The sequence below is a fragment of the Pongo pygmaeus genome, chromosome X, assembly GCF_028885625.2.
Source record: "Pongo pygmaeus isolate AG05252 chromosome X, NHGRI_mPonPyg2-v2.0_pri, whole genome shotgun sequence".
Taxonomy (NCBI): domain Eukaryota; kingdom Metazoa; phylum Chordata; class Mammalia; order Primates; family Hominidae; genus Pongo; species Pongo pygmaeus.
Window position 1 is genome coordinate 68,813,158 of NC_072396.2, and position 144,179 is coordinate 68,957,336.

General features: G+C 40.8%; 1 protein-coding gene across 1 annotated transcript; it reads right to left on the reverse strand.

Moving 5' to 3' along the window:
• Positions 1 to 120,486: 120,486 nt before the first annotated feature.
• LOC129024757 (RNA-binding motif protein, X chromosome-like) lies at positions 120,487 to 121,097 on the reverse strand. Its single transcript, XM_054471954.2, has one exon. It carries the CDS (start codon positions 121,090 to 121,092, stop codon positions 120,676 to 120,678), a length of 417 nt encoding a protein of 138 aa, XP_054327929.1. The 5' UTR covers positions 121,093 to 121,097; the 3' UTR covers positions 120,487 to 120,675.
• Positions 121,098 to 144,179: the final 23,082 nt, after the last annotated feature.

Genomic DNA, 144,179 nt, shown 5'->3' on the forward strand with positions numbered 1-144,179 from the left:
AGACCTACACCCACTAAAGGGATAGCTGATGGATAAATAAATGCCCTCCTGGCCCATGCTGTGCTCCTGCCCTATGACCATTAAGCATCTCCACCTGCCACCTGAAGATATGAGGGTTGGTTCAGGTAATAATAATATGGCTCTCTGCTCACATGAACAGTTCTGAGAAGTTCAGGGCTGTGTGCCTGAGGTAGGGGAGGGAAGTATCTTGGTTTCTTCCTGGCATTCCCTCAAACCTTGGAGTGGACCCCATGTACACAGGCAGACTTACAGTCAAGACAGATGCAGCCACAAACAATGACCCTCCAACCATGGACACCTGGGCCCCAGAATTTGGTTTCTCCTTTATCTCCTTGCAAGTCTTGGCACTGGCTGAGCGGCAGAAGATGCCAGCAGTGGTTGGGCCCTCCTTGTAAGACAGCATCAGCATGTTCTTGGAAGATCCCAAGATGTTGGGCAGGTGCCGTCTAATCCAATTTCCAAGGTTTCCTGGGACATGACAATACACTTGCCACAAATTCCCTAGACTCCCATATATCCCCTCTATCCACAGGGTCCTGTAGATTATTCTTTACCAGCTGCAGAACTCAACTCCACTCTAACATTCCAGATGGGTTTCTCAGTCTTTGCCTGACCACATGATCTTAATGGTGGCAAGTCAGTCACTGTGACTGTATAAGAGATTATGTGGTGAGCAAGGAGCATTGATAATTGCCATCAAAACACATTCTGAAAGCAGTTACCTGTCACATCTAAGCATTAATTGGGGGCTAGGTCTAGTTGGAGAGCTCTTGCCTGAGAAGATGGGTGTGTTCTACTGGGTTGAGGCCACTGGCTTAGCCTGTAGAGTGAGACATATGGGGATTATGGATATGCTGTTAGGATGAGGTACCCTCACTAGTAAGGCAGAGCATAAATGCATGAGGGGGCTGAGCCCTGATCTAAAATGGCTTTGGAATCTTAAGCCAAGGCCAAACCCTTAGGACACAGCTCTTTTGCCTTCAGCCAGAAGTGACTTATCATGATAAGCTTTGGCAGGTGGCTTGTTTGGTACAGTGTAGACAGATCCAGGCCAAAGAGCTTGTGATAATTCTCTTCCTGTGGTGATTATACCATGGAACTTTCTAAAGGTAAGGTAGGGTTTCTCTGCAGGGTCCAGTACAGCAGGGACTTTCTTTTTCTTTAGTCTTTTCTTCACGCTAAGTTCTGTGAGTAGAAGTTGGGTGAGATGAAGTTAGGACACACAGAGTTGGTAGTCCCCCAGAATACACCAGAAGAGTTAGATGGCAGTGAGAGGGATACTAGGAGTAGGGGAGCACTGTGGGGACAGAGACAGGGTAAGAAGAGCAGGGGGTGTGTGGTATAGTATGAAATAGATTTGGTCTTTCTCCCTAGTTACTGTCATAGAGGTCCTAAAACCTGTGGATTTTCTGAATGACAGGAGCATTTTTTGTTATGCATAATGAGCCCATTTGATACATCCTGAGTTTATGCTAATGAGGTTACTTAGGGTGGGGCCCCTAGATAGCCTCAGGATGGCACCAGTCACTGGAAAAACCAAGCAATTAGAGGATTAGAGGGCTGAAACTTTCAGCCCCACCTACAGATCTCTGGGAATGGGGTTGGTTAGAGATCAAGCTCTATCAAAACTGTTGAACAGTAAGATTTGATGAGTTTCTGGGTAGCTGAACATGCGTGGAGTTGCTGGAAGGGTGGTGTGTCCAGGTAGGGCATGGAAGATCCACCCCCATCCCCACTTGCCTTATCCATTTCTTCTTCTGTATCCTTTATAATAAACTGGAAATTGTAAGAGTTTTCCTGAATTCTGTGAGCCATCCTAGCAAACTCATCAAACCAAAGGAAGGGGTTGTGGGAACCTCAGTTTGTAGCCAGTCTGTCAGAAGTACAGGTCACAACCTGAGACTTGTAATTGATGTCTGAAGTAGGGGGCAGTCTTGTGGGACTGAGCTCTTAAACTGTGGGATCTGACATTAATCTATGTGGAGATAGTAATTGACTTACAGGACACCTAGCTGGTGTCTCCTGGAGAACTGTTTGGTGTAAGAAACCCCCACCCCCAAACATCTGATCACAGAAATGTGCTGTGAGTGTGTTGAGCAGAGTAGAGAGAAAAAAATTGTTTTTCCCTTTCAGAGAGGGGCTGGATCAAAGGGCCCGTATGCTGTTTCTGTACTTCTAGGAGACACAGAGCCTGGCAGCAGGGACTCAGCCCTTACCTCTCTCCAATACACTGGGTAGTTTGCTTTTGTGCTTCAAAATAAATTTAAATTGCTTGTCCTCAGGCACCTGACTCAGAGATGTGGGGTCAAGGTAGCCCTGAGTGGTCCTGGAGGTGATTGGCTGGGGCACATGGCACAGGTTTGTCTGGGCAATGTTGTATGGGCTCTCATGGCCTAGAAAGGAAAAAAAAAAACACTTACACCTTTGCCCCAGCAGAAGGGTACACATTCCTTGGCTACCCACTGTCACCTGATGTCTTCCTTACCCCATTCAAACATTAGTGACAGGTTCTCTTTAGGGAAGAAGTGGCTGAGAGATTTTCCTTCATTTTCCAGCCCTGATCAATGAGTAGCATGTACTAGGAGAGCTGTCTGGAGAAGGATTCTGAGGATGTGTACAGACTCAGAGATAAACAGTATTATGACTAATTTCGGATGTTTGTCATGGGTATAAGACATGGGAACTCATGCTATATGTCTGTCATTTTGCATCTAAGGGCCCAAAAATGATCTTTACAAAACGTAGGTACTAAGGCTATGCTGGCACTCAATTCCTTGTGTATCTGGAGGCATGCAAATTAACCTTTCTTGGCCCAAGGTTCACTTTCAGAACCTTGGAGCTATCAGTCAGATAATGTCAGACTCTAAGAAATACCTCAGTGGACTCTAGCTATGGAGATGCAAAACAGAGAGCACTGAGACAAACATTTTCGTGGGGTCCCAGAACAAAGGCTAAAGTAGCTGGGATTAGTTAGCTTAGTTTAGAGAAGTTTAAGGAAAGAGAGTTTGTTTTGCTGTTCTCTTGCCCTGCCTCAATTTTCCTTCCATGGACACTGAAAAATATAGCTACCCAGTTGTCCAGCATGTAGCTGATTCAAGGGATTTATTGAATTTTATAGGTAAATTTTATAATTTTGCCTTCTGGATGAGGAGAGAAAAGTCTAATTTTCTCTTCATGTCACTGTTTTTTCAGCAGTTTAAATGATTATTCCCCAAACTGTGTTCTGATTATTTTTGTTGCATGAGGTGGCAATAGCAGTAGACCTCAGGATTCACAGAGTTAAACTAATTGGGAAATACTGCATTCTGGACTGGTCCCTTTGTTACACGTATTAATACATTCATAGCTTAGAGAAATCCTATAGTAAAGAAACACATTTCACTTTCTTTTCTTTTTTTTAATTATACTTTAAGTTCTAGAGTACATGTGCACAACGTGCAGGTTTGTTACATATGTATACATCTACCATGTTGGTTTGCTGCACCCATTAACTTGTCATTTACATTAGGTATTTCTCCTAATGCTATCCCTCCCCCATACCCCCACCCTACGACAGGCCCCAGTGTGTGATGTTCCCCACCCTGTGTCCAAGTGTTCTCATTGTTCAATTCCCACCTATGAGTGAGAACATGCAGTGTTTGGTTTTCTGTCCTTGTGACAGTTTGCTCAGAATGATGATTTCCAGCTTCATCCATGTTGCTACAAAGGACATGAATGCATCCTTTTTTATGGCTGCATAGTATTCCATGCTGTGTATGTGCCACATTTTCTTAATCCAGTCTATCATTGATGGACATTTGGGTTGATTCCAAGTCTTTGCTATTGTGAATAGTGCTGCAATAAACATACATGTGCATGTGTCTTTATAGTAGCATAATTTATAATCCTTTGGGTATATACCCAGTAATGGGATGGCTGGGTCAAATGGTATTTCTGGTTCTAGATCCTTGAGGAATTGCCACACTGTCTTCCACAATGGTTGAACTAGTTTACAGTACCACCAACAGTGTAAAAGCATTCCTACTTCTCCACATCCTCTCCAGCACCTGTTGTTTCCTGACTTTTTAATGATTGCCATTCTAACTGGTGTGAGATGGTATCTCACTTTGGTTTTGATTTGCATTTCTCTGATGACCAGTGATGATGAGCATTTTTTCATGTGTCTGTTGGCTGCATAAATGTCTTCTTTTGAAAAGTGTCTGTTTATATCCTTTACCCACTTCTGATGGGATTGTTTGATTTTTTTCTTTAAATTTGTTTAAGTTCTTTGTAGATTCTTGATATTAGCCCTTTGTCAGATGGGTAGATTGTAAAAATTTTCTCCCATTCTGTACAATGCCTGTTTACTCAGATGGTAGTTTCTTTTGCTGTGCAGAAGCTCTTTAGTTTAATTAGACCCCATTTGTCTATTTTGGCTTTTGTTGCCATTGCTTTTGGTGTTTTAGTCATGAAGTCCTTGCCCATGCCTATGTCCTGAATGGTATTGCCTAGGTTTTCTTCTAGGGTTTTTATGGTTTTAGGTCTAACATTTAAGTTCTTAATCCATCTTGAATTAATTTTTGTATAAGGTGTAAGGAATGGATCCAGTTTCAGCTTTCTACATATGGCTAGCCAGTTTTCCCAGCACCATTTATTAAATAGGGAATCCTTTCCCCATTTCTTGTTTTTGTCAGGTTTGTCAAAGACCAGATGGTTGTAGATGTGTGGTATTATTTCTGAGGGCTCTGTTCTGTTCCATTGGTCTGTATATCTGTTTTGGTACCAGTACCATGCTGTTTTGGTTACAGTAGGCTTGTAGTATAGTTTGAAGTCAGGTAGTGTGATGCCTCCAGCTTTGTTCTTTTTGCTTAGGATTGTCTTGTCAATGCAGGCTCTTTTTTGGTTCCATATGAACTTTAAAGTAGTTTTTTCCAATTCTGTGAAGAAAGTCATTGGTAGCTTGATGGGGATGGCATTGAATTTATAAATTACCTTGGGCAGTATGGCCATTTCATGATATTGATTCTTCCTATCCATGAGCATGGAATGTTGATTCCATTTATTTGTGTCCTCTTTTATTTTGTTGTGCAGTGGTTTCTAATTCTTCTTGAAGAGGTCCTTCACATCCCTTGTAAGTTGGATTCCTAGGTATTTTATTCTCTTTGTAGCAATTGTGAGTCAGAGTTCACTCATTATTTCACTCTCTGTCTGTTATTGTTGTATAAGAATGCTTGTGATTTTTTGCACATTGATTTTCTATCCTGAGACTTTGCTGAAGTTGCTTATCAGCTTAATGAGATTTTGGGCTGAGACGATGGGGTTTTCTAAATATACAATCGTGTCATCTGCAGAGACAATTTGACTTCCTCTTTTCCTAGTTGAATACCCTTTATTTCTTTCTCTTGCCTGATTGCCCTGGCCAGAACTTCCAACACTATGTTGAAGAAGAGTGCTGAGAGAGGGCATCCCTGTCTTGTGCCAGTTTTCAAAGGGAATGCTTCCAGTTTTTGCCCATTTAGTATGATATTGGCTGTGGGTTTGTCATAAATAGCTCTTACTATTTTGAGATAAGTTCCATCAATACCTAGTTTATTGAGAGTTTTTAGCATGAAAGGCTGTTGAATTTTGTTGAAAGTCTTTTTTGCATCTATTGAGATAATCATGTGGTTTTTGTCTTTGGTTCTGTTTATATGCTGGATTACATTTATTGATTTGCGTATGTTGAACCAGCCTTGCATCCCAGGGATGAAGCCAACTTGATCGTGGTGGATAAGCTTTTTGATGTGCTGCTGGATTCGATTTGCCAGTATTTTATTGTTGTGTCTCTGCCAGGCTTTGATATCAAGATGATGCTGGCCTCATAAAATGAGTTAGGGAGGATTCCCTCTTTATCTATTGATTGGAATAGTTTCAGAAGGAATGGTACCAGCTCCTCTTTGTATCTCTGGTAGAATTCGACTGTGAATCCATCTGGTCCTGGAATTGTTTTGGTTGGTAAGCTAGTAATTATTGCCTCAATTTCAGAGCCTGTTATTGGTCTATTCAGAGATTCAACTTCTTCCTGGTTTGTCTTGGGAGGATGTATGTGTCCAGGAATTTAACAGTTTCTTCTAGATTTTCTGGTTTATTTGTATAGAGGTGTTTATAGTATTCTCTGATGGTAGTTTGTATTTCTGTGGGATCGGTGGTGATATCCCCTTTATCAGTTTTTATTGTGTCTATTTGATTCTTCTCTCTTTTCTTCTTTATTAGTAATGGTGTATCAAGTTTGTTGATCTTTTAAAAAAATAGCTCCTGGATTCATTGATTTTTTGAAGGGTTTTTTGTCTCTATCTCCTTCAGTTCTGCTCTGATCTTAGTTACTTCTTGCCTTCTACTAGCTTTTGAATGTGTTTGCTCTTGCTTCTCTAGTTCTTTTAATTGTGATGTTAGGGTGTCAATTTTAGATCTTTCCTGCTTTCTCTTGTAGGCATTTAGTGCTATAAATTTCCCTCTACACACTGCTTTAAAGGTGTCCCTGAGATTCTGGTACATTGTTTCTTTGTTCTCGTTGGTTTCAAAGAACTTCTTTATTTCTGCCTTCATTTTGTTATGTACCCAGTAGTCATTCAGGAGCAAGTTGTTCAGTTTCCATGTAGTTGTGTGGTTTTGAGTGATTTTCTTAATGCTGAGTTCTAATTTGATTGCACTGTGGTCTGAGAGACAGTTTGTTGTGATTTCTATTCTTTTATATTTGCTGAGGAGTGCTTTACTTCCAACGATGTGGTCAATTTTGTAATAAGTGCAATGTGGTGCTGAGAAGAATGTATATTCTGATGATTTGCCATAGAGGGTTCTGTAGATGTCTATTAGGTCTGCTTGGTGCAGAGCTGAGTTCAAGTCCCAGATATCCTTGTTAACCTTCTGTCTCCTTGATCTGTCTAATATTGACAGTGGGGTGTTAAAGTCTCACATTACCATTGTGTGGGGAGTCTAGGTCTCTTTTTAAGTCTCTCAGGACTTGTTTTATGTATCTGTTTGCTCCTGTATTGGGTGCATATATATTTAGGATAGTTAGCTCTTCCTGTTGAATTGATCCCTTTACCATTATGTAATGGCCTTATTTGTCTCTTTTGATCTTTGTTGGTTTAAAATCTGTTTTATCAGAGACTAGGATTGCAACCCTTGCTTTTTTTTGCTTTCCATTTGCTTGGTAGATCTTCCTCCATCCCTTTATTTTGAGCCTATGTTTGTCTTTGCACGTGATATGGGTCTCCTGAATACAGCACACTGATGAGTCTTGACTCTTTATCCAATTTGCCAGTCTGTGTCTTTTAATTGGGGTATTTAGCCCATTTACACTTAAGGTTAATATTATGTGTGAATTCGATCCTGTCATTATGATGTTAGCTGGTTATTTTGCCTGTTAGTTGATGCAGTGTCTTCCTAGCATTGATGGTCTTTACAATTAGGCATGTTTTTGCAGTGGCTGGTACTGTTTGTTCCTTTCCATGTTTAGTGGTTCCTTCAGGAGTTCTTTTAAGGCAGGCCTGGTGGTGACAAATTCTCTCAGCATTTGCTTGTGTGTAAAGGATTTTATTTCTTCTTCACTTATGAAGGTTAGTTTGGCTGGTTATGAGATTCTGGGTTGAAAATTCTTTTCTTTAAGAATGTTGAATATTGGCCTCCACTCTTCTGGCTTGCAGGGTTTCTGCTGAGAGATCTGCTGTTAGTCTCATTGGCTTCCCTTTGTGGGTAACCAGACCTTTCTCTCTGGCTTCCCTTAACATTTTTTCCTTCATTTCAACCTTGGTGAATCTGACAATTATGTGTCTTGGGGTTGCTCTTCTCGAGGTGTATCTTTGTGGTGTTCTCTGTCTTTCCTGAATTTGAATGTTGACCTGCCTTGCTAAGTTGGGGAAGTTCTCCTGAGAATATCCTGAAGAGTGTTTTCCAACTTTTTTCCATTCTCCCTGTCACTTTCAGTTATACCAGTCAAGCATAGATTTGGTCTCTTCACATAATCCCATATTTCTTGGAGGCGTTGTTCATTTCTTTGTACTCTTTTTTCTCTAAACCTGTCTTCTCACTTTATTTCATTAATTTGATCTTCAATCACTGATACCCTTTCTTCCACTTGATCGAATCAGCTACTGAAGTTGTGCAAGCATCATGTAGTTCTTGTGCTGTGGTTTTCAGTTCCATCAGGTCATTTGAGGTCTTCTCTACACTGTTTATTCTAGTTAGCCATTCATTTAATCTTTTTTTCAAGGTTTTTAGCTTCCTTGCAAAGGCTTCAAGCATCCTCTTTTGGCTCAGAGAAGTTTGTTTTTACCCACTTTCTGAAGCCTACTTCTGTCAACTTGTCAAAGTCATTCTCCATCCTGCTTTGTTCCATTGCTGGCGTGGAGCTACAGTCCTTTGGAGGAGAAGGGGCACTCTGGTTTTTAGAGTTTTCACGTTTTCTGCTCTGGTTTCTCCCCATCTTTGTGGTTTTATCTACCTTTGGTCTTTGATGATGGTGACCTACAGATGGGTTTTTGGTGTGGATGCCCTTTTTGTTGATGTTGATGCTGTTCCTTTCTGTTTGTTAGTTTTGCTTCTAACAGTCATGTCCCTCAGCTGCAGGTCTGTTGGAGTTTGCTGGAGGTCCACTCCAGACACTGTTTGCCTGGATATCACTAGCAGAGACTGCAGAATAGCAAATATTGCAGTACAGCAATTATAGCTGCCTGATCCTTCCTCTGGAAGCTTCATCTCAGAGGGGCACCCAGCTGTATGAGGTGTCAGTCGGCCCCTACTGGGAGATGTCTCCAAGTTAGGCTACATGGCGATCAGGCACCCACTTGAGGAGGCGGTCTGCCAGTTCTCAGAGCTCAAACACTGTGCTTGGAGAACCACTTCTCTCTTCAGAGCTGTCAGACAGGGATGTTTAAGTCTGCAGAAGTTTCTTGTGCCTTTTGTTCAGCTATGCCCTGCCCCAAGAGGTGGAGTATACAGAGGCAGGCGGGCCTCCTTGAGCTGCAGTGGGCTCCACCCAGTTCAAGCTTCCCGGCAATTTGTTTACCTACTCAAGCCTCAGCAATGGTGGACGCCCCTCCCCAAGCCAGGTTTGCCGCCTCGCAGTTTGATGTCAGACTAGCAGTGAGCAAGGCTCCATGGCCATGAGACCTGCTGAGCCAGGCACAGGATATAATCTCCTGGTGTGCTGTTTGATAAGACCATTGGAAAAGTGCAGTGTTTAGGTGACAGTGTCCCAATTTTCCCAGTACAGTCTGTCATGGCTTCTCTTGGCTAGGAAAGGGAAATCCCTCAACCCTTGCTCTTCCAGGGTGAGGTGAGGCCCCTCCCTGCTTCAGCTCACCCTCCGTGAGCTGCAGCCACTTTCCGACAAGTCTCAATGAGATGAACCAGGTACCTCAGTTGGAAATGCAGAAATCACCCGTCTTCTGCTTCGATCACGCTGGGAGCTGCAGACCAGAACTGTTCCTATTCGGCCATCTTCGAACAGACCCCCACATTTCACTTTCTTAAACCAACACTTCCCAATTCACTCGGCCACTGAACAATCCCCTTTTCCCTACAAAATGACAGTGAACAGAAACCCATTTTTTTAAAGTTGGCTTAGGAAACACTGCTTTTAAGTAACAATACTATTCAATAAGTCCTTTGGATGTCTCTTTTCAATCCCTGCTGCTAAGATATAAATCCAGTTCTCTTTGTCTTGAATTTGCCTTCTTAGTCTATCAGATGCCCACTGAGTAAATCACAGATCTCTCTGTATTTCCAGAGTCCTCTGTAACTCCTGTGGCCTCCCCTTCCTGATCTTCTCTCCCATATTTAAACCAGTGATCCTTGCAGCTAGGGGCACACTGAACATAGATCCCAAGCTGCTGAGCTCCTCAGGCCAAAATGGAGCCTAGTTCAAGCCCTCATAGAACTCAGGAATCTTATCAATGAGTGGGTAAGACAGGCCTCTTTTGATGAATTCACCCATAGCAAAAAATCACAGGATTGACCCTAAGGAAAGTCAAGGGCAAGGTAATGATGTGAAGAGGAGGCAGGTGTAAGCACATCAGGGTTGGGCCTGGCAAGACTGCCTTCTCCTCACCTTTCACAACCAGGAGAGGCCCTGGTGTTTCCTGAAAAAAGCAGCCATGTTTTCCCTGCATCCTTCCCCACGAGGCTCTGTAGACTGTGGGGGTCTTCATGGAGTACACCAAGCCATGGTCACCAAAGAGAATCAGAGTTGAGGCCAGGAACCACTAAGGAAACCAAGGCAGGGTAGGGCAGGACTACTAGAGGGGGGGCTGGGGTAGGAGCAGGGCAATGCTGAAGGGAAATGTCAAGAATAATATGGAGGGGAGGAGGACTGGACAATGCAAAGTGTGGACAGGGTTTGGGAAAACTCTTAATAGGGAGAGCCCAGGCAATATTGAAGAAGGTTGTATTAGTTTCCTAATGCTTCTCTAAAAATCACCACCAACTTAGTGGCTTGAAACAATGCAAATGCATTCTTTTACAGTTCTGGAAAACAGAAGTCTAAAATGGTTCAGCAGAGCTGCATTCCTTCTTGAAGCTCTAGGGGAAAATAAATTTCCTTGCCTTTTCCAGCGTCTATCGAATGTCTACATTCCTTGACTGCTACCCCGCTCCTTCATCTTCAGAGGCAGAAGTGTAGCATCTTCCAATCTCTCTGCTGCCTTCCTCCCTCTCTGTCTTCCACTGTCTGCTTACATCTTCATATTACTTTTTTTCTAACTTTGACTCTCTCGTCTCCCTCTTATAAGGACCCTTGTGATTACACTGGGCCCACCCAGATAATCCAGGATATCCCCTCATCTCAAGATTCTTAACTTAATCACATCTACAAATTCTCTTTTGCCATGTAAGGTAACATTTTCTTGGGCTCTGGAGATTAGGATAAAGATATATTAGGGAGGCAATTATTCTGTCTACTATAGGAGTGTTGTGTTAGTGCTGAGAGGAAGGTATGTGGGCCAGTGCTGATAGTCAGGGATGTGACAATGTTAAAGAGAAGGACAAATCTAAAGAAAGAGAGGGCAAGGGGTAAGGGCCTAGGGCCTGTATACTGGCAGGTTAGGGTCACTGGTGAGTGGAAGCCAGCTGTCATTGTCCAAGGGAAAACATGTCAAATGCTGACTGAAGCATTCTGATCAGGGATCAACTCCATATTGGGTTTTCCTTACCTCTACCAGTGTTTCCCAGCCTGTTCCCCATTTGCACATGGTTAATACAATCAGCAATCAGCAGGCTTTCTCCACTGACTAACTGTACCCAGCTGTAGTCTGTTTTTTTCTGCCAACCTAATTTACAGAAAGCCTTAGTTCCCCCAGTGGGCTTGGAGGTCCCAGAGCAAACTCTCTCAGACCTCAAGTGGACCCGAGAATGTTTTACCTTTCCTATTCTGTTTTGTGAAAGCAAATGTTAAAGAAGATGTACATTCCCTCAGCAGCTTGCAGTGGATATAAGTGGGTCAGGAGGGTGGTGGAGGGTATGGAAAAGACCAGTCTGGGAATGAAAAGCCATCCTTTGCAATCCAAAAGGGGATACTCTGCAATTAAAACTTAATTGTGTGTCAAGATACATACTCACATACATGAGAGTAGATGCACACAAATGCAACATGTACATGCAGACAGTTTTTAGACATATTCATAGAACTACACACATATATCTTCCTACATGGATCCTCCCGTGTACTTCCATATGGGTACATATATTCACATACACACAAACAAGCAAGTACTTGTACACATACACACCTAGGCATTCTATTTATACGTGCCTCCACACTGATACACCAGCATATAGACCATGCAAGTGCATTTTTATGTACACATACTTAGATATATATTAGCAAGGATTCACACATATCCATACAGAAGCGTGCACATGCAAACTAACATACCCCTCAAACATATACACACCAGGGCGTCCTACCAGGGTCTATAAACTGCTTTGAGGTCATAAGATAGAGGAAATTGCTGTCTCAGAGACAGGGTTTGGACTTAATCTAGTTGCTTCTTACTGTCTTTGGATGCCACCTCCACATATTACAGGCCTTTCCCAAGGTGCAACTCCAATCATGTCACTCTCCTGCTCAAAAAGCAGTGGCTTTTTATTGTCTGGCAGATCAAGTTCAATCTTCAACCTCATATTCAGATGCCTATCTTGGTTGAATCACAAAACTCTCTGATCTTGTTCCTCACAACTCTGGAGTATGTAGTGACATTTCAAATCTACTTGCTGTTCCTCACTTTTACTTCTCATAGTTCTTCAACTCTATCTCACTACATAAGTTTCTCTCTCCAGTCAGAATGTCCTTCCCTCGCTTTCTCCTGAAGCAATTCTCTGTGTCCTTTGAGGTTCTGCTCAAATGTCACCTCCTCAAGTAAGCTCTCCCTGACCTGCCCTCCCTCTTACTGCTCCTGAGTCAAAGCTCGTTCTGTGTGGACTTGATTTATTTACCTCCCGCCCTCTCCAGAAATTACCTAAGGAGCACACATTAGGGTCAGAACTGACCCATGATTTCTCTATCCATCATCCGCCCCAGCCTCTGGCATAGTGCCTAGTGCATCAGAGGCACTTGCTGAACATCAGGCCTAATTTACTGAAACCAGTATCTACTTACAGAAAGTCCCAGCTGATGCACTGCCCTCCCAATGATCTTCTCGGAAGTCCCAGTATTGATCACAGTTATTAGAATAGTCTGGGTAAAGATAACACACTGGGCATGGTAGGATTAAGGCATAAATTAGTGAAAGGGAGCAAATGGAGCACCAGGTCAGCCAGCGTCACTGCCATGATCTCCACGGGGCTGGATGGTAGCATGAATTGAGATGCCACAGACCAGATGCTAGGCTTCCTCATGTACAGAGGCCAATGGGAAGGACCAAGGAAGGACAGAAGGCCGGGAGAATTTCTTAGGTGGAGAAATCACAAGCTGATAAATTACTTACAACAGCAAATGTTCTCCAGGGTAAGGTTTTCTTCTGATGAGACCTGGTTCAAGGCAAGAAACAGAAGTTACCATCTCAGAAAACACACCAATGTCACCTTTATGGAGGTGAGAGTTGGGGCCCTATGGAGTCTCATGGGGCTGACAGTGTATATGTAGGACCACCCAGGGCACTTGGGAAGAATGTGGAGTTGTTAGCCAGGCATGCATTCCCTGAAGGCATCCCCAAGGCCTCTAATCCCCTGCCCGCTAACCTGCTCTTTCAGGGGCACTCACAGGTAGAGTCAGTCAGTGGGACTCACTGAGGTAAGTTCATTGACCTCCATCAGCAGAATCCTGAGTCATGTTTTTTGGACAATGATTCTGCTTCTGCTCTTGGATATTACTGTCTGGAGAAGCAGACAAAGGATGGGGTGGGGAGAGGTGGGTAGGAATGCAGAAAGCAGGGACTTAGCCAGCAATGCTGACCAAGGGCCTCATAGGGCTGGTCAAGGGGGAGGGCTTTGTGGGGGACAAAAAATATCTGTTGCCTCCCTAATCCTACCCACCTCACACCTGAACATCAGTTCTTGGGTTATGCCTTGACCTCTGTGAACTCCCCTTGGAAAACACAAATCCTTGTGGCAAATATGTTGAAGGGGGTTATATTGCTCATATTTCAGAATGAAGGTTTCAAAATCTCTATTACCAAACAGAAGGGATGAATATTGGGTTTGAGAGCTAAAGGAAGCTAAGATGTGGGATCAAGGCTGTTCTCTGGCTAAAAGATCTCTCTTTTCATCTGATCCCATAAATCACCACAAATTTCTCACAGATACTGAAAAATTGTTGTTTCCAATGTTTAACTCAGTGAAGACCAGGCCTAAAGATTAACAGTGTTTTAGTCTATTGTGTTTATATAAAGGAGGGAGGTGGTTAGTTTCTCTCTCCAGACACTGTTAGAAAAGAAATGGACTTTGGCTACAGTATGAGCATTTGAGTCAGACTTCAGGATAAACCTACTGAGAGCGAGGGCTGCTAAACTCTTTAGGAGGTTGTGGAATTATCTTTTCTATTAATAAAAACCCTCAAGAGCCAGCATTTATTTATCTTCTCTTACATAATATATCAAGGGCTAACTGGAGCAGAGAGGGATTGCAAAGACCTTTCTGGCTTTGTAGTAAAGGGTCCTGTGAGAGTATCTAGATCAGAAAAATAATGCACCACTTGGAGTATGGCACCTGAGGAAAACTGGCCTGGCCGATCCCACTTTGAGGTGAACTTGAGGTAGAGACTGAGAAGGGGAGAGGGAAAGGAGGAAACAACTTACCAGCACAGAGCAGGAAGCCAGCAATTCTTGGTTTTTCGGGAAATAATGACAATATACACACACAAACTAGAATGGTTATCTAAGAAAGAGCACGGAGAGGAGGGATGGGTGATTTTCCTCTTTTGAGATAATTTCTTCTTAAGGAGCAAGAAAACAAAAGGGAAACCTTGGGCGTGAGTCTGTATGTAGAACTAATTATGTGAATGTGCTTGTGCATGGAAATGCGTATGCATGTGTAATAAATAGAAAAAACTCAGGTGTGAGTGTGTAGATGACCATAGGTATGTGTAGGTGTAGGGAATGTGATCAGAGATGTACGTAAGTACATGAGCACGGGTATGTCTAGGAGTGTGGCCATGCCTATAAATACAGGTGTATGTGTGTAAGTGTGTGTGTGGAAATGTACACATGCATGAAATGTGAGTGTGTGTAAAATGTGAGTTAGTATGTGTTGGATATGGTGTGTATATAAGCAGAAGAATATGTATATGTGATTGCATGTACTTGTGGGTGAATGTGTGTGGGCATTGATGGAGAAGCATGTGTGTGGGTTAGTGTTGCAGCATGGTATATGTAGGAATATGCATTATTGTGAGAATAATGTATGAGAAAAATATAAATGGACATGTATGGGTATGTAGAAACAGAGATGTGTGCATCTACAAGTGTGTATGAGTAAGCATAAGTATGGATATATGTACTATGCAAGTGTGCGTGAGAAGGCACTGAGGTGGTTGGGCTCACATGGGCTTGTTAAGCAGCAGTGTATAGAGTAGGACTGTGTATTCACATGTGAGACTGCATTCCTGGGTCTCTGTGTATGGCTGTTTCAGTTTTTAATTTCCTAAAAGTATTTATTAAACATCCACTAAGTAAACAGCCTTGGTGGCCACTCAATAAATTAGGTGTGGGTACATGAAGGAAGTCTGTGTAGCCTTTCAAAACCAGCTATCAGTGCAATTATTTTTTCATTTTTTTTCCTTTTATCTCTGTGTCTTTTCTGGTGCCTGTAATTCCTAAAATCCAGACATGGCAGGACAGAATGTTCAATAAGTGTTCATACCTTGCAGACATTGAGGGATGACTGTTTATATTTCACAATTTGGTAAAAAAATAATTTCACAAGAATTTTAAAAGAAGAGGTAAGGTAAGAAGGAATGGATAATACAGAAAAGAAGGTAACTCTCATGACTGCCTTACCAGAAGACGACCACAATGTTGGTTGTATGCCAACTGATCATGAAAGAGGTGTCTGCACAGATCTCTTTCACTGTCACTTCTAGGCAGGAGGCAAACCACACCTCACTCAGACGCACCTGCTTCTTAAGTTTCAGGCTATTGGTGGACCTAGGATTTATGCCCATGGCAGGTCAGTCTGAGTCTGCAGAAAGGAGTCTGCTCCCTACTTCCCATGGACCCTGGGATGGGCCTTGGGGGCTTAGGCTAAAAGGTGGCTTTCTGCTTGTTAACTTCCCTCTCCCATCCTGATGAGTGCCTGGAATTGTGCCTTTTCTTCTGTCTTAGGTGTTAGGTTTCCCTCTGTAACTTCCCTGGCTAAAATGGAGTGGTATCTGTATTCTAGACACAAAAGAGACAGAAAATTTGACCTACTGGACCATTGAAGGGCTCCCATAAGCCACTTTGCCTTATTGCAAAGGCCTCCTATAGAAGGAACCATTCCAACCTCCCCCATCCCTGCCCAATTCCACTATCTTGGGGACCAAAAGTATCCTACTTAGACTTGGCAATAATGATATGATTCTCAACAATGATAAGAGTATCATTATTCTCAACAATGATACTCTTATCATTGTTGATAATAAGGTGTCTTCACTGGATCTGTGTACCATTGTTCAGTTCAGTCTCATCATCCATGACGAAGGTGGACTGGGCCCATGGAGAGTTCCCATCAGAGCCGCATTGTCTGGCTAACTGGACTCCCAGAGTTGGTCCCTGGGAGAGGTGAGATGGGAAATGAAAAATCCACATGTCATGAACTGGTGAGATAAACACTGAAGACAACCTCACCTAGAGACCACGTTGTTGATTGTTTCAGATGCATTTCCATCCTCTTTCTAAACCTCAATTCTGATCATGCCTCTCTCCAGTTCAAAATCCCTCAATGGCTCCTCTTTGTTTACAGGATAAAGTCCAAGCTCCTTTGCTGGGCCCTATCCTGCTTTTCCTGATTTATCCCCTGCCCTTTCCTCCCTTATATCCTGTATTCCAGCTTCTCACTTTTCTTTGAACATGATGTGCTTGGTTCATGCCTCTTGGCCATTGCTCATGGTAGTTCATCAGCCTGGTATGCCTATCTGCTCCCACCTAGTAAATGCCTAATCATTTGCCAGCCAGTTCAAATGTCATGTTAAAGCCCTCCCTGGTACTGCTACATACAAATAGTTTATTCTTCCCCTCCCAACACGGGGTCTTTTTCTTGCTGGGCTTTCTCTTCTTTAGACTCTTGGGGCCCTGATTTTTAAAATTCATTAAACCTCATAAGCTAGATACTATTATCACTCCCATAACTTGCCTCAAGTCTCACATTGTGTTTAGTGACGGAACCAGGGTGCAAACCCTGACAATCTGTCTCTAGCACTTGTAACTTTCTTTTTTTCTTTAGAGAAAGGGTCTTGTTTTGTCACTCAGGCTAGAGTGCAGTGACGTGATCATAGCTCACTGCAACCTGAAACTCCTGGGATTGAACGATCCTCCTGCCTCAGCATCCTGAGTAGTGGGGATTACAGGTGTGAGCAACTTCACTCAGCTTGCATCCCTGATTTTAAGGTTCCCAAAGCATGGAAAGGGTTGGAACCACTGGTGCCCAGCCCAGGGCTCAGTAAGTTGAGATTATCAGAAAAAGAACCCATGTAGGCATGGATCTGAAATTAGGTAGGTAGGGGTACTGTAATAGATGGAGAATAAAAAGGAGAAAAAGCTAGAGCCCTACTCATGGGTATTGAAAGAGTTCTGAAATATGGAGTGGAGAGAGGCATGGTTTCCACATTCCTATTCATGAACACTGGCTGGCAGCTGGTGCTGATGGAAAGGGGTCCTAAAAACAATTATCTTTCTTCCCAAGTTGGCCTTTCCTTCTACCTAGGTTAGATGGTCCTAGTATAAGTCAAAACAAAGCAAAAGATTTCCAGTATCTTTCTCATGTGGGAAGCTGTCAGGGTGCTTAGGGGCAAGCAAAGAAGGAGGATTCTTTCTGCCCTAACTTCTCTGAGGATTTTGGTAAATTTCACTGCATATTACCTGTGAAAATGCTTAATCCCCTGCTTCTTCAAACCCTCCCAAGCTGCCGTTCCTATGATGTTTTTCTACTCACCTGGGCTTTCATTTATTGGGCTCCTTTGGACAGACCTGTAAGCAAGGAAGCCAGGGCACAGGAGGTAGGGACAAGCATGGTACTCACCTGGAGATACAGTATGACTGGTTGAGGGCCAAAATAGTGGACTGCTCTTTGCCACTCTCACTCCCACTGGAACTCAGACTCCCAAGTGCACTCAGGCTCAAGCTCCTGAAGGTGTTCAAGCCTTCATTGACACTCAGCTATGATTGACACTGATGTCTTCATTGAAGATCATAGTATTGGCTGCACTTGCAGTTTTGCTGCCAGTCTCAATTCTGCAGGTGCCCACCTCTTCACTGACGCTCATGTCTGCATTGGTGCTTGCTTCTATGCTGGCATTGTTGATGTTGCTGCTGCTTGTGTTCTCAATGGCTACTATGATTTCACTAGCAATGGAGTTTCCACTAGTATTTATGATCTTAGAGCTGCTTGGGCCACTGAAACTCCTGGTATCACTGCAGTTGCTGGTGCTACTGTCACTCTTAGTATGACAACTTCTTATGGCACTACTGCCACTTTGAAAGTGTTTTATGGTCAGCTTAATTTTCTGCGGAAGAATGAGGCCTTTAGGCAGGAACCTGGTAGCTCTCCTGCCACCCCTTTGATGCCTTCCATGTCCTAGCACCTTCCTCTGAGAAGAACATACTTTCCTTTCCACTTTGTTGGAATAACAGTAATAGCTAAGTATTAACGAGCACAAGGCTATGTATCAAGTACTTTTCTAATTTATTTCGATCCGTTTATCAGAGTCTTATTAGAATTGTAGAATTGTAATTGTACAATATACAATTATTGGCCTGTTAGGTATGAAATCTAACATACAAAGAAAAGTAACTTTCCCAAGGCCACACAGCTAATAGATAGCAAAAATAGACTTTCAAACCATCTTTTTCAAAGCTTGGGCTTTTAACTACTATAGGCCAAAGGGAGAGAAGAATAAGGAAACACATTGCCTATTTATGGTGTAAAATTATAAAGAATAGCAAAGAAATGATTACTGTAAAAACTAGGATAGTAGTTACCTCTAGTGGGGAAAGATGGAGACGGAAATAGGGAGGAGCACATGAGGTAATGTTGAGGTGTTGGTATTGTTCTATTTCTTGACCTGGTCTTGGTTATGCAAGTGTTTTACTTCATTGTTATTTTATCACATGCTACTTGTATGGTTCATGTTCTTTTTCTGTATGTATTCTTTAAATCATATTTTTAAGTTAAGAAAAACCTCAGAATAGTACTGCTCATGTCTGTTTCTTGCTTTGCTTCTTGTTTCCTGTACTGAAGGTCAATCCAGGGCCTGTTTAGGGCTGTGGTTAGCTTCTGAGGTACACCTTAGGCAAGATGATGCCTAAGATGAGAGACACCCAGTCCAAGTCATAAAGCCAGTGAAAGACAAGTTTAGTGGTAGCTTGCCTTACAGTGATCTATGTCTTCAGCCAAGCAGCAGTAGTAGTCATGGTGACAGGGGGTGCTACAGGGGTGGGGCTTTCCAGAAAAGAATGTTGTTGTGGGTATTTCTGAAGGCTAAAGTCATGCTTCCTGAGCCCATAGAATGGTTCTTAAGGGCCTGAAAACTCTGAGTGTTTGGGGAAGGGGGTGGGAAGCAAGTATATTCACTTGATTTTTCTTCACTTGCTTTGCCCCTTTCTTTCTTCCTTCCCCAAAAGTATTTGCCCTTTATCCAGTTTATGCCCTCTTCATCACACATCTCCTCCTCACACATACTGGCTTAGGAATACAGAACTGCAGACTTAGAAGGAGTCTTAAATTTCAGCTATTCCTCCTACTTTTGAAGAAAAAATTATTTCTTTTAGCAAAATTATATGCACAATATATTAAACAGATCATATATTGATAATATATTGATCATCCCACTCTGGCCTTCATATTTTCAGAAACACATCTTAGGAATAGCAAAACACGTTTGAAAAAAAAATTACTGTTCTAAGCCACCCTTCACCTCCTAATGGTACATAGGGAAATTTATACCTAGAGAGTAGAAGGGGGCCTGGCTGAGACCACACAGGATATTAGTGTCAGAACTGAAACTAGAGCCAAGAGTAACTTGAGAACCCCCTTACTAGAAGAGGAACACAACAGAATTGTCAAAAATATATTTTAAAAACTTATGTACATTGTGAAAAATGACAAATGATTCCATTGCATACAGCAAAAGTGTAAGAACTACAAAAATTTCAAAATAGTGAAAATGATTAGGATTAAACTTAACCAAAGAGGCTAAAGAGTTATACACTGGCTGGGCACGGTGGCTCATGCCTGTAATCCCAGCACTTTGGGAGGTCAAGGCAGGTGGATCACTTGAGGTCAGGAGTTAGAGACCAGACTGGCCAACATGGAGAAACCCTGTCTCTTCTAAAAATACAACAATAATAAAATTAGCTGGGCATGGTGCTGTGTACCTGTAATTCCAGTGACTCAGGAGGCTGAGCTAGGAGAATTGCTTGGACCCAGGAGGTGGAGGTTGCTGTTGCGGTGAGCCAAGATCTTGCTACTGCACTCCAGCCTGGGTGACAGAGTAAGACTCTGTTTAAAAAAAAAAAAAAGAAGACTTATACGCTAAAAACTACAAAACATAGCCTAAAGAAATTAAAGACACACATAAATGGAAAGACATTTTAAGCTCATGGATTGGAAGACTTTAATATTATCTAGATGTCAATACTATAAAATGATCTATAGTATCAATGCAACCACGGTCAATATCTCAATGATGTTTTTTGCAGAAATAGGAAAGTCTATGTGAAAATCTCAAGGAATTGCAAATAACCAAAACAATCTTTAAAAAGAACAGCAAAATTGGAGGACTCACACTTCCTGGTTTCAAAACTTACTACAAAGATACAATAATCAAACAATGTGGTTCTGGTATACGGATAGGCATATATATCAGTGGACTACAACTGAGAATCCAGAAATAAACCCATATATCTTCAGTACTGATTTTTGATAAGACTGTCAAAACATGTTAATGGGCAAGCATAGTCTTTTAAACAAATGGTGCCGAGGCAACCACATAGCCACATGCAAAAGAATAAATTTGGGTCCCTACCTCAAACCACATACAAAAATGAACTCAAAATAGATCAAAGAACTAAATGTAAAAGCTAAAACTATGAAACTCTTAAAAGAAAATACACGGGTAAATCTTAATGAATTGGGTTTGGCAATAGATTCTTAGATATGACATAAAAAAATAAGATTTAAAAGGAAAAAAAGATAAGTTGAATTCAATTAAAATTAAAAACCTTTGTGCCTCAAAGGATACTATCAAGAAAATGAAAAGACAACCTAAGACTGGGAGATAATATTTGCAAATAATAAATCTGATAAGGGTCATGTATTTAGAATATATAAAGAACTCTTATAATTCAACACACAACCCAATTAAAAATGGGCAAGTAACTTGAATAGAAATTTCTCCAATGATGATATACAAGTGGTCAATGAACACATGAAAAGATGCTCAACATCACTAATCATTAGGAAATACAAATCAAAACCACAATGAGATACCGCTTCACACTTACACTTATTAGGATGGCTATTATAAGAAAATCAGAAAACAACAAGTGTTGTCAGTTATGAGGAGAAATTGGAACTCATGCATTGCTTGTGAGGATTTAAAATTCTACAGCTGCCATGGAAAACAGTATCGTGGTTCCTCAAAAAGCTAAACAGAATTACTGTATGATCCAGCAATTCCACTTCTCGGTGTAATTCCTAAAGGAATTGAAAGCAGCGACTCAAACTGATATTTGCATACCCATGTTCATAGCAGCATTAATCACAAGAACCAAAAAGTGGAAGCACCCAAATGTCCATCAATAGATAAACAAAATGGGGTATATACTTTCAATTGAATATCATTTAATCTTAAAAACAAAGGAAAGTCCAACACATGCTACAACATGGATGAGCCTTCAAGACATTATGCTCAGTGAAATAAGCCAGTCAGGAAAGGACAAATATTGTATAATTCCACTTATACGAGATACCTATGGTAGTCAAATTCATAGAGACAGAAAGTAGAATAGTGGTTGCCAGAGGCTGGGGTCAGGAGACAATGGAGAGTTATTGTTTAATGAGTGTGGGTTTTCAGTTTTGGATGATGATAAGTTCTGGAGGTGGATGGTGGTGATGTTTGTACAACAATGTGAATGTACTTAATGCCACTGAACTGTACACTTAAAAAGGTTAAAAGGGCAAATTTTATGTTATTCATATTTTACCAAAGTAACAAAATAAATGAGAAACATATTAGAGATGGACAGAAGACACTGGAATCCAGGGTTTGAAGAAAGAACCCTGTTCTGGAATGCAGCAAGGAATCAGACAATGGAGAAAAGTAGTAAAAGTGGCCTGTCTTAATACTTTAGTTTGATGAAGCATTGGAACCTACAGTTCTTTCGTGGCCACTGCAGTGATTTTCACACTGCACTGCTCAGAAGCTGAGGCTTCTGGTGGCAGGGCAAGGGGGTTGTCTCACAACTGACCAAACAGCAAAAATTTAAATGGCTTGAGGAATCCATGTATCTCTTTTGGTTGTTTTATCTATTGGTTAAGGGTTTGTTAAAAGATAAAAATTAATCAGCTGCTAAAAAATTTTCAAACCAATGTTCATCACAACAAAATTCATATCATATGTCATTTCAAAACTCAATTTATTAGAGACATAAATGCCCTTGGACACATTCTAATTTTTACAACTCGATTTTAATTAAATGAGATAATGCATGTAAAATACCTCGCACAAGGCTTTGCACATGGGAGATATTCAGAAAATAAAATAACGAAGAAAATCATTATTTTATTTTCTTCATTGTGTGCTCTTCCTCAGATCACAAGCTAGCTGAAAGGAGAGAATGGGGCCATTTTTTAATGGGCTATTGCAAAATACATGAAACATAAATGTTCATTTTAAAGTTGAAATATTTTCTCCCAAGTTGTGGTCAATTAATAGGCTCAGAATAAATATTATGGTTGCTGCATTTATTTATTATTTCAATCAGGAAATATTTATGGAGCACTCACTATGCATTAGGCACTGTGCTATGTCCTGAGCATACAAGGCAGACAGTCCCTGCTGTCAAGTAGATCTTCTCATTTGATGGAAGCAGACAAGTAAGAAAAAAAATCGGTATAAATGAAAACCTAATATACAATAAAGGCTCCACCAAAAATTAATGGGGACAGAATGGATTATTTAGCAGATAATGTTGGAAAAACTGGCTCACTATATTAAGAAAAATAAAACTGAATCCCTAGCTAACACTACATACAAGGATGGATTCAAAATTGATTAAACATCTAAATATTAAAGATGAAACCTGTAAAGTTAGTAAAAATGTGTAAAGTTAATTAAAAAAAATTAGGAAAATGTATTTGTGACCTGGGGCAAAAAAGGATTTCCTTGTTTTTTTTTTATTTCCAACTTTTAAGTTCAGGGGTACATGTGCAGGATGTACAGGTTTGTTACATAGGTATATGTGTGCTACAGTGGTTTGCCGTACAGATCAGCCCACACCTAGGTATCAAACCCAGCATCCGTTAGCTATTCTTCCTGATGCTCTCCCTCCTCCCACCCCCCACACTCTGAAATGGCCCAGTGTATGTCATTCCTCACTTGTGTCCATGTGTTCTCATCATGCAGCTCCCACTTATAAATGAGAACATGCAGTACTTGATTTTCTGTTTCTGGCGTTAGTTTGCTAAGGATAATGGCTTCCAGCTCTATCCATGTCCCTGCAAAGGGCATGATCTCATTCCTTTTTATGGCTGCATAATATTCCACAGTGTGTATGTACCACATCTTCTTTATCCAGGCTATCACTGATGAGCATTTATGTTAATTCCATGTCTTTGTTGTTGTGAATAGTGCTGCAATGAACATACATGTTCTATTATAATTATGTTTTATAATTATAATATATGTTTGTTGGCTGCATAAATATCTTCTTTTAAGAAGTATCTGTTCATGTTCTTTACTCACTTTTTAATGGGGTTACTTGTTATTTTCTTGTAAATTTGTATAAGTTCCTTGCAGACTCTGGATATTAGACCTCAGTCATATGGATAGATTGCAAAAATTTTCTCCCATTCTGTAAGTGGTCTGTTCACTGTGATGATAGTTTCTTTGCTGTGCAGAAGCTCTTTAGTTTAATTAGATACCATTTGCATATTTTTGCTTTTGGCGTTTTCATCATGAACTCTTTCCCCATGCCTATGCCCTGAATGGTATTGCCTAGATTTTCTTCTAAGGTTTTTATAGTTTTGGGTTTTACATTTAAGTCTTTAATCTATCTTGAGTTAATTTTTGTATAAGGTGTAAGGAAGGGATCCAGTTTCAATTTTCTGCATATGGCTAGCCAGTTCTCCAAGGACCTTGTATTAAATACAGAATCCTTTTCCTATTGCCTGTTATTGGTCTGTTCAGAGTTCCTATTTCTTCCTGCTTTAATCTAGGAGGGTTGTTTGTTGGCATCCAGCCAGGAGGTAGTGCTTTCAAGAGTGTATCAGCTGGAGTAGTATAGGGAGAAACTTGCCTTGGGTTCGCCTGGTTTAGTATTCAGGTTTCTCAGGTGGTGGGCAGGGCCACAGAGCTCCCAAGAGATTATGTCCTTTGTCTTCCTCAACTAAGGCCAGTAGAGAAACACCACCAGGTGGAGCCAGGGATAGGACTACCCGAGCTCACACTGTCCTTGGGCAGGGCTTACTGTGATTGTGTGGTTCCCAGGACAATGGAGTTATAGTCCCAGGGGGATTATGCCTGCCTCTGCTGAGTCATACTGGTAACCAGGGAAGTAGGGGAAAGCAGATATTCACAGGCCTCACCTTGCTCCCAAGGAGCCTGCAGTTCTAAAGGCCAGTCTCACTCCCGCTGTGCCCACCCACCCCCAACAGCACCGAGTGACCACCAGCATCCTTGCTGACAAAGCAAGCAGACTCAGTTTTTTGGCATCTCAGGGAGCCTACAGTGGCTCCAGTTCCTTCAGAGGGTCTGTGAATTCTCTCAGTTTTCCTGGTATGTTCCTGCGGTAGTTCTTGGAGCAAAAGTTAATGATGTGAGTCTTCACATGCTGCTCTGTCTGTCCGAGTGGGAGCTGCAAGCTAGTCCTGCCTCCTATCTGCCATCTGAGACCTGTGGGCTTTTCTCTTTTCCATGTTCCCCTACCTAAATCCCTGGCACAATACCTTTCTAATATTCTTCTGCAGTTTTCTTTTCTCTTACGAACGCTTCTCTTCCTCCTCATGATTCTACGCCTTTTCTGCAGTCCTGTTTCTTTGAGACCCCTCCCTGTATCACTGGTGCTTCATCCATTTTCTGTAATCTTACCTCTTTCCTAGGTTTCTGGGGTTCCTTGGTCTCTTGGAGTTCCCTATCCCCTATGTCCCTGTGGCATCATCTTTTTTTCCAGTATCCTCTCTAGATCTCTGAGGCTTCACCCATTTTTTTCTGGGGTCTAATTTTTTTCCTGTGGTTTCCATGTTCAAATCCCCAGAGCTCCACTTTGTTTTCAGATTCTATGTCCCTGCTAGTGTCTCTTTCCACTTTCTTGGTCTCTTTCTCTTCCTGAATTTCTTCAGTCACCTTGGTTTCTCCTCTCTGGTGGTGTTGTTGTTGTTGTTGTTGTTGTTTTTTCTGGACCTTGTCTGCCAACCCCCACTTTCCTACTAAGCCTGATGCTGAGGTAGCTAATTCAGCATGATTTGTGCTTAGGTGGTGCAGAATCCAACCCCGCAGGAAATGTGCCAGAATTCTATCATTTAAAGGTTGGAGAATCAAGAGGAAAGAAGTAAAAGTGAGTGCACACTGTCTGCCAAAATCTGTGTTGTGCTTTTTCACTTGCATTACCGAATGCAATCCTCACAGTAGCTCTGTGCATGGATTTTGGTATCCCCATTTGACATATGAATAAACTGTGGCTTAGTGGAGAAAAGCTTCTTGGAGCTGGATGGAGCAGAGGGAAATCCTCGCCCTCTCCCAGTGTTAGGTAGGGTAGGGAGTCAACACCTGCATTCTAGAGAGGGGGCTCAGGCGCCTCTGCCCAGGCTGCACCTCTCAGACTAGGGAGAATCCAGCTCTACAGAGGCCCCTGGCAGCCTACTCTCTCAGGATCTGACTCTGCAGGGTGCGCTCCCAGCATGGCAGGGAAGAAAATTGTTTTTCGCACCTTGGTGGTGGCCTCAACACCTCCAAGTTTGGGGTGTGAAAGTGGGATGTTGGCAGGGCTTCAAAGCTTTCAGGGGTGGAGTTGGTCCTGACGTGCTCCCTCCCTCAGCCCTACCTCCCACCACACCCTTGCATGCATCCTCCCGTCGGGAGCCTGGTCGCACCGTAGAGCGCAATGGCCACCTGTTCCTTTCTTACGGCCCCAACTGCTTACCTTGCTCGGATCCTTGTTGCAGGCGTCCACGTGCCTTGGCTAACCAGATCTGGGATGTGGCTGGCTAGTGCAGGGCTTGTCCTGCGCCACCTTCACCTTAAGGATGGGGGAGGTGTGCACCACAGGGTTGCAATTCCAGCAGGTGAGAAACCTGCAGTGCCTGCAGCTGGAGCTTTGGTGGGGATGCCGCAGCTGCAAAGCTCTCTTTGGCAACCTACCACCCAGAGTCCTGGTGGCCCCGACTGGTGGGAGTGCCTGGAAGGCCAGGAAGTGAGTGTGGCCTAGGTATCAGGAGACAGGGAGAGAGAAAAGAGGGCCTACAGCATTGGAAGACGGCTGCACAGCCTGCTCCTGGACTGTACAACTTGCTCCTGGACTGCACAACTTGCTCCTGGACTGCAACCTGGACTGTCATAAACAGCTCAGTGACCAGAGATGATGTGGTCAGCCTGCTGGCTCTGTTAAAGGGTTTCAAACTTCCCAGTAGCCTGCCTTCTGGCCATCCAGCTAGGCTTCTTCTTGCCTGCTAAATAAGGGCATGAGTCACCTGGGACCCTGCTGCACCAGACTGGAATGTGTTGGTGCCGGTTGGGCTGGGGAGAGCCTCTGGCCCTAAGACCACCCTGGGGAAGGGCTGCGGGAGAGCTGTAAAGGGGAGGGGAGAGAGTCTGGCGTAAATCCAACAGCACAGTGACAGGGACAGGGGCTGCAGAGAAGGCTCTAGAGAATAAAGCTGTATTGAATTGGGCTGAGAGGAGGCTGAGAGAGGGGAGGAGGTGAGGCTGGGGCCATTGCAGAGAGAGGGGCAAGAGCTAGGGGAACCCAGGGGAGACAGACTGGGGTTGGAGGTCCAGAGGAGAGAAAAAGAGAGTCCATGGCAAGACTCTAGGTGAGTCAAGGCTCTAGGTGAGTCAAGGCTCTAGGTGAGTCAAGGCTCTAGGTGAGTCCAGGCTCTAGGTGAGTCAAGGCTCTAGGTGAGTCCAGGCTCTAGGTGAGTGATATTAAAGAGAGCCATGATTGAAGGGAGGGGTCACTGAGAGATCAAGACATGGGCTGGCAAGTTTGGGGACAATTTCTGGCCAAATGTGTAGTGACGAATTACATTCCAAGATCACAGAGAAGGACATGAAGCCCTGAGGTTTAGAGCTCAGTACCTTCTCAATTACTCAGCAAACATCACTGGATCCCTTCAATCCACACAGCGCTGCACCGAGTGCTATAGGGAATCCACAAGTGGCAAAAGCACAGAAAATCCCTGTTCTGAAGGAGTGAGTGGAAATATCTCACTTAGGAGTGAGTTCAAGCAGCACTCAGAGTATGAGTCAGCAAGGCTATGAGCTAAGAGGCTTAAGCCAAGGGTGAGCACTTTGGGATGAGGGTGTTACTGGCAGTGAATCCATATCCATGTGAGTGTGCAGCAACCTCAATTCTTGCCTCATCAGATGAAAGAATTCAACTGAAGGCATAAGGCAGAAGGAGAAACTGAGGCAAGTTCTAGGGCAGGAGCAAAAATTTATTAAAATGTTTTAGAACAGGAAGTAAAGTACCCTTGAGAGAGGGCCAAGTGGGCAACTTGAGAGATCAAGTGCACAGTTTGACCTTTTGGCTTGGAGTTGGCATACTTTGGGGGTCTTGCAGCCCTTCTCCCCAGATTCTTCCCTTGGGGTGGGCTGTCTGTATGTGCAGTGGCCTACTAGCACTTGGGAGGAGAACATGCACAGTGTGTTTACTGGAGTAAACTGCTCCAGTAAACATGCATGCTCACTTGAAATGTTCTTCCCTTACCAGCTGAATATTCACAGAAGGTCATATACCAGTTAAACGCCACCATTTTTCCTCTTAATGCACATGCTTGAGCCCACCTCCTGAGATCTTATCGGGAAGCTGCTGATCACTTTTCAAGAGTTTTTCTATTGGGAGACTGTCTTTCCCTGGCACTGGCTGCCACCAGTTATTATTTTAGAGACACAGTGTAACAACTGCCTGACCATCACCTTGTAGTTGCCTGACATTCCTGGTAGAGGTGGTGTCCTCTCCTGCACTGTTCATGTCTGACCAGCTACCAACTGTAACAAGGAATTAAAAGCAAATATCTGGGTGCTCCGAATCTGTGTCTGTAGAACAGTGATGAGGTCAGGAGAGGAATGTGTAAGGGCCAGATAAGCTTTTGAAAAAAGTGCAAGCACGTCCTGGGTTAGGATGGGGAGCAGTTCTGGAGCAGATGCTGGAAAGATAAGTGGGGCTAGCTGACTGTGTTTTGGCAGAAACAGGACTGGGGCCAATCCAGTCACTGGTAAAATGGGGCCAGGAGCTTGCTGCTGGCAGACCCCTTGGACACATTTCTTGGGCTCTCATCCTGTTGCCAAGAAACGAGCCGCCACCTGGACAGTGCCCTGAGCTTGAATTCTGTCTGAGGTCGCTCTGTAGTTCCACCCCTACCCCCACTTTCTCCAAAAGAGGTTTGTCGGAAACCTGTATCCTGCCTTACTGACAAGATTCTTGTATTTTGGCCATTCAGGCTGTTTTACAGTATGACACCTCATACCATCACACACAGACTTGACTTTGCCTACAATACCTTTCTTCCCCTTCTTCACCAAGCCAACTATTTAACCTTTAATATCCTGTTCAAGTGTCATCTCCTCTGTGAAGCCTTTCTGTAAAATCCTTTTCCCTCAAAACCACAACAAAATATTGCATTTATTCCGTTTTCTACATTTCTACAGAATTTTAGTTTATGCTTCCAACCTAACGCTTAATGGGGGTTATTTTTTCATTGTTATTTCACATGTATTCCATAAGTAGATGGTGAGTTTCTTGAAGGTAAGACCATTGTTACCTCTGTGTCTCCATTGACTAGTCTGTTACACAGATAATCATAAGGGGCCAGTAAGTAGGTAACTGGTACAGAATATATCAGAGTAGTGAGAGACAGGAGTCTGGAAAAACAGTTATTACAATAATCCAGATCAGTGGTAATGAGGCTTTAACTTGAGCAGTGCAGATGAAAAGACCCACACTGATGTCAGTCCTGCTGCAGTGGGAGAACTGACAGGGTCCTGTGATTGATTTGATGTGGGGAGCCAAAGGGAGGGAGAAGTGTGACGTGATTCTTAAGGCTTGGAGTCAGGGTTGGGAGGATGGAGAGATTGTCTATAGAAACTAGGAAATCAAGGAGGTTGAGTGAAGGGCATGCTTTAAGCATGTTTAACTTGAGATTTAGGTAAAAATTTGTGTCTGAAGGATAGGATGGAGCTGGACACAGAAAGGAGCCTCCTCACTTAGATTATGTAGACCCAGAATCTTGAGGATGATCCCGTTAAACTCACCCTTTTCCTCAGACACACCCATTATATAAGTGAAAGCAGATGACGTTTTGAGGGTCTGTGTCGCAGGATTTATGGACAGCACATGGAGGGGAGTGAGGCAAATATTTTGAGCTACCAATGAAGACCTATGTTTGAAAGAAATTTCATCTTTAAGGAGGACTAGACAGGTGTATGGTAACTAAAGCGTGTATATGCTAGGCTGGAATTCTTCCAGAAACTATGTGGCTTCCCAAATGCTGAATAGCCTTCTTAGATGCTGGATAGCAATCTGGACAGCATCTTTCTCTTTTTTTTTTCTTTTTCTTTTCTTTTTTTTTTTTTTTTGAGATGGAGTATCACTCTGTCGCCAGGCTGGAGTGCAGTGGCACGATCTTGGCTCACTGCAACCTCCACCTCCAGGGTTCAAGTGATTCTCCTGCCTCAGCCTCCCAAGTAGCTGGGACTACAGGCACCCACCACCACACCTGGCTAATTTTTGTGTTTTTAGTAGAGATGGGGTTTCACCATGTTGACCAGGATGGTCTCGATCTCTTGACCTCGTAATCCACCCGCTTCGGCCTCCCAAAGTGCTGGGATTATAGGTGTAAGCCACCGCGCCCGGCAGACAGCATCCTTCTTTAAATCACACATTTACTTGTCTTTCCTTCCATTCAAACTCATGTGTCCTGTGACCTCAAGATCCTGTTGTTTGCTAGCTAATCCAATAAAAGTCTCTCACTTTTCCTTTCCATTCCCACCAAGCTTCCTAGTATGTGTTTTTATTCCATCTAACCAATGTCAACAGCCTTCTATCTTGTGATGATCCCCAATCTTTTCTCCAATTCATTATGCATACACCACCTATCATTTTCTCAATTCAGTTAATAAATGCAAATGGCTTAGCACAGAGCTTGGCAAAAAATAAACGCTTGATAAATTGCAGCTATTATTATTCTTTTACATGTCCAGAGAGAGAATAGTGTGGTAGAAAGAACACTAAAATGGGAACCAAGACAGGTCTGCCACTGGCAGTGTGTGACTTAGGCCTCAGTTTCTTCCTTAGTAAAATGGGGTAATGAGCCATGATCTGAATACCCTATAAGGCTGTTATGAGATGCAAGTTTAATGAGATCTTGGGTCCAAGACCAAGCACAAGCATAGTAGGCTGCCTATATGGTTCATTATGATAGGTAATGAGAAAAGTGAGAGGACAGTTGAGGAGAGGGATGTGAACAATAATGAGGTCCAATCCTAGAGAAGGCTGTGGTCAGGGCCAATGAATGTAGAGGTGAAATAGAGGGAGTAGTTTCCCTTATTACTGTGCTGTTACATCATACATATATTTAACTTATAGAAATTTAGTTGTATGCTGCTTGGCAAAAAGACAAACGGTGCTTTATTTACTATGTCATTGTTTCCCCAATTTAGACTGATCTCCACTGACCCAGAGAGAGAAGAGGGGCCATGACAAAAATATGCAGAGAAACAAACAGAAGTTAAATCTTGATTTTTTAGCTTCTAAATGCCTATCTAGGTCCTGGTGATTTAAAGGATTTTCAAGGGAAATTTTGACCAGTCTCAATTTTTGCTTTTGTGCTGACTCTAGAATTCAATTCCCTTGATTTCACATGACATGCAACTCTGCTCTTTCTGCACAAGATTCTGATGAACCACTCACTGAGAGTCATTGATACTATGCTTTGTCCCTGCTACCCCCACACTCCAAGACATATGGAAGATTTCATGAGAACCCCTGTCTGGAAGGTCTCTAGGCACCTTTTCAGCCTGCACATTCTAGATCTCAGTGATATATTATTACTTCCAAGAACCTGTCACCTGTAAAGTCTTGTGGCTTGAGGCCCCAGATAGTAGTGACAAGTTGGTGACTGAAGAAGACCAAAAGGAAGAGCCCATAGGAAGCATAATATATTGGAAGGTAAGACTTACTCTTACCTGGTCTCTGGAACTTTGTGGAGCAAAGGGTGCTCTTCAGATATCACACAAAAGGATGAGGACCTCTTAGAAAGTCTGTTACCCAGAATTTCCTTCAAACCCTGGAGTCACCACGGCAGGAGTTCATCCTCAAAAAAACTGCTATGTATCTCTTGTTTTGGTTCCCATTTCTCTTCCTTCCCCCTAAAAGTTGAAAGGAACTTGGGAAGTGTTCTGTAGCTAGCAAGGTCATTTCCATAGCCTGCTAATTTTCCACTTCTTTGCTCATTTCATGGAAAACTCTTGCTATCTCTTCACAGAATGGCCTCCTCCCCTGCTCCATTCACATCCTTCCAGCCAGAGCTGGGGGTATGATTCTATGCAGAGGATGGTGAAGAGGAATGAGGCCCTCATTCCAGGCATAAGTGAAGAGAGAACTGGAGCAGAAGATCCCATGTAAGGGGTCAGGGAGTTTACCTGTTCAGATTTCATAGACTTGTAGGATGTCCTGGCCAAAAGCACCCTCACAGATGAGGTAATCCAAAGCCCACATTACAGATGTGGAAGGCACAGATCAGAGAGTACCAAAGATTTACCCAAGGTCACACAGCCCATCACTGGAAGTGCTGAGCCCTATAATGCCTAAGAGGCTCTCCACTTTGCTCTGGTCTAAGAGACATTGCAGGGCAGCTTGAGTCCATTGCTGCTGGGCAGAGCTTCGGAAGTTCAGCTTGGTAGAGGTTGCAGCTTCTCCTTCTCTTCCTACCTGACAATAACAACAAAAGGACCACAGAGAAAGTTCCCAGCTAGACTCCCCTGGAACATCCCACTCCTTCTCACAATCCTTTTAACTTTCACTACACTATTATCTGCCCCCAAGCCTACTGAGTACCCTCATCTGTAGTGCTACGTGACTCACTTGGAATATCCCAGGTTCCACTTATGCATCTAACTAGCCAGTATCATTCTTACCTTGCTTTATTTTTCTTCATAGCATTTTACCCTACTTTAACAAGATAGACAAAGACCTGACCACATAGACTTTATGTTTTCATGAGGGAAGCAAACAATAAACAAGTAAGCAAATAACTAAATAAAATACCTATAGATTGTGATATGTGTTATGGAGAAAATAAGTTGCTGTCAAAGAGAATAACAAGGTGGAATCTAATCAGGGAATCAAGTATGGCTTATCTGAGAAGATAAAAATCCAATCATGAAAAGAACAGGAAGAGCGATATGGGTTGGAAGGAAGAAGAGGATGTGGAAAGAATTTCCAAAGCAAGAAGAAATGTATGTGTTATTTCCAAGAATGGGAAAGAGTTTGGCATATTCAAGGAACTGAAGGAAGGCCAGCAGGGAGGAATTAGGGCAACACAGAGTTGAAGAGTAAGGCAGGGTCCAGATGCTATAGCATCATGGTAATGTAGCACTTATCATGTATTATACTAAGTGGATACACACACACACTTGTAATCCTCACTATAGCCTTATAAACTACTATAATGATCTCACTTTTTCAGGCACAGAACAATTAAATAACTGCCCAAGGTCACATAACTAGTAAATGGTAGAGCCAGAATCAGAGCTCAGGCAGTCTGATGCCAAAGTCCTTGTTTCTCCCCTCTATCTGGAATTTGGATTTTATGCCAAGTCCAATGGGGACCCACTGGAGGGTTTTAAGAAAGATGATAACATGATATGACTTACATATTTAAAAGATCAGTCTGGCAGCTGTAGGAAGAGTGGTTTGATTGGAGGGGGGCAAAAGTGGAAGCAGGAGGCTCAGTGAGAAACCTATTGCAATTGCCCAGATGAAATATAATGGTGGTTTGGACCAGGGTAGTGGGAACTGAGGTGAAAAGACATGGACAATTTCAAGAGTGCTTTTGAAATCAGTTTTCAACTTGATTCTAGTCTGCCTAACAGGGTTTATCCATTTGATGTGTGTGTCTTGTCATCATCAATCAGACTGGAATTCCTTAAGAGTAGGGAAGAAAAGAGACTTATTTTCACTGGCACCTTCTCCAAGCCATATATCTCTTGCCTCATTAGTGATTTTCAGGATTTTGCTAGGTAGGTATTATTTTCATATTTTACAGCTGAGGAAACTGAACCTCAGAGAAGGGGAGGGACTTGTCTAAGGTCACCCAGCCAGTATGTGACACAGCTGAAAATTTAAAGCAACACCTCTTTCACTTTGAAGTCCAAAGTTTCCCCCCTTGTACTATACTGCTTTCTGAGATATGTCTCTTTTGTCATCTTTTCTACAACATTCAATTCATGTGTGGGAACCCCAGAGGTCCTGCTGCCACAAGTCAATAAAGACAGGTAGACCTGTGTATTGCTGAGAGGCTGACTGACAGATGCTGCATATGAATAATCTGACCCAAATAACTTTCAATGCAGCACAAGGAGAGAATGCACCCAATATTGCCTCCTAAAGAAAAATCCAAGGAGAGTCTTGGCTAGGGACTGTGTTGGCAGTACATTTTTTTGGATAATTTATCTCCACTTGAAATAGCACAGGGTGAACTATGAATGATAACTAGCATCTGCACTGTACTTTCCATCTACTAAGTACCTATCACACAATGGTCAAAAAACCATCACCATTTACTGTGCAAGTTTGGACAAGACATTCTCTGAGCTTCAGTTTCTTCCAAGACTGGAGCCCCCCACCCATTTCTTCTATACTCATGGCTGATCTCAGTACAACTCTTCCCTAATGTGGTTCTCCATCTCTTCTCTTTCTCCCTCTGACCCTTTTTCTAACCCTCTCTCCCTCTATCATTCAATCCCTCCATTCCTCACCTCTCACTGCCTAGGACCACACATTCCCCACTCTGCCTAGCAAAAAGAGTTCTGTCACACTTACACAGTACTTTGTGGTTTACAAAGCCCTTTTACATCCTTCCGCCTTGATCTGTCATGCCTCAAATGTGTGTAGAACTTGACAGTTGAACAAGCCTTTGCACATTCATTTTTAAAATCCAGTTTTCAGGCCAGGTGCAGTGGCTCATGCCTGTAATCCCAGCACTTTGCGAGGCCTAGGCAGGAGGATTGCTTAAGGCTAGGAGCTTGAGACCAGCCTGGACAACATGGTGAGACCCTGTTACTGTTTAAGAGAGAGATTGAGAAATAGAGAGAGGGAGAGAGAGAGAAATCTAGGTTTCAGTGTGGTATAGTGGAGAGGTCCCCAAACCTAGCTACATATCAGAATCACCTGGAAAGCTTGTGTGCATTACAGATTCCAGGGCCTCATCTTACCCTATGATTCACAGTCTCTGTAGGTGGTTTTCTTTTAGCATCTCGGTGAAATTCCTTAAACTTGTTTTTGACTCAGCCAAATTAATCTGCCACCCTTGTGAGTAATAGGAATACTGCTCAAACACAGGGCTCTCTGCAAATGGGCAGAGGGAATAGGATTTTCTCACATACCTCTCTGGATTGAGGGCTTTTCATTTTTCACTTTGATGTTCTTAATATTAGGGTGATGCTCAGGCAACAGGGAAGGGACCAGGAAGCACTGATACATACATGGTAAGAACAGAGGATGCCCCTCAACCTGGAAGAAGGCTTCACGAAGCAAGTGGGGGTATGAAGGATTGGGATACTTCTATTTGCCTGGAATCAACTTGCTGTAGCAAGAATGATAATTAGCTTGGCTATAAGGATGGATAAAGTTTCACATCAACAGGTGTAACTGATATTGAATCGGATTTCCTGTAGAAGGCTTTATCAATGTGGGTCAACTTCGCAAATATTTCCGCCTGGAAACAATGGAATGGTTACAATTATTTCAATCCCCTTTCCAGTTTGAGTTGTCAATTCATTCGTTGTATGATTAATTAATTCAATATTTTCTGAGCACTTACTGTATATCAGGGTATGCACTGAATTCTGGGGGTAAAATAGTGAAGAAGAAGATCAAAGAAGGTCAAAGTTTTTTTTTTTTTTGTCCTCACAGGGCTCACGGTTTAGTGGGAGATGTAATCACTAACAAATGTATACTTAGTGATAAGTGCTTGCTATGGTCTGAATGTTTTTGTCCCACAAAAATTCTTGTTAATATCCTAACCCCCAAAGTGATTGTATTAGGAGGTGGAGGCTTCCAAAAGGAGATTAGGTCACAAGGTTGAAACCTTCACGAATGGAATCAGTGCCCTTATAAAATAGGCCCTAGGGAGCTCATTTGCCCCTTCCACCATCTGAGGATGCAGCAAGAAGATGGCTTTTTTAAATCAAGAAGTGGGTCCTCACCAGACACTTAATATGCTGGTGGTTTTTCCTTGACTTCTCAGCCTCTAAAACTGTGAGAAATAAATTTGTGTTTTTTATTAGCTACTCAGTTCACGGTACTTTGTTATAGCAGGCTGAACAGACTAAGTGATGTAAAATAAAATTACAGAATAGTGAAAGAAACAAGACACACTCAGATTTCAAAGATATTAAAATGTGTTTTAAAAGGCACACCTGAAAACTGATGAACTTTCCTAAAAGATTCATTGTTGTAAATACTAAATGACTTAATATATGCAAAGCCTAGAGAATAGATCCTGGAACATAATAAGTATTCAATGAATATTAACTAATATTGCCCCCATTCTCCAGGGTTGTTTGGAGGAGTTAATGCAATGAGGTTGGTCAGTACATCTGGTATAGGATTTAGCACCAGGTAGAAAGCCCATGCATGTGAAATGCATTAGGTTGTGTAGGTGTCATGACAGTGTCAGTGGAGGTGTTTTGGCTTGTGTCAGATGATTTGGACAGAATGAGAGGAGAAAATTGTTGAGGGCCCTGTTTCCATGAGTTTATTTCATTGTGAGAACAAGCAATTTAGCTCTTGCCACCTTACTGTGATGTTCCCACTCCTTTCATTGCTCTTCGTTGTGGGTGTCTCATGAAGCTGACGGCTGGGCAGGCTGTGGGGTTCCAGAAGACTGACATCTCTTTTCAGTTTTGTTTTGTTTTTTTTTTTTTGAGACGGAGTCTCGCTCTGTCTCCCAGGCTGTAGTGCAGTGGCGCGATCTCGGCTCACTGCAAGCTCCGCCTCCCGGGTTCATGCCATTCTCCTGCCTCAGCCTTCCGAGTAGCTGGGACTATGGGTGCCTGCCACCACACCTGGATAATTTTTTTGTATTTTTAGTAGAAACGGGGTTTCACCGTGTTAACCAGGATGGTCTTGATCTCCTGTCAGTTTTGAGGCTTTCTTTCTCTGCCAAGAAGCAGGTAAGAGCCAGAGAAGACAAGAACATTTTAATGACACAGAAAGCAGGGTGACTGAAGGAGAGGACTAGAGCCAACTCAGGCTGTACTGATGTCTCAGTGGTCTCACAATGTAGTTTGCTTTAAATGGAAATAAAATTTATTCTGCAGCTCTCTAAGCTATTTTCCTGGTTTCAGTACTCCCAGTCTGAAGCATCCACTGAAAATCATAGCTCACAAGTTCGCTGGGTTGTCAATGTAATATTCCTGAGATTTATCCCCTCCTGCTATTTCTAGTACCCAAGGAGAAAGATATCTAAGTGCCCATACAAGGGGCAGCAGAAAAAGACTGGATATGGAATTCAAAATCTTAGGTTCCAGCTCTGACCAATTTCAGCTCTGACACTTGTATATGTGCTACCTTGGGCAAACTATTTCAGTTCTTGAAATGTCAATTTCCTCATCTGCAAAAGAATGTTCCTTCTCTATGTGGGTAAGTCATCCTCTTCAACCAAAGAAAAGTGATGTAAAGGGGATGATGAGAGATCAAAATGATTCAACCTTGAGCATCAATGTGGTAACAAGCAAGATACCATACCTGGAACCCTTTCATATCAGAATGAGATAATGGATGAGAAAATGTATAATAAGGACAAGGGCTGATATGGTAAGTTCTTAAGAATTACCAGTTTTCTTCTTTCTATGCTTTCTTTTTCAGAGGAAAAATAAGTATTTTGACACCTTCCCATGAGAAACTTGGATAAGGTCATTAAGCTGCTTTATTAGCAGATAGCAGATTAGCTGGTTGAGTAAAGCAACTCATTAGTGAGGCCAACAGGCCCAATTCATCTCCCCTTTGGGTCATTTATTTTTGCTGTTCTCATTCACCATGGATAGTACAAAGGACATTATGTCAGCTTATTTGAACTGGTGGAGATATATATCAGAGGTGGAAATATATACACTGTCCATGTGAGGGAGGGGCCGGTTTGGTGTTTTCCTTTCTCATTGGTCTTAGAACATCAAAGCTCACCTTATGATGGAGGGGTAGGGATGAGAGAGTATTCACTCAGACAACATCAGAATTCAAAGGGACCTCAAATATTGCCCAGCTTAATTCCTTCTCCCTTCATTTGGCAAATAGGGAGATTGTAGCCTAAAGAGAGTTTGGCCCAAGGGTCTCACAAATTATCAGTGTCAGAGCTGAGACTGTTGACTCCTGGTTAACTACTCTTTTCAAAGATGCATTGTGCTGCAGTGAAATTATTTTCAGTTCCCAAAATGACACCTCATCATGTTCTAAGATCATTTTGAGAGTGGAAGCCAAATTCCATGAATTGTATAGTGAGGTGAATGGTGTCCCTGAAAGGGCAGCAATCATTTAATCAGAGACTCTGATTAGCCTGGAGGAGATCCTTAGGCTCCACAGTCATGGTGTCTTTCTGGCTTTCTGGAAGACATTAGCTGTTTGTCTGCTCCTTTTTTCCCCAAGACTGGAGGAAGTATGGCTGCTCTGGCCTGAACTCCACATTCTCCATGTCCTGGCCTCTTGCAGACTAGCTGTCAACTTTGTGGAAGGCCTTCCCTACCCTCACCCAACTATGATGTTGGTGCATGCTAGAAAGTTTATACCAACATGGGAAGACCTGGCCAAGAATTGGAGTTTCTTCTACAAAGGAAAAAGAAGAAGACTGTATTGAGCATGAGGGTGTAGATGAACAGATAAACTGGTGAATAATGAGAAAGACTAAAGAACAAAATAATCTGTAGAAAGATCCACAAAGCAAAGAATCTTGGGAGCAGATTCAGCCCCCATTTTACTTTTGGACTATTATCATAAAGCACAAGGGCATGCATCTTCTGAATCATTAGAAGATCCAAAACTTGGCATTCAACACTCTCCATGGAATCACCATCCTACCATGCTCTCCCATAAAACCTATGCCTCAGACCCATTCTATACTACTTCTTTTTCTTTTTTATTATTATACTTTAAGTTCTAGGGTACAGGGGAGGAGCCAAGATGGTCGAATAGGAACAGCTCTGGTCTACAGCTCCCAGCGTGAGTGACACAGAAGACGGGTGATTTCTGCATTTCCATCTGAGGTACCGGGTTCATCTCACTAGGGAGTGCCAGACAGTGGGCGCAGGTCAGTGGGTGTGCGCACCGTTCACGAGCCAAAGAAGGGCTAGGCATTGCCTCACTCGGGAAGCACAACGGGTCAGGGAATTCCCTTTCCTAGTCAAAGAAAGGGGTGACAAATGACACCTGGAAAATCGGGTCACTCCCACCCGAATACTGCGCTTTTCCGACAGGCTTATAAAACAGCATACCAGGAGATTATATCCCGCACCTGGCTCAGAGGGTCCTACACCCACGGAGTCTCACTGATTGCTAGCACAGCAGTCTGAGATCTAACTGCAAGGCGGCATCGAGGCTAGGGGAGGGGCGCCTGCCATTGCCCAGGCTTGCTTAGGTAAACAAAGCAGCCAGGAAGCTCCAACAGGGTGGAGCCCACCACAGCTCAAGGAGGCCTGCCTGCCTCTGTAGGCTCCACCTCTGAGGGCAGGGCACAGACAAACAAAAAGACAGCAGTAACCTCTGCAGACTTAAATGTCCCGGTCTGACAGCTTTGAAGAGAGCAGTGGTTCTCCCAGAACACAGCTGGAGACATGAGAATGGGCAGACTGCCTCCTCAAGTGGGTCCCTGACATCTGACCCCCGAGCAGCCTAACTAGGAGGCACCACCCAGCAGGGTCAGACTGACACCTCACACGGCCAGGTACTCCAACAGACCTGCAGCTGAGGGTCCTGTCTGTTAGAAGGAAAACTAACAAACAGAAAGGATATCCACACCAAAAACCCATCTGTACATTACCATCATCAAAGACCAAAAGTAGATAAAACCACAAAGATGGGGAAGAAACAGAGCAGAAAAACTGGAAACTCTAAAAAGCAGAGTGCCTCTCCTCCTGCAAAGCAACGCAGTTCCTCACCAGCAATGGAACAAAGCTGGATGGAGAATGACTTTGACGAGCTGAGAGAAGAAGTCTTCAGACGATCAAATTACTCCGGGCTACGGGAGGATATTCAAATCAAAGGCAAAGAAGTTGAAAACTTTGAAAAAAATTTAGAAGAATGTATAACTAGAATAACCAATACAGAGAAGTGCTTAAAGGAGCTGATGGAGCTGAAAACCAAGGAATGAGAATTACATCAAGAATGCAGAAGCCTCAGGAACTGATGTGATCAACTGGAAGAAAGGGTATCAGCCATGGAAGATGAAATGAATGAAATGAAGCGAGAAGAAAAGTTTAGAGAAAAAAGAATAAAAAGAAACGAACAAAGCCTCCAAGAAATATGGGACTATGTGAAAAGACCAAATCTACATCTGATTGGTGTACCTGAAAGTGACGGGGAGAATGGAAACAAGTTGGAAAACACTCTGCAGGATATTATCCAGGAGAACTTCCCCAATCTACCAAGGCAGGCCAACATTCAGATTCAGGAAATACAGAGAACGCCACAAAGATACTCCTGGAGAAGAGCAACTCCAAGACACATAATTGTCAGATTCACCAAAGTTGAAATGAAGGAAAAAATGTTAAGGGCAGCCAGAGAGAAAGGTCGGGTTACCCTCAAAGGGAAGCCCATCAGACTAACAGCTGATCTCTCAGCAGAAACTCTACAAGCCAGAAGAGAGTGGAGGCCAATATTCAACATTCTTAAAGAAAAGAATTTTCAACCCAGAATTTCATATCCAGCCAAACTAAGCTTCATAAGTGAAGGAGAAATAAAATACTTTACAGACAAGCAAATGCTGAGAGATTTTGTCACCACCAGGCCTGCCCTAAAAGAGCTCCTGAAGGAAGCACTAAACATGGAAAGGCACAACCGGTACCAGCCACTGCAAAATCATGCCAAAATGTAAAGACCATCAAGACTAGGAAGAGACTGCATCAACTAACGAGCAAAATCACCAGCTAACATAATGACAGGAAAAATTCACACATAACAATATTAACTTTAAATGTAAATGGACTAAATGCTCCAATTAAAAGACACAGACTGGCAAATTGGATAAAGACTCAAGACCCATCAGTGTGCTGTATTCAGGAAACCCATCTCACGTGCAGAGAAACACATAGGCTCAAAATAAAAGGATGGAGGAAGATCTACCAAGCAAATGGAAAACAAAAAAAGGCAGGGGTTGCAATCCTAGTCTCTGATAAAACAGACTTTAAACCAACAAAGATCAAAAGAGACAAAGAAGGCCATTACATAATGGTAAAGGGATTAATTCAACAAGAAGAACTAACTATCCTAAATATATATGCACCCAATACAGGAGCACCCAGATTCATAAAGCAAGTCCTGAGTGACCTACAAAGAGACTTAGACTCCCACACCTTAATAATGGGAGACTTTAACACCCCACTGTCAACATTAGACAGATCAAAGAGACAGAAAGTCAACAAGGATACCCAGGAATTAAACTCAGCTCTGCACCAAGTGGACCTAATAGACATCTACCGAGCTCTCCACCCCAAATCAACAGAATATACATTTTTTTCAGCACCACACCACACCTATTCCAAAATTGACCACATACTTGGAAGTAAAGCTCTCCTCAGCAAATGTAAAAGACCAGAAATTATAACAAACTATCTCTCAGATCACAGTGCAATCAAGCTAGAACTCAGGATTAAGAATCTCACTCAAAACCGCTCAACTACATGGAAACTGAACAACATGCTCCTGAATGACTACTGGGTACATAATGAAATGAAGGCAGAAATAAAGATGTTCTTTGAAACCAACGAGAACCAAGACACAACATACCAGAATCTCTGGGATGCATTCAAAGCAGTGTGTAGAGGGAAATTTATAGCACTAAATGCCCACAAGAGAAAGCAGGAAAGATCTAAAATTGACACCCTAACATCACAATTAAAAGAACTAGAAAAGCAAGAGCAAACACATTCAAAAGCTAGCAGAAGGCAAGAAATAACTAAAATCAGAGCAGAACTGAAGGAAATAGAAACACAAAAAACCCTTCAAAAAATCAATGAATCCAGGAGCTGGTTTTTTGAAAGGATCAACAAAATTGATAGACTGCTAGCAAGACTAATAAAGAAAAAAAGAGAGAAGAATCAAGTAGATGCAATAAAAAATGATAAAGGGGATATCACCACCAATCCCACAGAAATACAAACTACCATCAGAGAATACTACAAACACCTCTATGCAAATAAACTAGAAAATCTAGAAGAAATGGATAAATTCCTCAACACATACACTCTCCCGAGACTAAACCAGGAAGAAGTTGAATCTCTGAATAGACCAATAACAGGAGCTGAAATCGTGGCAATAGTCAATAGCTTACCAACCAAAAAGAGTCCAGGATCAGATGGATTCACAGCCAAATTCTACCAGAAGTCCAAGGAGGAACTGGTACCATTCCTTCAGAAACTATTCCAATCAATAGAAAAAGAGGGAATCCTCCCTAACTCATTTCATGAGGCCAGCATCATCCTGATACCAAAGCCTGGCAGAGACATAACCAAAAAAGAGAATTTTAGACCAATATCCTTGATGAACATCAGTGCAAAAATCCTCAATAAAATACTGGCAAACCGAATGCAGCAGCACATCAAAAAGCTTATCCACCACGATCAAGTGGGCTTCATCCCTGGGATGCAAGGCTGGTTCAATATACGCAAATCAATAAATGTAATCCAGCATATAAACAGAACCAAAGACAAAAACCACATGATTATCTCAATAGATGCAGAAAAGGCCTTTGACAAAATTCAACAACCCTTCATGCTAAAAACTCTCAATAAATTAGGTATTGATGGGACGTATCTCAAAATAATCAGAGCTGTCTATGACAAACCCACAGCCAATATCATACTAAATGGGGAAAAATTGGAAGCATTCCCTTTGAAAACTGGCACAAGACAGGTATGCCTTCTGTCATCACTCTTATTCAACATAGTGCTGGCAGTTCTGGCCAGGGCAATTAGGCAGGAGAAGGAAATAATGGGTATTCAATTAGGAGAAGAGGAAGCCAAATTGTCCCTGTTTGCAGATGACGTGATTGTATATCTAGAAAACCCTATTGTCTCAGCCCAAAATCTCCTTAAGCTGATAAGCAACTTCAGCAAAGTCTCAGGATACAAAATAAATGTACAAAAATCATAAGCATTCTTATACACCAACAACAGACAAACAGAGAGCCAAATCAAGAGTGAGCTCCCATTCACAATTGCTTCCAAGAGAATAAAATACCTAGGAATCCAACTTACAAGGGACGTGAAGGACCTCTTCAAGGAGAACTACAAACCACTGCTCAAGGAAATAAAAGAGGATACAAACAAATGGAAGAACTTTCCATGCTCATGGGTAGGAAGAATAAATATCGTGAAAATGGCCATACTGCCCAAGGTAATTTACAGATTCAATGCCATCCCCATCAAGCTACCAATGACTTTCTTCACAGAATTGGAAAAAACTACTTTAAAGTTCATATGGAACCAAAAAAGAGCCCACATCACCAAGTCAATTCTAAGCCAAAAGAATAAAGCTGGAGGCATCACACTACCTGACTTCAAACTACACTACAAGGCTACAGTAACCAAAACAGCATGGTACTGGTACCAAAACAGAGATATAGATCAATGGAACAGAACAGAGCCCTCAGAAATAATGCCACATATCTACAACTATGTGATCTTTGACAAACCTGAGAAAAACAAGCAATGGGGAAAGGATTCCCTATTTAATAAATGGTGCTGGGAAAACTGGCTAGCCATTTGTAGAAAGCTGAAACTGGATCCCTTCCTTACACCTTATACAAAAATAAATTCAAGATGGGTTAAAGACTTAAATGTTAGACCTAAAACCATAAAAACCCCAGAAGAAAACCTAGGCATTACCATTCAGGACATAGGCATGGGCAAGGACTTCATGTCTAAAACACCAAAAGCAATGGCAACAAAAGCCAAAACTGACAAATGGGATCCAACTAAACTAAAGAGCTTCTGCACAGCAATAGAGACTACCATCAGAGTGAACAGGCAACCTACAAAATGGGAGAAAATTTTCGCAACCTACTCATCTGACAAAGGGCTAATATCCAGAATCTACAATGAACTCCAACAAATTTACAAGAAAAAAACAAACAAACCCATCAAAAAGTGGGCAAAGGACATGAACAGACACTTCTCAAAAGAAGACATTTGTGCAGCCAAAAAACACATGAAAAAATGCTCACCATCACTGGCCATCAGAGAAATGCAAATCAAAACCACAATGAGATACCATCTCACACCAGTTAGAATGGCAATCATTAAGAAGTCAGGAAACACAGGTACTGGAGATGATGTGGAGAAATAGGAACACTCTTACACTGTTGGTGGGACTGTAAACTACTTCAACCACTGTGGAAGTCAGTGTGGCGATTCCTCAAGGATCTAGAACTAGAAATACCATTTGACCCAGCCATCCCATTACTGGGTATATACCCAAAGGACTATAAATCATGCTGCTATAAAGACACATGCACACGCATGTTTATTGTGGCATTATTCACACTAGCAAAGACTTGGAACCCACCAAATATCCAACAATGATAGACTGGATTAAGAAAATGTGGCACATATACACCATGGGATACTATGCAGCCATAAAAAAAGATGAGTTCATGTCCTTTGTAGGGACATGGATGAAATTGGAAATCATCATTCTCAGTAAACTATCGCAAGAACAAAAAATCAAACACCGCATATTCTCACTCATAGGTGGGAATTGAAAAATGAGAACACATGGACACAGGAAGGGGAACATCACACTCTGTGGCCTGTTGTTGGGTGGGGGAGGGGGGAGGGATAGCATTGGGAGATATACCTAATGCTAGATGACTAGTTAGTGGGTGCAGCACACCAGCATGGCACATGTATACATATGTAACTAACCTGCACATTGCACACATGTACCCTAAAACCTAAAGTATAATAATAATTAAAAAAAAAATAAATTCTAGGGTACATGTGTACAACATGCAGGTTTGTTACATAGGCATACATGTGCCATATTGATTTGCTGCACCCATCAACTCATCATTTACATTAGATATTTATCCTAACGCTATCCCTCCACCAGGCCCCCACCTCCCAACAGGCCCTGGTGTGTGATGATCCCTTCCCTGTGTCCAAGTGTTCTCATTGTTTTACTCCCACTTATGATTGAGTACATGCGGTGTTTGGTTTTCTGTCCTTGTAATATTTTGCTGGGAATGATGGTTTCCAGCTTCATACGTGTCCCTGCAAAAGACATGAACTCATCTTTTTTATGGCTGCATAGTATTCCATGGTGCATATGTGCCACATTTTCTTTATCCAGTCTATCATTGATGGACATTTGGTTGGTTCCAAGTCTTTGCTATTGTGAATAGTGCCGCAATAAACATATGTGTGCATGTGTCTATGGTAGCATGATTTATAATCCTTTGGGTATATACCCAGTAATGGGATGGCTCAGTCAAATGGTATTTCTGCTTCTAGATCCTTGAGGATCACCACACTGTCTTCCACAATGGTTGAACTAATTTACACTCCCACCAACAGTGTAAAAGCGTTCCTATTTCTCCACATCCTCTCTAGCATCTGTTCTTTCCTGACTTTTTAATGATCGCCATTGTAACTGGCGTGAGATGGTATCTCATTGTGGCTTTGATTTACATTTTTCTGATGACCAGTGATGATGAGCATTTTTTCTTATGTCTGTTGGCTGCATAAATGTCATCTTTTGAGAAGTGTCTGCTCATATCTTTGCCCACTTTTTGATGGGGTTGTTTTTTTCTTGTAAATTTGCTTAAGTTCGTTGTAGATCCTGGATATTAGCCCTTTGTCAGATGGATAGATTGCAAAAATTTTCTCCCATTCTGTAGGTTGCCTGTTCACTCTGATGAGAGTTTCTTTTGCTGTGCAGAAGCTCTTTAGTTTAATAAGATCCCATTTGTCAATTTTGACTTTTGTTGCCATTGTTTTTGGTGTTTTAGTCATGAAGTCTTTGCCCGTGCCTATGTCCTGTATGGTGTTGCCTAGGTTTTCTTCTAGGGTTTTTTTTTTATGGTTTTAAGTCTTACATTTAAGTCTTTAATCCATCTTGAATTAATTTTTGTATAAGATGTAAGGAAGGGATCCAGTTTCAGCTTTCTACATATGGCTAGCCCGTTTTCCCAGCACCATTTATTAAATAGGGAATCCTTTCCCCATTTCCTGTTTTTGTCAGGCTTTTCAAAGATCAGATGGTTGTAGATGTGTGGTGTTATTTCTGAGGCCTCAATTCTGTTCCTTTGGTGTATATATCTGTCTTGGTACCAGAACCATGCTGTTTTGGTTACTGTTGACTTGTAGTATTGTTTGAAGTCAGGTAGCATGATGCCTCCAGCTTTGATCTTTTTGCTTAGGATTGTCTCGACTATGCAGGCTCTTTTTTTGTTCCATATGAACTTTACAGCAGCTTTTGCCAATTCTGTGAAGAAAGTCAGTGATAGCTTGATGAGGATAGCATTGAGTCTATAAATTACCTTGGGCTGTATGGCCATTTTCATGATATTGATTCTTCCTATCCATGAGCATGAAATGTTCTTCCATTTCTTTGTGTCCTCTTTTATTTTGTTGAGCAGTGGTTTATAGTTCTCCTTGAAGTGGTGCTTCACATCCCTTTTAAATTGGATTCCTAGGTATTTTATTCTCTTTTTAGTAATTGTGAATGGGAGTTCATTCATGATTTGGCTCTCTGTCTTTTCTTGGTGTATGGGAATGCTTGTGATTTTTGCACATTGATTTTGTATCCTGAGACTTTGCTCAAGTTGCTTATCAGCTTAAAGAGATTTTGGTCTGAGACGATGGGGTTTTCTAAATATACAATCGCATCATCTGCAAACAGAGACGATTTGACCTCCTCTTTTCGTAATGGAATGCCTTTTATTTCTTTCCCTTGCCTGATTGCCCTGGCCAGAACTTCCAACACTATGTTGAATAAGAGTGATGACAGAAGGCATCCCTGTCTTGTGCCAGTTTTCAAAGGGAATGCTTCCAGTTTTTGCCCATTCAGTATGATACTGGCTGTGGGTTTGTCATAAATAGCTCTTATTATTTTGAGATCCATTCTATCAATACCAAGTTTATTGAGAGTTTTTAGCATGAAAGACTGTTGACTTTTGTCAAAAGCCTTTTCTGCATCTATTGAGATACTCATGTGGTTTTTGTCATTGGTTCTGTTTATGTGATGGATTAAGTTTATTGATTTCCATATGTTGAACCAGCCTTGCATCCCAGGGATGAAGCCAACTTGATTTTGGTGGATAAGCTTTTTGATGTGCTGCTGGATTCAGTTTGCCAATATTTTATTGAGGATTTTTGCATTGATGTTCATCAGGGATATTGGCCTAAAATTCTCTTGTTTTTGTTGTGTCTCTTCCAGGCTTTGGTATCAGGATGATGCTGGCCTCATAAAATGAGTTAGGGTGGATTCCCTCTTTTTCTATTGATTGGGATAGTTTCAGAAGGAATGGTACCAGCTCCAATTTGTACCTCTGGTAGAATTTGGCTGTGAATCTGTCCAGTTCTGGAATTTTTTTTGGTTGGTAGGCTATTAATTATTGCCTCAGTTTCAGAACCTGTTATTGGTGTATTCAGAGATTCAACTTCCTTCTGGTTTAGTCTTGGGAGGGTGTATGTGTCCCGGAATTTATCCATTTCTTCTAGATTTTCTAGTGTATTTGAGTAGAGGTGTTTATACTATTCTCTGATGGTAGTTTGTGTTTCTGTGAGATCGGTGGTGATATCCCTTTTATCATTTTTTATTGAGTCTATTTGATTCTTCTCTCTTTTCTTTTTTGTTAATCTTGCTAGTCGTCTATCAATTTTGTTGATCTTTTCAAAAAAACAGCTCTTGCATTCATTGATTTAAACACAAATTTTTTTAATGTTTCTATCTCCTTCAGTTCTGCTCTCATCTTAGTTATTTCTTGTCTTCTGCTAGCTTTTGAGTATGTTTGCTCTTGCTTCTCTAGTTCTTTTAATTGTGATGTTAGGGTGTGGATTTTAGATCTTTCCTGCTTTCTCTTGTGGGCATTTAGTGCTATAAATTTCCCTCTACACACTGCTTTAAATGTGTCCCAGAGATTCTGGCACATTGTGTCTTTGTTCTCATTGGTTTCAAAGAATATCTCTATCTCTGCCTGCATTTCATTATTTACCCAGTAATCATTCAGGAGCAGGTTGTTCAGTTTCCATATAGTTGTTCAGTTTTGAGTAAGTTTCTTAATCCTGAGTTCTAATTTGTTTGCACTGTGGTCTGGAGACAGTTTGTTGTGATTTCTGTTCTTTTACATTTGCTGAGGAGCGTTTTACTTCCTATTATTTGGTCAATTTTAGAATAAGTGTGATGTGGTGCTGAGAAGAATGCATACTCTGTTGATTTGGGGTTGAGAGATATTGGCCCCCACTCTCTTCTGGCTTGTAGGGTTTCTGCTGAGATATCTGCTTTTAGTCTAATGGGCTTCCCTTTGTGGGTAACATGACCTTTCTCTCTGGCTGCACTTAACTTTTTGTCCTTCATTTCAACCTTGGTGAATCTGACAATTTTCTGTCTTGGGATTGCTCTTCTCGAGGAGTGTCTTTGTGGTGTTCTCTGTATTTCCTGAATGTGAATGTTGGCCTGCCTTGCTAGGTTGGGGAAGTTCTCCTGAGAATATCCTGCAGAGTGTTTTCCAACTTGATTCCATTCTCCCCTTCACTTTCAGGTACGTCAATCAAAGGTAGATTTGGTCTTTTCACACAGTCCCTCATTTCTTGGAGGCTTTGTTCATTCCATTTCACTCTTTTCTCTCTAAACTTATCTTCTCACTTTATTTCATTAATTTGATCTTCAATCACTGATATCCTTTCTTCCACTTGATTGAATAAGCTATTGAAGCTTGTGTATGCTTCACAAAGTTCTCATACTGTAATTTTCATCTCCATCAGGTCATTTAAGCTCTTCTCTACAGTGGTTCCTCTACTTAGCCATTTGTCTAACCTTTTTTCAAGGTTTTTAGCTTTCTTGTGATGGGTTAGGACATGCTCCTTTAGCTCAGAGAAGTTTGTTATTACTGACCTTCTGAAACCTACTTCTGTCTACTAGTCAAACTCATTCTCCAACCAGTTTTCTTCCCTTTCTGGCAAGGAGTTGTGTTCCTTTGGAGGAAAAGAGGCCTTCTGGTTTTTGGAATTTTCAGCCTTACTGCTCTGGTTTCTCCCTATCTTTTTGGTTTTATCTCCCTTTAGTTTTTGATGTTGGCGACCTATGGAGGAGGTTTTGGTGTGGATGTCTTTTTTGTTGATATTGGTGCTATTCCTTTCTGTGTGTTAGTTTTCCTTCTAACAGACATGCCCCTCAGCTGCAGGTCTGTTGGAGTTTGCTGGAGGTCCTCTCCAGACACTGTTTGCCTGGGTATCACCAGTGGAGTCTGCAGAACAGCAAATATTGCTGCCTGATTATTCCTCTGGAAGCTTCGTCCCAGAGAGGCACCCACCTGTATGAGGTGTCTGTCAGCCCCTACTGAGAGGTGTCTCCCAGTCAGGCTACACAGGGGTCAGAGACTCACTTGAGGAGACAGTCTGTCCATTGTTGGAGCTCAAATGCCATGCTGGGAGAACCACTTCTCTCTTCCGAGCTGTCAGGCAGGGACGTCTAAGTCTGCAGAAGCTGTCTGCTGCCTTTTGTACAGATATGCCCTGCCCCCAGAGGTGGAATCTAGAGAGGCAGTAGGCCTTGCTGAGCTGTGGTGGGCTCCACCCAGTTCGAGCTTCTCTGCCACTTTGTTTACACCATGAGCATAGAACTGCCTACTCAAACGTGAGCAATGGTGGATGCCCCTCCCCCGCCAAGCTCCAGTGTCACAGGTCAATCACAGAGTGCTGCGCTAGCACCAAGCAAGGCTCCGTGGGTGTGGGACCTGCCGAGCCAGGCATTGGGGGGGGGAGTCTCCTAATCTGCTGGTTGCGAAGACCCATGGGAAAAGTGCAGTATTTGTGCAGGAGTGTACCATTCCTCCAGGTACAGTCATTCATGGCTTCCCTTGGCTAGGAAAGGGAAATCCACTGACCCCTTGCACTTCCCGGGTGAGGCGATGCCCCACCTTGCTTCAGGTCACCCTCCATGGCTGCACCCACTGTCCAACCAGTTCCAATGAGATGAACCAGTTACCTCAGCTGGAAATGCAGAAATCACCCATCTTCTGTGTTGATCTCGCTGGGAGCTGTAGACTGGAGCTGTTCCTATTTGGTCATCTTGGAAGCAACCTAGTTATGTATCATGAAACACATTTATTTTTCTATTCTCAAGATTCCTCAATAGTGGTGATAGAGTTAGAACTTGAACTCAGGCTTCCTAACTCCAGAATCAGTGTTCTTTACATTTAATTATGCCTCTTGTATAATTTATTTCTGCTTTCTAATCATGCATGATTATATTGGCAAATAATAATAGCACAAAATTATTAATGTTCATGGAGGAATAGCCATGTTCAAAGATCTTTATATTGCATTATCTCATTTAATCTTAACAACATTTCAAAGATATAGGTGTTATTTTCCAGGTGAGGAAACTGAGGCTCAGAGATATCATGTAATTTTTGCAAAATTTCACATATAACAAATTGTGAGAACAGGATTCAAATCTCTATGTCTGACTGACTTCAGTGCTTGTGCTCATAAATACTACCTTATTCTGTTGTTTTAAAGGATACTTTTGACCAATCTTGAGTGGAGCATGTGATTTGGCTTGTGTCCCAAGGAAAAGGGATAGTCTCTGTAAACAGCAGTACTTTATGACTGACAGAAAGCATCTATGAAATAGATCAATGAAAAGAAGAAGGGCAGTCTGTGTTTGGACAATTTAAATCTTTCTGTTGGAATCAACCTGCTTCCAAGAAAGATGTAACTCATACCCTATCCTCACTAATGTATGTTACACTCCTAATTCAGACCATAAATCTGAGAAAATATATGTGGAATGAATGGCCAGATGCTGCAGAGACTAGAGATTCTAAGTAGTGAGGAAAGGTGGTGTTATACACGGTTCTACAGATACTTAATATCAGTTTGTAATCTTACAAACTGAGGAATACCACAGACCCTGAATACAGAAAGGCTTACCATAGAACCATTGCATTGGTAAGTTCTAGTTGCTTCATTAATTCACAATTAAAGGTGTAACTATATCAAATGTGAATTCATAGAAGTCTATAATGGGAAGATGACCTGGAGGACTTTTTCCAAGTCTGAGACGTACTCTTTTAGAGGAATATTAACAAACTACTACCTGCTCAGAGGACAAAAAGTCAAATTACAAAAGAGCAGGACACCATAGCCCATGAAGAATGTCAGAAATGGGGCTGTTTGGTGAGAGGAAGTAACTTCAAGGTCCAAATTGATATTCTCAGCCAGGATCAGTGGCTCACGCCTGTAATCCCAGCACTTCGGGAGGCCAAGGTGGGTGGATCACCTGAGGTCAGGAGTTCAAGACCAGACTGGTCAACATGGTGAAACCCTGTCTCTACTAAAAATACAAAAATTAGCCTGGTGTGGTGGTGGGTGCCTGTAATCCTAGCTACTTCGGGGGCTGAAGCAGGAGAATCATTTGAACCTGGGAGGCGGAGGTTGCACTGAGCCGAGATCACTCTACCACACTCCAGCCTGGGTGACAGAGTGAGACTCCGTCTCAAAAAACAAACACACAACAACAAAAAATTGATATTCTCATTCTTGACTCTTCTCTCTCTCTAATGCCCATGTTCAGTCACCAATCATGTAGTTGTATCTCTTGAATATCTCTCAACTATCTAATAAATATTTGAAGATGATAAAATAAAATAATTCACAAAAAGAAACCTGAATAGTTCATTAGTATATAAAAATTTATTCAGTTTATCTGGTTAACAGAGAAGTATGTGTTAAAACAATGAAAAGCCACTTTACATGGATAAGATTGACAAAAAGTAAGAGAAAAACAGTAAGTATTGTTGAGCATACTGGGAAATAGGCACTACTCAGGCACTACTGGTGGGAGGGTAATCTGAAGAACAATCTGACAATACTTTGTGAAATTATGTGTGTGTTATTCCTTCCTTCTACTTTCTTTGGGCTTATTATACTTTTCCTTTTCTAACTTTTTAAGTTGGATGTTTATATCTTCAATTTTGAGCCTTTTGTCTTTTCTAATGTAAACGCTTATAGCCAAAAATTTCTTAACAGGTACTGCTTTAGCCTTGTTATGTACTATTTTATTTTTTCAGCTGTAAATATTCTCAGATTTCCCATTGATATCTTCTTTGATTCATGAGTTGTTTAAAAGTATATTTTTTCTATACCTAAATGTCTCTTTAATTATCTTTTTGCTATTAATTTCTAAATTAATTGCATTCTGTTGAGCTGCAGGATACCAATTATTTGCAATTTTTTGAGGTTAACTTTATGGTATAATTTTCACAAATGCTCACGTATGCCTTAAAATATGTATTCTTCAACTACTGGGTGCAAAATTCTATAATATGTGTGTTACTTCAAATGTGTTCATCATTTTGTTCAAGTTGCCTATATCTTTACTGACTTTTTGTTTGCTTCATCAACACTGAGAAAAATGTGTGTTATATTTCGTATTTTAGTAGTGTAATTTGTCAATATCTCCTTGCTCTTCCATTTTTTAATATATTTTTTAGCCTATGCAGTTAGATACATATGATTATCCTTGTTATATTTGTTAAATTTTTCCTTTTATCACTATGTAATGACCATTCTTACCCCTACCAATGCTTTTTGCTTTACAATCTATTTTGGCGGATATTAATATAGCCACAAGGGCCTTTTTTTTGTTACTGGTAGTATTAGTCTGTTATGTTTTCTTCCATACTTTGACATCCACCTTTTTCTCTGCCCTTATGTTTTAGATATATCTAGTGTGAAATTCTTATAGCAAGATTAAAAAAAAAAGTACTATGACATTTGTCTTTTAACTGGATAAATTTGTGTATTTACACTTGTAATTAGTGGCAATTTAAATTTATTTTATAAACTTATGTCTTTTTCTGTGTGTCCTATTTATTTTATTTATTTATTTTAGTTTTTGAGAGAGGGTCTCAGTCTGTTGCCTAGGCTGGAGTGCAGTGGCAGAAACATGGCTCACTGCAGCCTTGACCTCCTGGGCTCAGGCAATCCTCCTGCCTCAGCCTACAACATTAGCTGGGACCACAGGCATGCATCATCATGCCTGACTAATTTTTTTTTTTAATAGAGTGACCAGGCTAGTATTGAACTCCTGAGCTCAAGTGATCCTCCTACCTCAGCCTCCCAAAGTGCTGGAATTACAGTCATGAGCCACCATGCTCGACTAGTCCCATTTATTGTTTCCTCCTTTTTCCTGCTTTTTTTCACCATACGTGATGGTTAATTTTAGATGTCACCTTGCCTGGATTAAGGGATATCCAGATAATTGGTAAAACACTATTTCTGCATATATCTGTGAGGGTGTTTCCAGAAGAGATTAGCATTTGAATCAGTGGACCAAGGATCACCTGCCCTCACCTAGTGTGGGCAGGCACTATCCAATTGGTTGAGGGCCCAGACAGAACAAAAAGGCAGAGTAAACAGAGGAAAGGGAAATTCAAGCTCTCTGTTTTGGAGCTGAGACACTCCTCTTCTCCTGACCATGGACACCACAATTTTAGGTTCTTAGGCTTTTGAACTCTGGGACTTGCACCAATAGCTCCCCAAGGTTCTTAGGCCTTTGGCCTCAGATTGAGAGTTATGCCATCAGCTCCCTTGGTTCTCAGGCCTTCAGACTTGGACTGAGCTACACCCTTGGCTTCCCTAGTTCTTCTGCTTGCAGATAGCAAATGGTGGAATTTCTCAGTCTCCTTAATTGTATGAGCCAATTATCATAATAAATCATCTGTTATTTATCTTTATGTATCTATGTATCCTATCAGTTCTGTTTTTTGGGAGAACCCTGACTAATATAGATTTTGGTATCAGAAGTGGTCTAAAGGAACAGAATTTCAAGGATGAGATTGTTGAATTGTTTTTGGAGTTTCTGAAACTGGCTCTTTAATCTGATTAGACTTAAAGATGCTTAGGAATCTATTTCCAACAGTAGAGAACACTGAGAAACCATGGCATGAACTGTATAGAGAGATATGCAAAATATCTACATTGGATACTCCTAATTAACCACTTATAAGAGACAAGGAATATGATGCCTCTGTATATAATAATTTGTACATTTGTAAAAAAGGAAAAAATATAATGATGTTGATTGTTTGCTCCTAACGTTTCTGGGAAAAGTGGTGAAAAAAAAAATGAGCTTAGAAGTTTGAATTCCCAACTCAAACACTGCATAAATGACCTAAAAGCTTCTATGTGTGCCCTGAGGGAGAATCTTATCTTTCATAGCCACAGAGTGAAATAGCTGAAAATAAAAAATAAGTCCTCCTAGCGCCATTAACTGAATCATGAAAGTTGAACTCTCAGCTTCATAGAGTGTTGCATTAGTCTGTTTTCACACGGCTGATAAAGACGTTCTTAAGACTGGGAAGAAAAAGAAGTTTAATTGGATTTAGAGTTTTAAATGGCTGGGGAGGACTCAGAATCATGGCGGGAGGTGAAAGGCACTTCTTACATGGTGATGGCAAGAGAAAGTGAGGAAGAAGCAAAAGCAGAAACTCCTGAAAAACCCACCAGATTTCGTGATACTTAATCACTATCATAAGAATAGCATGGGAAAGACCAGCCCCCCCATTTCAATTACCTCCCCCTGGGTGCCTCCCACAATAGGTGGGAATTCTGGGAGATACAATTCAAGTTGAGATATGAGGGGGGACACAGCCAAACCGTATCATTCTGCCCCGGTCCCTCCAAATCTTACGTCCTCACATTTCCAAACCCATCATGCCTTCCCAGCAGTCCCCCAATGTCTTAACTCATTTCAGTATTAACCCCAAAGTCCAAAGTCCAAAGTCTCATCTGAGACAAGGCAAGTTCCTTCCACCTTTGAGCCTGTAAAATCAAAAGCAAGCTAGTTATTTACTAGATTCAATGGGGGTACCGGTATTGGGTAAATACAGCTGTTCCTAATGAGAGAAACTGGTCAAAACAAAGGGGTTACAGGCTCCATGGAAGTCCAAAATCCAGTGGGGCAGTCAAATTTTTAAAGCTCCAGAATGTTCTCCTTTGACTCCAGGTCTCACATCCAGGTCATGCTGATATAAATTTTAGGATTGTTTTTACTATGTCCATGAAAAATATCATTGGTATTTTGATAGGTATTGCATTGAATCTGCAGATTGCTTTGGGTAGTATTGACATTTTAACAATATTTATTCTTTCAATCCATGAACATGGAATATTTTTCCATTTTATGTTGTCCACTTTAATTTCTTTCATCAGTATTTTATACTTCATATTATAGAGACCTTTCACTGCTTTGGTTATCTTAATTCCTAGGTATTTAATATTATGTGTGGTTATTGAAAATGGGATTACATTTTATTTATTTTTATTTGTTTTATTTTATTTTTCGAGACTGAGTCTTGCTCTGTCATCAGGCTGGAGTGCAGTGGCACAATCTCAGCTCACAGCAACCTCCACCTCCTAGGTTCAAGTAATTCTCCTGCCTCAGCCTCCCAAGTAGCTGGGACTACAGGTGTGTACCACCGCGCCCAGCTAATATTTGTATTTTTAGTAGGGATGGGGTTTCACCATGTTGGCCAGGATGGTCTCAATGTCTTGACCTAGTGATCCACCTGCCTTGGCCTCCCAAAGTGCTGAGATTACAGGAGTGAGCCACCATGCCAGGCTGTGATTACATTTTAAATTTATTTTTCACATTGTTCACTGTTAGCATATAGAAATGCTTCTGATTTTTGGGCCAGGCATGGTGGCTCATGCCTGTAATGCCAGTACTTTGGGAGGCTGAAGCTGGTGGATCACTTGAGTCCAGGAGTTTGAGACCAGCCTGGGCACCATAGTGAGACCTCATCTCTCTCTCTCAAAAAAAAAAAAAAAAAAAATGCTACTGATTTTTGTATGTTGATTTTGTATCCTGCAACTTTACTAAATTTGTTGATCAGTTCTAATAATTTTCTTGTGGTCTTTAGATTTTTTCCAGATATAAGATTATATCATCTGCAAACAAGGATAATTTGACTTATTCCTTTCAAATTTGGATGCAATTAATATCTTCCCCGTCTGATTGCTCTAACTAGGACTTCCACTAATTATATGGTTTGTCTTTGTACCTTCACCCAAATCTCATCTCGAATTGTAATCTCCGTATGTCAAGAGAGGGACCTGGTGGGAGGTGATTGGATCATGGGGGCAGTTTCCTCCATGCTGTTCTCTTGACGTGAGTGAGCGCTCATGGGATCTGATAGTTTAAAAGTGTTTGGCAGTACCCCCCTTTCTCTCTCCCACCATCATGTAAGATGTGCCTTGTTTCCCCCTTTGCCTTCTAACCATGGTTGTAAGTTTCCTGAGGCCTCCCCAGCCATGTGGAACTGTGTGTCAATTGAAACCTTTTTTGTTTATAAATTGCCTAGTCTCAGGTAGTTCTTTATAACAGTGGGAAAAGGGATTAATATAGAAATTGGTACCGGGAGTGGGGCAGTGCTATAAAGATACTTAAAAATGTGGAAGTCACATTGGAATTGCGTAACAGGTAGAGGTTGGAACCATTTGGAGGGCTCAGAAGCAGACAAGAAGATGTGGTAAAGTTTGGAACTTCATAGAGACTTGTTAAATTGTTTTGACTAAAATGCTGTTAGTGATAAGAACAGTGAAGTCCAGGCTGAAGTGGTCTCAGATGGAGATGAGGAAGTTATTGGGAACTGTAGCAAAGGTAACTCTTGTTATGCTTTAGCAAAGAGACTGGTGGCATTGTGCCCCTACCCTAGAGATCTGTGGAACTTTGAACTTTAGAAAAATAATTTAGGGTATCTGGTGGAAGAAATTTCTAAACAGCAAAGCATCCAAGATGTGGCCTGTTTTTTTCTGAGTGCGTACAATCATATGCATTTGTAAACCCAGAAAATCTGAGACAGGTCTCAGTTAATTTAGAAAATTTATTTTGTTAATGCTGAGAATGCACCTGTTATATATCCTCGGGAAGTCCTGATGACATGTGCCCAAGGTGGTCGAGACACAGCTTGGTTTTTCATATTTTAGGGAGACATGAGGTGCCAATCAATATATGTAAGAAGTACGTTGGTTCGCCCAGAAAGTCAGGACAACTTGAAGCAAAGGCAGGAAGACTTGAAGTAGAGAGGGAGCTTCCAGGTCACAGATAGGTGAGGCACAAATGATTGCATTCTTTTGAGTTTCTGATTAGCCTTTTCAAAGGAAGTAATCAGATATTCATCTATGTCAGTAAACAGAGGGATAGCTGAGTAGAATGGAAGGCAGGTTTGACCTAAGCATTTTCTAGCTTGAGTTTTCCTTAGTGATTTTGGGAGGCCAACATATTTTCCTTTCACACATTCATGAAGGGATGATCTGAAATTGGAACTTATGTTTAAAAGAGAAGCAGAGCATAAAGGATTGGAAAATTTGCAGCCTGACCATGTGGTAAAAAAGAAAAAAAATTTTCTGGGGAGAAATTCAAGTTGGCTGCAGAAATTTGCATAAGTAATGAGAAATTAAATGTTAATAGCCAAGACAATGAGGAAAATGTCTCCAGAGCATTTCAGAGATCTTCAAGGCATGTCCTCCCATTACTAGCCTGGAGGCCAATGAGGGAAAATGATTATGCGGGCTGGGCCCAGGGCCCAGCTGCTGTGTGCAGCCTCAGGACATGGTGCCTTGTGTCCCAGCTGCTCCATCTCCAGCTGTGGCAAAAAGGAGCCAAGGTGTAGCTTAAGCCATGGCTTCAGAGGGCATGTGTCCCAAGTCTTGGCAACTTCCATGTGACATTGGGCCTGTGGGCATGCAGAAGACAAGAGTTGAGCTTTGGGAGCCTCTACCTAGATTTCAGAGGACGTATGGAAATGCCTGGATGTCCAGGTGGAAATCTACTGCAGGGGAAGAGCCCTCATAGAGAACCTCTACTAGGGCAATGCAGAGGGGAAATGTGGTTGGAGTCCCTGCACAGAGTACCCTCTGGGGCACTGCCTAGTGGAGCTATGAGAAGGCCACTGTCCTCCAGACCTCAGAATTGCAGATCCACTCACAGTTTGCACTGTGTGCTTGGAAAAGCTTCAGGCTTTCAATGCCAGCCTGTGAAAGCAGCCATATGGGCTGTATCCTGCAAAGCCACAGGGGCAGAGCTGCCCACATCCTGGGAAGACCACCCCTTGCATCAGTGTGTTCTGGTTCTGGATGTAAGACATGGAGTCAAAGGATATTATTTTGAAGCTTTGAGATTTAATGAGTGCCCTGGAAGGTTTTGTATTTGCTTGGCACCTGTGACCCCTTTGTTTTGGCCAATTTCTCCCATTTGGAACAGGAACACTTACCCAATGCCTGAACTCACATTATATCTTGGAAGTAACTTACTAATTTTTGATTTTACAGGCCTATAGGCAGAAGGGACTTGATTTGTTTCAGAAGTGAAAAAGATATGAGATTTGGGAAGGGGCAGGGGTGAAATAATATGGTTTGACTCTGTGCCTCCACCCAAATCTCATCTCAAATTATGATCCCCAAACTGTCATGGGAGGGACCTGGGGGGAGGTGACTAGATCATAGGGGTGGTCTCCTCTATGCTGTTCTCATGATAGTGAGTGAGCTCTCATGAGATCTGATGGTTTAAAACTTTTTGGCAGTTCCCCTATCACTCTCTCTTTCCTGCTGCCATGTAAGACCTGCCTTCCTTCCCCTTCACCTTCCACCATGATTGCAGGTTTTCTGAGGCCTCCCCAGCCATGCAGAACTGTGAGTTAATTAAACCTTTTTTGTTTATAAATTACCCAGTCTCAGGTAGTTCTTTAAAGCAGTGTGAAAATGGACTCATACCAGTATGATGCTGAATAACAGTGGTGACAGTGGACATCCTTTTCATGTTCTGGATTTTGGAGGACAATCTTGCAGTTTTTCCCCATTCAGTACAATATTAGTGGTGAGTCTGTTGTATTTGGCTTTCATTATGTTGAGGTATATTACCTCTAGCCCTTGTTTTTTGAGGGTTTTTGTTGTGAAGCAATGTTGAATTTTATCAAATTCTTTTTCAGCATCAATTGTAATGATCATATGGTGTTTATCTTTCATTCTGTTGATATGATGCATCAGGTTGCTTGATTTGCATATGTTGAAACATTCTTGCATCACAGGGATAAATTTCACTTGGTCATGATGAATAATCTTTCTAATGTATGGTTGAATTTGGTTCACTAGCATTTTCTTAAAGATTTTCGCATCAATATTCATCAGAGATATTGGTCTGTAGTTTTATTTTTTGATGTGTCTTTGGTTTTGGTATCAGGGTAATGCTGACCTTATGGAATAAATTTGGAAGTATTCCTTCTCTTGTATTTTTCAGAATTGTATGAGCAGGATTGGTATTAGTTCTTTATAGATTTGGTACAATTCAGCAGTAAGTCATCAGGTCCCAGGCTTTTCTTTACTGGAAAATGTTTTATCGTGGCTTCAATATTATACTTGTTATTGGTCTGTTCCTGTTTTGGATTTCTTCCTGGTTCAATCTTTATAAGTTGTATGTATTTAGGAATTTGTTTGTTTCTTCCAGATTTTCCAATTTTTTGGTCTTTAGTTGCTCACAGTGACCACTAATCATCCTTTGAATTTCTGCAGTATCAGTTGTAATGTCTCCTTTTTCATCTCTGCTTTTATTTATTTGGATCTTCTCTCTTTTTTTCTTAGTCTGGCTAAAGGTTTGTCAATTTTATTTAACTTTTTTAAAAAAACAATCTTTTGTTTTATTGATTTCTTTGCATTGTTTTTAAATTTCAATTTCATTTATTTCTACTCTGATATTTATTATTTATTTTCTTCTACTAATTTTGTGTTTGGTTTGCTCTTGCTTTTCTAGTTTTTAAGATGCATTGTTAGATTGTTTATTTGAAGTTTTTTTTTCTTTTTTGATGTAAGCACTTAATAGCTATAAATTTCCCTCTTGATACAGTGGAGCCAAGATGGCTGAATAGGAACAGCTCCAGTCTACAGCTCCCAGCACGAGCAACACAGAAGATGGGTGATTTCTGCATTTCCAAATGAGGTACCAGGTTCATCTCACTGGGGAGTGTCAGAAAGTGGGTGCAGGACAGTGGGTGCAGTGCACCAAGTGTGAGCCAAAGCAGGGTGAGGCATTGCCTCACCCAGGAAGCACAGGGGGTCAGGGAATACCCTTTCCTAGTCAAAGAAAGGGGTGACAGATGGCACCTGGAAAATCAGGTCACTCCCACCCTAATACTGTGCTTTTCCAATGGTCTTAGCAAACGGCACACGAGAAGATTATATCCTGTGCCCGGCTCGGAGGGTCCTACACCCATGGAATCTTGCTCATTTCTAGCACAGCAGTCTGAGATCAAACTGCAAGGTGACAGAGAGGCTGGGGGAGGGGTGCCTGCCATTACTGAGGCTTGAGTAGGTAAACAAAGTGGTGGGGAAGCTTGAACTGGGTGGAGCCCACCGCAGCTTAAGGAGGCCACCGCAGCTCAAGGAGGCCTGCCTGCCTCTCTAGACTCCAGCTCTGGGGGCAGGACATAGCCAAACAAAAGGCAGCCAAAACCTCTGCAGACTTAAATGCTACTGTCTGACAGCTTTGAAGACAGTAGTGGTTCTCCCAGCACGCAGCTAGAGATCTGAGAATGGACAGACTGCTTCCTGAAGTGGGTCACTGACCCCTGAGTAGCCTAACTGGGAGGCACCCCCCAGTAGGGGCAGACTGACACCTCACATGGCCAGATACTCCTCTGAGACAAAACTTCCAGAGGAATGATCAGGCAACAACATTTGCTGTTCACCAATATCGGCTCTTCTGCAGCCTCCGTTGCTGATACCCAGGCAAACAGGGTCTGGAGTGGACCTCCAGGAAACTCCAACAGACCTGCAGCTGAGGGTCCTGACTGTTAGAAGGAAAACTAACAAACAGAAAGGACATCCACACCAAAACCCCATCTGTACGTCACCATCATCAAAGACCAAAGGTTGATAAAACCACAAAGATGGGGAAAAAACAGAGCAGAAAAACTGGAAACTCTAAAAGTCATAATGTCTCTCCTCCTCCGAAGGAACACAGCTCCTCATCAGCAACGGAACAAAGATGGACAGAGAATGACTTTCACAAGTTGAGAGAAGAAGGCTTCAGATGATCAAACTACTCCGAGCTAAAGGAGGAAGTTCAAACCCATGGCAAAGAAGTTAAAAACCTTGAAAAAAATTAGATGAAGGACTAACTAGAATAACCAATGCAGAGAAGTCCTTAAAGGACCTGATAGAGCTGAAAACCAAGGCATGAGAACTACATGACTAACGCAAAAGCCTCAGTAGCCAATTCTATCAACTGGGGGAAAGGGTATCGGTGATGGAAGATAAAATGCATGAAGTGAAGTGAGAAGAGAAGTTTAGAGAAAAAAGAATAAAAAGAAATGAACAAACTCTCCAAGAAATATGGGACTATGTGAAAAGACCAAATCTATGTCTGATTGGTGTACCTGAAAGTGATGGGGAGAATGGAACCAAGTTGGAAAACACTCTGCAGGATATTATCCAGGAGAACTTCCCCAATCTAGCAAGGCAGGCCAATATTCAAATTGAGGAAATACTGAGAATGCCACAAAGATACTCCTTGAGAAGTGCAACTCCAAGACACATAATTGTCAGATTCACCAAAATTGAAATGAAGGAAAAATGTTAAGGGCAGCCAGAGAGAAAGGTCGGGTTACCCACAAAGGGAAGCCCATCAGACTAACAGCTGATCGCTCGGCAGAAACTCTACAAGCCAGAAGAGAGTGGGGGCCAATATTCAACGTTCTTTTTTTTTTTTTTTTTATAAAGTATTTATTGATCATTCTTGGGTGTTTCTCAGAGAGGAAGATATGGCAGGGTCATAGGATAATAGTGGAGAGAAGGTCAGGAGATAAACACATGAACAAAGGTCTCTGGTTTTCCTAGGCAGAGGTCCCTGCGGCCTTCTGCAGTGTTTGTGTCCCTGGGTACTTGAGATTAGGGAGTGGTGATGAATCTTAAAGAGCATGCTCCTTTCAAGCATCTGTTTAACAAAGCACATCTTGCACCCCCCTTAATCCATTTAACCCTGAGTTGACACAGCACATGTTTCAGAGAGCAGGGGGCTGGAGGAAAGGCCATAGATCAACAGCATCCCAAGGCAGAAGAATTTCTCCTAGTCAGAACAAAATGGAGTCTCCTATGCCCACCTCTTTCTACACAGACACAGCAACAATCTGATCTCTCCTTCCTTTCCCCACACTTCCCCCTCTTCTCTTCAACAAAACCGCCATCATCCTCATGGCCCTCTCCCGATGGTCGCTGTCTCTTTGGAGCTGTTGGGTACACCTCCCAGACAGGGCGGCCGGGCAGAGGCGCTCCTCACCTCCCAGACAGGGCGGCCGGGCAGAGGCGCTCCTCACATCCCAGACGATGGGTGGCCGGGCAGAGGTGCTCCGCACCTCCCAGACGGGGTGGCCGGGCAGAGGCGCTCCTCACTTCCCAGATGGGTGGCCAGGCAGAGGCACTCCTCACTTCCCAGAGGGGGCGGCTGGGCAGAGGCACTCCTCACTTCCTCCCAGATGGGGTGGCAGCCAGGCAGAGGTGCTCCTCACTTCCCAGATGGGGCGGCCGGGCAGAGGCGCTCCTCACTTCCCAAATGGGGCGGCCGGGCAGAGGCGCTCCTCACTTCCTCCCAGACGGGGCGGCTGGGCAGAGGCGCTCCTCACTTCCCAGATGGGGTGGCCAGGCAGAGGCGCTCCTCACTTCCCAGATGGGGCTGCCGGGCAGAGATGCTCCTCACGTCCCAGATGGACTGGCCGGGCAGAGGCGCTCCTCACTTCCTCCCAGACGGGGCAGCCGGGCAGAGGTGCTCCTCACTTCCCAGATGGGGCGGCCAGGCAGAGGCGCTCCTCACTTCCTCCCAGACGGGTGGCAGCCAGGCAGAGGCACTCCTCACCTCCCAGACACGGCTGCCGGGCAGAGGCGCTCCTCACTTCCCAGACGGGGTGGCCAGGCAGAGGTCCTCCTCACTTCCCAGATGGGGCGGCCGGGCAGAGGCACTCCTCACTTCCCAGATGGGGCGGCCGGGCAGAGGTGCTCCTCACATCCCAGACGATGGGTGGCCAGGTAGAGGCACTCCTCACCTCCCAGACGGGGCGGCCGGGCAGAGGCGCTCCTCACTTCCTCCCAGACGGGGCGGCCGGGCAGAGGCGCTCCTCACTTCCCAGACAGGGCGGCTGGGCAGAGGCGCTCCTCACTTCCTCCCAGACGGGGTGGCAGCCAGGCAGAGGTGCTCCTCACCTCCCAGACGGGGCTGCCAGGCAGAGGTGCTCCTCACTTCCCAGATGGGGTGGCCAGGCAGAGGTCCTCCTCACTTCCCAGATGGGGCGGCCGGGCAGAGGCGCTCCCCACTTCCTCCCAGATGGGGTGGCAGCCAGGCAGAGGCTCTCCTCACTTCCCAGATGGGGCGGCCAGGCAGAGACGCTCCTCACCTCCCAGATGGGGTGGCCGGGCAGAGGCGCTCCTCACTTCCTCCCAGATGGGGTGGCAGCCAGGCAGAGGCCCTCCTCACATCCCAGACGGGGTGGCCAGGCAGAGGTCCTCCTCACTTCCCAGACGGGGTTCCTGGGCAGAGGCACTCCTCACCTCCCAGACGATGGGCAGCCGGGCAGAGGCGCTCCTCACTTCCCAGATGGGGTGGCCAGGCAGAGGTCCTCCTCACTTCCCAGATGGGGCGGCTGGGCAGAGGCGCTCCCCACTTCCTCCCAGACGGGGTGGCAGCCAGGCAGAGGCGCTCCTCACTTCCCAGATGGGGCGGCCAGGCAGAGACGCTCCTCACCTCCCAGATGGGGTGGCTGGGCAGAGGCGCTCCTCACTTCCTCCCAGATGGGGTGGCAGCCAGGCAGAGGCCCTCCTCACATCCCAGACGGGGTGGCCAGGCAGAGGTCCTCCTCACTTCCCAGATGGGGTTCCTGGGCAGAGGCACTCCTCACCTCCCAGACGATGGGCAGCCGGGCAGAGGCGCTCCTCACTTCCCAGACGGGGCGGCCGGGCAGAGGCGCTCCTCACTTCCTCCCAGACGGGATGGCAGCCAGGCACAGGCACTCCTCACTTCCCAGATGGGGTGGCCAGGCAGAGGTCCTCCTCACTTCCCAGATGGGGCGGCCGGGCAGAGGCGCTCCCCACTTCCTCCCAGATGGGGTGGCAGCCAGGCAGAGGCGCTCCTCACCTCCCAGATGGGGTGGCTGGGCAGAGGCGCTCCTCACTTCCTCCCAGATGGGGTGGCAGCCAGGCAGAGGCCCTCCTCACATCCCAGACGGGGTGGCCAGGCAGAGGTCCTCCTCACTTCCCAGACGGGGTTCCTGGGCAGAGGCACTCCTCACCTCCCAGACGATGGGCAGCCGGGCAGAGGCGCTCCTCACTTCCCAGACGGGGCGGCCAGGCAGAGGCGCTCCTCACTTCCTCCCAGACGGGATGGCAGCCAGGCACAGGCACTCCTCACTTCCCAGATGGGGCGGCCGGGCAGAGATGCTCCTCACCTCCCAGATGGGGCGGCCGGGCAGAGGCGCTCCTCACTTCCTCCCAGACAGCGTGGCAGCCAGGCAGAGGCTCTCCTCACCTCCCAGACGGGGCGGCCGGGCAGGGGCGCTCCTCACTTCCCAGATGGGGCGGCTGGGCAGAGATGCTCCTCACCTCCCAGATGGGGCGGCCGGGCAGAGGTGCTCCTCATTTCCTCCCAGACGGGGTGGCAGCCAGGCAGAGTCACTCCTCAACTCCCAGACGGGGTGGCCGGGCAGAGGCGCTCCTCACTTCCCAGACGATGGGAGGCCGGGCAGAGGCACTCCTCACTTCCCAAACGACGGGCGGCTGAGCAGAGGCGCTCCTCACCTCCCAGATGGGGCGGCCAGGCAGAGGTGCTCCTCACTTCCTCCCAGACGGGGTGGCGGCCGGGCAGAGGCGCTCCTCACCTCCCAGACGGGGCGGCTGGGCAGAGGCGCTCCTCACTTCCCAGACATTGGGCGGCCGGGCAGAGGCGCTCCTCACCTCCCAGACGGGGTGGCCGGGCAAAGGTGCTCCTCACTTCCCTGACGGGGTGGCTGGGCAGAGGCACTCCTCCCTTCCCAGAAGGGGCGGCTGGGCAGAGGGGCTCCTCACATCCCAGATGATGGGCGGCCAGGCAGAGACACTCCTCACTTCCCGGATGGGGTGGCGGCGGGGCAGAGGCTGTAATCTTCGCACTTTAGGAGGCCAAGGCAGGCGGCTGGGAGGTGGAGGTTGTAGCGAGCCGAGATCACGCCACTGCACTCCAGCCTGAGCAACATTGAGCATTGAGTGAGCGAGACTCCGTCTGCAATCCCAGCACCTCGGGAGGCCGAGGCGGGCAGATCACTCGAGGCCAGGAGCTGGAGACCAGCCAGGTCAACACAGCAAAACCTCGTCTCTACCAAAAACACAAAAACCAGTCAGGCGTGGTGGCATGCGCCTTTAATCCCAGGCACTCGGCAGGCCGAGGCAGGGAGGTTGCAGTGAGCCGAGATCACGGCAGTACAGTCAAGCTTCGGCAACAGAGGGAGACCGAAAAAAGAAGGAGAGGGAGACCGAAGAAATGGGGGAGGGGGAGAGGGAGAGGGAGAGAGGAAGAGGGAGAGATGGAGAGGGAGAGAGGGAGCTCAACATTCTTAAAGAACAGAATTTTCAACCCAGAATTTCATATCCAGCCAAACTAAGCTTCATAAGTGAAGGAGAAGTAAAATACTTTACAGACAAGCAAATGCTGAGAGATTTTGTCACCACCAGGCCTGGCCTAAAAGTGCCCCTGAAGGGAGCACTAAACATGGAAAAGAACAACCGGTACAAGCCACTGCAAAAACATGCCTAATTGTAAAGACCATTGAGGCTAGGAAGAAACTGCATCAACGAGTGAGCAAAATAACCAGCTACCATCATAATGACAGGATCAAATTCACACATAACAATATTAAACTTAAATGTAAATGGGCTAAATGCCCCAATTAAAAGACACAGACTGGCAAATTGGATGAAGAGTCAAGACCCATCAGTGTGCTGTATTCAGGAAACTCATCTCACATGCAGAGACACACATAGGCTCAAAATAAAGGGATGGAGGAAGATCTACCAATGAAATAGAAAACAAAAAAAGGCAGGGGTTGCAATCCTAGTCTCTGATAAAACAGACTTTAAACCAACCAAGATCAAAAGAGACAAAGAAGGCCATTACATAATGGTAAAGGGATCAATTCAACAGGAACAGCAACTGTCCTAAATATATATGCACCCAATACAGGAGCACCCAGATTCATAAAGGAAGTCCTTAGAGACCTACAAAGAGACTTAGACTCCCACATAATAATAATGGGAGACTTTAACACCCCACTGTCAACATTAGACAGATCAACGAGACAGAAAGTTAACAAGGATACCCAGGAATTGAACTCAGCTCTGCACCAAGTGGACCTAATAGACATCTACAGAACCCTGCACCCAAATCAAAAGAATATACATTCTTTGCAGCACCACACCACACTTATTCCAAAATTGACCACATAGTTGGAAGTAAAGCACTCCTCAGCAAATGTAAAAGAACAGAAATTATAACAAACTCTCTATCAGACCACAGTGCAATCAAACCAGAACTCAGGATGCAGAAACTCACTCAAAACCACTCAACTATATGGAAAGTGAACAACCTGCTCCTGAATAACTACTGGGTACATAACGAAATGAAGGCAGAAATGAAGATGTTCTTTGAAACCAACGAGAACAAAGAGACAACATACCAGAATCTCTGGGACACATTTAAAGCAGTGTGTGGAGGGAAATTGATAGCACTAAATGCCCACAAGAGAAAACAGGAAATATCTAAAATTGACACCCTAACATCACAATTAAAAGAACTAGAGAAGCAAGAGCAAACACATTCAAAAGCTAGCAGAAGGCAAGAAATAAGTAAGATCAGAGCAGAACTGAAGGAAGTAGACACACAAAAAAAACCTTCAAAACAATCAATGAATCCAGGAGCTGATTTTTTGAAAAGATCAACAAAATTGATACATGGCTAGCAAGACTAATAAAAAAGAAAAGAGGGAAGAATCAAATAGATGCAATAAAAAATGATAAAGGGTATATCACCACCGATCCCACAGAAATACAAACTACCATCAGAGAATACTATAAACACCTCTAGCAAATAAACTAGAAAATCTAGAAGAAATGGATAAATTCCTTGACACATACACCCTCCCAAGACTAAACCAGGAAGAAGTTGAATCTCTGAATAGACCAATAACAGGCTGAGAAATTGAGGCAATAATTAATAGCTTACCAACCAAAAAAAGTCCAGGACCAGTTGGATCCACAGCCGAATTCTACCAGAGGTACAAGGGGTAGCTGGTACCATTCCTTCTGAAGCTATTCCAATCAATAGAAAAAGAGGGAATCCTCCCTAACTCATTTTATGAGGCCAACATCATCCTGATACCAAAGTCTGGCAGAGACACAACAGAAAAAGAGAATTTTAGACCAATATCCCTGATGAACATCGATGTAAAAATCCTCAATAAAATACTGGCAAACCGAATCCAGCAGCACACCAAAAAGCTTATCCACCATGATCAAGTGGGCTTCATCCCTGGGATGCAAGACTGGTTCAATGTACACAAATCAATAAATGTAATCCAGCATATAAACAAAACCAATGACAAAAACCACATGATTATCTCAATAGATGCAGAAAAGGCCTTTGACAAAATTCAACAACCCTTCATGCTAAAACCAATGTGCAAAAATCACAAGCATTCTTATACACCAATAATAGACAAACAGAGAGCCAAATCATGAATGAACTCCCATTCACAATTGCTTCAAAGAGAATACCTAGGAATCCAACTTACAAGGGATGTGAAGAACCTCTTCAAGGAGAACTACAAACCACTGCTCAATGAAATAAAAGAGGATGCAAACAAATGGAAGAACATTCCATGCTCATGGGTAGGAAGAATCAATATCGTGAAAATGGCCATATTGCCCAAGGTAATTTATAGATTCAATGCCATCCCTATCAAGCTACCAATGATTTTCTTCACAGAATTGGAAAAAACTACTTTAAAGTTCATATGGAACCAAAAAAGAGCCCACATTGCCAAGTCTATCCTAAGCCAAAAGAACAAAGCTGGAGGCATCACACTACCTGACTTCAAACTATAGTACAAGGCTACGGTTACCAAAACAGCATGGTACTGGTACCAAAACAGAGATATAGACCAATGGAACAGAACAGAGCCCTCAGAAATAATGCTGCATATTTACAACTGATCTTTGACAAACCTGACAAAAAGAGGAAATGGGGAAAGGATTCCCTATTTAATAAATGGTGTCCTTCACCTAGATTTGCACTCTATCCACTTGAATTTTCTCCTTTAGAAAATACCTGTTGGTGGTAAACCCTTCCTGTTTTTGCTTGTCTGAAAATGTCCATTACTCTTGATCTTGAAAGAAAATTTTCCTGGGTATATAATTCTAGATTGAAGGTTATTTTCTTTAGCACATGAAACCTGTTCTACTGTTTTCTGGCTTCCATTGCTGATTTTGAACAATAATCAGTCTAATTTTCATTTCTTTGTAGGCTCTGTCTTTAATCTTTGGTCGTTCTTGAGAACTTTTTTTTGAGGGGGCATGGAAGAGTTCTGTAGTTTCATTATGATGTTACTAGCCCTGGGTTTCATTTTATTTATTCTGGTGGAAATTTATTGCACTCCATGATTCTGAAGATTGATATCTTTCAACAATTCTTGGATATTCTGAGGCGTGTTGTATTCAAATGTTGCTTCCTTCCTATTGTCTCTATTACCTACTTTGCTGAGTCTCATTTTTTTTTCTGAGTTTATTAACCCCTCTTTCATAGTTTCCATTTCTTTATGACTCCATCTTGCAATCTAGATTATTTCTTTGGAAATACCTTCTAGTTCACGAATTCTCTTTTTAGTTGTGTCCAATCTGCTGTTTTAGTCTTTTCATTGAATATTTAACATCAATTATTATATTTTTATTTCTATAAGTTATATCAAAACTTCTTGGAAAATTTTTTTTCTTGAGATGGGGTCTCAGTCAGTCACCCATGCTGGAGTGCAGTGGCACACTGCAGTGGCACAATGGCTCACTGCAGTGTCAACCACCCAGGCTCAAGTGATCATCCCACTTCAGCCTCCCAAGTAGCTGGGACTACAGACATGCACCACCACTCCTGTCTAATTTTTAAAAATTATTTGTAGAGATGAGGTCTAACTACATTGATCTGGCTTGTTTGGATAATCTTTATAGTCTCTTATTCCATATACATATGTATGGAATTTTTTGTTTGTTTTTTTGTTTTGTTTTGTTTTGAGACAGTCTCCCTCTGCTGCCCAGGCTGGAGTGTAGTGGTGTGATCTTGACTCACTGCAACATCTGCCTCCTAGATTCAAGCTATTTTCTTGTCTCAGCCTCTTGAGTAGCTGGGACTATAAGAGCATGCCATCACACCCAGCTAATTTTTGTATTTTTAGTAGAGAAGGGGTTTCATCATGTTGGCCAGGCTGGTCTCGAACTCCTGACCTCAAGTGATCCACCTGACTCGGCCTCCCAAAGTGCTGGGATTACAGGCATGAGCCACCGAGCCTGGACTCTTACTTATATTTTTAAAACTTCTATTTCATTTCTTAAAATATTAAGTTATTTTAGTTATTCTATATTTCATGTCTGGTAATTCCAGCATCTCAAGATGTAAGATATATGATTCTACTTTTTATTATTTTTACTGGCTTTCACTCATGATATTTTGATTTTGAGATTACCATTTTTCTTAAATTATTGCTTGTAGAAATTCTTTGAGGCATTTCTCCAGAGAGGATTTCAGTTGAAATCAGCTTCTGCCAGATATGTGGGACACTTCCAATCCAGGAAAACTTATTTTACAACATTCTCTTGGTACTAACATGCACACTTTAAATTAAATTTTTTCTTGAAACCTTTTGGGGTACTCAGCATGAGTTCATACCTCAAACTCAGTTGAATCCCTTCAAGTTGGTCCTTTGAAAATCAACTTATGGTAATGAAATCAACAAGGAAATTTTAAATTTTCCTTCCACATACTGCCAAAATCGAGGCAAGCAAGTTTCTTTGCAATTCTTTCTACATAATGGGTTTATTTTCATTCATCATTTGATGCTCCAGCTTTATGCAGAGTTCTCCTATCAGGCTTTCTACTATGAATAGGCCCTAGACATTACTTTCTTCCCCATTTTAACCATGGTTTAACAGTAACTTTAAAAGCAGAAGCCAGCACTGGCACTTTTTTACCTCCTGGAGTTTCTATTTTAATTTTTTACATTTGACCTCTTTGGTTTCCTTACTTTTCTGCTGGCTTTATTATGTGTTTACAAGATTTTAAAAAACATTTTAAAATCAATTTAGTTGTTTCATTTGGAAGGATAATTCAGGGTATCTAGTCTGCCACATTATTAGAAATGAGAGTCTCAAATTAAGTATGTGTATAACCTGTGGTTCAGAAATTCTATCCTTGGATTTATGTCTAGAAAAAATTTGCTAAGGTTTTATAAGGAAATACAGAGATGGTTATCATGGTATTACTTAGTGGTAATAGGCATTTGGAGGCAACTTAATTATCCTTCATTTGGAGAATGAATGAGTAAGTTTTGCTGAGACTGAGCATAAATGAAATAGATTCACTACAGAAACATGGGTAGATATTAAAAATCAATGTTGAATTTAAAAACTAAAAATCAGAAAATCTGTAGCACAATTTTATTTAGGCAAATTAAGAATACATACACATATGGAATATATATAACTTTTTAGGATATAGCTATATTTTATAACATATATTGCACATATTGAAATGAGTACCTATGATGTAGAGTAGAATGTGAGTGGGGATTGAGGGTGAAGAAACTTAATGAAATAAAATGAAACAAGAGAGGGATCTTGTAGGGATTAGTGATAGAAATATGCCTTGATCTGCAGAATATAATTAGTTCAAAGGTGTTTATCTGAGGTCCAGAAAAGAATAAAGCAATTATATGTCAAATGAATAAATCATCTGAAGGGCTGTTTTGCAGGAAAAAAAGGCATAGACTTAACATTCAAGTTTACATCTGTAGGATGAGAATGCATCAGTCATGCAGAGAAAGGGAGAAAGGTTTTCTGGTAACATGTGAATACCTGAGATTCAAAAATGCTTCTTGTGGTTGAAGAACTGAAGGAGGCCTAGGATGAATGAAAACAGTAGGCAAGAGAGTCAGTATTGAAGTAGCCACACCATTCAGGGCCTTTTAGATTATAGTGTGAAATTTGGATTTCATCCTAAGTACAATGTAAAACCTTTGGAGGTTTTAAACCTGGGGGTGGCATGATGTAATGTAAATTTTAAGTCCTCTCTGTTCCTTGGGTGATGATTGGATTGGGTAGGAGTTATATGCAGAATGGAAAGATCAGTGAGGGAGTTATAGCATAATCTGGGGAAAGATAATGTTGCTTGAACTAGGCAAGTAGCAGTGGTGATGGGAAGAATTAGGAAGATTTGAAATAAGTTTTGCAGATAGAATTGTCAGGACCTACTACTGTGATGGATGTGGATAATAAGTGAGGTGGTAGAATCAAGAGTGACTCACGGATATCTGGTTTGAGCAATTGCATGAGTAGTGGTGTTATTTACTACAAGGAGAAAAAATGGGAAGCAATAGATTTGACTAGTCATTTTAAAATTTTGGTTATGTGGCTTCTTTGATTGATGGCTTCTCATTGCCTACCAAATTAAGTTGAGACTCCTTGGATCAGTTCTTTAGACTCTCCACCATTGGGTCCTTTCTACCTTCTTAGCCATATCTTTCATTATACCTCTTAACACTACAACCCTTCATTCAAACACATTGAATTACTTGTATTTCCCTAAATAAATCTTCTATTAATGAGTAATGTGTGCCTATACTCACATTCTACTCCTTTCTGGATTGTCAAATGTGCATATCTTGACCTGTTGAAATCATATATATTGTCAAAGAAAAACAAAAGAATCATATATATTGTCAAAGTCCCAGTGAATATGCCACACTCCCAGAAACTTTCCAATGGCTCAGCTGGCATGAATTTCTTTCGTCTATATGACCATCACACTTTACCTATAATTGTCAAGAAAATTTATCAATCCATCCTTGTGGCTATATCTGTTACTACACTGTAAGATCCTTGTGTCTAAATTACCGCTGGATCCCCAGTGCTTGGCCCAATGCCAAATAAAGAATAATACAAACACAGTAAATGCTTAATGAAATGCATTGTGCTATGTCACCTTGGAAATATCTCTTTTCTTCTCTGGGGATCCAGAAATAATTTAGACACTGTCACTGGTAATGATTTCCGCTGTGACACTGAGTCTCCCCTCACCACCTCACCTTCATCATAACCATGCCCTATTTCTCTTTACCTTATGAGTTGCCAAATAAATAAAGGCTTTAATTCCTGTTTGAAAGCAGCAGACCTTTCCCTGTTCTTCCACACTTGTAGATGTTAATAGCTACTACTGCCTCAGTGTGGATTAATTTTGATTTCTTCTTTAGCTTATGAGAGTTGAAGAGAGGGATAGAACAAGATATTCTTGAGTACTTAGAATTGCGGGTAGACAGCAAATCCTGACACTAAAGTGAGAGAAAGTACAGATTTTGAAGCTGGGACCAAAGTTTTAACCAACTTGACAAAATGGCCCCAGGTCAGGGATGCGTGTAGAGAATGCTGGGAGCAGAGGATGCTGATTTTGAAGTGACTGCTTGGGATGGAGAGGTAACTTAAACTGGAGGCCTTTCCAGGGTGCTCAGGCATGAGATAGCTATCACCCCTGTCCTAGAGCATGTGGACTGTGGCCTGGCTATCAGTGAGCTCATCAGATTGGCTCAGAGGAAGGGGACCTGTCCAGGAGGCAAATGTAAAGAAGAAATTTTGAGATGAGCTCATCTTGAGGCCAAAAAATAAAAATGAAAAAAATACCAGAGGCACTAAATGGGCAATGAACTAAAGAGACCCAATCTCATAGAAAACCAGATTGTTGGCTGGGCGTGGTGGCTCACGCCTGTAATTCTAGCACTTTGGGAGGCTTAGGGGTGTGGATCATGAGGTCAGGAGTTCAAGACCAGCCTGGCCAACATGATGAAATGCGGTCTCTACTAAAAAATACAAAAACAATTAGCTGGGCACGGTGGCGGGCACCTGTAATCCCAGCTACTCGGGAGGCTGAGGCAAAAGAATCTCTTGAACCTGGGAGGCGGAGGTTGCAGTGAGCCGAGATCACGCCACTGCACTCTAGCCTGGGCAACAGAGGAAGACTCCGTCTAAAAAAAAAAGAATACCGGTTTGTTAAAACTTAAAGGTAATTTAGGCTTCACTGGGTCCACTCCCACAGCCACAATTTGGACTGAGGTTCCTGGCACAAACTGGTGACAGCAAGGCAGGGCTCCAAACTTAAAAGAAAAAGATACTAGGCAAGTGCTTGAATGAGGGGACTCATATTCTTGATAGGAAACAAAGATGGAGCACAGAGAAAGAAGTATTTATTTGCAAGGCATCATGCTGGCTATTATTATGATATACATTGTGCTGGCTATTTCATAAATGCCAATATAAGAAGAAAAAATAGTTCTCATATTTTAACAACACATGAGGAAACTGAGGCTTAGAAAGGGGAAGCAACTTGTCGGAGGTCAGTCAGGTTGTGGCGTAGCACAGCTTAGAGCCTAGCTCCTATCATTCCCAAGTTTCCTCAGGTTTTTTCTGCTTCTATTTCCTTGATCTTGTCTTGTTTGTATTAGAGGGTGGAATTGCCTTCTGTCATTGCAGGTGCTGCCTTTTCTTACCTTGGTTTTTGTAGTTGCCGGCAGCCCAGCAGAGACTCTAGTTTGGGGGAAGATATATAGGGCAATTATGTGCATGTGAGTATGTTCTGTTCCTCCTAGCCCTCAAGATATTGCTGACTAAGCTGTGTGCCTAGATCTTTGAAAACTGTTTTAGCAGGTGGGAGTCCCCTTCCTGAGGTTGGAGCACTGCTCAAAAGCCTAGTGGGAAAGGGACTCATGTGTTTGCAGATTCCCTTTGCTGCAGGGGTCAGAGGGAAAGCCAGAGCACTATGGGGCCAAAGGGAAAGCTGGCTGTTCATGTCCTCTGCTCCTTCCTGCACCAGAAGCCACCTATCCATGAGGGTTGAAATTAATGAAAATGTAGCCAATATTTTCAATTAGGTCCAGTGTTATTTAAACTTCATTCATTCAAACTGAGTGCAGAGAATCAAGGCCATCGATCCTGGAAAAATTGCCACATATGCAGTCTTATCTGTTCATCTCTCCTCTACCACTTAGCAATTGTGTGGTTTTGGACCAGTCAGTTCTTATTTTCTTCATGTGTAAAATCCTGCATAGGAAGGGTTGGGGAAGGTTGGAATGAATCATCTCCAGATATATAATAATCTTAAAACCAAAGAGTTTTAGTACTACATAATCAAAAAAATTATAATCCTATAATTCTAAACCTACAAACCTATAACCTATAATTTCAAAATCAAGTGTGTCTTCCTTTCCTCTTGTCCTATATTGATCTTTTGTCCTATTCTCAGGACAAAAGATTCTTAATAGTTTCTCAGTTGAGGTACAAGCTGTCAATTAAATACTGTCATTACAATACTGTCATTATCAGTATTGACCTATAATGAAGGCATCATTTGGATGTCTGGAAAGGCAGAAGGAGTTAAGAGCATTAATCTTGCTTTTAGACCCGAGGAAACCTAGCATATTTAGTAGTTGGGATAGCCTTTAGGTCTACTAGAATGACCTAAAAGGCTCAGAAAAATTTGATATTGTGTGCTTGGGGCCTTAATGTAGAATTTCTTTGTAGTTTAAAGCCATTCAAACATCAACTCCTTTGGATCACATTCCAGATGCCATTTTCGTAGTGTCACGGTGCTATGTACCAGTCACATTTGTCTGCCTTTGCCTACCAGAACTCTGAAATTCAGAGCAAGAAGTTTTCGAGTTTGTTTTTCTCTACCTGTCTTGAGAAGTGTTCTTCCTGACCTGACAAGAATGACTTACTATCTTCTTCTCTCTAGCCTGTTGCCTGCTGAGGTCTAACACACATGGAGTAGTTGGAATGAATTGCAACTTCTCGTGAAAGTAACTCCTCTTATATGAAGCATAGATTTAACAACTGTGCTTCATTTTTTTAAAGCTCCAATTTATTAAAAAAAAATGTGGACCAGGCATAGTGGAACACACCTGTAATCCCAGTGCTTTGGGAGGCCAAGGCAAGAGGATCACTTGAGGCCAAGTGAGTTCAAGATCAGCCTGGGCAACATAGTGAGATCCCTGTCTCTATAAAATTTTTAAAATTAGCTGGGCATGGTGGCAGGCACCTGTATTTCTAGCTACTCAGAAGGCTGAGGTGGAAGAATTGCTTGAGCCCAGGTCGTTGAGGTTGCAGTGAGCTATCATTGTGCCACTCTCCTCCAGCCTGGGCAACAGAATGAGATCCTGTCTCTAAAAAATACAAAAAAGAGAGAAAAAGATATGATAAATAAACATGCATATAATATGAACAAATAATTAATACCAGAATAAATGCAAATAATAATCAAACACAAAAAATTGATAATGCATAGGCCTCTCTTAAAAAAATTGACTTTCTTGCTGGCCTTGAGAGCCCATGAGTATAATAAAGTCACATTAACATTTGACCCAGATAATGGGGGCCCTTAGCTTGCAGCTGCTTATGCAAAAATTAAGTTTCTGTCAAAATCTTCGCTAGTATTATCCCTTTTTATCTCAGAGTATTGCCTCAAGTGGATTTAGAAACATACCAACTCAAGTTTTTCCACATCATCTTCACTGCTGCTTCTGCTACCAGTTCCTTTTTTGAAAACACAAATCTTTGCCAAGTTTGTCTCCTGATGTTTGCCAAGCCACCAGTCCCCCAAATGCCAAAGTAGTTCTGTGTTCTTGGCAGAAGTGAGCAAAATTGTCCTCTCTTTAATTCTAAGCCATAGATTACACTGGGGTCCTGCTGCTTGGAAGACCCAGAATTACTAAAAGTATTTCTACTTAAAAAGTGCTTAAAAACTAATCCCAGGGACTAGGGACACATGCTGTCATTTCCTTCTATCTTCCTGTTCCTCCCTTCTTCCTTATTCTTTTAGCACAGACTTCTTCCTTATTCTTTTAGCAAAGAAGGAAAGCCTTCATGTATATCAATTCATGAAGAAAGAAATACAGGAGGGTTATTAATCCCCCAGAACATAGAGAACCGAATCCTGAGCTAGGATACTTGCTAAAATAAATAGTAAAAATGCAACAATAGGGCCGGGCATGGTGGCTCATGTCTGTAATCCCAGCAGTTTGTGAGGCTGAGATGGGTGGATCACCTGAAGCCAGGAGTTCCAGACCGTCTGGCCAACATAGTGAAACCCTGTCTCTACTAAAAATACAAAAATGGTGGTGGGCACCTGTAATCCAAGCTAGTTGGGAGGCTGAGGCAGGAGAATCGCTTGAACCCGGTTGACGGAGGTTAGAGTGAGCCAAGGTCATGCCATTGCACTCCAGCCCAGGGAATAAGAGCGAAACTCCACCTCAAAAAAAAAAAAAAAAAGCAACAATAATATTATTAATAATAGTAATATTAACAGTATTTATGATGTACAGGGCTCTATTATAGGCACTTTACATATATTAATTCATTTAATTCTTACAAAAACCTCATAAGCTAGATACTATTATCACCCTCATAACTTGCCACAAGTCTCAGATTGTGTATTGTGGTGGAGCCAGTATGCTCTAGAACTTGTAACTTTTTTTCTTTAGAGATGGAGTTTTGCTTTGTCACCCAGGCTGAAGTGCAGTGGTGTGGTCATAGTTCACTGTAATCTCAAACTCCTGGGCCCAAGTGATCCTCCCTCTTCAGCCTCCCAAGTTGATGGGATTATGGGCATGAGTGAGTGATTGTGTCCAGCCTCTAGAACTTGTAATCTGAACAGCTATGACACCATTACATTCCAAATTAGGAAGCCTTAGCAAATGGGACATACTGGAATAGATAAAAGAAAAAAAAAAGATTTCAGTTCATAATATTCAGTGCTGGTAAAGCTGTAGAGAAACAGGTATACTGACCTACTCTTAGATATCTTGTAAATAATCTGTTGGACCCTTGGAAAAGCAGTATGACAATATTCAGTAAGTCATAATTAAGCTCATACTGTATGATCCAGTAATTCTAATCAACAGAAATTTGTCACAAGAAATGATGCCAAAAGGCACAGAAAAGTTATGTGTACAGGGATGTTAAAGCCTTACTGATGAAGAAATAACAACAAAATTGTCCACCATTGGCCATTTGCCAATGGATTAATGTTGGTGTGTCAACAGAATGGAACATAAGGCAGCCTTGAGAAAAAATAATTAGGAAGACTGCACAGGTATGTGACAGAATATTTATGACAGAATGGTAAGTGAAAGTATCATCACCAAATTCCCCAGCCATCCTGATTGCAGACCATTAAATTATGTATATATATGAAAAAGAATAAGCAAACATGAAGAGAGTGGTATTTAGGTGGTGGAATTATGAGTCACTTTTCTACTTTTATAAGATTTAGAGATGACCTTTTTATAATTTTTAGAGATGACCTTTTCATTGTAGAGAGAAAAAAAAATTACGATAATTTCCTTGTCCCTGGAAGCCAGCTTTCATTTCACAGAGACCCATGGAATTCATTCCTCCATAGCACTGGACTTTGGTTTTCGAAAGGGATAGGGCAGATAGCAGAGGACCTGACTATGGCCTCTCTATCCACATAGACAGGAAAATCTCCAGGAATTATACTTTTCTTAAGAGGAAGAGTCAGTAAGCCTCTTGAATTTCCCCTTTCAGCAAATTCTTCCTATTGTGTCACTTAAATTAAGCAGTGTGTATGGTGGCTCATTCCTGGACAAGTAGTTGGGTAATGGGTGTAATTCTCTCTTAGGTCTCTGACTTGCTGTGTGACTTCTGGCATCACTTTTTTCATCTTTGAAACAGGTAGGTATGTTTCTAGGGACATGGATGAGACACATTTTATTTTATTTTAGTAGGTTTTTGAGGAAGAGATTGTGTTTGATTACATGAATAATTTCTTTAGTGGTGATTTCTGAGACTTTGGTGCACCCATTACCCAAGCAGTATACACTTTCCTCATGGTTTAGCTTCCACTTATACATGAGAACATATAATATTTGGTTTTTAATTTCTGAGTTAATTCACTTAGAATAATGGTCTCTAACTCAATCCAGGTTGCTGTGAATGCCATTATTTTGTTCCTCTTTATGCCTGAGAAGTATTCCATGGTGTATACATATACACCAAATTTCCTTTATCCACTCATTGACACATGCACATTTGTGCTCGTTTCATATTTTTACAGTTATGAATTGTGATGCTATAAACATGTGTGTGCACGTGTCTTTTTCGTATAATGACTTCTTTTTTCTCTGTATAGACACCCAGTAGTGAGATTGCTGGATATAATCATAGATCTACTTTTAGTTATTTAAGGAATCTCCACACTGTTTTCCATAGTGGTTGTACTAGTTTACATTATCTCCAGCAGTGTAAAAGTGTTCCCTTTCACTACATTTATGCCAACATCTATTATGTTTTTATTTTTAAGTTATAACCATTATTTCAAGAATAAAGTGGTATTGCATTGTGGCTTTGATGTGCATCTCCCTGATAATTAGTGATGTTGAATATTTTTTCATATGTTTGTTGGCCATTTGTATACCTTCTTTTGAGAATTGTCTATTCATGTCCTTAGCCCACTTTTTGATGGGATTTTTTTTTTCTTGCTGACTTGTTTGTGTTCCTTGTAGACTCTAGATATTACTCTTTTGTTGGATGCATAGTTTGCAAAGATTTTCCCCCTCTTGGTGTGTTGTCTCTTTAATCTGCTGATTATTTCTTTTGCTGTGTAGAAGCATTTTAGTTTAATTAAGTTCCATCTATTTATCTTTGTTTTTGTTGCATTTAGTTTTGGGTTCTTGGTCATGAAGTCTTTGCCTAAGCCAATGTCTAGAAAGGTTTTTTTTTTAATGTTATGTTCTAGAATTTTTATGGCTTCTGGTCTTAGATTTAGGTCTTTGATCCATCTTGAGTTGATTTTGTATAAGGTGAAATATGAGGATCCAGTTTCATTCTTCTACATGTGGCTTGCCAGTTATCTCAGCACCATTTGTTAAATAGGGCGTCCTTTCCTTACTTTATGTTTCTGTTTGCGTTGTTGAAGATCAATTGGCTGTAAGTATTTGGCTTTATTTTTGGGTTCTCTATTCTGTTCCGTTAGTCTATGTGCCTATTTTTATGCCAGTACTATGCTTTCTTGGTGACTATAACCATGTAGTATAGTTTGAATTTGAGTAATGTGATGCCTCCATACTTGCTCTTTTTGCTTAGCCTTGCTTTGGCTATGTGGGCTCTTTTTTGGTTCCAAATAAATTTTAGAATTGTTTCTTCTAGTTCTTTGAAAAATGATGATGGAATTTAGATGGAAATTGCATTACATTTATAGATTACTTTTGGCAGTATGGTCATTTTCACAATATTGATTCTACCCATCTATGGGCATGGGATGTGTTTCCATGTGTTTGTGTCATCTATGATTTATTTCAGCAGTGTTTTGTAGTTTTTCTCATAGAGGTCTTTCACATCCTAAGTTAGGTATATTCCGAAGTATTTTCTTGTAGCTATTGTAAAAGGGATTGAGTTCTTTATTTGATTCTCAGCTAGGTCACTATTGGTATATAGAAGAGCTACTGGTTTGTGTATATTAATTTTGTTTCCTAAAACTTTGCTGAATCCATTTACCAGTTCTAGGAGCTTTTTGGATGAGTCTTTAGGGTTTTTTAGGTATACAATCATATCATCAGCAAACAGGAACAGTTTAACTTCTCCTCTACCAGTTATCCAAACTGGTCCTTTATTTCCTTCTTTTGTATGATTGCTCTGGCTAGGACTTCCACTAGTATGTGAAATGGAAGTAGTGAACTCTGGTATCCTTGTCTTGTGACAGTTCTTAAGGGAAATGTTTTCAACTTTTCCCCATTCAGTATAATGTTTGCTGTGGGTTTCTCACAAATGGCTTTTATTACCTTATGTCATTTCTATGCCGATTTTGTTGAGGGCTTTGGTCATAAAGCGTTGCTGGACTTTGTCAAATGAGCTTTCTGCATCTATTGAGATGATCATGTGATTTTTTCTTTTAATTCCATTCTTGTGATGTATCACATTTATTGACTTACATATGTTAAACCATCCCTGCATCTCTGGTATGAAACCCACTTGATCATGGTGGATTATCTTTTTGATATGTTGTTGGATTTGGTCAGCCAGAATTTTGTTGAGAATTTTTGCATCTATGTTGACCAGCGATAGTGGTCTGTGGTTTTCATTTTTTGTTATGTCCTTTCCTGGTTTTGGCATTAGGGTGATATTGGCTTTACAGAATGATTTAGAGAGGATTCCCTCTTTCTCTATCTTTTGGAATAGTGTCAATAGGATTGGTACCAATTTTTCCTTGAATATCTGATGGAATTCAGCTGTGAATCCATCTGTTCCTGCACTTTTTTTTTTTTTTGGCAATTTTTAAATTACCATTTCAATCTAACTACTTCTTATTGGTCTTTTCAGAGTTTCTTTTTCTTCCTGGTTTAATCCTGGAGAGTTGTATATTTTCAGGAATTTATTCATCTCTTCTAGGTTTTTTAGTTTATGCACATAAAGTATTTCATAGTAGCCTTGAATGATGTTTTGTATTTCTGTGGTATTGGTTGTAATATTTCCTGTTTCATTTCTAATTGAGCTTATTTGGATCTTCTCTCTTCTTTTCTTGGATAATCTCACTAATGGTCTGTCAATTTTGTTTATCTTTTCAAAGAATCAGCTCTTTGTTCCATTTATCTTTTTTTTTTCAATTTCCTTTAGTTCTGCTGTGATATTTGTTATTTCTTTTCTTCTGCTGGCTGTGGGTTTAGTTTGTTTTTGTTCCTTTAGTTTCTTGAGGTGTGACCATAGATTGTCTATTCATGCTCTTTCAGACTTTTGATATAGGCATTTAATGCCATAAACTTTCCTCACAGCACTGCTTTTTCTGTATCTCGGAAGTTTTGATAGGTTTTTTTGTTGTTGTTGTTTTGTTTTTTACTATTATTATTCAGTTAATTTTTTTTCATTTCCTTCTTGATTTTATTCTTGACCCAACAATCATTCAGAAGCAAGTTATTTAATTTCTGTGTATTTGCATGGTTTTGAGAGTTATTCTTAATGTTGATTTCCTGTTATTCCACAGTGGTCTGAGAGAGTACTTAATATAATTTCGATTTTTAAAAACTTGTTGAGACTGCTTTTGTGGCCTATCATGTAGTCTGTCTTGGAGAATGTTCCATGTGCTGATAAATAGAAGGTATATTCTGCAGTTGTTAGGTAGAATGTTCTGTAAATATCTGTTAAGTCCATTTGTTGTAGGGTATAGTTTAAGTCCATCGTTTCTTTGCTGACTTTCTGTGGTGATGACCTGGCTAGTGCTCTGAGTGGAGTTTTGAAGTCCCTCACTATTACTGCGTTGCTGCCCATCTTGTTTCTTAGGTTTAGTGTTCATTGTTTTATAAATTTTGGAGCTTCAGTGTTAGGTGCATATATATTTCCAATTGTGATATTTTCCTGTTGGTTTAATCCTTTTATCATTACATAATGTCCCTCTTTGTCTTTTTTAATTATTGTTTTATGTCTTTTTTTTCTGATATAAGAATAGCTACTCCTGATCACTTTCGGTTTCCATTTGCATGGAATATTTGTTTTCCATGATTTATCTTCAGATTATTTGAGTCCTCATGTGTTAGGTCAGTCTCTCAAGGAAAACAAATACTTGGTTGATGAATTCTTATCCATTTTGCTGTTCTGTATCTATTAAGTGGAGCATTTAGGCCACTTAAATTCAGTGTCAGTATTGAGATGTGATAGAATACTATTCTATTCATTGTGCTAGGTTTTTTTTTCATTGTGCTATTGTTTTATAGGTTCTGTGAGATTTATGCTCTAAGAAGGTTCTATTTTGGTGTACTTTGAGGTTTTGTTTCAAGATTAGAGCTTCTTTTAACAGCTCTTGTAATACTGGCTTGATAGTGGTGAATTCTCTCAGTATTTATTTGTCTGAAAAAGACTGTACCTTTCCTTCATTTTTAAAGCTTAGTTTTGCTGGATATAAAATTATTGGCGATAATTGCTTTGTTTAAGGAGGCTAAAAATAGGACCCCAATCACTTACAGGCTTTAGGGTTTCTGCTGAGAAATCTGTTGTTAATCTAAAAGTTGTTTTTAAGTAGGTTACCTGATGCTTTTGCCTCACAGCTCTTAAGATTCTTTTCTTCATCTTGTCTTTAGATAACCTGAGAACTATGTGCCTAGGCAATGAGCTTTTTGAAATGAATTTCCCAGCTGTTCTTTGAGCTTCTTGTATATGGATGTCTGGATCTCTAGCAAAGCCAGGGAAGTTTTCTTCAATTATTCCCTCCAATATGCTTTCCAAACGTTTAGATTTCTCTTCTTCCTCGAAAAATTCAATTATTCCTAGGTTTGTTCATTTAACAAAATCATAAACTTCTTGGAGGGTTTTTTTTTTAAATTATTTTTTCTTTTATTTTTATTTTATTATTATTATACTTTAAGTTTTAGGGTACATGTGCACAATGTGCAGATTAGTTACATATGTATACATGTGCCATGCTGGTGTGCTGCACCCACTAACTCGTCATTTAGCATTAGGTATATCTTCTAATGCTATCCCTCCCCCCTCCCCCCACCCCACAGTCCCCAGAGTGTGATGTTCCCCTTCCTGTGTCCATGTGTTCTCATTGTTCAATTCCCACCTATGAGTGAGAATATGCAGTGTTTGGTTTTTTGTCCTTGTGATAGTTTGCTGAGAATGATGATTTCCAAATTCATCCATGTCACTACAAAGGACATGAACTCATCATTTTTTATGGCTGCATAGTATTCCATGGTGTATATGTGCCACATTTCCTTAATCCTGTCTATCATTGTTGGACATTTGGGTTAGTTCCAAGTCTTTGCTATTGTGAATAGTGCCACAATAAACATACACGTGCATGTGTCTTTATAGCAGCATGATTTATAGTCCTTTGGGTATATACCCAGTAATGGGATGGCTGGATCAAATGGTATTTCTAGTTCTAGATCCCTGAGGAATCGCCACATTGACTTCCACAATGGTTGAACTAGTTTACAGTCCCACCAACAGTGTAAAAGTGTTCCTAATTCTCCACATCCTCTCCAGCACCTGTTGTTTCTGGACTTTGTAATGATTGCCGTTCTAACTGGTGTGAGATGGTATCTCATTGTGGTTTTGATTTGCATTTCTCTGATGGCCAGTGATGGTGAGCATTTTTTCATGTGTTTTTTGGCTGCATAAATGTCTTCTTTTGAGAAGTGTCTGTTCATGTCCTTTGCCCACTTTTTGATGGGGTTTTTTGTTTTTTTCTTGTAAATTTGTTTGAGTTCATTGTAGATTCTGGATATTAGCCCTTTGTCAGATGAGTAGGTTGCGAAAATTTTCTCCTATTTTGTAGGCTGCCTGTTCACTCTGATGGTAGTTTCCTTTGCTGTGCAGAAGCTCTTTAGTTTAATTAGATCCCATTTGTCAATTTTGGCTTTTGTTGCCATTGCTTTTCGTGTTTTAGACATGAAGTCCTTGCCCATGCCTGTGTCCTGAATGGTAATGCCTAGGTTTTCTTCTAGGGTTTTTATGGTTTTAGGTCTAACATTTAAGTCTTTAATCCATCTTGAATTAATTTTTGTATAAGGTGTAAGGAAGGGATCCAGTTTCAGCTTTCTACAAATGGCTAGCCAGTTTTCCCAGCACCATTTATTAAATAGGGAATCCTTTCCCCATTGCTTGTTTTTGTCAGGATTGTCAAAGATCAAATGGTTGTAGACGTGTGGTATTATTTCTGAGGGCTCTGTTCTGTTCCATTGGTCTGTATATCTGTTTTGGTACCAGTACCATGCTGTTTTGGTTACTGTAGCCTTGTAGTATAGTTTGAAGTCAGGTAGAGTGATGCCTCCAGCTTTGTTCTTTTGGCTTAGGATTGACTTGGCAATGCAGGCTCTTTTTTGGTTCCATATGAACTTTAAAGTAGTTTTTTCCAATTCTGTGAAGAAAGTCATTGGTAGCTTGATGGGGATGGCATTGAATCTGTAAATTACCTAGGGCAGTATGGCCATTTTCACAATATTGCTTCTTCCTACCCATGAGCATGGAATGTTATTCCATGTTTTTGTATCCTCTTTTATTTCATTGAGCAGTGGTTTGTAGTTCTCCTTGAAGAGTTCTTTCACATCCCTTGTAAGTTGGATTCCTAGGTATTTTATTCTCTTTGAAGCAATTGTGAATGGGAGTTCACTCATGATTTGGCTCTCTGTGTGCCTCTTATTGGTGTATAAGAATGCTTGTGATTTTTGTACATTGATTTTGTATCCTGAGACTTTGCTGAAGTTGCTTATCAGCTTAAGGAGATTTTGGACTGAGACGATGGGGTTTTCTAGATATACAATCATGTCATCTGCAAACAGGGACAATTTGACTTCCTCTTCTCCTAATTGAATACCCATTATTTCCTTCTCCTGCCTAATTGCCCTGGCCAGAACTGCCAGCACTATGTTGAATAAGAGTGGTGAGAGAGGGCATCCCTGTCTTGTGCCAGTTTTCAAAGGGAATGCTTCCAGTTTTTGCCCATTCAGTATGATATTGGCTGTGGGTTTGTCATAGATAGCTCTTATTATTTTGAGATATGTCCCATCAATACCTAATTTATTGAGAGTTTTTAGTATGAAGGGTTGTTGAATTTTGTCAAAGGCCTTTTCTGCATCTATTGAGATAATCATGTGGTTTTTGTCTTTGGTTCTGTTTATATGCTGGATTACATTTATTGATTTGCGTATATTGAACCAGCCTTGCATCCCAGGGATGTAGCCCACTTGATCATGGTGGATAAGCTTTTTGATGTGCTTCTGGATTCAGTTTGCCAGTATTTTATTGAGGATTTTTGCATCAATGTTCATCAAGGTTGTTGGTCTAAAATTCTCTTTTTCGGTTGTGTCTCTGCCCGGCTTTGGTATCAGGATGATGCTGGCCTCATGAAATGAGTTAGGGAGGATTCCCTCTTTTTCTATTGATTGAAATAGTTTCAGAAGGAATGGTACCAGTCCCTCCTTGTACCTCTGGTAGAATTCAGCTGTGAATCCATCTGGTCCTGGACTCTTTTTGGTTGGTAAGCTATTGATTATTGCCACAATTTCAGCTCCTGTTATTGGTCTATTCAGAGATTCAACTTCTTCCTGGTTTAGTCTTGGGAGAGTGTATGTGTTGAGGAATTTATCCATTTCTTCTAGATTTTCTAGTTTATTTGTGTAGAGGTGTTTGTAGTATTCTCTGATGGTAGTTTGTATTTCTGTGGGATCGGTGGTGATAACCCCTTTATCTTTTTTTATTGCATCTATTTGATACTTCTCTCTTTTCTTCTTTATTAGTCTTGCTAGCGGTCTATCAATTTTGTTGATCCTTTCAAAAAACAAACTCCTGGATTCATTGATTTTTTGAAGAGTTTTTTGTATCTCTATTTCCTTCAGTTCTGCTGTGATTTTAGTTATTTCTTGCCTTTTGCCAGCTTTTGAATGTGTTTGCTCTTGCTTTTCTAGTTCTTTTAATTGTAATGTTAGAGTGTCAATTTTGGATCTTTCCTGCTTTCTCTTGTGGGCATTTAGTGCTATAAATTTCCCTCTACACACTACTTTTTATGTGTCCCAGAGATTCTGGTATGTTGTGTCTTTGTTCTCATTGGTTGCAAAGAACATCTTTATTTCTGCCTTCATTTCGTTATGTACCCAGTAGTCATTCAGGAACAGGTTGTTCAGTTTCCATGTAGTTGAGCAGTTTTGAGTGAGTTTCTTAATCCTGAGTTCTAGTTTGATTGCACTGTGGTCTGAGAGACAGTTTGTTGTAATTGCTGTTCTTTTACATTTGCTGAGGAGAGCTTTACTTCCAAGTATGTGGTCAAGTTTGGAATAAGTGTGGTGTGGTGCTGAAAAAAATGTATATTCTGTTGATTTGTGGTGGACAGTTCTGTAGATGTCTATTAGGTCCACTTGGTGCAGAGCTGAGTTCAATTCCTGGGTATCCTTGTTGACTTTCTGTCTCATCGATCTGTCTAATGTTGACAGTGGGGTGTTAAAGTCTCCCATTATTGTTGTGTGGGAGTCTAAGTCTCTTTGTATGTCACTCATGACTTGCTTTATGAATCTGCGTGCTCCTGTATTGGGTGCATATATATTTAGGATAGTTAGCTCTTCTTGTTGAATTGATCCCTTTACCATTATGTAATGGCCTTCTTTGTCTCTTTTGATCTTGGTTGGTTTAAGGTCTGTTTTATCAGAGACTGGTATTGCAACCTCTGCCTTTTTTTGTTTTCCATTTGCTTGGTAGATCTTCCTCCATCCTTTTGTTTTGAGCCTATGTGTTTCTCTGCACGTGAGATGGGTTTCCTGAATACAGCACACTGATGGGTCTTGAGTCTTTATCCAATTTGCCAGTCTGTGTCTTTTAATTGGAGCATTTAGTCCATTTACATTTAAAGTTAATATTGTTATTTGTGAATTTGATCCTGTCATTATGATGTTAGCTGGTTATTTTGCTCGTTAGTTGATGTAGTTTCTTCCTAGCCTTGATGATCTTTACAATTTGGCATGATTTTGCAGTGGCTGGTACCGGTTGTTCCTTTCCATGTTTAGTGCTTCCTTCAGGAGCTCTTTTAGGCCAGGTCTGGTGGTGACAAAATCTCTCAGCATTTGCTTGTCTGTAAAGCATTTTATTTCTCCTTCATTTATTAAGCTTAGTTTGTCTGGATATGAAATTCTGGATTGAAAATTCTTTTCTTTAAGAATATTGAATATTGGCCTCCACTCTCTTCTGGCTGTATAGTTTCTGTTGAGAGATCAGCTGTTAGTCTGATGGGCTTCCCCTTGTGGGTAACTGGACCTTTCTCTCTGACTGCCCTTACCATTTTTTCCTTCATTTCTACTTTGGTAAATCTGACAATTATGTGTATTGGAGTTGCTATTCTCGAGGATTATCTTTGTGGCATTCTCTGTATTTCCTGAATCTGAATGTTTGCCTGCCTTGCTAGATTGGGGAAGTTCTCCTGGATAATATCCTGCAGAGTTTTTTCCAACTTGTTTCCATTTTCCCCATCACTTTCAGGTACACCAGTCAGACGTAGATTTGGTCTTTTCACATAGTCCCATATTTCTTAGAGGCTTTGCTCGTTTCTTTTTATTCTTTTTTCTCTAAACTTCCCTTCTCGCTTCATTTCATTCATTTCATCTTCCATCACTGATACCCTTTCTTCCAGTTGATCGTATCGGCTCCTGAGGCTTCTGCATTCTTCACGTATTTCTCGAGCCTTGGCTTTCAGCTCCATCAGCTCCTTTAAGCACTTCTCTGTATTGGTTATTCTAGTTATATATTCGTCTAATTTTTTTCAAAGTTTTTAACTTCTTTGCATTTGGTTTGAATTTCTTCCTTTAGCTCAGAGTAATTTGATCGTCTGAACTCGTGAAAGTCATTCTCCATCCAGCTTTGTTCCGTTGCTGGTGAGGAACTGCATTCCTTTGGAGGAGGAAAGGCACTCTACTTTTTAGAGTTTCCAGTTTTTCTGCTCTGTTTTTTCCCCATCTTTGTGGTTTTATCTACTTTTGGTCTTTGATGATGGTGATGTACAGATGGGTTTTTGGTGTGGATGTCCTTTCTGTTTGTTAGTTTTCCTTCTAACAGACAGGACCCTCAGCTGCAGCTCTGTTGGAGTTTGCTAGAGGTCCACTCCAGACCCTGTTTGCCTGGGTATCAGCAGGGGTGGCTGCAGAACAGCGGATTTTCAGGAACCACAAATGCTGCTGTCTGATCGTTTCCCTGGAAATTTTGTCTCAGAGGAGTACCCGGCCATGTGAGGTGTCAGTCTGCCCTTACTGGGGGGTGCCTCCCAGTTAGGCTGCTCGGGGGTCAGGGATCAGGGACCCACTTGAGGAGGCAGTCTGCCCATTCTCAGATTTCCAGCTGCATGCTGGGAGAACCACTGCTCTCTTCAATGCTCTCAGGTAGGGACCTTTAAGGCTGCAGAGGTTACTGCTGTCTTTTTGGTTGTCTGTGCCCTGCCCCCAGAGGTGGAGCCTACAGAGGCAGGCAGGCCTCCTTGAGCTGTGGTGGGCTCCACCCTGTTGGAGCTTCCTGGCTGCTTTGTTTACCTAAGCAAGCCTGGGCAATGGTGGGCACCCCTCCCTCAGCCTCGCTGCCACCTTGCAGTTTGATCTCAGACTGCTGTTCTAGCAATCAGCGAGACTCCATGGGCGTAGGACCCTCCAAGCCAGGTGTGGGATATAATCTCCTGGTATGCCATTTTTTAAGCCCGTCAGAAAAGCACAGTATTAGTGTGGGAGTGACCGAATTTTCCAGGTGCTGTCTGTCACCTCTTTCATTGACAAGGAAAGGGAACTCCCTGACCCCTTGTGCTTCCCGAGTGAGGCAATGCCTCGCCCTGCTTCAGCTCACACACAGTGCACTGCACCCACTGTCCTGCGCCCAGTGTTTGGCACTCCCTAGTGAGATGAACCCGGTACCTCAGATGGAAATGCAGAAATCTTCTGCATCACTCATGCTGGGAGCTGTAGACCAGAGCTGTTCCTATTCGGCCATCTTGTCACAAGAGCCCTATTTTTTCTTTATCTTTGTTTGATTGGGTTAATTCAAAAGCCTCGTCTTCAAGTTCTGAAGTTCTTTCTACTTGTTCCATTTTATTGCTGAGTTTTTCCTGTGTATTTTGCATTTCTCTAAATGTGTCTTTCATTTCCAGAAGTTGTGATTGTTTTAAATTTATGCTATCTATTCTTCTGGAGATTTTTTCATCCATACACTGTATGATTTAAAACAGTTCTTTAGGCTGAGCATGGTGGCTCATGCCTGTAATCCCAGCACTTTGGGACGCTAAGGCCTGTGGATCACGAAGTCAGGAGATTGAGACCATCCTGGCTAACTTGGTGAAACCCTGTCTCTACTAAAAAATACAAAAAAATTAGCCAGGCGTGGTGGCGGGCACCTGTAGTCCCAGCTACTCAGGAAGCTGAGGCAGGAGAATGGCATGAACCCGGGAGGCCAAGCTTGCAGTGAGCACAGATCATGCCAATGCACTCCAGCCTGGGCAACAGAGCGAGACTCCATCTCAAAAAAACAAAAAACAAAACATTTCTTTAAGTTGATATTCACCTTTCTCTGGGGCCTTCTTGAGTAGCTTAATAATTGGCTTTCCTAATTCTTTTTCTGGCAATTCAGAGATGTATTCTTTGTTTGGATCCATTGCTGGTGAGCTAGTGTGATCTTTTCAGAGTGTTAAAGAAGCTTGTTTTCTTATATTACCAGAATTGTTTTTTTGGTTCCTTCTCATTTAGGTATACTATTTCAGAGGAAAGATCTGGGGCTCCCGGGTAGCTCTTCAGATTCTCTTGTCCTGTAGGGTGATCCCTTGATGTGGTGCCCTTCTGCTTCCCTTAGGGATGGGGCTTCCTAAGAACCAGACTGCAATGATTGTTATTTCTTTTCTGGGTTTAGTCACTCAGCATAGCTACTGTGCTCTGGGCTGGTACAGGGGAGTATTTGCAAAAAGTCCTGTGATGTGATCTGTCTTCACTTCTCTCAGCCATGGATACCTGCTCCTGTTCCAGTGGAGGTAACAGGGCAGTGAAGTGCACTCTGTGTGGGACCTTGGTTGTAGTTTTATTTAGTGTGCTGGTTTTCTCAAGTGCTGGTTGTGCTGGCAGTAAAATTGTCATGTCGATAGACTCAGGACCTCTGGTTAGTCAGGATGTTACAGGCAGTGGAGTTAGCTGTTGATTTCTTTTCTCGGGATAAGGTTTTTGTGTCATGAGTTGCTGTAATGGTTCAATTTGCCTGGCCTCCAGCCAGGAGGTGGTGCTTTCAAGAGAGCATCAGCTGCTGTAGTATAGGGAGAATACAAGCTTGTCTTAGGCTTGCCTGGATAAATATTCGGGTTTCTCAGATAGTGGGAAAGGCCATAGAGCTCCCAGGAGATTATGTCTTTTGTCTTTGGTGGAGGGTTGGGAGGCTTGTAGAGAAAAGCCTTCAGGTCGGGTCAGGTTTAGGCATGTCTGAGCTCAGACTCTTCTTGGGTGAGGCTTCCTGCAGCTGCTGTGGGGAGTGGAGTTGTATTTCAGTGGAGTTGTATTTCTCAGGCTGATGGAGTTACATTCCTGGGGTATTATGGCTGCCTCTGCTGCATCATACAAGTTTCCTGGGAAGTGTGAAAAAACTGGCAGTGACAAGTCTCACCCAGCTTCCACATAGCGAGAACAACCAGTCTCACTCCTGCTATGCTTCCCCAACAGAATTGAGTTTATATCCAGGCAGTCAGTGAGCAGGGCTGGGAACTTGCTCTAGGCTACAAGCCTCCGCAGTGAGAAAGAAAGCAGGGCTTCACTCCTTTCCACCTTCTGTGGCTTCCATGCTCATATCTGCACTTCCTGTTCAACTCCCCCTGTCCCCCAATTCTCTCCAGGTTAATTCACATTTGGTAGAAATATTACAAAGTTCAGCTGAGAGTTTCCTTCTCCCTGTGTTCATTCTCCAATTTACTGGCAGCTCTCCCCAAGGGCTTCTATGAGATAAAATCAGAAATGGCTTCTTTAGGCTTTTTTGGGTGCCAAGAGTGCCCGCAGGTCTGTTCCCCATTGCTTCTTTTACTTTTATATTTCCCTCTGCTCTCTAAATTCATTTCATCTCTAAGTAAGGTTAAATTCTTCTTTTGTGACCAGGATTTTCAGGTTTCCTGGTGAGGATGTGTGTTTGGAGGTGGACTTTCTTTGTCTCACACTTTGGGCACTCAAAGTTTTTTGGCTGTCTCACGGAGTTGCAGTGACAAGCCTCTTTCAAATGCCCTGTGAACTCTTTTGTTTTTTTCTCATGTGTTCCTGTGGTAGTTCCTGGAGCAAAAGTTCAAGATGTGAGTCTCCACATGCTGTTCTGTATGTCTGAGCAGGAGCTGCAAGTTAGTACTGCCTCCTATCCACCATCTTCCTCCTGAATTACATTTATTGATTTGCATATATTGAACCTACCTTGCATCCTGGGGATGAAGCCTACCTCATCATGGTGAATATGCTTTTCAATGTGCTGTTGGATTTGGTTTGCCAGTATTTTTTTTGAGGATTTTTTCATCAATATTAATCAGAGATATTGGGCTGAAGTTTTATTTTTTTGTTGTGTCTCTGATGGATTTTGGTATCAGGATGATGCTGGCCGTATATAATGAATTAGAGAGGAGTCTCTCCTTTTCATTTTTCTGCAATAGTTTTAGTAGGAAAGATACCAGCTCTTCTTTGTACCTCAGGTAAAATTCAGCTGTGAATCCATCTAGTCTTGGGCTTTTTTTTGGTTGGTAGACTATTTATTATTGCCTCAATTTCAAAACTCATTATTGGTCTTTTCAGAAATTTAATTTCTTCCTGGTTCAATCTTGGGAGGGTGTATGTGTCCAGGAATTCATCAATTTCTTCTAGTTTTTTAGTTTATGTGCATAGAGATGTTGATAATATTTTCTGATGGTTGTTTTTTTTTTTAAATTTCTGTGGAGTCAGTGGTGATATTCCCCTTATCATTTCTGATTGTGTTTATTTGAATCTTCTCTCTTTTCTTTCTTATTAGTCTAGCTAGCAGTCTATCTTACTATTTTTTTTCAAAAAGCCAGCTCCTAGATTAGTTGATTTTTTTGAAGGTTTCTTTGTGTCTAGCTCCTTCAGTTCTGCTCTGATGTTCATTATTTCTGGTCTTCTGCTAAGACATTCTGGTACTTTGTCTCTTTGTTCTCATTAGTTGCAAAGAACTTCTTGATTTCTGCCTTAATTTTTTATTTACCTAAGAGTTATTCAGTAGTTTGTTGTTCATTCCATGTAGTTGTGTGATTTTGAGTGAATTTCTTAATTTTAAGTTCTTATTTCATGATGCTGTGGTCTGAGAGACTGTTATGATCTCAGCTATTTTGCATTTGCTGGGGAGTGTTTTACTTCTAATTATGTAATTAATTTTAGACTAAGTACCACGTGGAAATGAGAAGAATGTATATTCTTTTGTTTTGGGGTGGAAAGTTCTGTAAATATTTATCAAGTCCACTTGATCCAGAACTAACTTCAGGTCCTGAATATCTTTGTTAATTTTCTGTCTCGATCTGTCTGATATTGTCACTGGGGTGTTAAAGTCTCCCATTATTATTGTGTGGGAGTCTAAGTCTCTTTGAATTTCTCTAAGAACTTGCTTAAAGAATGTAGGTGCTCCTGTATTGGGTGCATATGTATTTAGAATAGTTAGCTCTTCCTGTTGAATGGAATCCTTTACCATTATGTAATACCTTTCTTTGTCTTTTTTGATCTTTGTTGGTTTAAACTCTGTTTTGTCAGAAATTAGGATTGAAACTCCTGCTTTTTTTCTGTTTTCCATTTGCTTGGTAAATTTTCCTTTATTCTTTTATTTTGAGCCTGTGTGTGTCTTTGCATGTGAGATGGGTTCCTTGAAGACAGTGTACTGATGGGTTTTAGTTATTTATCCAGCTTGCCATTCTGTGTCTTCTAATTGGAGCATTTACCCCATTTCCATTTAAAGTTAGTATTGTTATGTGTAGATTTGATCCTGTCATCTTGAGGCTAGCTTGTTATTTTGCAGACTTGTTTTTGTGGTTGCTTCATAATGTCACTTGTCTGTGTGCTTCAGTGTGTTTTTGTAATAGCTGCTAATGGTTTTTCTTTTTTACATTTTGCACTTCCTTCAGGAGCTCTTACAAGGCAGGTCTTGTGGTGATGAATTCTCTCAGCATTTGCTTGTCTGAAAAGGATCTTATTTCTTTTTTGCTTATGAAGCTTATTTTGGTCAGGTATGAAACTCTGGATTGAAAATTTTTATGTATTTATTATTTTATTTTATTTTATTTTTTTAGAATGTTGAATATTGACCCTCAATCTCTTCTGGCTTGTAGGGTTTCCACTGACAGGTCTGCTTTTAGTCTGATGGGCTTCCCGTTGAGGGTGATCTGGCCTTTCTCTCTGGCTGCCCTTAACATTTTTTTCCTTTCATTTCCTCCTTGATAATCTGATAACTATGTGTCTTGAGAATGATCTTCTCTTGGGAATATGTTACTGAGGCTCTGCACATTTTCTGAATTTGAATTGTTGGCCTGTCTTGCTAGGTTGGATACTTCCTTTTGGATGATATTCTCAAATATGTTTTCCAGATTGGTTCCATTATCACTGTCTTTTCCAGGTACCCCAATCAGTCATAAATTTTGTCTCTTTACATAATCCCATATTTCTCAGAGGTTTTGTTCATTCTTTCTAATTATTTTCTCTATTCCTGTCTGTCTGTGTTATTTTAGAAAGACAGTCTTCAAACTGATATTTTTTCCTCCACTTGGTCTATTCTGCTATTAATACATGTGATTGTATTGTGAAGTTCTCCTAGTATGTTTTTTAGCTCTTTCAGGTTGGTTATGTTTCTCTCTATGCTGACTATTTTGGTTGTCAGCTTCTGCATTCTTGTATTATGCTTCTTAGCTTCTTTGTGTTGAGTTACAACATGCTTTTTTTTTTTTTTTTTTTTTTTTAGCTCAGCAAAGTTCATTTTTATCCACATTCTGAATCCTACTTCTGTTATTTCAGCTATTTCATCCTCAGACCAGTTCTGAACCCTTGCTGGAGAGGTGTTGTAGTCATTTGGATGAAAGGGGACACTCTAGAGTTATGAGTTTTCAGTATTTTTGCACTGATTCCTTTTCATCTTTGTGAGATTATCTACCTTTGATCTATGAGGTTGCTGTCCTTTGGATGGGGTTTTTCTGGGGGGTTTTGTTTTTGTTGTTTGTTTTTGGCAGCCTGGCTACTCTTCCGTAGGGCTGTTCTGGTTCATTGGGGGTCCATTCCAGACCCCTAGTCCTCAGTTTTTCCCATACCTGGAGGTATCACAAGTGAAGGCTACAAAGCAACAGAGATGGAAGCGTGCCCCTTTCTCTGAAATCTCCATCCTAGTGGGGTACTGACATGTTGGCTGCCCAAATGTGCCTGTAGAAAGTGGCTAGAGATCCTGGTTCGGAGGTCTCATCCAGTCAGGAGGAAAGGATCAGGGACCCACTTAAGAAAGCAATCTGGCTGACTTTTGGTAGAGCAGCTGTGGTGTGTTGGGGATCCCTTCAGCCCCTGAGCAATTTGGGTTCCCCAAGGCCCACAGGCTTGACTGGCTTAGATACCCAAACAGCCAATGTGGAGGTCTGCCCTGCCCCCTGGGCACTCCATCCCAGGGAGATATCAGAACTCTGTTCTTAGAATATGGAAGAGGATAGATGGAGGCCCCAGCTAGGAGCGTATGCCCTATAAGGGAGAGTGGATCAGGGTTCCATTTAAAAAAGAAGTCTGACCATGCCTTGACAAAACTGCCTTGCCATGCTGCAGAACTGCCTCTGCCCCGATTGGCTTGGACTCGCCAAAACCCTCTGGCTGGAATGGCTGTCACCGAGTCATCCAAACAACCAACGTGGTGGCCTGCCCTGCCCTCAGGCACTCCACCCTAGGGAGAGATCAGAGCTCTGTTCATAGAATATGAGTAAGTGGGGGTGACTGGAGGCACCAGCTGGGAATTCTCACCCATTGAGGAGGAATGAATCCGAGTCCCTGTTAAAGAAACAGTCTGACCACACCTTGGGAAAACAGCGATGCCATACTGGGGCACTGCCTCTGCTCTTGTCAGCTTGGGTCCTTCAAAGTCTGCAGACTGGGATGGCTGAGTTGTCCAAACCAGCAAGGTGGTGGTTCACCCCTCCCTCTGGGCACTTCATTCCAGAGTGAGATCAGAGTTCTTTCCATAGAATATAGATAGGTAGGGGTAGCTGGAGGCCCCATCTGGGAAGTCCCACCCAGTGAAGAGAAATGAACCAGGATCTTGCTTAAAGAAGCAGTCTGGCCACATTCTATCAAAGCAGCTGTGCTGTGCTGGGGGAACCCTCCTCATTCGAACTCTTTGGGCACTTCAAAGCCTGCAGGCTAGAATGGCTGAGTTGATGAAACAGTAGAGATGGTGGCCCACTTTTCCCCTAGGGGCTGTATCCTGTCTCAGGCAATCTCCATCCTATTGCTACTGTCTGGCTAAGCCAGTGGGTCTTATCTTGTGAGGTCCTGTGGAAGTGGGCCCACAGACTGATACTGCGTGGCTCCCTGGATTCAGCCCCCTTCCTAAGGGTATGTACCAATCTCCCACCTTGCTTGAGTTGCACTCACCTTTGTTGGGGATTCCAGGGCCAGAGTATGTAAAGCTCATGGTGATATGACTCAGATGAGTGGAGGAACACCAGGGTTCTTCATCTAGAGTTGAATTGGGTAAAATGACATGAACACACGTGAAGTGGTTTTAAGGAATGGAGAGTTTAATAGGCAAGAAAGAAGGAAGAAGCTCCTGCATACAGAGACCAGGGGAGTGGGGCTCCAAAGCTGGGAGAGGAAACATTGAGTGCAGTGGAAATCAGCTAGTTATATGAGGAGGCTGGAGGAGGCAGTGTCTGGTTTGCATAAGGCTCAGGGGATTGGTTTGACCAGGCATGTCATCATGTAGCCCATAAAAAACTGGCCCTCCCACCCTAGCTTTTAAATATGCAAATGCAGGGAACCATGATGTTCTACACACGTGGGGATATGTGGGGGCAGCCATGCTGCCAGGCACATGTGGGGCCAAGGGCAAGAGGACAACTGTGGGAATCGCCATGTTTGGGTGGACCCAGTTTCTAGTGGCTTGCATTTGCATATCAAAGGTTGCCTGCCCAGCTCTAGGAGTCGGGGCTTTCCTTCTAGACAGGAAGCATTTCTGGAGCTGCTTAAAAAGAAGCAAAAACTTCCCAAGGACCCCTTTTCCTCTCTATCTGCCTAAAATAGTTTCTTAATAACTCCTATAACACTGGGTTTCTGTGTGTGGCTGAGAAGCTGCTCTGCTGAGACTCCACACAGTTCTGTGTGTTGGGCCCAAGGTTCATGAGGGGATCTTCTAATATGAGGGTAACAAAGATCTGTGGGAAAAGCGTGGTTTCCTGTGATTGCATATTCACTCACCACTTCCCTTGGCTGGGGGTGGGGGTTCCCTTGGCTCCATGTCACTGCAGGGTGGGCTGTCACCCTGCCCTGCTTTTGTTCTCTGTGGGTTAAGTTGTTTCCCTGATCAGTTCCAATAAGAGTACCTGGATACTTCAGTTGAAGGTGTGTATTTACTTGCCCCTTTCATTCCTCTCCTTGAGTGCCATGGACCACAGTTTCTTCTAATCTACCATCTTGGTCTGGGACTCTGGGTTTTTTTAAGACAGTGTCTGGCTCTGTCATCCAGGCTGTAGTACTGAAACATTCCCTTGTGGATTTTCAATTAATGCCCTTCATTATAATGAGGAATTTACCTTTTATTCCTAGTTTACTGAATGCATTCTTTAAGTTACCAAATGGTTTGGATTTGTCAAGTGCTTTTTTTTTTACATTGATTGAGATGATTATGGTTTTTTTAAAATCATTCAAATAATGTGGCATTTTACTGTTATAAGTAAAGTTTCAGTGCCACAAAATAAATAGCACTCGAATATAAAATTTTCTTTTTAATTCTCAGCAAGGCAACGTAATTCTATAGAAGGGTGCAGCCTTACAGATGGAGCAATGGTGAGTGCACATCTGGACAAGAGAGGGGAAGGGGTTCTTATTCCTGACACACTTGTCCCTGCTGCTGTGTCATTCCCCTATTGGCTAGGGTTAGAATGCACAGGCTAAACTAATTCCGATTGGTTAATTTAAAGAGAGTAACGGAGTGAGTAATTTGGCGGGAAAAATGGTTATGGCAGAGCAGGAAATCAGAATGAGTCAGGGTGGAGAATGAGTCAGGGTGGAGTAGGTAATTGGAATGAGTCAGGGTGGAGCAGGTACTCGAGAAAGTTGCTTTAAGAGGAAGTTAAGTTTAAAAGTAGAAGGCAAATAATTGAACATACTGACATCTTGATTATTTGAAGAGAAATTTAGAACTCATATCTAACAACCCCTCCTCTTGCATTTTCTTACAGCTCTTTCTCTTCAAACTTCTTTAACATGTCTTGGCTTAGTTGTTCTGCTTGATTTTCCGAAAGAAGCTTCTCTGGATAAGGTGGAGGATAGTTAAGGGAGGTTTCAGTAAGTGTCATTTTTTGAGCCTTTGCACCAACCCATGGATGCATGGTGTGACACGGCACCTGACAAGAATAAGTACACCCATTACGGCTGCAAGGGAAGTAAGAATTGAGGCTACTACTCTTTTCCATTTACTGAACCACTTTTCTAGTCATCCTGTAAAGGGGCCATTTACCCCTGAGTTGTTGGCTAACTCATTGGACAGAGCAGTCAGACCTTGCAATGCCTTTGCTATACTTCCCTCAGGGGTGGAATTGTTTGGGATGAAGGTACAACATTGAGTTTTAATTATGATGCAAACTCCTCCTTTTTCTGCTAATATCATGTCTAAGGTTATCCTATTTTTTGAAGCCATCTGACTAGTAGCCCCTAATTGCTCAGCTATTCCTTTAACAGCATCTCTAGTGTAGTTAATAGATCACTGTTGGTTGTAATAGATGTAGTTTATCCAATTTACATTTTATTAATTGTCACCCATCAAAATGCTGACTCAAATCCTGCAGCTATTTGATTTTGGGCTTTAAATTGATCTGGTATTCCCTGTGGGACTCTAATTGTGTCTAGATAGATATGAGAGTCAAAAGACCCATAAGGGGCTTCTTTTGCTTTATGATGTCTTAGTTTTCTTTTCTTTCTCTGGTTGATGAAACGCCAGGGTGAAAGGGATAGCCAATTGGACTAAAGCATAAGTGCCACTTCAGTTACTTGGCAGAGTGTCCAGTAAAGGTCCACCATAATACCACTACACTTCTCCTCAGGGATGAATAAGGGCTGACTAACTGGTAAGCTTTTGAAAATTTTAAGCTCACTGCCTCCCTTCAGGTCTCCAAGGAATGCTAATTTTCCTCCCTGTCGTGAGAGACACGAAGTGAACTTAGCGTTGAGAGACGGAAGCTGGATGCCCCCCAGGGACTGAGCCGCAGGGTGTCAAACTTCAGGATATAGCAGAGAGAGAGCTTGGCGTGACTTGTTACCGCAGGCTGTAGAATCCTGGAAAAGAGCTACCATACAGCCCAAGCCTGGTCAACTGGAGGACCACCCTAGTGGAAAAGGGACAATCTGGGCCTCTGGCCAGCCGTGCACACAAGCATAACAATTGTCTTAGTTTAACGTGTGGGTGGAATATTGAATCCATTTTAACCAGACATTTACATCTTTATGCTCTGTTTCAATGGCTATGGTTTGCCTTAGGCCTCCTATTTCTACTACTGAGAACTTGCTTGTTTCATTTGGCATGAGGCAAGTCATAGTTTGATTTCACAGGTTTAGGAAAGGGGCAGCCATAGGAGGTGGAGTAGGGAGAACAAAGCACACCTTAAAGAAGCCTATAGGATCCTTTCCAGTGACCTCTGCTCCTAAACCATAGAAGTGCTCTAAAGTGGGGTTAGAGTTGCTAGTGGTAGGAATAGTAAGGGATATACGCACCGGGTAAGGAAAAGAAAGGAAAAGACAGACTAAGCTTTCCTTAGGTTTAATTTGGTAGAGCTTGATCCAGGAACAATGGTCCATGATTCTGAGGATAATGACATTGCTTGACTTGGGTGTGTTGTGCCCATCCCTTTCCACTGTGTGAACAGAAGTCTCATGGTTAGCAGCAAAAGGTAGGGTCCTTCCCAGGCTGGCTTGAGTTTCCCTTCTTTCCACCCTTTGATGAGAACATGATACCCAGGCTGATGCTGATGTACTGGAAACCCCAAAGGTGGTCCCTGTGCTAAAATATCTCTTGTTTTAAGGGAAGAGAAGGTGGAGGACAAACCAAGTATATAATTTCTAAGAAACTAATCTTTTGTTTTAAATGTGGGGACATCAACAGTGGACTTTATAGTCCTTGGTGCCTTCTTGTTGAGAAATTTTGTTTAGCACCTATTTTTATTAGTTTTTAGACCAAAGAAAGCCAAACACCATTTTATATTTAACAATGCTTCCTGTATGATTTTTATACCAGATAAGCTAAATTTCACCTTCGTATTAGTGTGTTATTAATGTTGAACTTAATTTTAATAAAACCTTGTAGACATATTTATTCAATTTTTAATGTCTGACCATAAGGTAAGATTTTTATAGACTCTTTTTAGTCTTTTATAATTTTTGTTAAAGAGCAAGTTAGTGCTTTAAGAAAAACCTGTTGTGCTTTTATTTTAATGTCCAGTTCACAGAGAAACCGGATGATACCCCTTTAACTTTAGCCAATATGTTTACACACACAATTTCCTTTACAATTAACATTTCAAAACTTGCTTAGACCTTTAAAACAAAATATTTTTTAACCTTTTAATGTAGGTAAAAATCTACATTCTTATGCCTCCTTATAATCCTTTTACCAAAAGTATATTTTACATTCAGGGGGCCTAATTACTTTTAAATTATACAACATTTCTTGCATAAATTCCCTTTTATAACATTTTTTTTTCACGACTTTCACAGACAATTCTTCAACATGCCTCAACTTTCGGACTTGTTGCAAACATCCCTTTCTTTAAACAACCAGTTAACTTATTTTAGGACAAGAATTTACCACATAACATTCTTTTTTTACATAAATTCTCCCCCCCCCCTTTTTTTCCTCAAAGACGATAACCATTCTTTTCCAAAGTGAACTTCCTTCATGCCTGTGGACTAGACTGTGTAAGGCCACAAGATTACAAGTTAGGATAATACATGTTACACTGTTAACTTCCAGCAAACTTTACTTTTGTTGAAAACCTTGTTAAGTTTGGGATTTCAATTATTCTTTGCTATTAATAAGACCTCGTTCAGTCCAAATTAACTTAAAATTCATATAGATGGCTCCTTCCTGATTCTGTAAGTACTTTAAGGTTCAGCTTAGTGCAAACAACTTGCAAGTTTGAGCAGACCAATTATTGGGCAATTTTCCTAACTCTGCTTCTACGGGAGTTTCCTATCACTCCTCCTAGGTCTGGTCGAACCTTTGGATGGTAATTAAGATTTAGATACTCTGTTAGGAAACATGCTGGGTTAAGAGAATTTTCAGTGGTTAATGTTAAATCATCTTTTTCTAACAGAATAGCCTCATACTTTAAAGTTCTTGAGTCAGTAAGCTACCTTTTTTTTTTTTTTTTCTGACTTAGGATAGTTCTGACCTGATGAAGTGTGCTCACAATGAGGTTTCCTCTAAAAGTTATTTTTCTATTTTATTCTGTTAGCAAAGCAGTTGCCACTACAGATTGAATGCATTTGGGCTATCCACGGGTTACTGGGTTAAAGATTTTTTATTAGGAAGGCTACGGGTTGTCACTGGCCTCAGTGCTTTTGGGCTATGCCCTTGTTTACACTGACGACAAGATGGTATTGGAGTGTTATAGGATCACGGAGAAGACTTTCAATTATTAATTATAGGTTTTAAATTTACCCTGGCTTTTAAAGGAATAAGGTACATTGTTTCCTCTTTACTACTTCTATCTCTCTTTCTCTCTCTCTCTTTCTCTCTGTTTGTCTCAGTCTCTTTCTCTGTCTCTCTTTGACTGCCTCTTTGTCTCTCTCTCTCTCTCTTTCTCTGCCTATGCCGGCTGCTTATGCTACTGTTCTCCCCTCTCCTTCCCCTTCCCCTAGGGGAGGGACAGGTGGGAGTGGAGCTAATCTTTCTTCCCCTGAGAAGAAAGGAAAGGGGAGTTCTGAATGTTTTTCTTACTACTGGAGGTTTGCGTTAGGTTCAGCCCCCTGAAATTTGCAGAAGGCTCAACCCCTCAAACCAGGGGTGTCTCCTCTTGCCTGCCCTGGAAGGTTCAACCCCTCAAACCAAGGATGTCTTGCCTTGCCTGTCCCGGAAGGCCTAACCCCTCAAACCAGGAGGTATCTTGCCTTGCTGCTCTGGAAGGTTGACCTGTTTCCTCCCTTTCCCCCTCTGAGGGTCTCTTGCACACTTCCCACTCATGTTGTCCTCTCTGGCTGCTCCCTCAGGGCCCCTCTTAGTGTTGGCGTGCTGGGTTAAATCCCATGGCAGGATCCACCCGAAGCCATATGAGGTAGCTACAGAACTGCGGAGAGGACCCACTCATTCCGTCCAGCAGTAGGACTCGTCACCATCCACATGAACAACACCACAAGCAGGGTTGTTTGTGATCATTCACGTACACACACATTTAGCCCTCCAGAGTTTGACCACCAAGGAAGTACTTTACTGGCTCACATGGCTTCTCCTTCCTCGGTCTGTGCACAAGTTGTTGCCACAGTAGGTGAGGACCCTTTAAGCTAGGTTGCTGGCCAGTTTCTTTCTGCGTTGCTGAGGGCTCGGGTTATTACTGGCACTGTTTGGGTCCTGATTCCTCACCCCTGAGGTTGCCACAAGGGGGCGGGGCATGCCTCCTCGCGAGAGAGAACCAGAGACTGCCCCTGGAGGGGAATGTAATCACAGGCAAGCCCCTAAATTGTTATAAATAAAATTTTGGTGCTGCAAAAGAAATGGCATTCGAATATAATTTTTTTTTTCTAATTCTCAGCAAGGCAACGTACTTCTATAAAAGGGTCCATCCTTACAGATGGAGCAATGATGAGTGCACACCTGGACAAGGGAGGGGGAGGGGTTCTAATTCCTGACATATGTGGCCCCTGCTGCTGTTGTTCCCCTACTGGCTAGGGTTAGACCACACAGGCTAAACTAATTCCGATTGGCTAATTTAAAGAGAGTGACAGGGTGAGTGGTTTGGTGGGAAAAAATGGTTATGGCAGAGCAGGAAATCAGAATGAGTCAGGGTGGAGAATGAGTCAGGGAAGAGCAGGTAATTGGAATGAGTCCAGGTGGAGCACGTAATCAGAATGAGTCAGGGTGGAGCAGGTAATGGGTATGAGTCAAAGTGGAGCAGGTAATGGGAATGAGTCAGGGTGGAGCAGGTAATTGAAAAAGGTTGCTTTACGAGGAAGTTAAGTTTAAAAGTAGAAGGCAAAGAATCGAACATACTGACATACTGATCCTTTCAAGAGAAATTTAGAACTCACATCTAACATTACATTGATTGGTATTTTTATACAGTCATGCATCACTTTATGATTGAGACATATTCTAAACAATGCATTGTTAGGTGATTTTCTTGTTGTGAGAACAGTATAGAATGTATTTTCATGAACCTAGATGGCATAGCCTACTATATACCTAGTTTATGTAGTGTAGCCTATTGCTCCTAGGCTACAAACCTGTAAAGCATGTGGCTGTACTGAATAATGTAGGCAATTGTAGGACAATAATATGTATTTGTGTATCTAAATATAGAAAAGGTACAGTAAAATTCAACATAAAAAATAAAAACAGTACACCTGTATATGATACTTGCCATGAATGAAGCTTGCAGAACCGGAAGTTGCTCTGGATGAGTCAGTGAGTGAATGGTGAGTAAATGTGAAGGCCTTGGACATTACTGAACCCTACTCTAAATTTTATAAACACTGTACACTTAGGCTGCATGAAATTTACAAAAAAAGTTTTTTTCTTCATTAATAAATTAACCTCAGCTTATTGTAACTTTTTCACATAAAAAGCTTTTTAATTTTTTAATATTTTTGAATCTTTTGTAATAATACTTGCTTTAAAATACATACACATTGTACAGCTGTACAAAAATATTTTTTCTTTATATCCTTATTCTATAAGCTTTTTCTACTTTTAAATTTTTAATATTTTAAATACTTTTAAAACTTTTTTCTTAAAAACTAAGACATGAAAACACACATTAGCCTAGGCCTGTCCAGATTCAGGGTGATCAATGTCACTGTCTTTCACCTCCACGTCTTCTTTTACTGGAAGGTCCTTGGGAGCAGCAACACACAAAGCTGTAATCTCCTATGGAAATAATGTCTTCTTTTGGAATACCTCCTGAAGAACCTGCTTAAGGTTGTTTTAGAGTTAACTTTTCATAAATAGAAGGAGTATATTCTAAAATAAGGATGAAAATATAGTATGATATCTACATAAGCCAGTAACAGAGTTGTTTATTATTAATAGTAGGTTTGTATACACCATAATCACCACAAATATGTGAGTAGTGTATTGTGCTACAATGTTATGACAACTAAGTCACTAGGCAATAAACATTTTTCACCTTCATTATACTCTTATGAGACCACGGTCATTTATGTGGTCCATCATTGATAAAAAAAAATTATGAGGCCCATGACTGTATTGCATTTCTGGAATAAATCATTTAGTCACGATATTTAATTCTTTATGATGCTGATGTATTCAGTTTGGTAGTATTTTGTTGAAGATTTTTACATCAATATTCATAAAGAATATTGGTTTACAGTTTTTTGTAGGATCTTTATCTCTTTTTGGTATTAATGTAATGCTAACCTCAGAATAAATTATCAACTATTCCACTTTCTTTTGTTTGCTTGTTTGTTTTTTAGATAGTTTTTTTTGTTTGTTTGTTTTTTTTTTTTTTTTTTTTTGAGATGAAGTCTCACTCTGTTGCCCAGGCTGGAGTGCAGTGGCACAACTTCAGCTTACTGCAACCTTTCCCTCCTGGGTTCAAGTGATTCTCATGCCTCAGGCTCCCGAGTAGTGGGATTACAGGTACATGTGACCACTCATGGCTAATTTTTGTTTTTTCAGTAGAGACAGGGTTTCACCATGTTAGTAGAGACAGGGTTTCACCATGTTGTCCAGGCTGGTCTCAAACTCCTGACTTCAGGTGATCCACCTGCCTCAGCCTCCCAAAGTGCTGGGATTACAGGCATGAGACAACACATCTGGCCTGAAAGAGTTTGAGAAAGATTGCTACTAATTACTCTTTAAATATTTAATAAAATTTGCCAGACAAGACATCTGGTCTTAGAATTCTCTTTTATTGGAAGGTCTTTGACTGCTGATTCAATTTCTTCACCTGTTTGTTCAAATGTGGGATTTCTCCTTGACTCAATTTTGATTGCTTTAAAAATAGAAATTTGGCTATTTCATATACTTTATGTAGTTTGTTGATGTATAATTATCCATAGTATCCTCATAATTTTATTTTAAACATCATGAATAATATCTCAACTTTTATTTCTGATTTAAGTAATTTGCATTTTCTCTCTTTTTTTCTTGGTCAGGCTAAGTAAAGTTTTGCCAATTTTTTTTCAAAGAACCAGTTTTTGACTTTATTTATTTTCTCTATTACTTATTGATTCTATTCTATATTTCATCAATATTTTTTGTAATCTTTATTATTTCCTTCCTTCTACTTGCTTTAGGTGTAGTTCTATCTCTTGTTCCAGTTTCTTATAGAAGATGTTTGGTTTATGTATTTTAGATTTTCTTTCCTGATTAACATATGTGTATTAGTGTGCTAGGGCTGCCATAACATAATACCACAGACTTATATCTTAAACAACAGAAATTTATTTTCTCACAGTTCTAGAGGTTGAAAATCCAAGATCAAAGTGCCATCAGGTTTGGTGTTGGTAAGGTCTCTCTTCCTGGCTAGTAGATTCTCACCATGTCCTCATTTGCCCTCCCTTCTGTGCATGTGGAGAAACAGAGGGAGGGAGAGAGAGTGCATCACATAAATTTTAGTACTTTCTTCCTTAATTTTCATTTATCTCAAGATATTATCTGATTTTCTCTTTTTGATTTCTTTTTTCACTTATTGGTTAAGAGTATGTTGTTTAATTTATGTGTTTCCCCAATTTTTTCCTGCTATTGATTTCTAATGTTATTCCAGTTTGTTCAGAGAAGATACTTTGTATTATGTCTATCCTTTTAAATTTATTGAGATCTGCTTTATGGTTCAGCATATGATCTATCTTGCAGAATGTTCCATGAACACTTGAAAAGAATGTATGTTCTGTCATTTTGTGATATAGTGTTCTATAGATGTCTCTTAGGTCTAGTTGGTTCATAATGTTGTACAAGTTCTCTATTTCCTTATTTTTTTGACTAGATCTATGCATTATTGAAATTGAGTTACTGAGGATGTGCATGGTGGCTCATGCCTGTGATCCCAGCACTTTGAGAGACTGAGGTGGGTGGTTCACTTGAGGTAAGGTGTTTGAGACCAGCCTGGCCAACATGGTGAAACCCCATCTCTACTAAAAATACAAAAATTAGCTGGATGTGGTCGCATGTGCCTGTAATCCCAGCCACTCAAGAGTGCAGGCAAGAGAATCGCTTGAACCCAGGAGGCAGAGGTTGCAGTGAGCGGAGATCATGCCACTGCCCTCCATCCTGGGTGACTGAGAGAGACTCTGACTCAAAAAAAAAAAAAAAAGTGAGTTAATCTTTAACTATTACTGTATTGTTAAATTGTATCTTTCTCCCTTTATGTCTATCAATTTTTCCTTCAAGTATTTTGGTGTTGTGCTATTAGGTGCATTGTTTTATCTTCTTGATGTATTTTTTTATCTTCCTGGTGGATTAACCCTTTTATCATTATAAAATGGTTCTGTTTGTCTTTAGTAACTTTTATTGTTTTAAAGTCTATCTTGTCCAACATCATTATAGCCACTACAACTTTCTGTGGTTGTTATTTTCATGACATATCTTTGTTCCCATTCTTTTGCTTTTAGTTCATTTGTATCTTTGAATCTAGAGTGTCTCCTATAGAAAGCATATGGTTGGATCTTGTTTTATATGCAGCATGATAATCTCTGCCTTTGATTGGATTATTTAATCCTCTCACATTTAGTGTTATTGATACAGTTGATCAATAACAGCTTTTTTACATTTTGGTTTTTATATGTCTCATGTTTTTTTTTTCTGTATTATTCTGCTGCTTTCTTTCACATCATATGAATATTTTCTTTTTTTTCTTAAAGTTTATTTTTATTTATATAGACTCAGGGCTACATGTGCAGGTTTATCACACGGATATATTGAATAGTGGTGGGTTTGGTCTTCTAGTGTATCAAATACCCAAATAGTAAACACTGTACCCAATAGGTTATTTTTCCATCCTCACCCTCCTCCCACCATCCACCCTCAAGTAGGCTCCAGTGTCTGTTGTTTTCTTCTTTGTGTCCACATGTACTCAATGTTTAGCTTCCACTTATAAGTGAGAACAGGCAGTATTTACTTTTCTGCTCCTGTGTTATATCATTTAGGATAATGGCCTCCTCCTCCACCCATGTTGCTGCAAAGGACATAATCTACTTCTTTTATATGGCTTTGTAGTATTCCATGGAGTATATGTACCACATTTTTTTTATCCAGTCTACTGTTGATGTGACTTTAGTTTGATTCCATGTTTTTGCTATTGTGAATAATGCTGTGTTGCACATACACATTCATGTGTTTTTATGGCAGAACAATTCATGTTCCTTTGGGTGTATGCCCAATAATTGGATTGCTAAGTTAAATAGTACATCTACTTTAAGGCATTTGAAAAATTACCAAACTGCTTTCCACAATGGCTGAACTAATTTATATTCCCACCAGAAATGTATAAGCAGTCCCTTTTCTCCAAAACCTTGCCAGCTTATGTTATATTTTGTCTTTTTACTAATAGCCATTCTGACTAATGTGAGATGATACCTCATTTTGGTTTTGATTTGCATTTCTCTAATGATTAGTGATGTTGAGCATTTTTTCCATATGCCTGTTAGCCTCACGTATGTCTTTTTTTTTTTTTGAAAACTCCCTGTTCAAGTCTTTTGCTTGCTTTTTAATGGAGTTGTTTGGTTTTTGCTTGTTAATTTGTTTAATTTCCTTATAGATTGTGGATATTAGACCGTTTTTGAATTCATGGTTTGAAAATATTTTCTCCCATTCTGTAGGTTGTCTGTTTATTCTGTTGATAGGTTCTTTTGCTGTGCAGAAAAGCATTAGTTTAATTAGGTCTCATTTATTTATTTATTTTATTTTTATTTTTTATTTTTTGCAATTGCTTTTGGTGTCTTCATCATAAAATCATTGCCAAGTCCTATGTCCCAAGTAATATCTCCTAGGTTATATTTTGGGGCATTTATACCTTTAGGTTTTATATTTAAGTCTTTAATCTATCTTGAGCTGATTTGTGTATATGATGTAAGGAAGAGGTCCAGTTTTAATATTCTTCATATAGCTAACCAGTTATCACAGCACCATTTATTGAATAGGCAGGCCTTTCCCTATTGCTTCTCTTTGTCCACTTTGTCAAAGGTCAGATGGTTAGAGGAGTGCAGCTTTATTTCTGGGCTCTCTACGCTGTTCCATTGGTCTATGTGTCTATTTTTGTACCAATACCATGCTGTTTTAACTACTGTAGCTTTGTAATATAGGTTGAAGTCAGGTAATGTGGTGCCTCCAGCTTTGTTCTATTTTCTTAGGATTGTTTTGGCTATTCAGGTTCTTTTTTGGCTTTATATACATTTAAATTTTTTTTCTAATTATGTGAAGAATCTAATCGGTAGTTTGATAGGAACAGCATTAAACATTTAAATTGCTTTGGGAAGTATGGCCATTTTAACAATACTGATTTCTCCTATTTATGAACACAGAATATTTTTCTATTTGTTTTGGTCATCTCTGATTTCTTTGAACAGTGTTTTGTGATTCTGGCTCTTGAGATCTTTCCCTTCCCTGGTGAGTTGTATACTTAGCTATTTCATTCTTTTTGTGGCTGTTGTGAATGAGATTGTTCTTAATTTGGCACTCAGCCTGGATGTTGTTGGTGTATAGAAATGCTACTGATTATTGTACATTGATTTTGTATTCTGAAACTTTACTAAAGTTGTTTATCAGATCTTGGAGCTTTTGGGCAAAGACTGTCGAGTTTTCTAGATACAGAATGATATCATCTGTGAAGAGAGATAGTTTGACTATTGTATTAGTCCATTATTATGCTGCTAATAAAGACATACCTGAGACTGAGTAATTTATAAAGAAAAGAGGCTTAATTAACTCACAGTTCAGCATGACTGGGGAGATCTCAGGAAACTTACAGTCATGGTGGAAGGGGAAGCAAACACATCCCTCTTCACAGGGCAGCAGGAAGAGGTATGAGATCCAAGTGAAGGGGGAAGCCCCATTAAAACCATCAGACCTCAAGGGAAGTCACTCATTAGCACAAGAACAGCATGATCAGCATGAGAGTAACTGCCCCCCATCATTAAATTACCTCCCAGCAGGTGCCTCCCACAACACATGGGGATTATGGGAACTACAATTCAAGATGAGATTTGAGTGGGGACACAGCCAAACAATATCGATGACCTTTCTTCCTATTTTGATGCCTTTTATTTCTTTCTCTTGCCCAATTGCTCTGGCTAGAACTTCCAGTACCATGTTGAACAGGAGTTGTGACAGTAGGAATCCTTGTCTTGTTCTGGTTATCAAGGAGAATGCTTCCATTCAGTATGATGTTGGCTGTGGGTTTGTCATAGATGGCTCTAATTTTTTCAAGGTACACTCCTTCCTTCAATGTCTAGTTTGTGGAGAATTTTTAACATGAAGGGATGTTGAATTTTATCAAAACCCTTTTCTGCATCCATTGAGACGATTATGTAGATTTTGTTTTTAGTTCTCTTATGTAATGAATCACATTTATTGATTTGTGTATGTTGAACCATTCCAGGGATAAAGCCTACTTGATCATGGTGTATTAACTATTTGATGTGCTGCTGGATTTGGTTTGCCAGTATTTTGTTCAGGATTTTTGCATCTATGTTCATCAAGGGTATTGTCCTGAAGTTTTACTTTTTGGTAGTGTCTCTGCCAGGTTTTGATGTCAGCATGATGCTGGACTCATAGAATGAGTTAGGGAGGAGTCCTTCTTCTTCAATTTTTTGGAGCAGTTTGGAGTAGGAATGGTGCCAGGTCTTCTTTATACAGCTGGTAGAATTTGGCTGTGAATCTGTCTGGTCTTGGGCTTTTTCTGGTTGGCATTTAGACCACTGGTAGGTTTTATGTTACTGATTCAATTTTGGAATTCATTAATGGTATGCTCAGGGATTCAGTTTCTTCTTGGTTTAATCTTGGAATGGTGAATGTTATCAGGAATTTATCAATTTATTTTAAGATGTCTAGTTTCTGTGCATAGAGGTGTTCATAGTAGTCTCTGAAGTTTTTTTGTATTTCTGTGGGGTCAGTGGTAATACCCTCTTTGTCGTTTCTAATTGTGTTTATTCAGATCTTCTCTCTTTTCTTATTAGTCTAGCTAGCAGCATATCAATCTTATTTATTCCTTCCAAGAACCAACTTGTGGTTTGTCGAGCTTGTGTATGGTTTTTCACATTTCAATTTCATTCAGTTGTGCTCTGATTTTGGTTACTTCTTGTCTTCTGCTAACTTTGGGGTTGGTTTGATCTTGTGTTTCTAGTTCTTGTAGGAGTGATGTTAAGTTGTTAATTTGAGATCTTCCCAACTTTTTGATGTGGGAGTTTCATGCCATACATTTTCCTCTTAACATTGCTTTATCTATATTTGAGAGACTCTGGTATGTTGCATCTTCTTTGTTCTCATTCAAACAATTTGCCTCAATTAAAAGACACTAGGTGGCAAGTTGGATCAAGGAGCAAAACCCAAATGTCAAAGAATTTCTTGATTTTCTACTTAATTTCATTTTTTACTCAAAAGTCATTCAGAAGCAGATTGTTTAATTTTCATGTAATTGTATCATTTTGAGCAATTTTCTTAGTATTGATTTTAATTTTTATTGCACTGTTGACTGACAGTGTGGTTGGTATGATTTGAGTGTTTTTGATTTTGCTGAGAATTGTTTTATGGCCAATTGTATGGTTGATTTTAGAGTGTTTGTCATGTGCAGAGGAGAAGAATGTGTATTCTTTTCTTGTTGGGTGGAGTGTTCTGTCATATGTCTGTTAGGTCCAGTTAATCAAGTGTTTAGTGTAAGTTTAGAATACCTTTTTCAGTTTTCCATTTCAATGATAATCTAATAATGTCAGTGGAGTGTTGAAGTCTCCTACTATTATTATGTGGTTATCTAAGTCTCTTTGCAGACCTCTTAGAACTTGTTTTATGAACCTAGGTTCTTCTATGTTAGGTGCATACATATTTAAGATAGTTAGATCTTCTTGTTGAATTGAACCCTTTACCATTATGGAATGCCTGTCTTTGTCTTTTTGGATCATTGTTGGTTTCAACTCTATTTTGTCTGAAATTAGAATAGCAACCCCTGCTTTTTTCTGTTTTTCATTTGCTTGGCCAATTTTTCTCTATCCCTTTACTTTAAAATATGGATGTCATTACATGTGTGATGGATCTCTTAAAGACAGCATACTTTTGGGTTTTGCTTCTTGATCCAACTTGCCACTCAGTGTCTTTTAATTGAGGCATTTAGCTCATCTACATTCAAGGTTAATATTGATATTTGCAGATTTGATACTGTCATCATGTTGTTAGCTGGTTATTATGCAGACTTGATTTTGTAGTTGTTTTGTAGTGTCAATGGTCTATGTACTGAAGTGTGTTTAACACTCCCTTAAGGGCCTCTTGTAAGGCAGGTTTGATAGTAATGAATTTCCTTAGCATTTGCTTGTATGGAAAGTATCTTATTTCTTTTTCACTTATGAAGCTTAGTTTGGCTGGATATAAAATTACTGGTTTGAATTAATTTTCTTTAGGAATGATAAATATGGGCCCCCAATCTTTTCCAGTTTCTAGAGTTTCTGTTGAAAGATCAGCTGTTAGCCTAATGGTATTGTTTTTGTAGGTGACCTGCCCCTTCTCTCTAGCTGCCTTTAACATTTTTTCTTCCATTTCAACCTTGGAGAATTTGATGACTATGTGTCTTGGGGATGATAATCATGTCATAGAGTCTGGAGTCTTGCCCTGACACTCTCTAAGCAGCTTTCCTTACCAGCTCAGGTGTCCACTGGGGTCATGAGGTCTCCTGCTGATAGGATTCCAGAGGTGTGTAGTGAGAGTAGGCCACTCCTTGCCTGTTCAACTCACCCCTTTTTTAGGAGTCTCTGGGAGCCAAGAATGAGTCCCAGTACTCCTCAGCTCCCTGCAGGGTTCCCAACTTTGTCTCCTATCAGCCCAGTGTCTATATCCTCCCCCGCATCCATTCTTAATGCCTTCCCTCCAAAGATCTGCTTGAAGTGTGCCAATCTTTCTGATGTTCCAGTCTCTCGGTGGGAGATGTTTCTCCTGGCTGTTTCTGGTTGACCGTCTTGGATCCTGGATGTACAGCTACTGTCTTCTCTATTGTTACATTCCAGGTCTCTTTACTTTGCTCCAGACAGGTGATTAGGTGTGGCTTAGAGACAGCAAAACCATTTTCCAGCTTCTGAAGAGCCCCAGCATCCCCCAATGCGTCTCTGAGTACCTGCTGATCACAGAGCAATAGAACCTGTGACAGAATCACCTGGGCCTCCTTTAGCAGAAGACATGAAGCAGTGAAGACAACTCAAGTAAATATTTTCTAATGTAGTATTTTAAATTTAAATTTTTTTTTACTATATGTTTTTGAAGAATTTTTAAGTGTTGCTTTAGGGTATACCATATAAATATTAACTTATAGAATCCACTTCAAACTTATACTAGCTTAATTCAGAAATGCTACTTATAGATAGCTCCATTATCTTTTCCTCATTTTGTGGGATTATTGTTCTATGTATGACATTAATTAATGCTATGAACCCAGTAACATATTGTTATGATTATTATTTTATCATTGGTAATTATTTCTTTGGCCCAGCACAGCTTTACTTTTGCCCACCTCCTTTGTGCTGTTAGTGGCAAATATAATACGTATATATTACATTTCTGTAAGTTAAAGGCCCAACAATACATTACATACATATTATCATACACAATTGCTCTTTAAATCAAATGAAGAAAAAAGAGAAAACCTATGCATTTACACTGTCTTTTGTAGTTACAAAATTTCCTTTACCAGTGCTCTTTCTTTTTTTGTGTGAATTTGAATTACCAAATGGGATTACTTGTGTTCATCCTGAAGATTTCTTTTACTATTTTCTATAAGGCAGACTTGCTAGCAACAAATTTTTCTAGTTTTTGCTTATCTAGTTTCTATTGCACCTTAATGTTTGAATGATAATTTGGCTGGATATAGAATGCCTGGTGGATAGAATTTTTTTTTGGAATAATTTCAATGTTTTCCCAGTGCCTTATTGATCTCCATAGTTTCTTCTGAGGAGTTAGCTGTTAATACTATTAGAGTTCCCTTCTAAATAATAAGCTGTTTTTCTCTTGTTGCTTTCAGAATTTTCTTCTTGAATTTGACTTTCAGAAGTTTTACTATGATGATGTATTTATTTGTAGATCTCTTTGTGTTTATCTTACTTGAAGTTCATTAAACATCCTGAATGTGTATGCTGGTTTTTGATAACTTTGTGAGGTTTTAAGACATTATTTCTTCAAATATGTTTTTCTGCTTCTTCCCCTTTTCTTCTTCTCATACTGACATTACACATATGTTGGTGCACTTAATGATGACCCACATTACTCTGACAGTGTTCATTTTTCTCTATTGTTTTTTCTCTCTGTTCTTTGGCTTGCATATCTATCATTCTATCTTCAAGTTCTCTTATTCTTTCTTCTGGCAGTTCAATCAGTGGCTCCTCCTGTGGATTTTTAATTTTAATTATTTTGCTTTTCAACTTCAGTGCTTTCATTAGGTTCTTCTATTTTTTGTATAAATTTACAGGGTGCAAGTATAGTTTCATTACATGGAGGGATTACACAGTAGTGAAGTTAGGGCTTTTAGGGTATCCATCACCTGAATAATGTACTTTGTAACATTAAGTAATTTCTTATCCACTCCAAGCCCCCCACTTCTATTTTTCCAAGTCTCCATTGTCTATTATCCCACACTGTACATCCATGTGTACTCATTATTTAGCTTTTACTTTCAAATGCGAACATGTTGTATTTGTCTTTCTGTATCTCAGTTATTTCACTCAGGAGAATGGCTTCCACTTCTATCCATGCTGCTGCAAAAGACATGAGTTCATTCTTCTTATGGCTGAATAGTATTCGATTGTGCAAATATACCACATTTTTAATCCAAGCATCAACTGAAGGACACAGAATTAAATCATATCTTTGTTATTGTAAATAGTGCTATGATTAACATGCAAGTTATTTTAAAATATTTCTGTCTTTTTGCTGATATTCTCAGTTTGATATGATATTATCATACCTTGTTTTACTTCTATATTCATGGTTTCTTCAGTTCTATGAACATGTTTATAATTGCTACTTTGAAGTCGTTCTGATAAATCCAACACCTGATTCTTCTCATAAGCAGTTGCTTTTTTAGTGTATGGATTATAATTTCTTCTTTGTATTCCTCATAGTTTTATGTTAAAAACCAGAATATTTTTATTTTTCTTTTTAGAGATAGAGAAGGGTCTCACTATGTGCTGGGATGACAGGTGTGAGCCACTGTGCTCAGCCAGAACATTTTCATGGGTGTCCAGCCCTTTGAATTCGAGGATTTTTTGCTTATCTATGGTGGTGTAGATCACACGAATTATGCACTGACTTTCCTTTTTCTCATGAGCAATCATTAGTGTTCATGTTAGCAAAGACAATTTTTCTTCTTCCAGTGTGGCCCAGGGAAGCCAAAAGGCTAGACACGTGTGTTTTAAGTAATATGTTGTAGTAACTCTGAGTACTGGTGGTCCACCCTCTAGAGTTTGTTAATGCTTTTGGCTTGTTTAGTGACTTACTGGATTACTTTAGTGTTGTCTATCCCTCTCTTCCTCATGTAATGTTAAGCATTTGATGTTGCTCCTCATAGAGGCACAGCTTTGGGTACTTCCACAGTCACCCTAGAATAACAGTGGTTTTGGTAGGGCTCTCTTTCTCCCCCTGACCACACAGCTCCTAAATTCTATTAATTGCAGAAAGACTTCTCTACTGCTTTCAGTAGTGCTCTGGGATATACATTGCTCTACAAATTAGTCTAGTTAAATTTTGGTTCTTTTGAAAGAGAGATTTCTGAGATTAGTGTTTGATACTTGTTCTGACTTCAGAAGCGTTCCTCCGAGAATTTTTTTCTTTTTTATGGAGTCTCCCTCTGTCACCCAGGCTGGAGTGCAGTGGTGTGATCTCGGCTCACTGCAACCTCCACCTCCCGGATACAAGCAATTCTCTGCCTCAGCCTCCTGAGTAGCTGGAATTACAGGCACCCACCACCACGCCCGTCTAATTTTTGTATTATTAGTAGAGACGGGATTTCACCATCTTGGCCAGGCTGGTCTTGAACTCCTGACCTCGTGATCCACCCGCCTCTGCCTCCCAGAGTGCTGGGATTACGCACCTGGCCTGCTCAGCAGTCTTATTAGTAGGCTCTCCTCTGCAAACTAAGTGGCCTAAAGTTTAGCCTGCATCTTGATTCTCATCCTCATTCACTTTCCTGATACCTTCCACTGTTCTTAAAAGTGATCAAAAGCTTCAATTTATTCACAATCTTTTGCAAATTATGTCAGTTCCTTTGAAAAGAGATTAAGAGCTATCTACTTTATAGCTTAAATCTCTCCCCAGGAAAAACCTTTGATTTAGGGATCTGGAACTGGGCTTGGAGACAATGGAAAGCTATTCACTGATTTCTTCTTCAGTAGCTGAGCTCTTAATGGTGGTGGGTGGCAGCAGCCTAAGGTCCTCTCAGATTGTCTCTTGGGTATGAAAATCTCACTTCATGAGCTGGGACAAAGGCAATCAGGGCCCTAGTTTTATCAGAATGTTGACTGAAAGCTAGAGCCTCAATCCCATGAGAGGGAGCTGGGTGGAAGAAGGGAGCCCCTACTTCTTGACTGTACTCACTTGAGATTAAGGATGAGAAATGCTGACATCCCGCTTCTCCCAGAAAGAAAACCCTCTTATTAAGAGCTGTAAGAGAGGGAGTCCTGTGTTTTGGGGTGCAGTAGTTTTGAGTGGAGTCTTTACCTGGTTAAGCTAGGAGGAGGAAGGGAAAGAGTAGTCTTAGTTCAAGTATCACAAATTATTGCCTTTCTTACCAAATAGTCATAGATTTTCTTGAACAGATGTTACTTCATTTTCAGAGGGTTTAAATGGTTGCTTTCTCATAATTTTCATCAATTTTGTTTATTTCAAATCAGTGGATCTCCTCATGCTGTCATGCTGGAAGTAAATCTCCTTAACCTGTTATATACAATTTTTAACTGAAAAATAGTCTATCATCATTTTGTGTCACTAAATATAGATTTATACCAACATTTGTAATGTCTGTCATATTTTTATTTCCATAGGTTAGCGGGGACAGGTGGTGTTTGGTTACATAAGTAAGTTCTTTAGTGGTGATTTGTGATATTTTGGTGCACCCATCACCCGAGCAGTACACACTGCATCATATTTGTAGTCTTATTCCTCACCTCCTTCCCACTCCCTTAGAGTCCCCAAAGTTCATTGTGTCATTCTTTTGCCTTTGCATTGTCATAGTTTAGCTCTCACTTATAACTGAAAACATACAATATTTGGTTTTCCATTCTTGAGTTACTTCACTTAGAATAATAGTCTCCAATCTCATCCAGGTCGCTGCAAATGCCATTGGTTCATTCCTTTTTATGGCTGAGAGTTATTCCATATATATATAACGCCCGTCAATCAACGAATGGATAAAGAAACTGTGGTGTATATATACACCACAGTTTCTTTATCCATTCGTTGATTGACGGGCATTTGGGTTGGTTCCATCTTTTTGCAATTGTGAATTGTGCTGCTATAAACATGTGTGTGCAAGTATCTTTTTTGTATAATGACTTCTTTTCTCCTGGGTAGATACCAGTTGCTGGGATTGCTGAATCAAACAGTAGTTCTATTTTTAATTAATTAAGGAAAACACTGTTTTCCACAGTGGTTGTACTAGTTTACATTCCCACCAGTAGTGTAGAAGTGTTCCCTGTTCACCGCATCCATGCCAACATCTACTATTTTTTTCATTTTTTGATTATGGCCATTCTTGTAGGAGTAAGGTGGTATTGCACTGTGGTTTTGATTTGCATTTCTCTAATCATAAGTGATGATGAGCATTTTTTCATATGTTTGTTTGTCATTTGTATATCTTCTTTTGAGAATTGTCTATTCATGTCCTTAGCCCACTGTTTGATGGGATTGTTTGTTTTTTTCTTGCTGATTTGTTTGAGTTCATTGTAGATTCTGGGTATTAGTCCTTTGTCAGATGTATAGATTTTGAAGATTTTCTCCTACGCTGTGGTTTTTCTGTTTACTCTGCTGACTGTTCCTTTTGCCGTGCAAAAATTCTTTAGTTTAATTAAGTCTCAGCTATTTATATTTGTTTTCATTGCATTTGCTTTTGGGTTCTTGGTCATGAAATCTTTGCCTAAGCCAATGTCTAGAAGGGTTTTTCCAATGTTATCTTCTAGAATTTTTAGTTTCAGGTCTTAGATTTTAAGACCTTTATCCATCTTGAGTTGATTTTTGTATAAGGTGAGAGATGGGGATTCAGTTTCATTCTCCTATATGTGGCTTGCCAATTAAACAAGCACCATTTGTTGAAAAGGGTGTCTTTTCTCCACTTTATGTTTTTGTTTGCTTTGTCAAAGATCAGTTGGTTGTAAGTATTTGGGTTTATTTCTGGTTCTCTATTCTGTTCCATTTGTCTATGTGCCTATTTTTATACAAGTACCATGCTGCTTTGGTGACTATGGACTTATAGCATAGTTTGAAATTAGGTAATGTGATGCCTCCAGATTTGCTTTATTTGCTTAGTCTTGCTTTGGCTATGTGAGCTCTTTTTTTGTTCTATATGAATTTTAGGATTGTTTTTTCTAATTCTGTGAAGAATGATGGTGGTATTTTGATGGGAATTGTGTTCAATTGGTAGATTGCTTCTGGAAGTATGGTCATTTTCTTTTTATCTTTTTTCTTTCTTTTATTTTTCCTTTTTTTTTTGAGATGGATTGTCGCCCAGGCTGCAATGCAGTGCAGTGGCACAATCTCGGCTTAGTGCAACCTCTGCCTCCCAGATTCAAGTGATTCTTCTGCCTCAGCCTCTCCAGTAGCTGGGACTACAGGCACACACCACCATGCCCAGCTAATTTTTGTATTTTTAGTATGTACAGGATTTCGCCATGTTGGCCAGGCTGGTCTTGAGTGCTCCTGACCTTAAGTGATCTGTCCACCTTAGCCTCCCAAAGTGCTGGAATTACAGGTGTGAACAACCACACCTGGCTAAGTATGGTCATTTTCACAACATTGATTCTGACCATTCATGAGTAAGTGATGTGTTTCAGTTCTTTGCGTCATCTATAATTTCTTTCAGCAGTGTTTTGTAGTTTTTCTTGTAGAGGTCTTTCACCTCCTTGGTTTGGTATATTCCCAAGTATTTTATTTGTTTTGCAGCTATTGTAAAAGGGATTGAGTTCTTTATTTGATTTTCTGCTTGGTCGCTGTTAGTGTATAAAAAAGCTACTGATTTGTGTACATTAATTTTGCATCCGGAAACTCTGAGGAATTCTTTTATCATTTCTAGGAGCTTTCTGGAAAAGTCTTTAGGGTTTTCTAGGTAAATAATCATACCATCAACAAACAGCAAGAGTGTTACTTCCTCTTTACTGATTTGGATGCCCTTTATTTCTTTATCTTGTCTGGTAGCTCTGGCTAGGACTTCCAGTACTATGTAGAAGAGGGGTGGTGAGAGTGGGAATTCTTGTGTTGTTCCACTTCTCAGAGGGAATGCTTTCCATATTTTCCCATTCAGAATTATGTTGGCTGTGTGTTTGTCATTGATGGCTTTTACTACATTGAGGTATGTTCCTTTTATGCCAATTTTGTTGAGAGTTTTTAACCATAAAGCGATGCTGGATTTTGTTGAATGCTTTTTCTGCATATATTGAGATGATCTTGTGATTTTTGTTTTTTGATTCTTTTTATGTGATGTGTCACATTTATTGACTTGTGTATGTTAAACCATCCCTGAATCCTTGGTATGAAACCCACTTAAACATGGTGGATTATCTTTTTGATATGTTGTTGCATTAGGTCAGCTAATATTTTGTTAAGGACTTTTTACATCTATGTTCATCAGGGATATTAGTCTGTAGTTTTCTTTTTTTATTATATCCTTTCCTGGTTTGGGTATTAGGGTGATACTGGCTTCATAGAATGATTTACGGAGGGTTTCCTCTTTCTCTATATTGTGAAATAGTGTCAAAAGCATTGGTACCAATTGTTTGAATGTCTGGTAGAATTCTGCTGTGAATCTGTCTGGTCCTGGACTTCTCTTTGTTGGTTATTTATTTATTTATTTATTTATTCATTTTGAGAGGGAGTCTCGCTCTGTCACCCAGGCTGGAGTGCAGTGGCACTATCTCCACTCACTGCAAGCTCTGCCTCCCGGGTTCACGCCATTCTCTTGCCTCAGCCTCCCAAGTAGCTGGGACTACAGGTGCCTGCCACCACGCCCAGCTAATTTTTTGTATTTTTTAGTACAGACACGGTTTCACTGTGTTAGCCAGGATAGTCTCGATCTGCTGACCTCATGATCCGCCCACCTCGGCCTCCCAAAGTGCTGGGATTACACGTGTGAGCCACCACGCCCGGCTGTAATTTTTTATTACCATTTCAATCTCGCTGCTTGTTATTGGTCTACCCAGTGAATGTGATTCTTCCTGATTTAAGCTAGGAAGGTTTATCTTTCCAGGAATTTATTCATCTCCTCTAGTTTTTCTAGTTTATATGCATAAAAGTGTTCGTAGTTGCCTTGAATGGTCTTTTGTATTTCTGTGATGTCGGTTGTAATATCTCCCATTTTTTTTCTTTTTTTTTTTTTTTCTTTTTTTTTTTTTTGGTTTGAGACAGAGCCTTGCTCTCTCACCCAGGCTGGAGTGCAGTGGTGTGATCTCGGCTCACTGCAACCTCCACCTTCCAGGTTCATGCTATTCTCCTGCCTCAGCTTTCTAAGTAGCTGGCATTACAGATGCTCACCACCACACCCGACTAATTTGTATATTTTTAGTAGAGATGGGGTTTCACCATGTTGGTCAGGCTGGTCTCAAACTCCTGACTTTGTGATCCACCTGCCTCAGCCACTCAAAGTGCTGGGATTACAGGCGTCAGCCACCATGGCCAGCCCCGTTTTGTTTCTTATAGAGGTTATTTGGATTTTTATCTCTTCTTTTCTTGGTGAATCCTGCTAATAGTTTATCAGTTTTACTTATTTATTCAAAGAACCAGTTTTTTGTTTCCTTTGTCTTTTTTTGTTTTGTTTCAATTTTGTTTACTTATGATTTGATCTTGCTTATTTCCTTTCTTCTGCTGGGTTTGGGTGTGGTTTGTTCTTGTTTCTGTAGTTCCTTGAGGTGTGAATGCCTCTTTGTGCTCTTTCAGATTTTTTGATGTAGGCATTTAGGGCTATGAACTTTCCTCTTAGTATTGCCTTTGCTGTATCCCAGAGGTAAAAATCATATTTTAAATCCAATTCCTTACTGATGTGCATTTGAGTTTTCTTATCGCAACTTTTTGCTGTCACAATTCACATTTCTTTTTTTTTTTTTGTTGTTGTTGTTGTTGTTGGTTTTGGCCAAACATTTTATTTAGTATTCTGTAGTTGTTTAACACACACTTGAATGGTCTTATTGGGAGAGGGGAAAGGGGAGGTTCTTGCAGATTTCCAAGGAAATGTCAGAAAGGCAGAATGGCCAGCATTATCCATTTGCTTTTTTGGGTTTACTGGGTGAATAGTCATGTGATTTCAGGTTTTTCATACTGAGAACATTGAGATTTCAGTTGGAAGACACCCTGAAATCTTATGAGTAGCATATCCCAACCACCCTCTAATAGCTAGCTTGTTTGTATAGGTAGAATGATTCATCTCTCCATTTTAGATGGCTAGATGTTTTGTGGAAAATCTTAGAATTGCCTGCCTCATTTACTGGGAAAAATCAGATAGGAAGTGGCCTTTAGGGATACTTTAACTTGGAAAGTTACAACACTAGTATAAGTCTTAACACATTTAACATTTGCTTGTTGAAAAGCAATGCAAAAGTCAAATAAAATTAAACATGTTTTACTTCTTTCCTCACAAGAACATAAAAATTATGGAGGGGAACTTAACAGGGAATTTTAAAAAAAGTAACACAATTTTTCCTTTTAGTAGTTCTTGGGTAGTTATGATAGAATAGTTTCCACTTTTTGTTTCTTTGAACGGGGATTTTTGTCCAAAGTTTTGTTTGTTTCTAGTATCTGCTTCTGCCTCCCCCTCTATCAGATCAGCTTCCTCCACGGCCACCACCTCTTGGTGTTCCACTGCTTGAACTGCTGTAGGAATCAAGTGGAGGAGGGTACCCCCTTTCCATAGAAGGGCAAAGCCCTCTTTCTTGTCTGCCAACCTGATCATGACCACTTGAGTAGAGATCACTTCGGCTGCTTGAGTAACTGTCTCGACTTCCACCATATCTGTCACGTGAGCTGCTGTAATCATCATAGCGACTGCTTCCACCACAAGATGGCAGGGGCCCTCGTGTAGGTGGAGCTCTCTACAAGAGGGCAGCGGTTCCCTTCGAGGTGGACCTCAGTAACTATCTCTTCCACGTGATACAGGAGCTCTTCCTCCCATTCCACTGCTACTGCGAACTGGTCCTGAAGGTGCAGATCTCTTAGGAGGAAGACCCCCACTTCTTGGTGGTGGTCCTCTTTTTACTGGGAGTGGTCCCCTGGAAGAACTCATGTTAAAATTTATGGAATATCCACCAGTCATCCATCTGTCCTCCCCGTGAGGGAGGTCCCCTGGTTCCTCCACTTCCTCCTCTTCCACCTCTAAGAACTCTTGGAGGGCCTCTACTTCTTGGAGGTGGAGGCGGTCCACGTCTACCACTTTCAAATGATGGTTTGGTGGCTTGTTCCACCTTGATGGCTTTTCCATCTAATGACTTTCCATTCATGTCTCTGGCTGCATCCTTAGCGTCTGCTGGGATTTCAAAGGTGATAAAAGCAAATCCTCTTGATTTGTTGGTTTCACAGTCTTTCATCAAGTATACTTCCACTATTCGTCCATATTTGCCAAATACTGCTTCAAGAGCTTTCTCATTTGTTTCCGTATTAAGCCCACGAATGAAGAGCTTTCCTGGGCTATCTGCTTCAACCATTTTTTGTTTTTTTCCGGTGAGTTGGAGGAGTTACAATGGGTTCAAGCTCCAAAGAGCTCACCGATAGGGGCTTCCTAGCAGCTCAGCACCAGTGGTGGCTGCTGGGTCCGAGGACCGAACCGCGAAGCTGCTAGCACTACTGTGCAACCGCAATTCACATTTCAATGGACATTCTGGTATGGACATATATACACCTTCACACATTTCTCACATTATTTCCTTAGGATAAATCCCTAGAAGAGAAATTGCTGGCTGTAAATTGCATTTTATTTTAAGATTATGCCAATTCAGATTATTCCCTAAGTTCCACTGACCTAGCTCTTTTTCTTGAGTCTAAAACAGCTCAATTTCTCAGGTTGATCACAAGCAGCCTGTCAAGGGTCTCCTCTTCTGCACACTGCTCTCTTTAAGACGCTCTCCTAGTTTCACCTTCCAAAACTCCCCATCTTTCCTTCCAAATTCATAATGCCCATTCCACCCCCAGTTTGCCTGGAGGGAAGTTCAATTCATGTAAAAGCTGATTTGAGTGTATAATCTGGAGTTAGGTAGTGTGGGTTCATATTACACCTTTGATACTGATTAGCTATAAGATGTGATCGAGATACTTAATATTTTGATGTTCCACTTTCTTTATCCCAAAAGTAAAGATGATACCCACCTTATAAACAAATTGGGAAGATTATATCAGCCAATGAACATATGTAGAAGGAGCATTGTCTACTAGCCTGGGCAACATGGTGAGACCTCCATCTCTACAAAAAAAAAAAAAAAAATAGTTAGGTGTGGTGGTGTGCACATGTAGTCCCAGATACTTGGGAGCCTGAAGTAGGAGAATCACTTGAGTTCTGGAGAGTGAGCCTACAATGAGCCATAATCATGCCACTGTACTCCAGCCTGGATGACAGAGCAACACTCTCTCTCAAAAACAAACAAAGAAACAAATAAGAAAAGAAGAAATATTGTCTAGTTCATAGTGAGTGTTTAATAATTGATATATTATTGGTTGTATTTCCTCTTAATAAATGACTAGAATGGGTCATATTTCAGAACATATTTCTGTGTTTTAGGGAGACTTATGTCGCAGTCTGAGGGAAGTTTAAGAGTCTCATTTCACCTGAAGAGTAGCTAAAGATTTATCTGAATTGTGTTTTCCTTCTTGTTTTGGTCTTGCTCAGGTGTCAGGGAAATCTCTGAATAAATTAAATTATGAAACCATTTGCTTTAGAATCACTCTTGTTGGTTACTCATGGGCCATATCACATTGAACTTTCAACAAGTTTACATATAGCACTAGCAGTTTTCTGTGAGTTCTCTCACAAATGGATTTTCAATTAGCATTTCATTGTCAGTTTGAGCTCAGTCTTATGTAATACAATCCTTTCGACATTTTACCATCAGTAACAGGAGCACAATGTAAAATAAAACACACTAGCTAAAAATTAAAACAATTGAACTCATGGAGATATCAAGTAGAATGATGGCTACCAGAAGCTGGGAAGGGTAGTGGGGAGGAGGGATTAGGGATAATTAATGGATACAAAAATGTAATTAGATAGAATAAATGACATCTAGTATTTGATAGCACAACAGGATGACTACAGTCAACAACAATTTATTGTACATTGAAAAATAACAAAAAACATACAATTGAAATGTTTGTAACACAAAAATTAATTATAAATGCTTGAGGTGATGGATACTTCATTTACCCTGATGTGATTATTACACTTTGTATGCCTGTATCAAAATATTTCAGGTATTCCATGTATATACAACTACTATGTACTCATAGGAAAAATCAAAAAACAAAACAAACCATGTTGGGGAATACACTTTAATAGAAATTTATATGCAACTGTTTCCATATACATATTGGGATCAAATTGTGTATATATAAATATATATACACACACACATATATGTGTATATATATATGTCTGTGTATATATATATGTGTATGTGTATATATATACACATACACATATATATACACATATAGTTACCTACTTTTATTATTTAACAATTAAACATTTTTCAATGTCTATAAGGGTTTTATGTGTGATTTTAATGGCCATATTTTAATCAAATTATGTACTTATTTTTATTGAACCAGTCCTCTTTTGTAGAGTATTAAGGTTGTTCCCAATTGTTCAATGATGATAAATGCAGCAATAAACATTTATGTACATATATTTCTTGAATGATTCTGATTATTTCCTTAGGGTAAATTCTTAGAAGTAAAATTGTTGGATAAGAAGGATGCACGTTTAGATTTATTTGGTGATATTGCCAAATTGTCATTCAGAAAGGTTACACTTAATTTTTACTCCCACTCAGTATTTGTTTTCCTATACTCACCCAAACCCTGGGTATTAGCACTTATAAATTCTTTACTAATTTAATAATCTCTGTCTCCAGATGATATATCACTTTAATTTGTACTTTTTGGATTACTAACATATTTTAATTTGTTTAACAACATGGCTCATACCTGCAATCCCAACATTTTGGGAGGCCTAGGAGGGAGGATTGCTTGAGGCCAGGAATTCAAGACCAGCCTGGGCAACATACCCAGACCCCATCTCAACAAAAAAATTAAAAAATAGCTGGGCGTGGTGGCATGAACCTGTAGCTCTAGCAACTTGGGAGACTGGGGCAGGAGGATCATTTGAGCCCAGGAGTTCAAGGCTGTAGTGAGTTGTGACTGTGCACTGCACTCCAGCCTGGGCAACAGAGCAAGACTCTGTCTCAAAAAAAAAGTAAAGCTCAGTGCAGAGGATGTCAAGATTTGCACTCAGGTACCAAAAACTGACTGAAGAACAGGCTGCTGTAGATGTGGCAGTAAAGCAGCTTATGTGGAAACTTTTCAGGGTTTTAGTTGACAGTCAATTCAGTATAAGCCAACAGAGTGATATGGTTGCCAATAAAGCTAATTTAAATTTAGGAGGGCATTAATAAAAGTTTAGCATCTTGGACAAGAGAGGTGACAGTCTTACTTTATTTCTCTTAAATCAATCTGCACCTGGGACACAGCCCACACAAGCTGTAGGTCCAGATGATTAACTGTGGCTCAAACAGTTCAATGTATATCCAGAAGAGAATGAGCAGTCTGGAGAAAGAAGAGGAAATGTGACCTATGAAGAGTGGCTGAATTATCTTAGAAGAAAAGAAGACTGAGGGGACTGTGGCCTCTGTTTTCAGAGCTTGGAGCAATCATGGGGCAGAGTGAGTAGGTACATTTTGGGTGGTGACAGGGTGCAAAGCAGGATACAAGGGTAAATATCATGGGAAGAGTAATTTCAGCTCAACACAAAGAATCCCATTCTAAAAGTGATCTTGGAAAGGTCAGCCTGGAGTGATCATTTCTCATCATCAGAGTTATTCCATCAGTGGCTGGATGACTACTCAGCAGGACTTTATTTGAGAGGTTCAAACATGGAACAGAGGCTTGCACTAGATGCTTTTAACCTCCATCTCAGTCCTGATGTTCTAGGTCTCCATAAATGCTACTGCTCCTAATCATCTTACTCAGAGCCATAGGTCCAACAGCTTTGCTGGGGGAGAAGACTTGTAAAGCAGTGTGTCTCAAATTTAAAATGCATGCTAAATACTTGTTAAAAAGTAGGTTCAGATTCAGTAGATCGTGAAGGGGGCCTGAGATTCTGCATTTCTGTCAAATTCTAAGTGAAGGTAACAAGTCATTAGCACGAATTTTAAATTAGGATGATATAGCCCCCCAAAGGGTAAAAATTTACTCTTGATGTGGGGATGGAGGAATCTTAGCTATTACCATGGTTTATGGACTTCCAAAGGGCCACAGTATATAAACAGTTATATATTAAATGCATGATATTAACATTTTATGGGTGAGATGATGTGGAAAAAAAATTTAGAAACAATAAAAAAGGCCAAGAAATACTATATTGGAGAGTCGTCTAGAGCAATGGCTTTCAACCTTGACTCAACATTAGAATAATTTGGGGAGTTTTAATATTTTGGATTCCTGGACTACACCCTTAGAGAGTCCCTCCTTATTGGGCTGACATATGCCTTGGACATTGGTTTTTGTTAAAGCTCCCTAGATTATTCTAATGTGTGACCAAGCTCAAGAACCACTGGTCTAGAGAGAGGGTAAGAGGGTAAGATGCAGAGATGAGAGAAAAGCTGTGCGAGGCATGTGGGAGCTGAGGATAGGCATGGATTATTGAAAAAAATGGAAGACCCCCTAGAATATTCAACAGCCACCATTTCATGTTAAGGGCCTTGGGAAAGTGTCAGAATGTCACTTGTCCTGTTATTGGGTGGAAAAAAAAACAACATAAAAAACAAGGAACCAAGGCAGAAAGAGGAGAAGAACACTGCATGGAGTGGCAATTAAAAGGGTAGAGTCTGCAATAGACTGATACAGAAGCTGGGTCAAATGGTAGTTCTGTTTTTAGGTCTTTGAGGAATCATCACACTGTATTCCACAATGGTTGAACTAATTTACATTCCAACTAACAGAGTAAAAGTGTTCCTATCTCTCTGTAGCCTCACAAGCATCTGTTGTGTTTTTGTCTTTTTAATAATTGCCATTCTGACTGGCATGAGATGGTATCTCATTGTGGTTTTGATTTGCATTTCTCTAATTATCAGTGATGTTGAGCTTCTTTCCATATATTTTTTGGTTGCATAAATGTCGTCTTTTGAGAAGTGTCTGTTCATGTCCTTTGCCCATTTTTAAATAGGGTTTTTTTTCTTTTAAATTTATTTAAATTCCTCTTAGACTCTGGATATTAGACCTTGTCGGCTGGACAGGCTGCAAACATTTTGGCTAGATCAGTTGACTGTATTTGTGTGGATTTATTTCTGGGCCACCTATTCTGTTCCATTGGTCTGCATGTCTGCCTTTATGAGGCTCTGTCTCAAAAAAAAATTGTACTTTATCTCTGTATTTCCAGGGCATAGCACAATTTCTGCAACAAAGTGGTTATTAAACAAATGTTTATTCAAACTAAGCTAAAAGTTATGGAAATTTAATGTCTTGGCAATTATGGGATGAATGATTGCTAAATCTCTAGCTATACCATAGGGTGGGCCAGGGCCCATGACTAGCACTTCCAAGTGCCAGGTAGAAGGCAGAATATGACTTCAACTTAAAAAAGAGGAGCCATGGGAGCCAAATTACTGGGGTCTGTAGACAGGAAATAGTGAGAACCAGGTATTGTCAGTCTAGATTCCTTTTCAGCAAAAGGTTTCCTGGGTTGACCAACATGATAGAGGTGCTCCAAGCCATGACTGCTAAAATTTAGCAAGTAGAAAACACTTCAATTTACTCTAAAATCCTGTAACTTATCTTTCTCTCTCAAGTGTCTCTCCTATTTAATCCATCTACACTGCCACCAGAATTGTCTTCCCCAATACCTCTTAACTTTCCCTCTTATCATAAACCTTCAGATGATCCCTATTATGTCATATTCATCCACCCTTCTCAGCCTGACCATATAAGCTCTTTTGTAACCTGACCTCAACCTCTGTAAGCAAAGTAGATAGCCATTCTCATATAGCACCTACCTTCTTGTCCTTCATACACACTTCAGACAAATGGGTCTTAAACTTGAGAACATATCAGAATCTCTTGGGAAGCCTGTTACAAAATGCATATATACTTCTCCCCCAAATTCTGACTTAATAGGCCTGAAGTGAGGCCTTCAAATTACTTATTTTTAAACACTCATACCAGGTGATTCTGAGACAAGTGGTCCAGAGACCACATCTGGAGAACTGCCAAAGACAGTCCACCTCTATTACTTTGCCAACAGGTGACAGCTGCTCTAAGAATTGTCTGACTGGCTTATTACACCTTGATGTGGATGCATTTCAGCTTATCAGGTTCTGTCTGCCCAGACACCTACTAGCCAGATATTCCTAATGTCCTGCCTCAGACTGATGGGATCTGCTGCCATAGATACCATTCACATGGCATTTATTATTTCTGAGTCTATAATCAGCTGCCAGTCCAATGTCTGGGGTTTGCTGCTGACCTTTATCTGGGACTTGGCTCCCAAGATTTTTTGACTTGCTTTAACCTGATGTTCAGGGCTAATATTCAGGCAGTTTACACCTATATGGCAGTGCCAGTTCCTAAATACTGAAATACTTCCATGCCAGTTGGTAAATAATAACTGCACTAAGCCCCTTGTGTGTCCCCCATTGTTCCAGTCCCTCAATTTCTACTCCCATACCTTCCTGGAATCCAGCAACTAAAAGGGTAATACCTCCAGAACTCTGCTCCAGTATTACAGGCCTATATCCCTTCAGATGGATTGCAGCAGTATTATACAGTGTATTAGCCTGTTCTCATGCTGCTAATAAAGACATACCAAAGACTGGGTAATTTAAAAAGAAAAAGAAGTTTAATGGACTCACTGTTCAACATGGCTGGTAAGGCCTCACAATCATGGCAGAAGGTGAAGGTGGAGCAAAGTCACGTCTTACATGGTGGCAGGCAAAAGAGCATATGCAGGGGAACCTCCCTTAATAAAATAATCAGATCTTATGAGACATATTCACTATCAAGAGAACAGCACAGGAAAGACCCACCCCCATGATTTAATTACCTCCCACCAGTTGCCTCCCACAACAGTGGGAATTATGGGAGCTACAATTCAAGATAACATTTGGGTGGGGAAACAGCCAGACTATATCATACAGGATAGTAAATATTTTGAATATTACTTCTATGCGTGCCCAATCTTTTTGTTTTTTTCCAAGACAGAGTCTTGCTTTGTCGCCAAGCAGAGTGCAATGGCACAATCTCTGCTCACTGCAACCTCCACTTCCTGGGTACAAACAATTCTCCCACTTCAGCCTCCCTCATAGCTGGAATTACAGGCACCCGCCATCATGCCTGGCTAATTTTTATATTTTTGTAGAGACAGAGTTTCACCATATTGGCCAGGCTGGTCTTGAATTCCTGACCTCAAGTGATCCGCCCACCTTGGCCTCCCAAAGTGCTGGGATTACAGGTGTGAGCCACTGCATCTGGCCTGTGCCCAATCATTTAGATCTTTCCTGACTACTCGGGATCCTGACCTGCTCCCAGTTGTTAGTTCCACTGTCTGACCTTAACTTCTCCAGATGTTTGCATTCAAAGGCCAGCAGCAGCCCAGTTACTGGGTACTTAATGAAATGAAGGCAGAAATAGATGTTCTTTGAAACCAATGAGAACAAAGACACAACACACCAGAATCTCTGGGACACATTTAAAGCAGTGTATAGGGGAAATTTATAGCACAAAATGCCCACAAGAGAAAGCAGGAAAGATCTAAAATTGACACTCTAACATCACAATTAAAATTAGAGAAGCAAGAGCAAACACATTCAAAAGGTAGCAGAAGGCAAGAAATAACTAAGATCAGGGCAGAACTGAAAGAGATAGAGACACAAAAAACCCTTCAAAAAATCAATGAATCCAGGACCTGGTTTTTTGAAAAGATCAACAAAATTGATAGACTGCTAGCAAGACTAATAAAGAAGAAAAGAGAGAAGAATCAAATAGATGCAATAAAAAATGATAAAAGGGAGATCACCACCTATCCCACAGAAATACAAACTATCATCAGAGAATACTATAAACACCTCTATGCAAATGAACTAGAAAATCTAGAAGAAATGGATAAATTCTGGGACATGTACACCCTCCCAAGACTAAACCAGGAAGAAGTTGAATCTCTGAATAAACCAATAACAGGCTCTGAAATAGAGGCAATAATTACCAACCAAAAAAAGTCCAGGACCAGATGGATCCACAGCCGAATTCTACCAGAGGTACAAGGAGGAGCTGGTACCATTCCTTCTGAAACTATTCCAATCAATAGGAAAAGAGGGAATTCTCCCTAACTCATTTTATGAGGACAGCATCATCCTGATACCAAAGCCTGGCAGAGACACAACAAAAAAAGAGAATTTTAGACCAATATCCCTGATGAGCATCGATGCAAAAATCCTCAATAAAATACTGGCAAACCAAATCCAGCAGCACATCAAAGAGCTTATCCACCATGATCAAGTGGGCTTCATCCCTGGGATGCAAGGCTGGTTCAACATACGCAAATCAATAAACGTAATCCAGCATATAAACATAATCAACGACAAAAGCCACATGGTTATCTCAATAGATGCAGAAAAGGCCTTTGACAAAATTCAACAGCCCTTCATGCTAAAAACTCTCAATAAACTAGGTATTGATGGGCTATATCTCAAAATAATAAGAGCTATTTATGACAAACCCACAGACAATATCATACTGAATGGGCAAAAACTGGAAGCATTCCCTTTGAAAACTGGCACAAGACAGGGATGCCCACTCTCACCACTCCTATTCAACATAGTTTTGGAAGTTCTGGCCAGGGCAATCAGGCAGGAGAAGGAAATAAAGGGTATTCAATTAGGAAAAGAGGAAGTCAAATTGTCTCTGTTAGCAGATGACATGATTGTATATTTAGAAAACCCCATCGTCTTATCCCAAAATCTCCTTAAGCTGATAAGCAACTTCAGCAAAGTCTCAGGATACAAAATCAATGTACAAAAATCACAAACATTCTTATACACTAATAACAGACAAACAGAGAACCAAATCATGAGTGAACTCCCATTCACAATTGCTTCAAAGAGAATAAAATACCTAGGAATCCAACTTACAGGGGATGTGAAGGACCTCTTCAAGGAGAACTACAAACCTCTGCTCAACGAATTAAAAGAGGATACAAACAAATGGAAGAACATTCCATGCTCATGGACAGGAAGAATCAATATTGTGAAAATGGCCATACTGCCCAAGGTAATTTATAGATTCAATGCCATCCCCACCAAGCTACCAATGACTTTCTTCACAGAATTGGAGAAAACTACTTTAAAGTTCATATGGAACCAAAAAAGAGCCTGCATTGCCAAGACAATCCTAAGCCAAAAGAACAAAGCTGGAGGCATCACGCTACCTGACTTCAAATTATACTACAAGGCTACAGTAACCAAAACAGCATGGTACTGGTACCAAAACAGAGATATAGACCAATGGAACAGAACAGAACCCTCAGAAATAATACCACACATCTACAACCATTTGATCTTTGACAAACCTGACAAAAACAAGAAATGGGGAAACTTTTTAATTTCCCTATTTAATAAACGGTGCTGGGAAAACTGGCTAGCCATATGTAGAAAGCTGAAACTGGATCCCTTCCTTACACCTTATAAAAAAATTAATTCAAGATGGATTAAAGACTTAAATGTTAGTCCTAAAACCATAAAAACCCTAGAAGAAAACCTAGGCAATACCATTCAGGACATAGGCATGGGCAAGGACTTCATGTCTAAAACACCAAAAGCAATGGCAACAAAAGCCAAAATTGACAAATGGGATCTAATTAAACTAAAGAGCTTCTGCACAGCATAAGAAACTACCATCAGAGTGAACAGGTAACCTACAAAATGGGAAAAAATGTTTGCAATCTACTCATCTGACAAAGGCCTAATATCCAGAATCTACAATGAACTCCAACAAATTCACACACACACAAAAAAACCCCATCAAATGTGGGCGAAGGATGTGAACAGACACTTCTCAAAAGAAGACATTTATGCAGCCAAAAGACACATGAGAAAATGCTCATCATCACTGACCATCAGAGAAATGTAAATCAAAACCACAATGAGATACCATCTCATACCAGTTAGAATGGCAATCATTAAAAAGTCAGGAAACAACAGGTGCTGGAGAGGATGTGGAGAAATAGGAACACTTTTACACTGTTGGTGAGACTGTAAACTAGTTCAACCATTGTGGAAGACAGTGTGGCGATTCCTCAGGGATCTAGAACTAGAAATACCATTTGACCCAGCCATCCCATTACCGGGTATATACCCAAAGGATTATAAATCATGCTGCTATAAAGACACATGCACATGTATGTTTATTGAGGCACTATTCACAATAGCAAAGACTTGGAACCAACCCAAATGTCCATCAATGATAGACTGGATTAAGAAAATGTGGCACATATACAGCATGGGATACCATGCAGCCATAAAAAAAGATGAGTTCACGTCCTTTGTAGGGACATGGATGAAGCTGGAAACCATCATTCTCAGCAAACTATCGCAAGGACAAAAGACCAAACACTGCATGTTCTCACTCATAGGTGGGAATTGAAAAATGAGAACACTTGGACACAGGAAGGGGAACATCACACACTGGGGCCTGTTTTGGGGTAGGGGAGGGGGGAGGTATAGCATTAGGAGATACACCTAATGTAAATGACGAGTTAATGGGTGCAGCACACCAACATGCACATGTACACATATGTAACAAACCTGCACGTTGTGCACAAGTACCGTAGAAGTTAAAGTATATACATAAAAAAAAGGTTTTGTAGCCTGTATAAGGAATTCTAGGCAGGTGGGAGGGGCTTAAGATAGTGAGTGTCTATTGCTGCCTTTGAAATCACACTGTACCTACATATAAGGCCACCCAAGTGTTAAACCAAGCTGAGATTTTAGGATATAATAGGTTAGCTTTGTCATCAGATGAACTTAAGTTTGAGGGTAGACTCTGTTATATATCAGTTGTGTGACCTTAGGCAAGTCACTTAATTCTCTGCATCTCAGTTTTCTTGTCTACAAAATTGAGATAATGCCACCATAACAAGGTTGTTATATGAAATAAATTTATTAGCCCAACAAATATTGAGTGTCTTCTCTGTGCCAGGCACTGTTCTAGATATTTGTTCCTCAAAGTGTGTTCTATGTACTAGCAACATTGGCATCACCTAGTAGCTTATTAGAAATGTAGAGTCTTAGTACACTTAGAATCTACATTTTAACAAGAAAATCAATTGACGTTAACATTTGAGAAGCACCGTTCCAGACAGGCCACATTTCTTGAATATGAATGCGGCCATTCCAAGAGAAAAAATAAAAACCTGTTTGAGGGCAAGGACATTTTGGATTTTGTCTCCTGAATCTGTGAAGTGGTAATAAAAATGATAGACAACTCTGAAGAGCAGGGGCCACTATTTGAATGCCTGCCCAGGAAAGGAAGGATACATTAGGCAGGGGCTGTGCCTCTAATACCTGCACCCAGCTCCAGCTGATTGTTGCAGTATGTGAATGCCAGCCCAGGACTGCCAGACCTTCTGATTTTTTCAAGAGAAGCTGGAAATGCAGAATATCATAGAGAAGGGGATGTGCTTCACTCAGACATATTCCAAATTCTTTCACTCCTATCTAGAGACCTCTACTGTTGTGCTATCAATTTGTGATCTAGGCTAGCAGCATCTGCATCATCTAGGAGCCTGTTTGAAATGCTGAATCTCAGGCTACATTACAGACCTTCTGAATTAGAATCTGTATTTAAACAAGAGCTTGAGGTGGTTTGTATGCACAATAAAGTCTGAGAAGCACTGCTTTGGTGCTGGGGATACAGTAGTGAACAAGGCAGCCAAGGCCTCTCTTTCTCACAGAGCTTACATTCTAGTGGAAAGAGACAATACAATAGACCTGTAATCTGATAAACAAGACAATTTTAGATGGTGGTAAGTACTGTGAAGAAAATAAAACGTGCAGAATGGCTTCTTCACTCACATGGATGGTGCTTAAGCTGGGCCCACAGATGAACTAGGAGAACCTAAACTGCGATGGCTAGATACTCTGGAAACTCGCTGGACATCTCTCTCTTCATGTGACTTCTCTACATGGGTAGCATGGGCTTCTTCATAGCATGATGTTCTTAGGGTAGTCACACTTGTTACAAAGTGGTTGGCTTTCCTCAGGACAAGCATTTCAAGAGACCAATGAGGAAACTCATTAGTCCAACAGAAAATGAAGGCCTACTCTGTGCCAGGCACTGTTCCAGGTTCTTGTTACAAGTGCTGTTCTGATTTAGCCTCTGAAGCTTTACAGCATTACTTCTGCCACTTTCTACTGGTTAAAAGGGAGTTAGAGGACCAGCTCAGATTCAAGAATATAAACTACATAAGGATGTGAATAAAGGTGGTATGATTCCTTGGGGAGTCTCACCTTTGAAGACTAGCTACCAGAGGAAGTAATATTTGAGTTGAGACCTGAATGGTGCAAAGGAGCTAACAATACCAAGTTCTGGGCAAAAAGCACTGCAGATAGAAAAAGCAGGCTGCTAAGGCCCTGAGACAGGAGCAAGGTTGAAATATTCAAGAGACATAAGGAGGACAATGTTGTTAAAGCATAGCATGTAAAGGGAAGAGTCATAGAACATGAAACTGGAGAGGTAAGCAGAGGCCACATTATAAGTGAGGAGTTTGGATTTTACTCTAATCACAATGGGAAAGAACTGGAACATTTAAAGCAGGGAAGCTACGTGGCCTATCTTCTACATTAAAAGAGACCTACAACATTCTGTAAGCCAGTTGTCCTGGAGTCTTCAAAAATGTCAGTTGTGAAAAACAAAAAAGGGTGTGTGTGGGGACATTCTAGATTTAAAAGGACTGAAGAGACATGACACAAAATTTATAGACATCAATGGGTTTCCAGATAGAGAACAAACAGTAAATCTAAAAAGCACATTTTTTAAACAACTGAGGAAATTAGAAGGTAGAATGCATATTAGTTAACATTGAATCAACACTTACTTTTTAAAGTGTGATAATACCACTGTGATTATATAGGAGACTATTCATGTTTTGGAGATACAGGCTGAAGTGTCCGTGGGTGAAATTTTATGATGTCTGCAATTAACTCTTTAAATGGTTTAACAACAATCCTGTGTGTGTGTGTGTGTGTGTGTGTGTGTGTGTGTGTGTGTAGATAGATGGATGGAAAAGAAGTATTCATTACACTTTCTTTTTAGAATGTGTGCTATTTTTTCAACTTATCTGTAAGCTTCAAGATTTCCAGAATTAAAATCTGGGAAGTGAAGGGGAAGGACCTGTAAATTGCATTCTACACTGTTTGGTATATGATAGATGGTCAATAAATACTGCTGAGGAGGAAGTCTGCCAGGCAGATCTGGTTGTGGGTGACACTGTACTGCAGAAAAGCATAATCTGTCATTTTATAAAGAATAAATAGCTATATTCTTTATAGCTATTTTAGGAAAGTTAACCAGTCTTAACATTATTTTCTTCATCTGTAGAGTGAGAGTGTTAACCCCCAAATTTCCTTCAGGGTAGTTGAGAAGCTCAGTTTGAAAAGTAGTAAGTCTTTTCTAGGCATAAAGTATGGAAGTCTCACATGCTGAGCACAAAAATATTATCATCTATTTAATGAGTGCTACTCTATGCCTGTGCATCAAAGTGAGGTAGCTTTGTCTCCTGGGTTAGCAGGAGAAATTAACAAAATGTAGGGAGCTTAAAATTTTAGATGTTGATGCTAATACAGTAGAGGTGTCCACTACTCCCTCCTTCAACTAGAAAAGGTGTTAAGAGTTTGAATTTTCCTTGATGGATGGTAGGAGCACCATAAGGCTGGGCTCCAAGGGCAACTAAGTTCAACTATTTTGAATCTTCACAAGTCAATCACTCTGCTCCTACTTGAACAACACCAGGTTTGGAGAATTCATTTTCTTTCAAGGCAGCCTGTTAGTTCTTCATTCAGGGGACTCCGATTTTAGAAAGTTCTACATTATACTGAACTGGAATCTGCTTTCAGGTCTGCTCCACCTGATCCCTTCATAACTCTGAAGACAGAAACCCATTCTCCTGTGGCTTCTTGGATTCAGGATAAATAGTCCCTTCTCCTCAGACCCTTTTACCTGAGACCTGGATTCCAGCCTCCAGTTTAGATTCTAGATATTTCTCAGAATTCAGATGCACAGGGCCAGACCCAATCCTCTGATGCTTCCAATACCCATGACTGAGGAAATAGTGCATCAACTGTTTTTCTTGTGGAGTCCAAGACCTAACTTGGGTAGAAAAAGTGACTCTGAAACCAGTGAGCGGCATGCATATATTATGTGCCTTTTGCCTGCCTCCTTCCCACAGGACCAGCCTCTGGAAACAGAAAGTGGTGGCGGCATCGTGCATGCGTCTGTCGCAGAGCCCCCAATGTGCCGCGGCATCACCCCCTCGCCCAGCAGCCCTTCCTGGTTAGGTCCCAGGGGCCCTGAGGCTTCTGCCGGGCTGCAGTCTCTTTCTTGTCTGCGGGGCGGACGGCAGGGGCTGTCCCTGAGCACCAGCGGCCAGCCGCAGAGTGCTGTGCCTCTAGAGTGGGCTCACCCATGGTAGGTGAATCCCCAACTCTTCCTCCCCACTGAGTCCTGTTAGCTTAGCGCCTCTCCTTCCTCTTGTATTGTTCATGTTAAAAAGAGAAGGAGGAGAGATAGGGAAGCAACTCTGCTTTCTCACCCTGGCTCAGAATACCCTGGTTAAAATAGGAAGAGTGTGCAGGAAGCAGCTCTAAGTTAGGGAGAAACAATTATACATTGGCCTCTGTACTTTCTCTGCCTGAGTTGTGCCACCAGTCACAAACATTTATGGAGCATACAAAACAAGAGAGAGATAAGGAAGCCTTCATTTATTTTTTCAAACATTTCACAGCAAAGGATAGCGGGACTGACGGAATAACAGATATGCACACTAATCAATTAGAATACAGTATAATCAATCTTCTTAAAGATGGATAAATTGCCATTTAGGAGGAGGCAGCTAATTTACACTGGGAAAGTTGGGGAAGATTTAACACTTAATATGATATTCGCAATGGGTTTTTTAAATTGAGCTTGCTAAGCACAGAAGTAGGGATACAACATGCTGGTATACTGAGGGAACATCATGTGCAAAGAGACAGGTGAATGAAAGGACATAGCAAATTGATAGTAATTTGTAATTGCTTCAGGTTAGGGCATATATCCAAGGCAAGAGGGAACAGGATATAAAGAGTAAGAAGAGAAAGGAAGTTTGGGATCTAGTTTTGATGCTACACTGAGAAGTTGGTCTTACCCTGTTGATTGGGAATTGTTAAATTTTTATCAGAAAAGTGACATGAACAGAAATGTAGAGGATTAATAGGAAGTTGAAATTGTGAAAGGAAATTTTGTTAAAAATTAAACAAAGAAAAAAGAAATAAGTATATAAATGATAAATACATGAAAACAGATAAATGAGAAGAGTAGAGACTGTCTGTATAGAGAACTAAATTATAGTCCCAGATTGCTTTGGTTGCTCTAATCCCTGGCTGTGTAGACCCTGAGCAGGTGGTAGAAGTGGGTTCTTTGATTCAGATAACCAAAACATATTGAGAAACTATTATATACCTGGTTTTCATAGTTTTGGGTTTTACATTTAAGTCGTTAATCCATTTAGAGTTAATTTTTTTGTATGGTATAAGGAAGGGGTCCAGTTTCAATCTTCTGCATATAGCTAGCCAGTTATCAAAGCATCATTTATTGAATAGGGAATCCTTTCTCTATTGATTGTTTTTGTCAGGTTTGTCGAAGATCAGATGGCTGTAGGTGTGTGATTTTATTTCTGGTTTCTCTATTCTGCTCCATTGGTCTATGTGTCTATTTTTGTGCCACTAACATGCTGTTTTGGTTATTGTAGCCCTGTAGTATACTTTGAAGTCAGGTAGCATGATGCCTCCAGTTTTGTTCTTTTTGCTTAGGATTGTCTCAGCTATTTGGGTTCTTTTTTCGTTCCATAAGAATTTTAAAATAGTTTTTTTCTAGTTCTGTGAAGAATCTCAATGGTAGTTTAATAGGAATAGCATTGAGTGTATAAATGGGTTTGGGCAGTATGGCCATTTTAATGATATTGATTCTGTCTATCCATGAGCAAGGAATGTTTTTCCATTTGTTTGTGTCATCTCTGATTTCTTTGAGCAGTGATTTGTATTTCTCCTTGTAGAGATCTTTCACCTCCATTGTAAGCTGTATTTCTAGATATTTTATTCTTTTTGTGGTAATTGTGAATGGGGGATCATTCCTGATTTGGCTCTCGGCTTGACTGTTGTTGGTGAAAATATGGGCTTTTGATATGTGCCCTGGTCTCTCCTTGCCCAGGGCTCATTCTACCACTTCGAGCTGTTTTCTGTCTCTTCCTCAAATATCTGAGGGGTAGTGGGATAGATGGGGTAACCTATGGAGAGTTAATATGGAGAGGTCTTATTATTTTCGGTTGGAGTTTCAGGCCACTCACAGGTGTTTCATCCATCCTGCCCTTTTCTTTACAGCTCTGAAAACCACCTGCACTCTCACTCTGGGTAATGAGTGGCTGAAAGATGTGCTAAACACAGCAAGGTGAAATATCTAAAGTTGAAAAACCTCAGACCACTGGAGCCAAGTATATCAACTTTCCACACCATTCACCCTGGCTGGCCTCACACTCAGCCACATGTGGAGGCAGAAGCCTGACACCACACACACACACACACACACACACACACACACACACAGAGTTGCCCAGCCAAATTCCTTTGGATTTTGATATAAATCAACAGGATAAATATTTCCTTTTGGACTTGCTTGATGCTCAACTCTGTATAAGGATCAGTGGGGGACTTCAAACCTCACTTTTGTCACACTGACCTTTAAGCATGGTTGGGAAAATCTTTTGAGATAATAGTTGGGGAAACACCTGAAAAACTGGGATATGAGATAGAAAGACATGTGAGCAGCAAATCCTTGTGCATATTAAGTGCTTGAGTAAGGTTTATACAAACCAAAAGAATTGAGAACTGGTGTCCCTGCCAGTTTTTTTGTGAAGTACCTGGTAATGATGCCTCCTTGTTTCTGTTCTGCCAGCTTCTGAGTATAACTCCAGCTGAGGTTCAAGCCAACATTTAAGTTAATTCCTCCACAGTGATATCATCCAGCTGTTAAATTACCTCCAGTCTTAGAGTCCTTCAAATTCTCAAGACATTGTGAAACAGAGACAAGCCATCTCCACTGTACCCTATTCCAATTCTTTGCCCACAGAAACCATGAGCATGATAAAATGGTTGCTTTATATCTCTCTAGTTTTGAGGTGGTTTGTTAAGCGGCAATAGATAACTACCTTCTCCACTAACCTGAGGGATCCTTGTATTCAGTGACTGTCATCGCTGTAACTTTGGTGCCTAGTGAAAGGCCTGGCATGCATTCATAGCCGGTAATGTTTGATGAACTAATGTGGATTCAAATGGTTTTTGGATGGATAAATGAATGGAAGAGATAATGAATGAAGAAAACCATGCCAAGGGAGTGGTGAGCAGCAGAGCATAAGTGAAGCTGGTGATAGGAAGAGGCAAGACATATGAGAGGTCATTGGAAGTGTCCAGTCGCCCAGGGAAAGACACATTTGAGAAACAGAGGAAGGGTCAGATTGCCACAATAATTAAATGGTGCTGGATTAGGTTTGGGCAAGCACTTATGATAGGTTAGAGTAATAAGGATGCATTGTGCATCCTCCTAGAACCAGCAAACTTCACGCCAAAAAATTCTGAAAGGGCTTAGATGTCTCTGTATAGTGTTGGGGCAAGAGGCTGGTCCTTATTTACTGAGACCTACACTGAGACTCAGATGGAAGCTCATCTGGGTACCAGACAGGGCTCAGGCAACAAAGCAGATTCAAAGAGAAGCTCATATTATCTCAGTGAGATTCTAATAGAAATTGTGTGCTGCCTCTCACACAACTCTGCTCTTCTTGCTATACAAAGATGACATTATATATGATTTTACCTCTGTGTCTCTCATCGTGATCCCCCCAATCCAAATCCACCGCCACTGTTGTAGTTCAGATTTTTATCTTCTCTCACCTAGCCTATTGTTATAGAAACTGCATTTTCCTAATTGAAAATCTACCTATCCACAGAATCTGGCATGGAGACTAACACTTGAACTGAAATAAAAACAAACAGAACATATAAAATTAGGATTGCTTTGGAAAATTCAGACTAAACGAGGACCTTCATTGTTTACATAAATCCTTAGCCGACATAGTATCCACCTTTCTTTCATTTATTTATTTGAACATTCATTTATTAATTTCTTCAACATAGACTTATTGATCATCTATTAACTTTCATGAACTGTGGTAGGAACTGGATGGAGAAAGAATGAAGAAATAAAAAAGAAAAAAGTTATAGGATCTAAGGAACTGATAATTTCTCAGTGAGCATAGACATTTAAACAAATTTTCTTTATTAACTTTTTAGTCTTTGGTGAGTTATCTAAGTGCAGTTAACCAATAGATATTTGGAAATAGAGAAGAGACTCTGGAGTGATACAAAGCTGAAGGAAGAGACATGGGACTTCTTTGAAAATAAGTAAAAATTAATACAATAGGAATAATGGGAGGGCCAGGAAGAGGGTTTAGAGAAAAGACAGGGGCCAAGGAGAGAACTTTGAGATGTGCCTACATTTTCAAAAAGGGAATGAACCAGTAAAAGATAAAAGGTGCAGTCAGGAAAATTGGTGAATGACAGGGAAATGAACATTTATTGAGAATCTATCACTTACTTGGGATTTTGTCCTTTTTGTTTTTTAACTAACCCTATGCAACAGGGCTTTATCTGCCCCATTTTATACATGAGGAAACTGAAGTTCAGAGAGCCTAAATGACTTGCCTGACATCACAGGGTAAACAGTAGGGATTTCATACTCCTATGTCCATTCTTAGAAATTATCTAATTTTTAGCCTGCTGTTAGAAGGAAGCTCACCTGTCTGGGTTCAAGACCTTGATAAGATATCCCAAAAACTCCATTAATTTGCGATTATACTCATTTCATTCTCTCTGGCTTCCTTGGCTCAAGCACTAAGAGGCGTATGATTCAGGCATACTTATCCATGGTGCTAGTGAAATAACAGATTTAGGACGTGAATTTTATCCAGGGACCATAGGATCTTATTTTGTTTTTGAAAATGACCATAGAAACCGTCTTTCAGATCACCACACATATAATTATGTGTGTGTGTGTTTGTGTGTGTGTGTGTGTGTCTACATTTGTTTATTGTGGGAGAAGTCAAGGAAGTCACCAAGATGGTCACCTGCACCAGACAAACATGGAATTCTGGAAGAGGAAAGAGAGGAACAGGAGAAATGTGCTAGAATAAGGGATCTTCAGATTCACAAGTGTTTCCTTTCCCAGAAGGCTTGGGGAACAAGCAAGAATGTTGAACAGCATTTAGTGTCATGGAAGGAGCAATCAATTTGGAATCAGAACTCAAATGTTCCTATCTTCTCTGTAATAAACGAGTGAACTGGGGTACATCTCATCACTACTCTGAACTTCAGTTTTCTCCCTATAAAATGGGGCAGAACAACTGATCTCCAAAGTTCCATACAAGTAAGACCCTGTTTAAAAATTTTGCTCACATTTGTATGGGATCCAGGTTCAGGGACCATAGGAAATTTTTATCTTGGCTGGAATAACGCAGTCTCTGGTGCTCTTGTTAAACTGTGATGAGAATTTGGCTTAGATTTGCTTTAAAAACAAAAACATATCTGTCAGTTCAAGCTCTTGTATAGTACCTCTCAGCCCCAATTGTCTCTATCCCTGCTATTCCAAACAGCTCCATTTCTACTCCAAACCAATGTCTTAACATCGAGTCCTGGTAGTTTCTGGTACCCAGCTGCTTTTCCTCTGCCCAGCTCAGCCTCAATGCCCTCTGATCTCAGAGCTTCTGAAAGATGGCCTTTCAACTTCCACAAAGAAAATCACTCTCTGGAAATTATTATATATGTTTTATTTTCTTCTTTCTTTTACCCTTTGACAGCAGTAGGGAAGAAGGGGAAGAGACAAATGGAGGGAGTGGGGAAACTTTTCTCTGGGTAGTTACAAATTGCTTAGAGGTTTCAGAGAAGCTTATTGGTTACTATGCTTGTTGCTAAGACAAATGTTCCAGGCTATGAAAAGACTTATGCAAAAGTATACATGTTTGAGATGAAGATTAAACAACAAATGATGTCAGATGGGGGCCTGTTTATTCTCTAAAGTGAAGAATAATCACTTGTTAGCTAATGCAAGGCATGACGTCTTGATTACAGAGAATGTATTTAATTCTCACCAAATATCTTATGAGTTTAGGCCCATGTCTGGCTCCAGATCTATGATCATGGACCAGTTACTTTTCCTCTTTGAGTCTCAGTCTCCTCAGGTATACAGTGAGATCTGGATCTTCCTTAGTGTTCCTTTTCAAACCAACATGCCAGAGACATATGTCAGATCTCTACTGTTAGAAGTCTTACCCACAATGAAGACTGTTGACAGTTTTGAGATACGAGATGTAGAGGAGTTAAAAGAACACGGAACTTTAAGTACCTGGTCTTAGTTCTTACAATAGAAACTTGGTGACTGCAATTGCTACAAGAAGAATACAATACTAGCTAAGACAGCTAACAAGGAATGTGAAGGACCTCCTCATGAAATACAAACCACTGCTCAAGGAAATAAGGACACAAACAAATGGAAAAACATTCCACCTTCATGGATAGGAAGAATCAATATTGTGAAAGTGGCCATACTGCCCGAAGTAATTTATAGATTCAATGCTATTCCCGTGAAACTCCCATTGGCATTCTTCACAGAATTAGAAAAATCTACTTTAAAATTCATATGGAACCAAAAAAGTGCCCATATAGCCAAGACAATCCTAAACAAAAAGAACAAAGCTGGAGACATCACACTACCTGACTTCACACTATACAACAAGGCTACAGTAACCAAAACAGCATGGTGCTGGTACCAAAAGAGACACATAGACCAATGGAACAGAATAGAGATCTCAGAAATAAGACCACACGTGTACCACCATCTATCTTCAATGAACCTGACAAAAACAAGCAATTGGGAAAGGATTCCGTATTTAATAAATGGTGCTGGGAAAACTGACTAGCCATATGCGGAAAACTGAAACTGGACTCCTTTCTTACACCTTACACAAAAATTAACTCAAGATGGATCAAAGACTTAAATGTAAAACCCAAAACCATGGAAAAAAATATAAGCAATACCATTCAGGACATAGGCATGGGCAAAGACATCATGACGAAAACTCCAAAAGCAATTTCAACAAAAGCCAAAATTGACAAATGGGATCTAATTAAACTAAAGAGCTTCTGCACATCAAAATAAACTATCATCACAGTGAACAGGCAACCTACAGAATGGGAGAAAATTTTTGCAATCTGCCCATCTGACAAAGGTCTAATATCCAGAATTTACGAGGAACTTAAATAAATTTACAAGAAAATAAACAACCCCATTAAAAAGTGGGCAAAGGACCTGAACAGACACTTCTCAAAAGAAGACATTTATACGGCCAACAAACATATGAAAAAAAGCTCAACATCATTGATCATTAGAGAATTGCAAATCAAAACCAAAATGAGATACCATCTCACGCCAGTCAGAATCATGATTATTAAAAAGTCAAGAAACAACAGATGCTGGCAAGGCTGTGGAGAAATAGGAATGCTTTTACACCTTTGGTGGGAATGTCAATTAGTTAAACCATTGTGGAAGACAGTGTGGTGATTCCTCAAGGATCTGAAACCAGAAATACCATTTGGCCCAACAATTCCATTACTGGGTATATACCCAAAGGAACAGAAATCATTCTGTTTTAAAGATACATGCTCACATATGTTTATTGCAGCACTATTCACAATAGCAAATACATGAAATCAACCCAAATGCCCATCAATGGTAGCCTGGATAAAGAAAATGGTGTATATATATACCATGGAATACTATGCAGCCCAAACAAAACAAAACAAAACAAAACAAAACATGAGATAATGTCATTTGCAGTAACATGGATCAACCTGGAAGACATCATCCTCAGCAAACTAACACAGGAACAGAAAACCAAACACAGCATGTTCTCACTCATACGTGGGAGCTGAACAATGAGAACCCATGGACACAGGGAGGGAAACAACACACACGGAGTCCTGTCAGGATGGTGGGGGAGAGACAGCATCAGGAAAAATAGCTAATGCATGCTGAGCTGAATACTTAGGTGATGAGTTGATAGGTACAGCAAACCACCATGGCACACGTTTACCTATGTAACAAACCTGCACGTTCTGCACGTTTCCTGGAATTTAAAATATAATAATTTTTTTAAAAAGAAGAAAAAGAAACTGGGTCCCTGAAAAAAACCCACTTCATTTCTCATAGTTTCCCTTTCTGATTTGTAGAACAAAGACTAGATAATCCTTAAAGTCTCTTCCAATCTGGAAACTCCACAAATGCATAAACTTTCAATAACAAAGGCCCTGTTCCAGATGACATGGGGGCATAACTGGGTAAGACAAAATTCTTGCTCCCAAGCAGCTTCACATTTAGTAGGGAAAATAGACATGTATTGTAATTGCCCCTCTTATCTGCTCTGGAATCCTTGGCCCAATTCACAAATCCTTGGCCTACTCTCCAATTCAAAACTCCCTTATAATGCCACATTTTCTACTGGATAGAGTCAATACTTATTGACATGCTAAGTATTTGATAGAGCAGTTATCTGAAGATACACCATCTGTCTTCTTATCTAACTCTTTTTTTTGGCATTCCATTACGGCTCCAATCTAGCTTCCTCAATCCTTTGATGTGCCTTTGTTATCACATAACATGTGCAAAACTAATGTGGTGTTATATATCTGTCATTCTCTAGTTTGACACTTAGATCCTGGAGAGCCAGAATTAAGCCTTAGTCTTTTATGAGTCCTTCACATGGGAACTAATATAAAATAAACAACCAATATATGTTAAGCAAAAGAATAAATAGGTAAATAAATGAAACAAATCTAACATAAGGTAGAACGTGATCAATGCCATAAGTGAAAGGCATAGATAAAGCACAGAAGAGTCTCAAGCATCTGATAATTTGTGACTAGTAGAATTAGGAAAGCTTCTATGGGAATAATGCTGTGTGACAATGTCATTAAAGATAATCAAGGTTTCATCTCATGGAAGATTCCAATGGAGGGAGCCAAGTCAAGTCAATAGAACTATGCAGAGGGATATGTTCAGAGACTAGGGAACAGTCCAGCCTGGCTGCTCCACGGAGGTTGATGAAAGGGCGAAGAGGGACACTGGTAAAGTTTGTTGGTACCAGATTATAATAAACCTTTAGAACCAGGCTGAAAGTTTTGAA

Bases quoted from the DNA above. Each gene is read 5' to 3' on its own strand.
- LOC129024757 (XM_054471954.2), bottom strand. From the start codon at position 121,092: ATGGTTGAAGCAGATAGCCCAGGAAAGCTCTTCATTCGTGGGCTTAAT.